This window comes from Staurois parvus, unplaced genomic scaffold (assembly GCF_062004578.1).
Source record: "Staurois parvus isolate SC_StPar_1 unplaced genomic scaffold, SC_StPar_1.0 ptg000048l, whole genome shotgun sequence".
NCBI classification, from domain to species: domain Eukaryota; kingdom Metazoa; phylum Chordata; class Amphibia; order Anura; family Ranidae; genus Staurois; species Staurois parvus.
In genome coordinates this window covers 8,833,215-8,977,393 of record NW_028317844.1, presented here as the reverse complement: position 1 = coordinate 8,977,393, position 144,179 = coordinate 8,833,215, and the positions used below count along the sequence as shown (strand labels likewise).

Genomic DNA, 144,179 nt, shown 5'->3' with positions numbered 1-144,179 from the left:
AAGTAAACATAGGATCACTGGACTTTGGGAAAAACAATTGCTTCATTAAGTCATCCCTTTTAATGTTTCATCCAAAAATCTTTAATAACATATGGCTAAAAAACTGTAAAATATTGAATTTTATATCTTTGATTACTCTTAATCTTCTTACCATTTTACATTTTTGATAAAGTATAATAAGTTATACATCAGCCTAGTACTTCTTAGAAACATGTATGCATAGAAGTTTGTGCTGCTGGTCTGAAAATTAGAAAATAATAAGTTACCGTAATTTTTGTAAGAAGTAACCTTCAGTTTTATATATTTACCATAATAAAGTGACCTTTATTACATGACGTTTGCTGATCATTCATGCCAACAATTTTTTATTTAAACTTCTGTGCACTAAATTAGCAATATACTTTATTTTGGTTTACTCTTCATTCTAATATAACATATTTGACTATAGTACTTTATTCATTTATTTTTATTTATTTTAACTATCTTTTTAGATTTCAACATTTGCAGAAAATCATAGTGCCAAAGTTTTTTTTAAAATAAATGCATTATATTTGTTTCAATCAATATTTAGAAACAAAGCTATATGGGAAAATAAAGATTTAGAGATCATTGAAGTCATTGTATATGTTACATACAGGGTTTTTTAGTAGTGTTTTATGAAAAAAATGGGTGTCTAATTTATAAGCTGAAAGCTGCCTTTCACTGAGCAGAAACCCTTCTTATCAAAAGCTTTTTTAATGTATTATTAAATTATCTACTGATGTACTGTATTGTCAAACACAAGAACAGTGTAACAGCTAACTGTTTGCCTGTATTAGCATGCTGCCATGTTTATGTATACATGGTTTAACCACAAAATATAACATTTTCTATTATCTTTTAAATATGTTTACATATGTACATTGACATTTTGGCTGTTTATATCATAGAACAGAAGCCAAACATAGCATCACATGTAAGAAAAATGTTTTTAACATTTGTTTCATAGGAATATATTGGTGTTTTTTTTTATTGCGTCTCAGCTACACTTAACTCCTTGTTAACAACTGCTTTATTGCCAAGGCATTGATTTCAAGCGAGGCAGTTGTCAACAAGGAGTTAAATCTCTTGCTAATGAGCGATAAAATCGTCCACGTAGTGGGTCTAAAGGTATGGGCTTAATTTGGGATAATTAACATGGCTGTTACTTTCTTTTAGGTCTGTAAATAATTGTGCATGTGTTATTTAAATGATTAGACATTTTCTTTATGAAATCTATACAAATGATTAGGTCAGAGTATAGAAATGGTTAAATGGTTTAAAATAAAATCAAAACATAGTGTAATGAACATTTAGAACAATGACTGGTATATTCCTGTAGGTTTATCTCAATTAATACATGGTGTCATATGATTTTAGTTACTACGTTGTCTTTCATTGTCTTGCTTACCAATAAAGTGGAGTGCTTTATTTTAATGAACTATCTGTAAACATAAATCTAATGTCAGTACAAATATTTATTTTATTTTTACAAAAATAAATCTTAGAATGTGTGTTCTTGATGAATGGATATGTGCACGTGTGTGTGTATATATATATATAGGGAATGTGCCAGTGCTATATTTCTTGGCCTGTCAAAAAATATGCAAACTTGTCTAACAGAAATTCTCATCATAGTTATCAATGTCTTTTAAGGTTTTTTTTTTCCAAAACTGAGATCTCTCCCACAATCACCTGATTTTTTAAACATTTCCCAGCTCAGCAATCATGTTTTACGTCTGTTAAAGGGCTATTAAGGGAAATTGTGTAATAACAAATTCTGTTTAGGCAAAGCCATACTGAATGCCACAGCATTTGGTCACAAATGCCCAACCCCATACAGCTTCAATGTGCAGTTATTTAACTGTGCTTTTTGTGTTCTCAGCAATAGCATAATTATTGCTTTATACAGTGTCCTGATCTTGTCCCTTTACTCACTTTACTTTTACCTGTTAAGAAATCTTTTATTGAGAGAATGTGTTGTCTGTTACTTTTTTTCCTCTGCTTCTGAAAACACTAGCTGCCTGCCTGGATCCGGGTCTAGTCTAATGCATTCCAAGGCACTAACCTGAAACAAGTTCTGATTTTACTCCATCTTGATATGCATACGTGTTCCAGGACAGTAACTCAGAAAGTACTGAATGCAAGGACAACCAAGCAGACTAGGTTTTTTTGGATAGAAGGCAGCAATGGCTATTCCTGTATTTCTTACAGTACAGGTTTCCTTAAAGTGATCCAAAAGGCTTAATTTAAAGAAAAAAAAATAACAAACATATCTATACTTACCTGCTCAGTGCAGTGGTTTTGCACAGAGTATCCCAGATCTTCCTCTTCTCGGGTCCCCCACCTACACTCCTGGCTCCTCTCTTCTGTCAGGTGCCCCCACAGCAAGCAATTTGCTATGGGGCACCCAAGCATGTGCTCCATGTGTCCATTCACACATGGAGCAGCGGCTTGGCCCCGCCACCTCTTCTCATTGGCCAGTCCAGGGATAGCCAAGACTCTCGTGTACATCGCTGGATCGGGAAGGGCTTAGCTGAGTAATTGGGGGGTAAGGGGGGAACATGCTGCACAGAGAAGGTTTTTTACATTCATTGCTTAACATGAAGCGAATGGGGAAAAAAGCTAAATTTTTAGTACACTTGCAGTATATTTTCTGTTTCATTGCTGTCCTAGTAAGTGTATCTTTTAGATATGACCATGTCCACAACAAAAATACATGCAGTGTCATGGCTACAGTTGTTTGCAAACTAATGTGAGCAGTAAAATATCAGTTATGAATATAGTATAGTATAGTATAGATCCAGAGTATAGATGTTCCAAACTTCAGTCTTTTTCACCTGTCTATACTGCAGTGATTCCTGCCCTCATTCCAATGCTATGTTTTCCTTAGTGCCAAGGAAATGTAATTTAATCAGGAAATCAAAAGACAGCAATAACTCAAGATAAAACACAAATGATTATTTCATTCTCATACAGATGTATTTTTAAAAAAAATAAAGTAGCCTTCTGAATTTCATCAGAAAATAAAGATGTCTATGCCTTTTCTGACTACTGCCTATCACAGCGATGTAAGCCCCTTAATCACACATTTTCATAATAATTAAGCCCATTAAAGCTACAGTGATTTTCTCACTTTCTTTCAATGTGAGTAGAATAAAAATGATGTTTGGAGAAGTGTGCAAAGCACATTGCTGAAGCCTTCATGAGCTCTTGCCATCATGAGGCTAGAAAGTATGTCATTTACAATTCCTGCCAATCAACCAGTAGGACTCAGCTTCAGACATTTTCTTTTACTGCAGGTATTTTATAGCACCAGAACTGTATAATGTTTATTGTACATTCACATCAGTCTATTCCCACAAGGAGCTCACAATCTAAGGTTCCTCCCAAGCTCTTGTATGTATACTGGGAACAGTTACACAGGGGCCAATAAAACTATATGTCTATGAGGTATGGGAGGAAATTGTAATACCCAGAGGAATTACAATTATGCAAACTCCATGCAGGTAGTTATGGTTGGTATTTGCACCAATGACGTTAGTACTAACCACTAAGCCACTGTGTTTCCCCAGCATTTGACTACATTTGGTGTGCTATTTTTTTAGTTTACATATGTATTTTTCCTCAATTTTTTACTGTATCGTTTTTCATTGCTGTGCAGGCTTATCTACCAGAATTTTGCAATTTGTGTGAACGGCAGCACTTGATTGGATCTGTATTTACTAAAAAAAACAACAACTAGTATATGTTCATCTTCAAATTGAATATAGTGAATAGGTTTCTTCTTATTTATCTCTCTGGTAGCTATTAATTGTTTATCTGTACCATTTTGTTACAAAGAGATACTCCTATGAAGTGCAGTTTGGCAGGAAAGAAAACACTATAAAATGAGATGGACTCTGATAGTCTATTTTTATGTGAGGTGTAACAATATTATAATACCTACAAGTAAGATTTACCAGTACAGATCTGTATGTATACAGTGTTGAAATCGAAAATTTAGATATGATGGACATATTTAAAAAGTCACATTTTTTCTTTCTCCAGTCACACCTTTTCTAAAGACTGGCTATGAATCTTGTTTTACATATAAAATATTGAAACAAAATATCTATCCATGTACTCATGGTAATGATTGATCATCAAATGATTACTAGTTCAAGCATGTTTAATTGCAAAGTACGAATGCTTCTGATGTGAGGTATATTCTTCTCACACATCATTCTATAGCAGTTTATCATATTTAACATTTGTAGGGCTTTAGTACTTCATTGGCTAGGTTAAAGTAGAACTGTAGTCAAAGCTTTTTTTTTTTCGGGGGGGGGGGGGGGGGTCATTTTGAATGGAGTAAGGGAAGGTTATAAACCCTGCAAGATATTTTTTCCGCCATCTGTGTCCCATTGCGAAGATTGCCCTTCACTTCCTGTCCCATTGTCAAACAGGAAGTAAGACAAAATCCTTGCAAATTAAGAGAATTCCTTGGGGACCCCCAGGTCCCCAGAATTAGTGTCTCCATTGGAAGATATCTCCTTTATTACTTTTCTGGGGACAACTTTAGGACTTTCTTTTACTTTCAATGATAATGGTAAACAGGACAAACAGAGAGGAGGGGAATCTCACAAACAGCAATAAAAACCTGACAGGTGTTCTAATCCCTCTCCGCTTTATCCAGAACTAGAAAGAAAATTTTTTTCTCGCTTTAGTTATACTTTAAGATCTCATTTTTTCATTGAAAAAGAAAAAATATCCCCTAGCATAGTGAATGTCCCATTCATGTGGAAGAAAAATGTAAGAAAACAGGATATTTGCTTGCATATGATTGTATGGTTGAAGTCAGCCCAGCTTTCCCACATTCACTAAGCTAGTTAAAACATCCCTTGTAAAGTGAACTGCTCTGCTTTTTAATTAACCCCATTAAGTGGTAAAGCAAAGGTAACAGCCCTGTTCATAATGCTTTACCAACAAGTCAGCAGTGGCATCTCCTATATCTCTATTTTAACTACTAGAAATGACTAAATCATATTTAGATATTTACAGTTATTTGCTAAGATTTCCCTCCCTTTTCTCAAATAATGTTTTACATCCAACAAGCCATATAAAGCCAAAAGTATCATGGGGTACATTTGTAAGCCCCTGCCCTAGGTCCAGTCAGCTCTCTGCCCCATACAGTAAAATATTTCAAGCATACTTGCCTTAAATCCAGGTTTCTTGCACCCAGCCACATTATAGGCAAGGTCTTTCCTCTTCATTTCTGGTGTCTTCAATGCTCTAGAGAAAAGGGCTCATGTTATGATGTGTGCGTCCTGTTCTATGCAGCATTCTGCTGTGAGCTAAGCCCAGGTAGTTTAATGACACGCCTCTAGGGGTGTTTCAGTGACAGCCTGGGCTACGAGAAATGGGTTGAATGATACTGGATGTCATGCACCTGTGAAAAGCAGCAGCAACAAGAAGTTGAAGCATTGTGTCTGCTTGGGACAGCGGCAGGACGAGCATGCACTTCATATATTTAGAAGCGTTGGGCAAATTATTTAATTTTTCTTTTACTACTATACCCTTTCTGATTGGTTACCAAGACCTTGTGATGTTCCCGAAGAGTCTTTTAAGCTTGAGAGCAAATTTCTTAGTTTCTTTATGTGCTTTCTGACTTTCAGCTCCAGCATTCCCCTCCCCACATCCCACAATACAACAGAGTGCCTCAGTAGCAAATTGAGATACACTCTGTTGCATTTGACAAATACTGGGTGGGGGTGGGCTTGAACTGAAAGCAGCAAAAGCTGAAGAAACCTTGGAAATTTGCACACAGCTTTAGGGGATTCTTCCCATGCATCAAAGAGGCTTTGTCTCAGTGAAATGGGGGGCAGTAGTTACCGTGATTAGGTTTGCTAATACAATTAACGTATGCACTAATATGTTCATCAGTAGAAATATTTGTAAATATTGTAAGGGAAACATAGAGCTAAGGGCATCCTGCACTACTTCTTGGGACCAAAGATGTGGAAAGGTATATTATCCTTTAGTATCAAGCTGGTGTTTTGAGAGGCCAATTTTTGTTTAGTTTTTTTTTTTTTGGGGGGGGGGTGGAGATGCCCCTTTGAAATATCAGCTTGGTGCAGACAACAGTACAAACTAGTATGAGTATAGTAGGGTGCTGTACTCTCAAAACTGTTGCTTTATGGCAGGATCTTTTGTTTTCTTTTTTTTTCTTGTTTAGTCCCAGTTGTGAAGATTTGCTTTTCTGTGGAGCAAAAATGGGAATAAATCTTCCAAAAATAAATGGAAATTCTGTCTTTGACAGTTTTTACTGGGATAAGTGTCACTGCACAAAGACACCTGTTCTGGCGACAAAGTTTTCTACTTATAAATTCCTCATTATCATGCTGGAAGATTTTCCAACTTGTCTCCCTACAAGCAAGTCAGGATTTTTCATTTTTCTACGGTGAGCAAGCCCTGTTGTCAGCAACAGTTGAGGATAATGGCAAGTTTCAATTGCAGGACTGGCAGATAACCAACCCACCCCCAACCAGTCATTCTGAAAGCAATATCTCTCATTTTATTATCAGCCATTCATGAAACCTCAAGTACTGTAAGTTGCAACTTGTTGCATAACCGTCCAAACCTTAAAAATGTGGAAGGTAATCAGAAATACTGTGTTCCATGGTGTACAATAATGACATTAATTGAAAACAGTTTCAATTAGAAACATTTTCAGCGTTTCAAGTATGAAATAACCAATCTTAATGACAGGCCCTGCTACCAGTGCTACTGGTTTTCCTATTTAAGTACTGATAAAGTAAACCTGGGCAATTCAAAATAAGCATATATTGCCTTTTTACCTTATCTGCATCCATTTTTCAACCATTTATAGTGGCTAAATGGTTAGCACTTCTGCCTGTCAGTACTAGGATCATTGGTTCGGATCCTAACCACAGCACCACCTGCCTGGAGTTTGCATGTTCTCCCTGTGCCTGCTTGGGTTTTCTGCAGGTACTCCGGTTTTCTCCCACACACCAAAGACATGCTGGAAGTTTTCTTGGCTCCTGTCTAAATTGGCCCTAGTATGTATGAATGTGAGTTAGGGACTGATGTAAATGTACAATATATACACATGTAAAGCGCTGCATAAACTAACGGCGCTATATACGTACCTGCAGGGTCGGACTGACCATTTGAGCACTCGGGCACTGCCTGAGGGCCTGGGGTCAGTAGGGGGCCCCATGAAATGCCCCTGGTATCTCTTTTATAGGCGTTTTTGAGTGTGGGCAAGGACAAAGGAGCACCATGATCTCCTATTGCCCGAGGGCCCCATGAGTTGTCAGTCCCCCCCTGAGTACCTGTTTTACAGTGCTGGGACAAGGTCATCTAGCAACCAGGGTGGAGAAGCTAACCCCCCCCCCCAAATGTATTGGCATTACGTATCAACATAACCTCTAACCCCCATACATCCTCTCCGAAAATAAATCCTCTTCCCCCTCCAAATCCACCCTTTTAGCATAAATTCCAACTCCCCCCCCCCCCGAGTCATCCCTTCTAACACAGATCATCCCCCCAAATCCCCTTCCTAACAGAAATCCCTCCCTCTAGTATGCATTCCCCCCTCCAAAATCCCCCTTCTAACACAATTACCCCCCGCCCACCCAAATCACCCTCCTAGCATATCCCCCAAATCACCCCACCCCAAATTTTGCCTCCTAAAATAAATGAAATGCCACTGCTGCCCCTGAATTTCCTTCTCTGTACAAATCCTCACCCCCGTCCTACCACCAAACCTCTTCTCTCTCCCCCTACTAGCACAAATACTCTCATCCCCAGCACAAATATTTGTTACTCTGAAGCTGCTGTCGCTACTCCTACCAGCTTGTAGGTAGGAACTCTCAATGCAGCTCCCCCCATCTCACAGGATAACATCACTTCCCTTCCTGCCCACCCCTTGTCCCAGCCCTGGTGTTTTATGAGTAGTACCCATTATCTGTATGGAAGATGCACTTGCAGCAAAGTGTAGGCAAGTTTTTGTTTTTTAGACATGAACTGTAATGATGAGATCTATGTCAGTGGAAACAGGTTGAAATGCAGAAAGGACTTGTAATAACTCGTAGTTAAAAGATATCTAAATTCAAGAACGAAAATGTCATATATTGCAGCTTACCAGTTCTTAGATATGCTGGCCACATTGGTTTTCATTTATCAGGCTAAATATTTTTAGCAAGTACAGCTAATACCTGTTGATCTTGCCAGAAATGCAGTGTCTCTGTCACTTCCTGTGAGCAGAGCTGAAAGCACAAAAGGCGGTAAATATCTTCTGTAAACTACTAATCCCCCCACCCCCATGTAATGAAGATGAACAAATGCAGGCATGTTTAAAGTCCAGTCTGGCTGGCAACCATAGTTTCCAGAGTGATACAGTGGAGTGACTGAGCATAGCTACCCAAGGAGGTGTGTTATTCTCAGGATTGCCAGATGAAAATAACATTAAAAAAAGAAAAAAAAACAAATGCAATCTCCTCATTAACCACTTGCCCTCCTGAGGATTTACCCCCTTCCTGACCAGGCCATTTTTTGTGTTACAGCGGTGCGTTACTTTAACTGACAGTTGTGTGGTCATGCAACGCTGCACCCAAATGAATATTGCATCCTTTTTTCCCACGAATAGAGCTTTCTTTCGGTGGTATTTGATCGCCTGTGCGTTTTTTATTTTTTGTGCACTAAAAAAAGACCAACAATTTTGAGAAAAAAACAATATTTTTGACTTTTTGCTATTAAACAAGTCCAGTAAAAAAATGTAAAAAATCTAATTTCATCATAAATTTATGCCAAAATGTATTCTGCTACATGTCTTTGCTAAACAAAAACCCAATACGTGTAAAAGGTGGTATAGATACTGGAATTTACTTTTTTTTTACTAGTATTGGCGGCGATCAGCGACTTGTGGCGGGACTGCGGCGGGCATTTTGACACTAGGGGGAACTGACTTGGTGTCACCGACATCCCCAGTGACACCAATACAGTGATCATTGCTGAAAAAAAAGCACTGACACTGTACTAATGGCGCTGGGCAGGAAGGGGTTAACATGAGGGGCAATCAAAGGGTTAATTGTGTGCAGGGAGTGTTTTACATAGGGGCAGTGTGTGGGCTTTACTGTAATCGCACTTCTCCGGATGGCTGTGCTGTGCACAGCCATCCAGAGCAGTGTGCCAGAGCTGACAGGAAGAAGGACTGTTAGTACAATAAACAGTCCTCCCCCCCATCGGAGATGCTCGGTAATCACCAGGCACTGGTGCGAAATCACCAGCTGGGACCCGGTGACTGACAGCCGCAAATGGTGGCGTGGGTACGGCGTGCACGTGGCTCGCGTGTGCCTTCTACCTGGAAACACGAAATCACGTATAAAGGACTGGTAAGCTGCAATATATTAAAACACTATTTTTGGGTTCAGATACACCTTATACTAAAATACTAAATGGTAGTATGGGGCCCCTGTGTTCTTGCCCACACTCAAAACACACCCAAAAAAGCCTATAAAAGGTACCAGGGGCATTTTATGGGGCCCCCTTCTGACCCCGGGCACTGCTTGAATGGTCAGTCCTTCCCTGGTGATATACTTACCTGCTATGTGCAATATTGCACAGAGTTGTCCCCTTTCTTCTTTTGTAACAGGCACCTAATGGCGCTGTCAGCTTCTCCCTGTTCTGGGTGGCTCCAAACCTGATGCTATGGAGGCACCTGTGCATGGGCACTCCCAAGCTGGATTGTGTGCGTCCACAGACACTCCTACTGCTGGTAAGCCACACTCCACTCTCTACACAGTGGCGTTTGACTGACAGTGGAAGTGTGGGAAGTAGTGCTGGAGCAGTGACAGGAGTTAGGTCATTGTTTATGAATGGGAGTAGGTAGGACAGGTAGTAGGGCATTGTTTTCCTTAATACAGAGAATGCATTAAGGCAAACAAACCTTTAGACTTTAGAACCACTTTAAAGGAAACCTGTTCTTTCCTTATGCAGATCTAAGCAACAGGTTTGCTTTGATTCCTCCTCCATAGCACATACTTATTCTCCTTTATTCTACCACTGCTCCTTTCCTCTGTCAAGAGTGAAAAAATATCCAGTACTTACTACTTCAGCATGTAACATACCCAGTGAGGCTGATTTATGCAGGCCATAGACGGGTTGTTAATCGGCTGCTTTTTCGTCCGCACGACGGTGCGGTTTATTTTATATACTGCCTGCCAAGAGTTAGTTAGGTTTTGCCTTTACATCCACTTTAACCCCTTCACACCAGCACCTCCCGTCCCTTTAGGGGTTTCTGACACAGAGAGGTGGGGCAGGGTTTGGGGTCATGTGACCACCGTGATTGGCTGCCAAGGCAGTCACATGATCGGAAAGGTCCCGATCGCAAGGAGAGATCAGGACTTTTCCGTGGAACGCCAACACATGTTCTGGGAGCACGCAGGGCGCTCGCTCTCAGCATATGTTTGTTTACAAATAGTATCCAAATATGCGGCTGCTCGGCGTCAGGGCCCAGCCGCCGAGAGGCCGAATAGAGGTTAAGTTTCTTTCTGAAAAGCAGTGCTTAGAAATTGGCCTATAGCCCTTAACAACGAGGGTAATCATGCTAATTTTGATCAGCCTCCTAGTCACCGACTCTGGTTTGCCCCTCCCACAAAGTTTTTTTTTTTGTTGCTGATGGGCCTTATAAAATAAATCAGAACAATGGGGTCCCATTTTAAATTGCAGACAGTAGCAAAGTAAATTAAATGCTATAATATTTTTAAAATACATATTGGGGAAGTATAAAGCTATTCACATTCTTTCACTGTATATAAAATATACACTGTACTATTATTAATCATTTGTTAAATAGGACAATGTTAAGCCTTTTTTTCCTTTAGGTAAAATTCACATCTTTATTTTAATAAAGTCTAATGTTTGAGGAAGAAAATAATGTATGTTTAAACTCTTTTTTTTATAAATTACATATACTGTATATCCTCAGTTATAGAATCCTCTGCATACCCAGACTGGCTCATATTTGCCCAGTTAAGCGAAAGTTTTGTTTCAATGCAGTGTTTCCTTGAAAATGAATGGTTACTTTTTAGGGTGAATTAAAGTTCCCCCCTTGGCTGCAGTAAGCACTAAACTGTCAATACAGTGATTATGCTCTTGATACGTTATTGAAGATAGATAAGGGTAGAGACGACTGAATACAAAAAAAGTATCAATAATTCACCATCTGCATTTTTCTGCCACTAAAGTTGCTGGGAGGGATTGATTAGAAATTTGAGCAGCGGCCAATCAATGACAAGACATGAATGTTACCAATGCAGAAAGCCTAATTAACCTGATGATCAAGAGACCCACAGTTACAACAGCGTCATCTCTATTGACCTCTCTGTGCAGTATAAGCATGGCTGAGGAATAATAACTCGTCCTCTGGTTACTTTTTGCCATCAAATATTAATACATGGAAAGAACACCTTCTATTGTGCAGAGAGTTTGAGGGTTTTTGATCTGATACCTGTCATTGTGTACATTAAAACAACAGGGTTTACACTGCCCTCATTGTAATAGGGGATCCTCATGACTATTGGGGAACACCACTTGAGTCTGGCGTCTGTAGATTTGGAAATTAGGTAAGTTAATTAGAAGACACAGTTTCAGGTCATGAGTTCACCGCTATTTATTGTCTGCCTTGTTACAGGTTATGTATATGGCTAGCATTAGAAGCAATGAAAAGCAGTAGACAGTAAACAAAGCACAAAGGTTTTGTTATTTACTAGAGTTCTGACTTCTTCTAGGTGTGCAGCAAGATGATTAGACCAATAAAGAAGGTGCCCCAGGATCCAGGTCAGTTGCTCTTTTTGTATCAGTTTAATTTTTTTCACGCTATAGGCTCAGTTCACAAAGCTAAGAAACCAGGATAGGAATTTTTATTTTCAAAAAAGTGACAGTTGGTTGACATTTGAAAATTACTGTCACATGGCTGAAAATAAAGTTCAAAAAGAAGCATGATCTTGCACAAGTTTGTACATGTTTTTAAACACATAAAATGTGCATTTATGTTGATGAGTTAGGAAAAGCGTGGAAGAAAATTTGACAATATTGACTTTCCATTATGCAGATGAGGAAAAATCAAATGCTACATATAATTTTTTGTGATTCTTTTAATTTCAATTGGCCTGTTTAAAGTGGAACTTCAGGCACTTCAGTCACCCCACCACCTCCACTCAAAGCCCTCTCAGATAGTTTTTATTTAGAGCAAAAACATTCACATGCCGTTTTCATGCATTATTTGAGCTGGACTGGTGAGGGCACAGGAGGATCCTCTACTTTTGGCAGCAGTGGGGGAGAGCATGTGTTCTTTCACGAATGCAGCAGTAATCAGCTGCAATTTAAGCCATGTATGGCAAGGAAAAGGCTCATTCTATCCTGGAAAAGACTTCCAATGTTGGACCAAGGGGGACGTTGGACACATCGCTGGTGAATGGTGGGTGTAAGTGAAGCCTGACTCTATGGCTCTTTTTTTATATATGAAAAAGGAAGGGGAGAGGAGGTGAGGGGTCTTAAAAATAAGGCTAGCCTATGTTAGCTGTATATGTCCTATTTTGTAAAAACACACTCACCTGCAGTGCATGGATGTGAACCAGCTACATAGTAATGAATGGTATATCTACTTTTTCATGCAGTAAAACACATGTATTGCAGGAAAATAAGTGGTCCCTAAGTAGCTCAACTACCTGAGAGCAATTGCTTTGCTTAGAAATTTTTTCTGTATTGTGCAGATTTACTCCCGATTTTTAGTAGTGCTTGTGACTATGGGCTTTCATAGGCAGGCTGAACTTGCATGCAGTTTTCCCTTGGTAATGCACATGTGTGATGATTGATTGAAAGAATACTGAACTGTGAAACAATCTGTGCAATGAAATAAGAGTATTCCATTTTAGTAAAGGAGAGGAGTTTTGCAACTGTGAAAGACTAAATCATAAGGCCAGAGCACTGCTTTCCATGTTTGGTGGTTTGGAGGCTGGATTCACGCTTTTCAGTGTGCGTTCTATTGCATTATTATAATACACTACAACGTGTACATGTGCTCGGCCATTCTGAAAAGTCCCCTGAAGCACGTCTACAATATAAACAAACATATGTTTCCTTAAGCGCACCACATTATACTTATGTAAATGCAGTGTGCATTCTGGTGTGCTGTATTGTCCAAAAGAAGTATTTTTTTCATGCACTGAGGCTTGTTATACTCTACTAAACGTGCATAGACTTCCTTAACGCAAAGAACAAAAAAGTGTGTAAGGCTAGGTTCGCATATGTGCGGGTCGGTAATGCGTGTATATTCGTGTACATTCCTGACCCACACAGAAATGCCCTGCTCTGTACTAACATTAATTCTTAATGGCACCCCCACTCATCGGCAACTGCGAGCAATTTTGCACGTGTAAAACAGTATGGTGCCATAGCACCAATGCAGTTCTGTGCGGCGTGTTTTAAAAAAAAAGGTTGGGTATTTGATGAGCATGAACCTATACTAAAGGGACATGTGGGTTTGCACAGAATATAAATGTTTAAAAATTATATTTTATTGCATTTGTACAAAAAAAGAACAATTGAATTAAAGGTTTATTGCCATATTATGTACAAGCCACAGAGAATCTGTGCTAATATAAATCTGAGATGCAGCCTGATCTTTTACTGGGTTTCCATGCATTTAACACAATAGAGTTTATAAACTTTGGGCTATTTTGTCACACACTGTTTGAATGTTCAGTAACATATTGGTGAAAAATGTTAACTGAGAACTTGTGGGTTCAGAGTGGGAACAGGGTGAAAAGCTTTATTGTCAGTTCAGGTACAAATGAAATAATTTAATTTTGTATGTATTTCTGAGAGATATAAGGCAGGGTTTCTCAACAGGAGTTGCATTTTATCACAATGGTGTCAGTGCCCAGCAGTGACTTTTGACCCAACTGGTATTCATGACCGTATTCACGCATGAGTCCCACCTCCATGCATTGCATCATCACTATGTTCCCAAAGCTTCTGCACACTGCAATCAAAATGTTGGAGGGGACAAGGAGACACATTCATGCAAAGCACATCTGCACAAGGCATGATAGTAGACATTTCAGTCAGAATAAATAAAGGACAAGTATAGCTTCACCTTTAGCAACCCCCTTCCTTTATAGCTAGTTGGTCTACAGTAGGTTGCCCTCAGGACCTAATACGCAAAATTGTATATTCTGGCTGTAGAAGAAAGCAGACATCTAGCTGGGATAAATAGGATGGAAGCCACTCTGGAGAAGTCAGGACTAGTGGTTGGTAGCAAGCATAATTTGTGAATGTACCAAAGGTCAACACAGGCAGCAGACAGTAGTGGTATCCAGTACAAAGCAAAGGTCATGATGAGCAGCAGACAAGAGAAGTATCTATTAAATGTAGCAAAGGTAAGGGCAGTCAGCAGACAGTAAGGAGATCCCTGTAACATAAAGAGCATCAGTAACAAGTACCAAGAGGCTAGATACAGACACCCTTGGTCAGAAAAAAATGCTATTATAAGCACAGGTTGATGATGTTTAACTAAGGTGCAAATGGGCAGCACAGTGGCTAAATATTTAGCACTTCTGCCTGGCAGTACTAGGGTCTATGGTTCGACTCTCAACCACGGCACCACCTGCCTGGAGTTTGCATGTTCTCCCTGTGCCTGCGTGGGTTTCCTCCAGGTACACCGGTTTCCTACCACACTCCAAAGACATGCTGGTAGGTTAATTGGATCCTCTCTACATTGTCCCTAATATGTGTATGTATGAATGTAAGTTAGTAACTTTAGATTGTACGCTCCTTGAAGGTTAGGGACTGACTTGAATGTACAATATAAATGTAAAGTGATGCGTAAATTGACAGCGCCAAAAAAGTACCTGTAATAAATAAATCCCGTGCTAGGGACCAATCCAAGAGCTGAGGAACGTGGGGCAACATATATTACCTTGCAGCTGACAAGCAAGATAGGGAAAGTACATGGGGGTAGTCAGTAGGTGCTGGGCAGCTACCTAGCCTAGAGTCAGGGGACATGTGGTTATATTCATTATCCTGTTGACAAGGATGACCAGAGGGGCTAGGAGGGTGTAACACCAGCTCAAGAAGTAAACTGTGTCCTGGGATAGAGGAGGGGCCCTGGAGATTTATGGTGCTGCCTGGGTCTGGAAGAGCCCTACTGCTCGCTGTATCCAACTAGTGACTAAGTGCGTTCATATTAATTTTATTAAGAGGCCTTATTCTGTATTGTGGATGCTGATGGAGCCCTAGTTTCCAATGGACATGCTTGCAAAAGTCCCAACATAGCACTCTTTGTCACATACAGGACTGTGGACCAGTACTGGGAGCAGCCATGTTTGCTGATTAAATGTCTGCGTGATTTCCACCTTGGCAGCAAACCCAGCAAAGTAGCCTGCTATGCCTCTCACCCAGTAGTATGGATATATTGGTTTGCTTTTGTAGGGAGCATTGAACTATTTGCACCAGCTGAAACTATTTTGGAAGAAAAATTATCCCCTTGAATAGTGGATATCATAAGAACCAGTATGTAGGACAGCACCAGAAACGCTTACATAAGTCCCTGTGCAAAAATGTATGTACTGCACTTTACTGGGCATAGGAATGGAGCCAGCTTTAAAGTGTTACGAAATCCACAACAGTAAAATCAGTCTGTATATTCAGTAAAGCATGCATGATATACTCACTGTGAAACCTAAGTGGTTAATCCTCTGCATTGTGTAAAAAGGCTGTTTGATCCTTTCTTCTCTGCCCCTCCTCTTGTTCAAATGACCACCTGATACAGACTGAATCCATAGTCACATGTACATGCTCAGTTTGATGTGTATTGCTAGAGAGGTTTTTTTTTTTTCTTGAGAGAGTGCAGGTGATAAGCACAGGGCTAATCAGCACTGCCCAGACAGAGGGTCAAGGGTTTCACATCCTCCTAGAGCAGAAAGAAAACTCCTACAAGCTTTAACCAGTGCTCTGCTGAAGTCACAAGACTGCTTTAACTACTGATGAGAAAAGGTATTTAGCAGTTTATATTTACTAAAATAATTGCATTTCAATGTTGTGTGTATTGTGTGTATTGTGGGAAACCAGATATAGTGAATGTGCATTTCCATGTTGTGTGTGTTTTGGGAGACCAGATATAGTGAGTGCAAGGTCCTGGGTTTAGTAATACTTTAAGGCTGTGCTGGTGCTGTGTAGAAAAAGGTTTCTCAACCATGGTTTTGGTTATTATTTGTCTTTTATTTATCATTAGATCTACAACATCATACAAATGTTCTGTGAGCTGTAGCTCTGAAAATTGTATCACAGACTCCTCAGGATCTGCAAATTATTTGAAGGAATGACCCAGATTAAAAGGTTAAGAACAGCAGTGTTAGGTGTATGTAAATTAAAAAAAAAAAATCTCAATTATTTTTTTGTTTGTTGGTTTGCTGTGGTACTGCTATGTTCTGCCACACACACAGTAATAACAGAAACAGCTAGGGACATTTATCAAACAAGGTACACTTTCTGTTAGCAGGAATGTTAATTCTTGCTTAATTTTTTCTCTTGCATGTTTTGTCTTGCATGTACAAGCACTATAAAGTTTATATAAAGAGATAAAAAAAAAAATCAGCAAAAAAGCCAGATTTATTGAAATTAATAAATTTACATCAGATAAGAAAAGCTACGGCAAGTTAAGTAGAACAAAATGAAACTTAAAGGATAGCTGAACCACAGAACAAAAATGCAATATATTGCAGCTTACAGTCCTTAGACGTGGTGGTTGCCTTATTACTTTTTTTTTTTCACGCCAATAACATTCTCAGCAAATACAGCAAATAGCTGTTGAATCCTTGTCACTTCATGTGAGCTTCACCAAAGATTAACTTCCTTCCTATCTTTTGCAAATTACCAATTACCCTGCCTCCTATATATTGGAGATTAAAAAAATACAGACATTATCATTATTTGTATTTGTAAGATTACTAGATGAAAATAAAGCAATAGAAACTTCAGAAGAAAAAAAATGCAGTTACCACACCAGGGACTAGTAAGCTGCAATACATCACATATTTGGTTTGGGTTTAGATATACTTTAACCATATAAAGTATGTAACATTCACCTTCAGTATTATGATGCTGGTTGAAAAAAATGGAACAAGTATTTTTTTTGGTAAAGCAGACCTTCCAGCATTCAAATCTTCACACCTCCACAACATAAAAAAGCTGATCATTTTTAAAAAAATGTAGTTACCCTTTTTTTTCCATATTGGACCCACCCCCTGTCTCAATTTCACCTAGTTGAGAATGATGTTTAAGCCTCCTCCTGCAGCCTCCTGTAGGAACAGGCTCAAATCATCAAGTATTCCAGGAAGTATTGGCTTCCCCACAGCACTGGGGGATGCATGTGGTGGCACGGACAATGCAGGATTTGTTGGCTTATAAGTATTATAGGTTTATCCTGGGTAAATGGGCATCAAAGGTAAGTGGTATATGAAAAAATAATATTGATTGGCATGGGTGAAGCTCCTCATTTTACACAACTTTTAATTATTATTATTATTATTATTATACAGGATGTATATAGCACCAACGGTTTGTGCAGCGCTTTACAAGGTGAGGGCAAACAGTACAGTTACAATACAATTGAATACAGGAGGAATCAGTGGGCCCTGCTCATTAGAGCTTACAATCCCTTTCATGTCCAGGGGTCATCAAAACTTTTGTAACCAGACCAGACTATGATGTTTTTGTAAGCATCAGTTTACTTAAACATTTTTTACTGATTTACAAACCAAAATGGTTTTTGTATCATTTTTAAAGTAGTTCTAAATCCAGAAACAACATTCTAATATACTACAACCTACAAGTAAATCTAAAAGTGGTTTAGAGGCACTCCCGGGTCTTGCAAAGGAGCAGTATTTTTATTGTCAATGTTTCCATGAAGCTCAGTCCATCTTTCTCAAGAGGTCAGCAGTATATAGATGTGGTGGCTGCATTAGTTGTCTTGTTCAGGCTTTTTTTGATAGACGTTCACTGTTAGGGTTTACATTTCTTTGATGTTACAATATAATTCTGTATTAACTCATGACACCGAAATGTTTAAATGATTCCTCCTGTATTAAATTGTATTGTAATTGTACTGTCTGTCTTCATGTTGAAAAGTGCTGCACAAACTGTTGGCGCTATATAAATCCTGTATTATAACAAAATAACAATAATAAATGTCCAGCTACAGTGCATCCAGAAAGTATTCACAGTGCTTAACTTTTGCCACATTTTGTTATGTTACAGCCTTATTCCAAAATGGATTAAATTAATTTTTTTCCTCAACACCCCATAATGACAATGTGAAAGAAGTTCATTTTGAAATATTTGCAATTTATTAAAAATGAAAAAAAAATGTACATAAGTATTCACAGCTTTTGCCATGACACTCAAAATTGAGCTCTGGTGCATCCTGTTCCCACTGATCATCCTTGAAATGTTTCCACAATTTGACTGGAGTCCACCCATGGGAAATTTAGTTGATTGGACATGATTAAGAACGGCATAAACCTGTCTATATAAGGTCCCACAGTTAACAGTGCATGTCAGAGTACAAAGCAAACCATGAAGTCCAAGGGATTGTCCATAGACCTCTGAGACAGGATTGTATCAAGGCACAGATCTGGGGAAGGGTACAGAAAACATTCTGCAGCATTGAAGGTCCCAATGAGCACAGTGGCCTCCATCATCCGTAAATGGAAGAAGTTTGGAACCACCAGGAATTTTCCTAGAGTGGACCGCCCGGCCAAAATGAGCGATCGAGGGAGAAGGGCCTTAGCCAGAGAGGTAACCAAGAACCCGATAGTCACTCTGAAAGTGCTCCAGCGTTTCTCTGTGGAGAGAGGAGAACCTTCCAGAAGAACAACCATCTCTGCAGGACTCCATTAATCAGGCCTGTATGGTAGAGTGGCCAGACGGAAGCCACTCCTCAGTAAAAGGCAAATGGCAGCCCACCTGGAGTTTGCCAAAAGGCTCCTGAGGAACTCTGACCATGAGAACCAAACTCTCTGGTCTGATGAAAGAAAGATTGAACTCTTTGGCCTGAATGCCAAGTGTCATGTCTGGAGAAAACCAGACACTGCTCACCACCTGGCTTGTACCATCCTACAGTGAAGCATGGTGGTGGCAGCATCATGCTGTGGGGATGTTTTTCAGCGGCAGGAACTGGGAGACTAGTCAGGATCAACGGAAAGATGAATGCAGCAATGTACAGAGACATCCTTGATGAAAACCTGTTCCAGAGTACTCTGGTCCTTAGACGGGGGTGACAGTTTATCTTTCAACAGGACACCGACCCTAAGCACATAGCCCACATAACAAAGGAGTGGCTATGGGCCAACTCTGGAATGTCCTGGAGTGGCCCAGCCAGAGCCCAGACTTGAACCTGATTGAACATCGGAGAGATCTGAAAATGGCTGTGCACTGACACTCCCCATCCAACCTGATGGCGCTTGAGAGGTACTGCAAAGCAGAATGGGAGAAATTTCCCAAAATAGGTGTGCCAAGCTTGTAGCATCATACTCAAAATGACGTGAGGCTGTAATTGGTGCTAAAGGTGCTTCAACAAAGTATTGAGCAAAGGCTGTGAATACTTATGTACATGTGTTTTTTTTTGGTTTTTAATAAATTGCAAAGATTTCAAAACAAACTTCTTTCATGTTGTCATTATGGGGTAATGTTTGTAGAATGTTGAGGGAAAAAATAATTTTAATCCATTTTGGAATAAGACTGTAACATAACAAAATGTGGCAAAAGTTAAGCGCTGTGAATACTTTCTGGATGCACTGTATATAACACTGAAATGCTGCCAACACTCTGCAGAGCTAAACCTATTGATTCAGTGATTTGAACACTATAGCACTGTGACATATTAGATGTAAAACAATACGTACTTGCACAATTGGTTATTTTGGTTTGCTAGGATTTAATTTTGCTTCTCGGAAATGCTCTCTATTGTTCCATAGGTAAAGATATATAACTTTATTGATGAACCAGTAAATGGGAAAAAAAATATGCAAAAGAGTAACTTAGAAAATTCACAATTTAAATGTGTGAAAGTACTGGCACAAAAAATTAAACAGTTTACATTTTAGTTTCAGTACTTTAAACCCTATTGTTATCTGTAAACTACCGTATTAAGATAAGGATAAAAACTGACAGTTGGCAGCATTCTTTATAGGATTAGCAGACAAGAAGTTGGCTGTGTGCAGGCAAGTACTGATCCACTTCCATTCTGTTTTGAGAACCTATTGACATTTTTATGTATATATCAATGAATGCAATTAAAAACCTGTAGCACAAACAAATTTGCAATTAAAGTGGTTCTTCAGTGGCAAATTGAGATACTGATATAAAGGCTGATTACATACTTTACTATAGATAAATCATAATTTTTTTCTATTATTTCTTTCCATATTTTTTAATATTATTTTCTATTATTTCTCTAGTATACCTAATGTTATAGTGTTAATTTCAATGTAGTAAATGTCATGATTTCAGTATTTTATGTTGCAGTGTAAACATCAGTTTGCAAGATCCTTATACCTCTTACTTCGCGAAATAAATTACATGGACACCATAGTGTCTTTTAGTATTAGTTGTTTGGGAATTGTATTGTTCCAGTTGTGCTAAACTGTTAAAAATAAATCCTCTCATAACCAAAAACATTTAGTCAACCTGATTAAGTTATATATTTGTATTAATAATTCTTCTACTCTGAAAAGTATAATGAAGTGCAGGTTTTTTGTGGTCGCCATTGAAAGGAATCTGCAAGAAAGAGTGCATAACCTATTGTAACAGAGTATAATGAAAAAAAAGTGAATATACACTATCGTTCACTAGAAAATCACCTTGCAGGTGACATGCGTTTACTGTTGAGTCCTAGAATGTGCTTATCTGGATGAGACTTAATAGTGAAATGTCCTAAGAATCTGTTAAGTGTCCTTTCCTGTAGAAGTTGTGAATTCACTCATAACACTCTTCACTATGGGAATACTGAGAACAAAGTCAGTTGTCTTTTTTTTCCTGTTTGTCCTAAGTGTAGTTAATTGCATCAAATGGATGCCTAGGAATCTAGAGGTAGGTAATAGGAGACTAGGTGTGGAGGAGAATATGTGACTGCTAATCCAGCTCTGGGTAGTTGTGTAGCTAGCTGCATACCTTTGACTTTGGCATTGAACATAGGAGTGGATACAGGTACTGGATAATCCTGTAGCACATAGGAGGGAATGCAGATGCTGGCTAAGGCTGTAGCACATAGGAGGGGATATGGGTGCTAGTTAAGGCTAATAGAAAGAAGGAGTGGACATAGGTATAGGCTAGACCTATAGCACATAGGAGCAGACATAAGTACATTATTAGCTATGGCTAACACACAGTAGGGCATAGAATTGTGCTAAATTTGGCTAATAGGACATAGGAGGGATCTAGGAGGAGGGTTCTACAGAAAATGGTCACATGAACCTGCCAAGCATCTGGACAATACTGTCTGTTCTGATATTTCGAGTTACAGAACTAGCAGTAGACTTCAAGTTTACTTGGCTCTAACCTTTGACCTAAGAGGGACAGCATATACATTTTATTGCACCTGGATAAAGGACAATTAGTAGCATCATTTAGCTGAAAGTTAAGTAAATATATGTGTGGAAAGAGGTAAATGAGTTTGTGCGCTGCCAACCTAATGGTGTATGAGTGTGAATATACAACTGGTGGTGTTAGGGTGGAAAGAACAGGGGCTCAGTAGTATGCAATGCCCCCAAACAATATTGACATAGGTAGAAAAAATGAAGACTGAGCATGGTTTCAGAGAAGCAGCGGTTGTCAGCTTATCTGCCCCTCAAAAGGTAAGCCGGCTATATCACAATCCCGCTGTCAGTCATTTCAGAAAGTGTTTTGTTTCTTCATCTTACCTCATTGACCACCAGTCCACTCTCTGGGAGATCTCCAATGGTCCTTCAAAACAGGGGCACTGATGTATGTACAGATGTGTTCCTTAAAATTCTGCAGCAGTGTTTCTCAACCTTTTTGTAGTCAAGGTACCCTTTAATAGTATGGAAAACCTTAAGGCACCCCAGGTGAATTATATCTTGTTTAATAATTTGGTGGTATAGGTTAATGGATATCTCCTGATTTTTTTATTTTATTTTTGAAGATATGACTTATGCATGCATTATTTGGTGTTTGTACCCATAGTAGGGCCAAGAAACAATAGCATGCATTTTGCATTTTTTTATCCTACCTTCTGACACAGACTGACACTAAATATAAAACTTTGTATTCTTTACTCTGAGACCAGAAGCCTCAGAGTAAAGAATACAAGGTTTTATATTCAGTGACAACTCAGACTCTCTGCTGGGGATTTGCAAACAAACATGCTCCTAGCAAAAAAAAACACTCATTGCACATATGTAGTACCACAGGATATGTGGTACCAAGCAGTCAACACCTTGGTTTTGAAAAGATAGTCTAAAGCAGGCATTCTCAACCATGGCTCCCCTAGAGATTGCTAATGGTTCCCTGCATAGTTCTAGGACAATGGTAAACTGCCAGTGTCTGTGGTGTTGGACCAGTGGAGCCTTTCCCTTCTGAAAAGTAACCTCTGAAACCCAGTGATCTCATTAGCTGTCTATAAGGGTTACATTCTTCCAAATGACCACCAATGCATAGAATGCTGATCCCCAGTGTAGGGACATTCTTACTCCCTCTGACCACCAAAGCAAATGGCTTTTCCGCTGACCCCTAGTGTGATATAACACTACACTATTTTCATTGACTGCTTTTCTTTTATGGCTGTCATTTCATTCATTTTAATTTCATGGTTACAGAAAATAATTTTTCCCTATAGAGGGGGGAGGTAAAAAAGAGTATGTGTCAAGTCTAGGTGCAACTTACTGATCACTCTATATATTTTTATCAGTGGCTCTCTGAGACCTGAAATTATTTCAAGGGCTCCTCTGAGGTGAAAAGGTTTGTTGGCATAAAGCTTACATGACAGTGTCTGGGGGAGGGGGGGAAGGCATTCTTCACCTAAAACACCAACCACAATATTGTCCACTTTGCTTTATTTATAAAGCAGAATGAGGAAGATATGTGCTGTGCAACTCAAGTAAACGTGTGTCCATAAGGAAATGCAATGGATTTACATACTTATGTTCAAAAGGCTGATGTGCATGTATGAAATAAATGAGCTGATAACATCTGACACCAGTGACTGGTCCGATGACCCCGCTCTTCATTTCACAAATGCTGGATGGCAGAGGCTTTCCATGTCATTGGGGTTCACGGATCATCCTTTATTTACAAGGAAAGTAGGTCACAAAAAAGTTAGGGCATTTGAGGGAATACAAATAAACATGGCCTAAAATAGTTAGGATGAAACTGTGCGAACATTTGAGATGTACCTTACCCTGTTCTGGATAGATAGATAGATAGATAGATAGATAGATAGATAGATAGATAGATAGATAGATACAGCTCTGGCAAGTATCTTTATATTATAAAAGCATTCTATTGCATATTTAAGATATTGGAGGGAGGAAAAAAACCTGTGAATAACAGATGTATTGAAAGTCGGTGACAGAAGGAAAGAATAGCACAGTTATGAACAGCCAATCACATTCCTGTTGTCTTTTCTCTCTGCATTGTGGAGAATGAATACATGTGATCGGCTGCTGTCAGAATCACACTATTTTTTTTCCTTTGCTGCTGTTATAAGTTGGACTTTCTCTGATTGATTAGTGCTGCAGGCTATAGTGTATTCTGACAGCGGAGAAGTCTCAATAGAATAAAAGGCACAGTGGGAGTATTCCCTCATCTATATTGGATGTGTGGATGGGGAAATTGAGTCAGTTTTCTTAATTCAACCTGCTGGTTGAACGAGAAAAAAAAAAGAATCATATATGGGCTGATTTAAATAGACTTTACTAACTAAATGAATCTGAACTCCAGCTAACACTTTAAAAGCAGTTACAGCAAACAGTTTTTCCTTTTGGAATAAAGTTTTTACATAAATTATTATTATTATACAGGATTTATATAGCGAATATATAACAGTTTGCTCAGAGCTTTACAATATAACGGGAGACAATACAGCAACAATACAGTTCAATACAAGAGGGATTTGACAAAAGATAACCATTGTAAGCATCTCTGTCAGTTGTAAATGGTTTGTCCCAATCCTCTAACTGTAGTAAGAGAAAAAAAACAGACTTACTGGCTGGACCCACAGATGAAAATAAAGAGTAAAAAACCCTGAAAAAATAAAACTAATGCAGCCACCATGAAAGAATTGGTGAGCTGCAATTTTTGTTTTAAGGAATAAGAGGCTGTTCGCATTGCAGAGAGAAGACTGAAAATAGCATGAACCTTTGTTTTCTTCACTTTGGATATCCAATAGTAAGCAAGAGGAACTTAAAAAAAAATGTTTTTGCTAGCATATAGCAGGTACATTGAAATGAAGCCAGTTTCATTTTACTAAGCTCAGCGAACAGTCTCTTTTCCTTTTGTGAATCAGTCCCATTGGCAATTCAAATATGGACAATACACTGGGATATTAATATTTTGTTTAGGTTTATTTTCAGCTTTGCTTTTCACTACATTTTGTTATAAGTGCATGGGAAGGCTATATAAAGATGAAAACTTTATCAGATGCCCCTTGATGAAGTCTCAAGAAAAGTGGCCCATTCACACCTAAAGCATTCCATTGTGGTGCATTAATGCACCTTTTTGTTTTTGCAAAGCAGAAAACCACAACACATGGTGTATAAGTTGTGATGTAATGCATTGTATTCTAGTTTACAATGTGTTGGGGTACTATTAACAATGAATGGCACTGCAGTGCACCATACATACAAGACGAGTGTTGCCTTGTGCATTAATTTGCACATTTTAGCACACATTGCCACAACACAAAAGTGTAAATGGGCCCCAAAGTTAGCTTGCTGTAATGAAGTCAAATTTACGATTGGATGTAGATTGTCTGGGGAAGGATAGTTGTACTCTTTTGGGAGACAGGAGTGATGAGTGAAGATGTTAAATACCTTTTCTATAACTCAACAAAAGTTATGACGCCTGGGGATCTCACTAGCTTATTTGTAGACTCCACCCAAGTAGAAACGTTTGTTAATGAATTCAGTTCAGTAGATTGTAGTCACTGATTGTATAGCTCACACACACCAGGGCACATTCCACATGGTGACATCTCGCTGGGCAGGTCTACATAAAGTGCCTGTAGACACTGTAACCTATTGCAAATTTACGGTTCAAAACTGCAAAGGAATTCCAGGATTAGGCTTCTGTTTCGCTTGTCTGATCATTTTGTTTTACTTTTTTCATTTTTTCCAGTGAACTTGTGCCATAGATGTTTACACACTTTTGTAGCTAGAGAAAAACCTGCATAGCTTTTGAGTATAGTAAATCTCTCTTTACACAGTGACGATGTTGTTGCAGATGAGTCACAAACATATTTTTTCACTTGATGGCCTGAGCTTTACAGGGCTTTACAATATATTCAGTGAATCCTAGCTCACAAGAACTGTTAGTCCAGGTTCCATGGTGTCATCAGGCTCTAAGTGCTGTCTGCGGGTTCAGTATTCCCCAATACAATGTAGAATTTGATACCTTTTCAAGGATGAGAAGTTTAAAATGTATTCTTGAATAGATTTGATGAGTGTCTATGTATATACAGAGAGAGATAAAGAAACTTCTTGATGGGTCAAGCTCTAGTTCTGAAGGACCAAAACACAACACCAGGTTTCTCACAGAGTGAGGAAGACATAGAACCAAGAAGCTCCAGCTTTCACATGAACCACTGATGGCACTCACAAAATGGGCAAACACACCAACAGAGTTCCAGGAGCCTTGTCACTAGAGGAGACACCGAGGGAAACTAATTGTAGCCATACACACTTCAATAAATGATTGATTTCTTTTCCAGTCAATCTATTTCAATAGCAATAATCGATCTATAGTCAATATCCCATTCAATCAATATGCTACACATGGGGAAGGGGATTTCGATTGATAACTTATGATAGTAAAATATCAGTTGAATCTCCTGTCTCTGCTTTGTAATGCCATAATCTGATCAGTCAAAATATGAATGTGAATAAAGTATAAATACAGTATCTTAGTGGTGCCAATTGAAACAAAACAATTGATAATCATTTATCCTGGCCAGTCAACTCAGTTTACTCTACTACTACTACTACTACTACTACTACTAGTAGTTTGATCTAATCCAATCTAAACTGAGTCCAAAGGTGGCCATACATGGATCAAAATTTGTCTGGTTCAGCAGGGTCTGGGTGAATTTTGATCCATGTATGGGCAGGCTGGTTGTACAGAAGTGAGTCTACGATCATTTTTGTACAACCACCCTGTTGGGTTTTCTCCAAACAATTAGTGCCGCCAGCTATAGCCTGCAAGACTGATCAGTGTGTTCTGACGGCAGGGAAGGATCCCCACTGTCAGAACACAATAGCTCAGTGGGAGTGATTTTTCGGGGAAACAAAAAAGAAAAAAGGAATGATGTACAGCCACCTTAAATTTATCGGAAGGGAGGTTTGGCTATTCAGTTGTTTGCAGATTTTGATATTTTGATTAAATCGTACAATGATTGTATAAAAAAATCAAAGCATGCATGGCCACCATAAATGACTCTCAAAAAAGAGCTGCATATCAACAGAATCCCCTCCACAGCTTGCAGACAAGATGGTGAAAGAATATGCTTACTCAGAAAACAAGTTATACACAACATGATGCTGACCTCCCCTCAGACTCAAAACTAACTTTCTGCTGAACAAGTAGGAGATCTATCTTTAAAGAAATACTGCAAAAATCTTGTGCTATTTCACTAACTGACTAGAATAAAGCAAAATTGGCAGGTACAAAGAATGATGTACAAGCGAACTAATATATATTTTTAAAGAGATGAATACAACAAACAAATTATACAGCAAGCCTCTTATCTTCAAACTAAATGTTCCACACATGAGATGGAGATTGATTACCTCAAGTCATCTATTGATTACTTGGGGAACAGGTCCAGGAGACATAGCAGTTGATTTACTACAGGCAAATAAGCTGTTCACTTTGCAAAGAATTTTCCCCAGAACTTAATGAATGTAGTAAAAGTTTTCCTTGCAAAGAATACCAATCGCACGCAAGGAAAAAAAAAACTGTATTTTTGCTTGCACACGATTGGATGATGGAGGCCAGCAGAGCTTCACTTTATTCACTAAACTAATTGTAAATTCCAATGCAAAGTGAACAGCCTATTTTAATTTAGTAAATCAACACCCATAATCTTAGCGTTGGGAAATCCCCCAATCAGTTTCACAAAAACAAAATAAAAAGGTCCTCACTAAAATCTTCAACAACATACTGAACGAAGCAGTGCTTACCCTTATTAAAACTGACAGAGTAGTCCAACCTAAGGGTATACCCAACAACAAACCTAAAGGTATTCTATGGAGCTTAAATGGCTTTGAGCTTAAAGAAGAAATGCCAGCAAAACTCAAGTAAGTGGAAAATGTGGAATGCAAAGACCATAACAAATATGGTCACCTATCCACATACACACTAGAGAAAAGAAGACACCCATTTACCATAGGACTCATGGGGGAAAGATTCACACAATGTAAAATAGCTGTGATCTATATGTCTTCTTTAGGAAATTTAATATTGCTCCTACCCTGATACATGGCTTAAATTATAAGGCGCCTGGTGATTTCCTACCTCTCCCTGCTGTGGAGGAATTGGATATGGATGTATTCTGCAAAGAAAAGAAGATGAGGAACTCATCTTTGAAAAGACAAAGAACCCCCAAAAAAATTTAATTTAAAAAATTACAATGACTTTCGTTTAGGGCCAGGCTATAATGTTTTGTCACCACCATTTTGTTGTGCGGTGAGAACGCACCATTCTATTACGAAATGTAGTTTTGTCTCCATCTAGTGGAGACAATTGGAGCTTTATCACCAAACTTTACTCACTATATTTTACTTAAAACACTTTACTGAGCCATCAGTGCTTGTATGAGGCCTTGGAAAATCTATTTTATGGTGTTACTCTTTGGAAAATATCAAGACCCTCCAAAGCTACATGCTAACATGAAATTCTACATTTGTAAATATCTAAGACATACTTATACTAAGCTAAAGGCTATATACATTTATCCTAATTATGCAAAGCATTGTTTTGTTTACCTATTAAGTTTGACGCTTTGATTGATTGAGTATTACATAGGGTGATTTCTGAAATGTCATCCCACTTTGTGATGATATATATATTTTAAAGTTCATTGCATTCAAGTAACATTTGTGAGAATTATCTTTTTCTTATTAAAGTGATAATTTCATATACACAGATTATTATTTATTTAGTTAGTTATATATACAGTGTTGTGAACAATGGTATACTGTGTGTTAAAAGGTAGCAATTGTTCTTTCTTTGCTAAGACCCGTGTCCCCCAACTGCATCACACTTGCAGTCATCAGTCTTGCTTATTACACTATACAACAGGGACTATTATTATTATTACAGGTACTTATATAGCGCCATCAATTTACGCAGTGCTTTATTTATATATATAGTACATTCATATCAGTCCCTAACCATCAAGGGGCGTTCAATCTAAGGTACTAGTAAGGTACTAGAATAGTTTCTTAATGGGTAATAACACCCTTTAATCTTCTTTTCCAAAGTGTTACCCACATGCTAACATCTTTTTGTTTTCTTTTATCTGTATGTTGGATATAATTTTAGTCACAATAAAAATGTTATAGATAAAACTACCAACTCTGTAGTTGTCAGCCATATAAACCCACCATTACACAACTATACTACATAAAGATATACAATTCATGTCCCTTAACATTCAAAAAATAAGGTCCCAAATACTCATATATGCCAGACAGCCTTTTTTTAGGGGACACATTTGTTCCAACAAAAAATATAAATAGAAGACAATACAATCTCTGGTTTCATGCAACCAACCTCTCCTGCAAAACACAAGGCATCTCAATTGCCTTTCAGAAAGACTTTAACCTAGCAAACACACATTCACACCCAGACAAATATGGAAGATTTGCTATTTTATTTGTGCAATCAATAGTGAATGGTTTACATTTGTGAATGTTTATTTACCTAGAGAAAAACAAACTACCATCTTTAATAACATTGTAGGCATCCTAGATTATTATTATACAGGATTTATATAGAGCCAACAGTTTGCCCAGTGCTTTAAAATATAAAGGGAGACAATACAGCAACAATACAGTTCAATACAAGCAGGATAGGAGTGCCCTGCTCCTTCAAGCTTGCAATCTAGATCAACACAAAAAGATTGCTTATACTAGGAGGTGATATTAGCTGTTCCTTTAAACCCGCCTTTAGTTCAATTCATATACAAGAATTGATTTTTATTTTCCAAATCCCATATTACTTCGGTAAAACACTAAAAAAAATTTACTTTTCTTTATTCACACCAAGCACCCATATTCTTACAAATTACACCAACAAACGCAGCCCTCAAAATCCATAACTGGAAACTGAATAAATCCCCTCTCATATGAAGAAAAATATTAAAGCAATTGAAAATACATAACATAATTATATGAATGCAAATTTTGCCTCAAGATAGATTTTTTTTTAACCTTTGGGAAGCAGACAAAATGTCCTTATGGGAATTTTTTTTTTAAATTGGTTCTTAACTTAAAAAGAACATAACTCATTAAATAAAATAATAAATTATACAAAGATCTACCATTTTTAGATTCTTTACACTAAAAAAGTTTCAGTCTATAAATACAAATAAACTTTACAAGCATCTCAAAAGATAGTTCCTCTCAAAATTTCAATTTTTGTAATTTTAGAAACTACATAGAAAGAACTAAATGTGGGAAATCTTTGGCTACGCTATCCAGATGTATGAAAATGAATGGTACATCCTACAAATAAAATACCAACTTGAAAACACTGTCTTTTCCACAGATGAAATTGTTTCACTTTTATAGAATATACCAAAGTTTATGAGACTCAAGGTCCCACCAATCTCAACAAATTAAAAACAAAAGAAAAATATTACCTTACAGAAAATTAGCTTAAAACAACTCTCCCAGGAACATTTTCAGTTTAGAGCTGACAGTTTTTCAATTTCAGAGTTGACAAAACCCAAATGGTGAACCCCCATGACCATATGGATTGACTATTATATATTATAAACAAAATACAAAATATTAAACCATTTTCTTAACTAATCATTTCAATTAAATGTGCACTTCTTCTTTCTCCCCAGCTATATCCTATACATCAAATGTCACTTTATTACCAAAAGATAGTAGAGACATAAATAATTGTACCAATTACAGCCCTTTTCCTTTTAAATTATTTACTTAAAATTCTATTGCTAAGTTGCTTGCAGAAAGGATAAAACCACTACTTTCCAACCTAATTTCTCTGACCTAACAAGCTTTATTCAAGGAAGAAAGCCTAAAGATAGTACAATCAAAATAATCAACCACATAAAAGGAAAGATATAAAAACACTTTTTCAATTATGGGATGCAGAAAAACCATTCAAAAGGCTTGAGAGGGGTTTATTTAGCCCTGTTGCATAGAAATTCTGATTCCCTATAAAAATCATAAACCAAATTATGGCTTTATCAAAAATCCTACAGCTCAAATTAAAATAAACAGATAAGATATTAATACATAATGGGACTACAAAGGGTTGCCCATTATCTACTATTATTTAATTTAACCTTTCTGCAACAAATTAAACAAAATAATGGCATTAGCAGAATTACTGTAAACAATTCAGAACAAAAAAATCTCCACATTTGCAGATGCTCTGGTTACTATCACAAATCTGCTAATATGATTACACTCAATAACTAAAGAGCTACATACTTTTCACTTTCTCTCAAACGTCAAAAATTAATAGGACAAAATCAGAGATTCTTAATATCAATGTAAGAACCTCCAACTTGATCTTCATATGTAAATCCTCACTTTTTAAAAAAGCTACTTTTAAAATGAAATACATAGGTGTATATATGTCTCCAAACAAGAAAGATCTATACTGCCACAAACTCCTTAATGTTAAAAAATAAATAAAAAGGCATTGATCAGCGATCAGATCCTCTGATATCCATGTTAGGAAGAATTATCTAATTAAAATGAGTACATTTCTCCAGTTGTTATATAAGCTGACTTGTCTAGCCATTAAAATACCACAAAAAAAACAACTCAATAAATTACTATACAATTTTTATCTGGAAAAAAAAGAATCACAGAATCAAAAGAACACCTTTAGCCCTCCCAAATGTTTATGCTTACTACTAAACTATCCATATAGGCCTCATCATTGAGTGGCATAACCCTTATCCCACAAAAAGTGGGGGTGATTTACTAAAATTGAAGCATATAAAATCTGGTGCAGCTCTTCATAGAAACCGATCAGCTTCCAGGATTTATTGTCAAAACTTGAACAAGCTGAGGTTAGAAGCTGATTGGCTACCATGCACCTCTGTACCAGATTCTGAGTGCTCCAGTTTTAGTAAATCCCCTTCAGTGAGTCTTTACAACTCTTTAGAAAAGGCACAAAGTTAGCAGGATTTACAAGTCATCTGGTGGCATAATAATATTAAAGAGATAATTATTAAATTTTAAATTATTTATTTACTCACACATTTAAAATCTGGATCGAGTTAAATCTGGTAATATATTACCTAGACTTTCTAGCTATTACCCAAAAAAATGTTTGTTAAAAGAAGAACTACATTTAAAAGGAGAATTAATATCTTTAATATCATTTTAGAAGATATACAATGCCTAAAACATTTTGGAACATGTTTCCATTAATAAAATTGACACTGTCCAAGAATTACCCCTAAAGATAAATGAAAAGGTAAAATATTTAAATTTGAAAATGTATGCAGATCTATAATCCTATCTTCTTTCACAGCTATAAAAATTATTTTAGATTATAAATGTTATCATCCCTCTTTTTTATGCAAATGAAAGCAGAACTAAATTCTTCTTTTATGGAGAACCAAATTACTTAAATCCTTTAAAAATGATCTAAAATAACCAGTGATTGCTGTTCTCAAGAATTGATATGTAAAATTATTTCTAGATGATGTGAAAGTTTAATCTAAATTTCAACCCAAATTGCAGGAAAGTTATGACTGTACTGGGACATACCTACATTTGTGGTATATTTGCCTGTGTATTTATACATTGTGGAACAGAATTGGTTTATTCATAAAAAATTATTATGTAGAAAGAGATTGTTCGTTCACACGTTTTACTAAATTTAGGTTGTGATGATATTACATTTTCTAAAATAATAACAAATCTAATCCTAGCTGCAAAAAAAAAGTCATTCCTAAATATTCAATCAGTTAACTCAAATCTCTCAGTCTATCAGATTGGGGAAACGGAATAAACTAATGTGAATACTTTAAGGAAAGAAGGGCTTTCTCCTCTTCTATAATAGATAAACATAAAGACGCTGGGCCAGTTACAGGAGCAGCTTTAAAACAACTAATATCTACAAAAAGGTTCTATATATGTAATGCATTTCAGGTTGCTGTACCACTCTCTTTCTCCATTCATTTGCTATGTGGATGGAATTTTTCAAACATTACTTTCCATTTTTATTTCACTTCCTTGGTCAGATTGTTACAGTGTTACTTTTTAACTCCTTGTCCCTTTTCTATTCTTATAATCTCCCAATAATTATAGCAACAATCAGTTCACATTTGTAATATACACTATTTCATAATGTATTTGTTTTGTGTGTTTTTTATAATATTTTCTATAATAAAAATGTTATCTCTGAAAAAATAGCAAGTAGAGGAGACTGGAGTTTTACCCAATATATTTAAGTGTATATAAACCTTGACAATGAACTTCTCTTATTTGCTCCCTTTTGGTCTGCTGAATATACCACTGAAAGTGTTTTGTTATATCTGCGGGATAAGTGCAAAAAAACTGTTGATCTCTCAGTAATTCAGAGCTGTCCTGTGCTATCTCAATGAGGCTATTTAGCCCTCCAAGTTATTATCATGGACTACAGAATGATTAGCCTTTGGTAAAGGGATCTGAGAGTGGGGCACTATACATATATGTGTAGTTTATTATTTATGTGATTAGAATTGTGTGAGCTATTGTATTTATTTTGTATACTATGTGTGGGTGTTTATAGCACTGCACAATTCTGAATATTATTATTATTATAAAGGATTTATATAGTGCCAACAGTTTATGCAGCGCTTTACAACATAAGATTGCTTTAAGCGTATAGGGGTTGATTTACTACAACTGAAGAGTGCAAAATCTGGTGCAGCTGTACATGGTAGACAATCAGCTTCTAATGTCAGCTTGTTCAATTAAGTTTTAACAAAACAAACTGGAAACCACTATGTAGAACAATGCCAGATTTTGCATGCTCCAATTTTAGTAAATCAACCCTATAGTGTTGTGAGTTACACTGAGTGCAAGTAGCTGGGGGAAAAGGGTATTGCTAGTAGTGCAGTAGCATTTTGTTATGTATTTATCAAAAGTGGTAGTGGTTAATAAGTTCAGCAAAAGACACTGAGCAGGGCTGACACCACTGTGTCTACACCAATGCTGTGTTGCCAGCCCACAATAGGGCGTTTCTAGATCAACAGGTATTTTTCTGTACTTGCATGGTCTTTTATTTATTTATTATTTTTTATTGCAAATGTTTTTCCTTATACAAAGATACATAAGACACATCACAAACATTAAAAAAATGACAAGCTTCAAAAACATTCAACAAACATTAAAAAAACCCAAAAGGGCAGCAATGTACAGAATTCAGAGAAAAAAGGGGGGAAAACCACCAATCTAACCCTAGTCTGAGAGCTATACTCCTGTATGGTAGTATGATATATATATATATATATTTGGACATGAATATACCTCACTCAAAAAGAACATAGGGAGTAGATATATGAATATATTCCCATAGTAACCTATCTTGGATACCTTCCAGTAGGGTTGCCTGAGGTGCTTTTAGCTATGCAAACTGTGGGGTTGATTTGCTAAAATTGAAGGGTGCAAAATCTGAGCTGTGCATGGTAGCCAATCAACTTCTAACTTCACCTTGTTCAGTTAGGCTTTGACAATAAAACCTGGCAGCTCATTGATTTCTATGCAGAGCTACACCAGATTTAGCATTTTCCTGTTTCAGTAAATCATCCCCTATATTTTCTCCAGTTTATTAGAGCATGCTCTTTTTTGATATGTCAATTTTCTCCCAAAAGGAGGGACACTAACCTCCTTAATCCAATCATCTACTGTTAGAGGGGCAGGTGAGAGTCACTTCCTAGCCACTAACTTCCTTGCCAAAAATAGAAGACAATAGCCAGCATTGAAGAGTTATTTAACTCCAAATAATTCAACTCCCACAAAACACAACTGAGTGGGACAGAAGGAATCTGAATATTGTATAATGTTGTGTCACATGCACACTACTTGCTCGCAGCTCAATATTAACCAGGAAATATTGGGATGTATTGAAGTTCTGATGTATTAGCTTATTATTATGAACCTTTCTGTTTTTCATTTTTGGTAATGTATCGATTATAGGCTTCTGTCATGATATATCCTCACCATGGCACTACTATACACCAGTGTAATAGCAAACTTCATTGCATCTGTGAGTCTACAATTATCCTTCTAGTGGATTTTATTATGACTGTTCTTTTCTTTTTTTGAACTCAATAAAGAAATATAGTAATAAAAAAATAGTTCCAAGGATATCCATGGCACTCTATGTCTGAAGTAAATGCCCAGGTGCTCACCCACAAAGAAATCCCTAAAAATCCAAAAACGGTATAGAGGCACTCATGGGTCTTGCAGAGGAGGAAGATGAAAAAAGCAGTGTTTTTATTGTCAATGTTTCCATTAAGCTCAGTCCATCTTTCTCAAGACCGTCTTGAGAAAGATGGACTGAGCTTCATGGAAACATTGACAATAAAAAAACAGTTGTTTTTCATCTTCCTTCTCTGCAAGACCCCTACGTGCCTCTAAACACATAATAACATAGATATATAAAACATGGGGGGGTGGGTGCATGTATTACACACATGAACTGCATTGTTTTCTTGACATGTGCTCTAATCAGTCTCCCCAAATCAGATATACAGGTTATTATTAGGAAGACCTACCATGGACAGTATTTTCCCAACCTGAAGATGCATTGGGGAGGTTGTTTTGTCTGTCCTCTGCAGGACCCATGAGTGCTTCTAAACCAGTATAAAAAATATATATAAAAAAAACAAGAAAGGGGGGGGGGGTGCATGTATTCCAGACATGAACTGCATTTTTCCCCTTGACATTTGACTTAATCAATCTCCCCAAATTAGTTACCAGTACTGGTTATTAGGAAGACCTAGCATGGACAGTATTTTCCCAACCTGAAGATGCATTGGGGAGGTTATTTGATCTCTGCTCTGCAAGACCCATGAGTGCCTCTAAACCAATAATATATGTATATATATATATATATATATATATATATATATATATATATATATATATAAAGGAAAGGTGGGGGGTGCATGTATTCTAGACATGAACTGCATTTTTTCCCTTGACATTTGACTTAATCAATCTCCCCAAATTAGTTATCTGTACTGGTTATTAGGAAGACCTCGCATGGACAGTATTTTCCCAACCTGAAGATGCATTGGGGAGGTTATTTGGTCTCTGCTCTGCAAGACCCATGAGTGCCTCTAAACCAATAATATATATATATATATATATATATATATATATATATATATATATATATATATCAAGGAAAGGTGGGGGGTGCATGTATTCCAAGCATGAGCTGCATTTTGTTTCTTGACATATGTCCTAACCAATCTCCCCAAATCAGATATCAGTACTGGTTATTAGGAAGACTTAGCATGGACAGGATTTTCCCAACCGGAAGATGCATTGGGGAGGTTATTTGGTCTCTCCTCTTCAAGACCCATGAGTGCCTCTAAACCAGAAATAGTATATATATTTATATATATATATATATATATATATACACTTTTTAGGTCTTCCTAATAACCAGTGTTTATATCTGATATGTATATAAAGAATAAGGAGGGGGTGCATGTATTCCAGACATGAACTGCATTTTTTTCCTTGACATGCCTTAATCTCTCCAAATCAGATATCAGTACAGTAGGAAGACCTAGCATGGATATTATTTTACCAACCTGAAGATGCATTGGGGAGGTTTTTTGTGTCTCCTCTGCAAGACCCGTGAATGAGTGCCTTTAAAGCAGTAATAATAATAATAATAATTTTATATACATATATATATAGAGGGGGGTGCATGTATTACACACATGAACTGCGTGTTTTTCCTTTGACATTCGCCTTAATCATTCTCCCCAAATCAGATATCAGTACAGATTATTAGGACGATCTAGCACGGACAGTATTTTCCTAACCTGAAGATGCATTGGGGAGGTTAATTCGTCCCTCCTCCGGCCACCTTTTTCCCCCCATCGCGACTTTTACCGCTGATCGAGGTCCTCTACCCTCCTCCCTTTCCCAATGCTGGGCTCTTATTTAGGAAGTCATTAATCACATCCCCTCCCCCGGAAAGTGATGGCGGAGTAAACCTGTGAAGTCCGATCCAGGAGCCGCCTTCACTCCCCCCCCTTTTAGGAAGACTGATCTAACCCTATTTTAAGCTGCAGCGGAGGGCTTCCAGGGGGTGAAAGCGCCACCTCTGCCCCGCGTGCAGTATAGCCCCCATAGCCATCCATGCCTCTCTATATATACTGTACATATACAGGCAGCGAGTAGTGTGCGATCAGAGGGTTTGCCTGTGTTGTGGTGACGTTGTCCATGCCTGTTTACCTCGGGCCAGTGTGTGTCTGTGTTGTGTGTAGGCAAGGCAGGCGTGTTCGCAGCTTCATTCATAAATGATTTCCGTGCTGGCCTGGAATGAGCCGCCGATTGGTCGCCGGGCGCTCCTGCCAGCCCCTCCACGATCCGTGCTGAAATTAGTAGCAAGAAGGCATGTAATTGACAGAGTCACGTGTGCAGCGAGGGGGCCAGGGAGCGAGCACACAGAGAAGGGAGCAGCACAAGAGGGAGAGCACGCTAGACCATGCGAGCTAAACTCGGGATCGCTCCCAATCAGGATGTCACATTGATGCCGCCGATCACCCCCGTTCTAAAGGAAACTTTTCAGCTTTCGTTTCTGGAGCACAGGGCGCCATGGCCGAAGGTTGGTTCGCCGCATTTTTCCTTGTAGGAGCGATCGATGGAACGGGGGGGAGGGGGGCGATCGGACGCTTCTGGAGTCGGCCGAGGGAGCGGGAGGGAAGGGGTGGATGGAGAAGGGGGAGCTGCGATCTGACTCTGGCCGATGGGCCAGAAAAGAGAACGCGTGCAGCTGTGGGGAGAGGGAGAAGAGGAGGGGGCGGCTTTTGTTTGAATCGCTCTGGTTACTCTAGTCGCTTCCCCCTCTTTTTCGTTAACCCTGAGTCCTCCTCCACCTGCCCGGGTTGTGCGGGGAAATGGATGGACGATCGGGGTGCGAGGACAAGTTGTGCGATCAGCCTTCACTTCCCCCATCGCGTGATCAGGCTGGGTGCTGGGGTTAGCAGGATGGCAGGTAGGATGGCATGCTCGCCCTGCTCAGTGTCATTGCTTTTCTCTTCTACACAGGAGGTGCTGGAGAAGAACAAGGGAAGCTGCCAGAGGAGGAGGAGGAGGACACCCAGATCCTGCGTGGTTCAGGCCACTGTAAATGGTTCAATGTGCGGATGGGATTCGGTTTCATCTCTATGACCAGCCGGGAAGGAAGTCCCTTGGAGAACCCAGTCGATGTTTTCGTACACCAAGTAAGTCAACCCCCCTTCCTGCTAACCACCCACTAAGAGATCAGCCAGCCACCCACTTTGACCAGGTAGTCCACTATCTGCGTTGATGTGATTTGCTTGCGTTCAGTGACGTTCAAGTGTATGAATTGTTTTGTTTGTCTTGGACAGATTAGGGAAGGGTTAAAACTTCTCCCAGGTTATTTTTTTGCTACCACTGGGGAAATTTCCCATCACTTCCTGTCTTAGAGACACAACAGGAAGTTAGGGAATCTTCCAAAACGACGGCTATTTATCCTATTATAGAGTTGTACCCACTAGTAGATTTTTCCCTTACCTTTTTTTGTCAGGGAGCAAAAATAAAAAATTGTACTCACTAGAAGATTCTCTCACCTGTTTTTCAGGGGACAAAAATTAGATAATTGTACCCACTAGAAGATCTTCCCTCCTATTTTTAGGGGGACATAAATTAGATAATTGTACACACTAGAAGATCTTCTCTCCTATTTTTAGGGGGACATAAATTAGATAATTGTACCCACTAGAAGATCTTCTCTCCTATTTTTGGGGGGACATAAATTAGATAATTGTACCCACTAGCAGATCTTCCCTCCTATTTTTGGGGGACATAAATTAGATAATTGTACCCATTAGAAGATTTTCCCTCACTTTTTTTTCAGGGGACAAAAATTTGATAATTGTACCCACTAAAAGATCTTCCCTCCTATTTTTGGGGGGACATAAATTAGATAATTGTACCCACTAGAAGATCTTCCCTCCTATTTTTGGGGGGACATAAATTAGATAATTGTACCCACTAGAAGATCTTCCCTCCTATTTTTGGGGGGACATAAATTAGATAATTGTACCCACTAGAAGATCTTCCCTCCTATTTTTGGGGGGACATAAATTAGATAATTGTACCCACTAGAAGATCTTCCCTCCTATTTTTGGGGGGACATAAATTAGATAATTGTACCCACTAGAAGATTTTCCCTCACTTTTTTTTCAGGCAACAAAATTAGATAGTCATACCCACTAGAAGAATTTCCCTTACCTTTTTCTTGCTGGGCGACAAAAAGTATTTAGTTGTACCCACTAGAAGATCTTCCCTCACATTTTTTGGGGACATAAATTAGATAATTGTACCCACTAGAAGATTTTTCCCTCACTTTTTTTTCAGGGGACAAAATTAGATAGTCATACCCACTAGAAACATCTCTCACCTTTTTTTTTCTTGTCAGGGGAGAATACTAACATTTTGACTTCCCTTCACTTTTTTTCTTGGTGACCATGGGCACCAGTACAGAGGGGTGGATCTTCCCAATGGGGACACAGATGGCAATAAAAACTTGACAGGGGGTCTAACCCTTCTCCATTTTCTCCACAATTAAAAACAAATAAAAAATCTAGAGATACCCTTTATCATAGTGTAGGAGCCCTCAGCAGAAGCCATTTCTCTAAATATTGTGCTTAGAGAGAGCTGGCTAAAGATGTTCATCCAAATATGGTTTCCACCAAGCAGATGCCAATTGGTACACATTGGTGAGGTTCTTCAGTAGACGCATTTGGGAAATGAGTATGCTCTTACACTTCCAGTATTTTTTAGTTGAAAAGAAAAAAACCCAATATATTTTTACATTTATACATAACCCTATATAGTTTCCTGTAGTCTTCTAGCTGGTCTGGTAGCATCACTGCAGTTTCCTCTTCTTACTCCAATGAAGGTGGGGGGCAGGTATTCTTCCAGGATGGAGCCCAGGTAATGACCTGAGCACCGCTTAGTTCTGGAGCACGGTGAGGCTAGTTTGGATGATGATACACCCCCTTGGGGGGGGGGGGGCGGTGCAGAAATGACAAGATGGGCTCACAGGAAATGAGCAAACTGTCATTCTGACTGAAGAGAACTGCTGGACCAAGGAGGAAGCTGGGGCAGCATGGACCGGATATGTAGAATTGTGATATGTTTTCTTTTCTTTTTTTCTTTTTTTTTTTTTAGTTTGACATAGAGGGTGGGGAATAAAAATCAATTGAAACCTGAGTTCCCCTTTAAGTCAACCGACGCCAGCCCATGTAGCCTCACCTCCACATTTAGTGTTTAAGTAGTTGTCTAATTGCAGGGTTTGCTACAAAGTAATCTGACTTTCCCTACATCACTGAAACAAGCTGCCTGATTTGAGCTCCAAGGCTTGTTCTCTTCATGGAGGAAGGCCCAGCAGCTGCTAAAATACAAGGAGCAAATGATAATAAAGTTAATAGCCATGTTTTAAAAGGGCCATGTTGCTTTTGTACTGGTTATGAACAGCAGGAAATCTCAGGCAAGCTTTTGCTCTGCCTCTTTAAGGGTCTTCAAGTCAAGAAAGCATGTGGCCAGAGGCGGTTCATGTTTTATACTTTTCTAATGTGTGGACTGTGCATGTTTTGTCCTTTCACCCAGACCCATGTAAAATCACACAAAGACTGCTTCTTAGTTAAAAATGACTGTACCTAGTTTTTATTTTATTTTTTTTTAGGTTTGTTTGTTCATTTTTTAGACATTTGGCCAAGCTGTATTAAACAATTCTTTGTAATTCAGACATAATTGTATTGGCTTCTATAGAAGGGTTTTTTGATTGGTAACATGCTATCACCACTCACAGCTACATTGCATCATTTTTCATAATACCAAAGTAGAATGAATATTGATCCAAAATAAGTATTCCATGTATATTTATATTGTGTGCTGCTCTATTTTGCATCAATAGTTAAAAATACCCTTTGACACTAGCATTAAAAGGGGTGATGTTATGGTACAACATTTGCAGGAGCTATGTAGAGATATATAGCCAGATGTTACTCATATGTATTACCAACTGCTCATGAAATAAATATGTCACAAACACAACACATCAACACTTTAGATTGATAATGCTATCGACTGTGCCCCCCCTTCCTATCACAGATCCATCCCCTCTTGTGATTGCTTTGATTGGGGCCATGGTTCAGCCCCAAAGAAACAAAGCTCTACTGACATGGAGCTTGATGGGTCACATGGGGACATCTCTGCTCTTTGCTGGTCAGCCAAGGCCCACCACTCGGTGCTTTGCCTTGTTCCACAAATAGGTATAAAGGGTAAAATCAACCTGGGTAGAGGGAGGGGTATTTGTTTTTATGGAGATTGTTCTCTACCCTTTTTCTCTTCCTTCTGTTTTTGATAAGAACCAAGGTCATATGTAGTGTGTGTGTTTTTGTTCTTTGGTTTGAGATCCACTTACTTAAATCATTGTCAGATCTGATTGCTATCAGTCTCCTAGTCCCCCTTTTTTCATTTGAACCTCCTTCAGGTTGTTAAATTGCTTTTTACGATCTCATAAATTTACTTTATAGATGAATAAACTAAAAAAAAACACTTCCTCTTTGTGTAATTGTATATTTATTTACTGGCCTTTTATTAATGTTTGGCCACATACACAGTGTGTGTGTGTGTGTATATATGTATATATATATATATATATATATATATATATATATATAATATGTGTGTGTGTGTGTATATATATATATATATATATATATATATATATATATATATAAATATTTGTATTTGTTTATTTTGCTGTTGTGATCTGATGTGACTAAATGTGTTTTAATTATTAGCATACGTTTACATTTAATAAAACATGTGTTTTCAGTGTCATTGCTCCTGTTCAGTGGATAATATACAGTTTATTGGTAATGCTGTGTAAGTGTATTTATTTCAAATTAATTAAGTATAGCTCTGATTTTAGTTTTACAACAGCAACATACACACAGCAGGATACAATTGTATATGTACAAGACCCTTCAGTTATTTTATTGTTTCTTGGGTTCCATTATTTGTGAAAGTATTCTAAGGTGTGCAATTGAGCCTGTGCTGATAAACAATTTATTTTGTGGTTTCCTTTTTGATTTTTATTTATTTACTTTGCATTTAGTAAAGATAATTGTGTCTCTTATTCAGATGTTACTGATCTAAGTTATATGTTTACATTTTATTGGCAAAATGAAAACATTATATAACTGGTTTGTTTAGTTATGACATGTGGGTTGCTTGCAGCTTTAGGGTTATTTTTAGAGATCCATTGGAGAATATGGAATGCAGTGACACTTTATAGTGAAAGACATACAATATGATCTTCTGATAAATTGAATTTTTATGTGACAGTAATTTAACATTGTATAAAGCAGTAATTATTCTTTTGGGACTGTTTTTTCCTGTTTTCAGTTCCAGGTTCCAGTGACACTGTGTGTATGTTTTGTGTGTGTGTATATATATATATATATATATATAATTTTTTTTTATTATTAATTTACCTACTGGCTTTATATACCTATTTAGAAATTACCCTTTTTTTCCTCTGTATCATATTCAGAAAGAACAGTTTCTGGTTTTGGATGGTGAAATGTTCATTTTGCTTATTATTTTAGATAATTGGTTAAAGGTTTATTTCAGCAGGTCTTTGTTCATTAACATATTGTACTAGGTGAAACACTGTGAACATTGAAGACAGTAGCTTGTTACAGTACTGTGGGTCTCATTAACACATATAGCAGCAAAGGGGGAATGATCATCCTATGGAGCATGAACATTAAATTGTGTTAATAAACATCTCTTACCTTCTTCATACATTTTGCTTTTGTGTGTGAACTGCACTGGTTCTTGTCTAGGTTTTTTTTCTGCTCTTTTATGTAGTGTTCTATAAGAGCTGATTTATCATCACAACCAGCAGGTTGTTGATGATCACAAAGTGTTTGTGTGTGGGTATAGTCTAAGCAGCACTTTTTAAAGAATGAAACAGAATCCACATTGTTTTGTATAGGGCTAATCTTTTGTGAAATTTGTATTCTGAGTTTAATTTAACAGGGAGAATTACCCCTCAAACCATGAAGTTGTCCCTGGGGATTCACATACCACAGGCTGAGAAGCTGGCCTAAATGTCTGCCAGCTTTAGGTTTAACCACCAGTAATTGGGAAAATGGTAGATTGTCACCTTGTATTGTGTTTTCCTTTATCTTTCTCTCTGTGATTTTTTTTTCCTTCCTTTTGATACATAAATAATTAGCTTTCCAGATATTCCATTTATAGTATATGTATTCCAATGGACCTGTTATCTTTCATAGTTCAGTATCATCAGAGCTCAAATTCAAGTTGTGCATGGGTTTTCTGTAAATGAAGTCACATAGTGGTAGGAAGTGTGTGTGTGTGTGTGTGTGTGTGTGTGTGTGTGTGTTTTTTTTTTTTTACATATGGCTAAGGCTTACATTTTCATCAGTCATGTATTGGGTTGTGTTTTTGATCCTAAAATGGCAGATTACTAAGAGAGGTGATCTCAGAGCAGTATAAATTGTGATGTATTGAGTACTGTTGTCTTTTTGTTGTAAATACTGTTTGACAGTAGACAGATTGTTTGTGGTAGTAACGTATTATAGTCATCATACATTAAGATCTATTCTCAGTTTTCCATATGTGTAATAAAAAATTTGTTAAACCTTGTGTTTTCAGTCAAGCATAATGCACCCAGTGAGGCAGTATCAGATTTATTGATCCAATTTATTGATTCAGCTAAATAATGGTGCAAAATGCACAGCAGAATTTAAGTGCTTTAAAAGACTTTAGCATATTATTTATTTTAAAACCAAGCACGTGTGTTTTTTTTTTTTTTTTCTTTTTTTAAATCTCTATATATGAGAGAATGGTGTTGCCTTACCTGTGGTGATTGATGGTTTGTTTGTTGCTGATTTTTTTTTTTTTGAGGGGGGGTTTGCCACTGCTCAAGTGTTCTGCTTTCCATATGGTTTTATAGGAAAGAAGGGAAGGCTAAGCATTTTCTGCAATAAAGCAAAAAAAATCTCTGCTTTTTTTTTGGTCACCTTTCCCTGATGTGTCTGGTTTTGGTAGTAATGTATAGACATTTTGATAACATCTTTGCTTTATTCTTTATGCATTTTTTTCTGCATTCATTATTTCTGTTATGCTTAGGGGCTTGTGGTGCTATGATCTAAATATTGGTTTGTAAAATTATAAACATGTCCTTTTATTTTGCATCCATTGTTATTTATTAATATTAAACTGCTCTTCTAGGCAAGGTGAACTTGAGCCCTAGTTTTTTGTCTGGACAATAGCTTATTTAATTGATGTCTGTCTTGCTTAAATTGTTTGAAGGTTCTATAGTTATTTATTGCAAAATGCATCTTCATTATTTTACACTTGTTAATGTACTGTTTTGTCTTGGTTTTTTTTTTTCATTTGTTTTGTGTGTTTGAATGTTTGAGCAGTTGCACTAAAAGCATTTTTGTTAGCTCAGTTTAAAAATAATTGCCACAATACAAAAATTCCTTGTTTTGTAAGGTTTTAAATGTTGGTGTGTACTCTCCTATTTACACCTTTAGGGCTTCTGTGAGCATTTCTGAGATAGTAGTAATGTACTTATTTTTCAGCGCATGATAAAAGTACTAATAAACAAGCAACGTGTTTTATAAAACAGTTCTCAAGCTTTGTATTCTAGCTCAGGCTTTTTTTAAGGGGTAATACATTTTAGTAACTCTTTACAACTTTTTACATGTATTGATGCTGACAATTGAATTGAATCTGTGTTAACTTGGTTTAAAACATTACTATAGTCCATTTTTTTTTCTAATGAATAAAAAAAAAAACCTCATTACATACCTGGGGATTTATAAATAGATATTGGTCACTGACTTGTAACCATGGTATTGTAGTCATCTGATTCATTTTAAAGATATATTTTTGTTTCATTATAATACTGTATTCAAATATATTGGAATTATCCAGTTGTGTACATTTTTAGGATGTTTCACTCCATTTGCTTCCTAATTTGACATGTAAACTTTGCAATTGTAGCTCCTGATTAATCTTTTGCCAGTCAACATTTGACATTTGTTTTTCATAATTTTCAATTGCTATGTGAAAAGGGGTACCACTGATTACAAAATAATGTATAAATGCTTGAAAATTATTATTATTTAAAAAAAATATATATATATCAGGATTTTAGCCAAAATCTAGGATTTCATCCGGATGGCTAGCTTGATGTTGTCTCAATGACTTTTTCCACGGTCAAACTTATTTTGCTATCAGTCTGTTCAGCAGCAAAAGGGTTAACATTCCTTCCCCCACTCCATTGAAGATCTTTTGAATGGGAGGAATTTGCACCCTTTGGCTCAGGTTGCAGACTCTCTTGATCAAACTAGGGAAGTGAGGGTCATAGCTGTTCATTGCTTACTACTTCCTTGGCTAGTTTGAAACTTTGGTTATGCTTTAAAGTAGCACTGTTTGCCTTCTTGGTTGTTATATTACTTCCCTGCTGACTAATTTTCCAAGATCCATCTGTAACCCCTTCCAGCTATATAATTGTATTTATGTTTGTCATTCATTTCCCATGAAGTCCATATTTAGTGTAACTGAGTAATGTGACATTTAGGTCTATGCATTAACATCAGAAGATGGAAAGTATAAGGATTAGAGAAACAGATTCTGTGTACTCGTATGGGGAAATACCTAAAAGTGGTTACATACATCCTTTAATAAATACATCAGAAATTCAGGACTTCTGCAACCATCCTATAAAATCATCGCTTTTTATCCGATGATTTAACAAAAAAATCGAAAAATGTTTGTTCCCTTAGCAGTCTGTACTAGAACTACAGAATCTGGTTGCTATGGGCAACACAGAAGCTTTTACCTTCAATCGATTTATTAAATGAAGCCTCCAATGTTTTACACCTTGAATTGTCAGTGTATTTATGTTCATTAAAGAATACATTTGGCTTCAACACTAATAAATGATTACTGAAAAATGGGAGCCTGTTTTTAATGAACTATGTACTTTATAACTTGCATTTATCCATACTAATAAAGTATACATTCTGGTATACCGGTTCCATCCATTTATTCCAGTCCCTGGACACAAATATTTATTATATGCACTTTCAGCGGTTTAAGAGAAGTCCATGCTGCTGGGTGCTTAGATCATTATCTGTGTGGTTGTAATAAAGAGTAAAAAAAAACCCTTCATGTTTTGTGACCTTTAACTGACTGTTCTCCTTGTGGATCTAAGTTTTGTAATTAATATTTGACATTTTGTCATTGGGAGCAGTACCGGGGCAGGAAACCTGGTGGGGGAGGTGGATGCAGTTTTCACATTTTTGATGCATTCAGGAGGTTAAAGTGGGCCCCCATTAAGATTAACCTCAACCCATTACAGCTTTTTTTGGCATGCAGGCCCCACCCATGAATGGTCCTGGACAGCTAATACCAAGCTTTTGTTTCTCCTGCAGAAAGGGTTTTTTTTCCCCCCTCTCAGAAAGGAAAGAAAACAGTCCTCTCTTTTTCTGTGTTATAATCATGTGACTTCCCTCCAGTGAGTCACAGATAGGATTGAAGGTGATTCATAGGATGAATCAGACATCAACATTTTTTATTTTTTTTTTTTTACTCTGGAAATAAATATGAAAAAAGAAATATAAACAAATTATGGCAATCATCACTAAAATGGATTATTTAACATAAACTTGTCACAGATTTTACAGCAAGCTGCTTCATTCTAAGACCTGTATTTATAACAGCAGGTTTGGACCTTTAAAGAAAACTCATTAAATATCTTACTTTTTATAGCATTGATTGTATGATGAAGACAAATTTGTTGATATTTGTGGGCACAGTATGCTAATATTGAATGCTGATTGCAATTCAATGTATTTACCTGTCTCCTTTGTCTTTTTTGTGTTGAAATTATTCAAGCTGCAGCTGTCATATTTTAGCCAATTTAAACCATTCTCAAAATACCCTATTAGCTCTTGCATGTGAAATGGAAGGATCTTGTTTTAATTCCAAGTCATGCTAGCTGTGTTTTTGAGCATAGTGATCGGTACTATATTTTCTCAGAACTCACATGGCAACTACAGTGGGGGAGGGGTCCCACCCACCAAGCTTCTGATGGGGGGTTGGGATTCTTGCAAGAGAATTGTAGTGATAAACACTCTCAACTTCACCAAAGCTACAACATGTCAAGCCTACATCTAGCAGTATAGCAGGCAACAATAAATGATTCACTGATGTATGTATGTGAATTTTTTTTTTTTTTTATATTTTTACCTTACCTCTTTTGTCTATACTGGAGGACAAGGCTTATGTACTATATAAACACTGTATAATAATGAACAACACTTTCCTTTTGACAAACAATTTGAGTTTAGTTTTAAATTCACAACAAGCTGACCTAAATCTTTGTTTCAGAGAAGGAGGATAATTGGTTATTGTGTAACAAAATATTTGTTTTGCACTGATTTTATTTATTTTTTATTATTTTGTTTTTTTGCTATGCATTCAGTTTGTTCAATTAACATTGTTTAATGCATTTTTAGTTATTAACTTTGTTATGCAAAGCCCATTGAATTGGTTTTATTTGGTAAATACAATGAGCTATGTGTTCTGACGCATGAATTGTTGTTTGAACATATTTTATTCTCCAGGCTTCATGCCAGAATGCATATAAACTGCATAGGTGGTTGTGGATATTAAACATCCAGTTCTAGAAAATAATAGTTCAAAAGGAATATTTCTGTGTAAAGCTTAATATTTCGGGGAGTAGGTGCTTATAATATTCCGATGTTTTTAGATTTGTCTATGCCTTATTTTGCTAATAACAAATAACAACAAAAGAATATAAAAACAATTAAATTTACTGTTTTTTGCAATAAACACAGTAATATTTTTACTTTTTATGACTGTATTTAGTATCCTAATAGAAGTGTCAAATGCATCTACATATTTGAAAACCTATTTCCCCGTAAAGATCATATTACCCATATTAAGTCATACATTCTTGAATTATTTGACAGTAATCAGTTAGTGCTGGATAAATTCCTTTCCTTTAAAACATAGGTTGACCCAGGAAGACTTTACTTGAGCCAATTTTTATTCTTAACTAGTGATAGGGAAATGCTACTTCAGTGAAGCTGAACAAAATATGCTGTAGTCATTTTTCCTGGCTTCTCTTTATCTTCTTAGGGTCCCCCCACCCTTCCCAACACCTACTCCATGTTTGTTTGTTTTTTTTGTTTTCTTTTTCTCATCTTGCTCTCTTGTCTTGTCTTTTCTCATATTAATGTTGTACAGTTTGAGGACCTATTTGAAAGCTTAAAGCATGCTGCTTCAGATCAGTTGTGGGGAACAAACCTTAAGCATCAAATGCAATTATGATGGTGTGTTTGAAATATAATAGAGAACAAAGTGCCTCACATATATACACAGCTTCTATTATTGGTCCAGATTTCAGATATTTTTAATACCGAGTGGTTTGCAGTATAGCAGATAAGGGTAGGATGCTTTACTGAGCATGCTGTACATTTAAACCTAGACACTTTATTGTAGCATTGGCAGCATTGTAGAGTTGTAATACCTCAATCTATCTTTTAATGACCTGTCACTTTTAGCTGAAAATTTAAACTAGTCTTTCAGTGGAAGGGAGGAACCTATGTAGGTTGTGGGGGGATTGCAGCATCATTGTGGTGACAACCACTAGCAGTCTAAAGAACAGGCAGGAGGTAGAGTAGTTGCCATACATAATTCCCTATAACACTTTCTATAAGCTGTTCCCTGTTTTCACTTAGTATTGCCCTTTTATTTATTTATTTTTACCATATCAACCTTTTCCCTTACTTTTTGTATTGGTTTAAAAAAAAGCCACATTAATATTTTGTAACATCCTAAAATGAAGATATAAAGAGTAATATGTTATACACGATTGAGCACTCTGTGCACCCCCACACATGTTCACCTGCTGTAGCAGGTATTTACCTATTCTTCTCTGCACCCTTAGGACTATTTAAAGAAAATACTATCTGCCAGGTTGTCATGCTGACCCTCATGCTTCAGTGATTGACCCAGATGAAGTATGCATATAAAGCTTCTGACTTTTGTGATCTGCGCTCTTTCAAGTTGGTGGATAAATTGTGTTAAAGCCAGTGTCAAGAAAACCTCTAGGAAATTACAATTTTCTGAGGTCAGCAGTGGCAGTATCCATGTTTCTCCTATTTATAAAATACATGCTTATCTGACATAATTTTGTAAGTCTGTTCTGCCAGCCAGTGATCTGGTTACATATTAGAATAATAATGAAAATGGGTACAAAAATGCTGTGCATTAAAAATTAGATATTGCAAAATAAATTATTTTAACACTTCACCCAATTGATTATTTATTGTTTTGTGAATGCACCGAAATAAAATAAGGCACCTTGTGAAAAACTACTTCTATTATGGCTATCCATTTCAAATAGGGGATTACATCTGTGGTAGGGTGGTGTAAATTTTCAGCGCAAGCCAGAGGTAAAATAATACTAATAATAAAAATTATAATAAAATTTACTAAAATATGTATGCTAATTTTCATCTGTTAAAATAATTGCAAAAATTTGTGAAAATGTACCCAAAGGCCTCTATAGAAAAGGGAGATGGTTTGAATCAACATTTCTATTCATATATAGATATATTATATTTTGTATGTATTGGCATGATCAAACACTGATATCCTGTTGCATAAACACCATATGCACGGCTTGTACGATGTACTCGGAGTTAGCAGAAGCAGATAATTTTTTCACTGTGTAGTGGGGCAGTGTTAAATCCTCACCTCTAAGCTGTTGTGAGATATGGAAGCTACCATTATAGACCACCCCCGAGTATTACCTAGGTGACAGTAGTTTTAGGTTCTCTGATTTGGAACATGTATGCAGATCAGGCATTTTGACATCCTTCTGACTTTCTAATTTGCACATTTGTTGCAGGTCAGTGACACAAAGGGGGGGATTTACTGAAGCTGGAGCACTTAGAATCTGATGCAGCTATGCATGGTAGCCAGTTGGCTTCTAATTCTAGCTTGTTCGATTTAAGCTTTGGCAATAAAACCTGGAATCTGATGGGCTTAGTTTAAAAGCTTACTTTAGTCATTTGCCCACGGTGGCTTTGAACATCTTTGCTGGGTTCCTAGGAACCTTTTTATAAAGCTGGACTACAAAACTTCTTTATTCTGTCCAATCTGCCAAACACAGTTTGGCAGTCGCCGTAGCAAAGCATGGATTGTGGAACCAGGAATTGTGTGCTTGTAAGGGTCTTCTTAGATTCTGATGCTTTAAACCCAGCTGAGATCAATTTCCCACATATGCAGTTCAGGATCCCAGAGGAAAGGTCCAAAAATGGCAAAAATCAAGATATCTGCAACATGTGTTTCATAGGGCATTGAGTACAGAGACCTAACCGCTTTTACTGAAGTCAAAGAATGATTTCCAGAGGCTGCCTTTTTTCAGTTCTTAGGTGTAGGCAGGGCCTACTGCATCCCAACTAAACAGGCCCCCTATGGAGCTCAACTTTTGCCTGTCATTTTTAACTTCCTCAACTTACAAGTGCCACGGTACACAATGCTAAGAGGCATGTAGAATGGGTTACATTAAACACAAGACTTCACTGATTCACGGTCTAAAGTACAAAAGAGGAAACCCCTTCCAAAGATATCTACTTCTGGATTTTTATTCTACCTTTTTCTGATACCTAAAACACTTCTGAGTTTTGATTGTTGGTGAATACCTTGATATGGTTATATAATGTTCAGTGCAAACTGTTGGCATTATATAAATCCTGCATAATAACATTGTCACTCAGGTATTATCTGCATTTTAACTATTCTATTTGTACATTCTTCTTTTTTTAAAATCACATTGGCATTCTATTTTTTTTCCTAGATGCTGCTTAGTGCACTCTTGCTGTCAAAGAGAAAATAGCCAGTTACCAATTCCTTGCATATATTAGTTTTGTTTTTCAAAGTAGTAACTGCAGGCTCAGGTTATGGAGCCATTTGGTAATGTAGAGGGGATACTGTCTAACTTTAGTTTTTCCTAGAAGATGGCATCCTAAACTTTCACAACTAACATGGCCATTTTTGATTATTTTGGTAAATGGATTGTTTTCCGTATGCCCCAGTTTTGACACCAAAGCTTTTCCCTTTTTATTTTATTTTTTTAAGAGTTTCTATGTACCTTGTACTAAATAATTTAATTTTTATTCAGAACATGCTTAGGACATTCTTTCTTGCTACGACTGAGTCAACTAATTTAATTCAAAAGCCTTTAAAGCATATGTGTCTCGCAAGGCCCACGAGCCAAATCCGGCCTGCCAGGCCATTTTATGTGGCCCTCACACCTCCCCTGCAGCTCTGGCAACCCTTCTTCCCATCTCTTCCCCCCCCCCCCCCCTTGTCTCAGCAGTTGGCAGCAGAGAGGAGGTACAACCAGATCCTGCACTTCTCTATGGGGCTGCAGCGGAGGGTCATCCCCATTCCCCCCCCTCCCCGTCTCAACAGTTAGCGGTGGAGAGAACAGAACTCCCCTTTTAGATTCTGTGGAACCACAGTACCCCTTCATCTCTGTCTCCCCTGGTCTCTTAAGGCAGACTCTGACAGCTGACTCCAGCCCTCCTCTGGTCCTCCTTCAGATCCTACACTTTCTGCCTCCCAGCTCTTCCCCAGCTTATTCAGCACAAGGTAAGGGGGGCGTACTGTGATGTAAAAGGAGAGCGGGGGAATTCTTGACTTCTGATGGTGGAGGGGCTCTTGACATGTGTTGTAAGGGGGAGTGGGGAGCTCTAGACACCTATTCTTACAAATACAACTGGTCCCTTGAAGGCAACCATAATATGATGTGGTCCCCTGTGAACTAGTTTGACACCCCTGCCTTAAAACTTCATCCATACGTGTGATTTGAATGTAATTACAGACATATTAAACAGACTTCAGCACAAAATATATTTTTCCTGAATGATAACCACAGTCAGTTCGAATTTTGTTCATGCAAATTATCCATGCTGCCCTTCAAACCCTCACTAAAATCAAAAATAGATGTTTATTTGGCCCCACTAACTGTTAAATATCAAACAAACATTCTGAAAACATTTTTCGTACAAAAGTCTGTGGGTGTATGGACAGCTTAAACGTGTGCCATTTAAAATAAAACCTTAAAATGCATAGAGGAAACACGGCATAACAAGGGGTGAACTGTATTTTCCCCACATGCTGAGCTATAGTGCAGTTGGCCATCCAAAGCTTTTTTTATATATTACTGGTACTTTTATATAGTGCCGACCAATTTACACAGCACTTTAACATATACACTATATTGCCAAAAGTATTTGGATGCCTGTCTTTACACACATATGAACTGAATGGGTCAGTAGTACGTAGGGTTCAAAATTGAGTTGGCCCACCCTTTGCAACTATAATAGCTTCAACTGTTCTGGGATGGCTGCCCTCAAGGTGTAGGAGTGTGTCTATGGGAATGTTTGACCACTCTTCCAGAAGCGTATATGTGAGGTCAGGCACTGAAGTCTGACGAGAAGGCCTGGCTTGCAGTCTCCAATCTAATTCATCCCAAAGGTGTCCTATTTGGTTGAGGTCAGGACTCTGTAGGCCAGTCAAGTTCCTCCACCCAAAATTTGCTCATCCATGTCTTTATGGACTTTACTTTGTGCACTGGTGCGCAGTCATGTTGAAATAGAAGGGGGCCATCCCCAAACTGTTCCCACAAAGTTGGGAGCATGAAATTGTCTAAACTGTCTTGGTATGCTGACGCCTTAAGAGTTCCTTTCACTGGAACTAAGGGGCCAAACCCAACCCCTGGAAAACAACCCCACACCATAATCCCCCCTCCACCAAACTTTACACTTGGCATAATGCAGTCAGTCAAGTACCGTTCTGGCCACCCGCCAAACCCAGACATGTCCTTTGGATTGCCAGACAGAAGCGTGATTCGTCACTCCAGAGAACGCGTCGCCACTGTTCTAGAGTCCAGTGGCAGCATGCTTTACACCACTGCATCTGATGCTTTGCATTGCACTTGGTGATGTAAGGCTTGGATGCAGCTGCTCGGCCATGGAAACCCATTCCATGAAGCTCTCTACGCAGTGTTGTGCTAATCCAAAGGTCACATGATGTTTGGATGTCTTTATCTATTGACTCTGCAGACAGTTGGCGACTTCTGCATACTGTGCGCTTCAGCATGTGCTGACTCTGCTCTGTCATTTTACGTGGCTTACCACTTTGTGGCTGAGTTGCTGTTGTTCCCAGTTGCTTCCACTTTGTTATAATACCACTAACAGTTGACTGTGGAATATTTAGTAGCAAGGAAATTTTACGGATGGACTTATTGCCCAGGTGGCAACCTATCACAGTACCACGTTTGTATTCACTGAGCTGAAAGCGATCCATTCTTTCACAAATGTTTGTAGAAGCAGTCTGCATGCCTAGGTGCTTGAGTTTATATACCTGCGGCCATGGAGGTGATTGGAACACCTGAATCCAATGATTTGGAGGGGTGTCCCAATACTGTTGACAATATATTGTATATTGTACATTCACATCAGTCCCTGTCTTCAAGGAGCTTACAATCTAGGGTAAAGTTTAAAAGCAACTTGTCAAAATGAAAATCTAGAAGCTGCCATTGCAGACAAGATTATGATGAACATGCTCTGGAGCTGCTCATTCTTGTTTCTCTGCTTAGCAAGTTACTGACCTGGAAATAGTGCGTGTGTATCAGATGTTAGGGCACCTGATATGCAAATGGTTCTTGTTTTCGCTGGTTAAAGGCTCACTAAGTACTAATGCAAGGACAAGCCCAGAACATATACTATCAAAATTATTGTAGCAATCTCGCTAATTTTAATCTTTACAAGCTAACTAATATATCCTGTGTTCTGAGAACCTCAGTTTTTGAGGGGTATCAGGCCACTTACCTCAGTTCACTATTACAGAAGACATTGCACAGAATTGTGTGATTTTTTTTTTTTTTCTGTTTACAGCATTCTTCAGTTTGTGTGGGTTTTTTTTTGTTTTGTTTTTTTAATTCTGGTGTCCCCAATAAAGACCTAGGAGGGCATTTATGTGCCTCACTCTCTGAATGGCCCTCCAGTAAAGTCCTGCAAAGCTAATGTGCTTATAAGGCACACCATTTTTAAATGAGCTTTTTTTTTAATTTAGAGTAATTTGAACTGGATTAAAAAAGGAAACGCACCTATAGTGATCTCAGTAGTTGAATACTGTGTTATTATAAGTCGCAAGCAATATTTTATTTGACTTTAGTATTTTTACATGCCTATGTGTTCATGATTGTATTTCATACACTAATCTGCAGATGCTCCCTCAAAGCTGTGTGATTAGCAACCATGCAGAATGAAGCACCTAGAAATTCTTTGCTGTCTGAGTGAACTTGTATACCGTGTGTGTGTGTGTGTGTGACTATATACAGTATTTATATTTATTTATTTCAGGTACTTATATAGCGTCGTCGATTTACGCAGTGCTTTACATATATATATTGTACATTCACATCAGTCCCTAACCCTCAAGGGGCGTACAATCTAAAGTATGTATAATTTATAACTGGCAAAGGAAAGATGCGCATGGCACTACAATTAAACAATACACAAGCTCCTAGCTGGTCAGGACAAAATTAATTTGTTTAAACATATAGATTAAAACTAGGTTGATACTATGCTGGTTTCCTTGCGGCTGCGTTTTGTGGGCATAGCAGCCAATTCATTTGACTAGGCTGCCATACCTACAGAAAACACAAGGAAAAGGTGTCCGCACCTTTTCCAGAATTGCAGCAAAAGGGAAACAGTGTTATGTAGTTCCTAGCATAGGAAAACTTGCTGCAGTTTCCAGTGCGTGGGGGTGCCATTAAGAGTTATTGTATGTCTGTGCTGTGGGTGCATGAATCCATACAATTTACACACACAGTCCCGTACCTGCTCAGAAGTGAAGCTAGCCTAGCAACTTTTTTGCTGTCTGGTCCCACTCAGACTGGGTCCTTGCATTGGGAAAAGGCCCCAGCCCCGACCCCCACCCAGCGATGTGCATGAAAGCAGTGGCAATCTTTCTCTCTCTGCTTACTGGACAGGGAGGCAGCAGTGGGAGCAATTGGCTTCTGCTTCTGTCAATAACAAGCAGTGAAGAGTGGGTGGGGGGCGGGGCAGAGTCACGTTTTGTGTGTCAATGGACACATAGAGCCTGGCACAGGATCAACCTTGCACAAATGCCCCCATAGCAGATGGCTTGCTATGAGGGGAATCGGCAGAGGGGAGGTTCCAGGAACACTGACAGGGGACCTGGGAAGAGGAGGAGAGGAGTATCCATTGCACTGAACAGGTACGTATAACAAGCTTCTTTTTTTTTTTTTTTTTTTTTTTTTTTACGTACCTTTTTAGAATCACTTTAAATTAAGGCTTGTTATGATTGTTAGTGTGTTGTGACATGTTGTGGAGCACTGCATCGTTGCTTTTACTTAATTTTTTTTTTCTCTGAATTGGTAGCCCAGCCAAGATGAATGGGCTGCCTTGACATAAAGTTGACGCAAATTAACTGAAGGAAGAGTCCTTTTTTTTGTGATTTATAGCAATTATCCCTATAATTATAATAGAATACATTTTTGATTCTACAGGTAACTAAACCGTTCTTCATTACTACTTGAACAGGCTTAAAGCCAAACATTCCTTGTCCAATCACTGTCATGCAGGCATACTTCTATGTCAGGCAACTTGGTTAGTTTACATGCTAAGATTAATACAGCTCCCACTAATTTCTGGATGCTCCGAATGCAAGGGCTGCAGGTCTAATGTGTCTCTACCCTTCTCTCCCCACAATTCACAAAAAGGAGCATGGGGCTACGTATTTTGTGAAGGGTAAGAAAGAAAGTGAGTGGACACATAACCACAGTGCTGGGGTCTAGGACACTTGCAGCCTTTAGGCTGCATTCACACTTGAACGATTTGTAGCTCCAAAAAACGCTCAAACTTAAAAAATGAATTGTTCCCTATGGTGCCTGTTCTCACCTGATCGCACGAACAGATGCCATAGAGAACAATTGATTTTTTCTAAGTTTGAGTGTTTTTGGAGCTTTGAACTTCAAGCAATTGTGAATGCAGCCTTATATCCATAGAGGCCTGGAAGTGCTGTGGATCTGACAGCCGTCTTCCCCAAGTTCAATGTGACAGTACAAGGGAGTACATGAGATGGCCTTACAGTATAACTTATATAATCTCTCTTGCATATATAGGCAATGAATATGGTAACTACTGCATTGGATAAAAAGACCTGTTCATACAATATTTATTGCAAATTGATTATTCCTCCCCCCCCCCCCCACTGACACCAATGATGGGGCACTATTCCACCCCCCACTGACACCAATCACGGAGCACTATTCCACCCCCCACTGACACCAATCATGGGATACTATTCCTCCCCCCCACTGACACCAATGATGGGGCACTTTTCCTCCCCCCCACTGACACCAACGATGGGGCACTATTCCTCCACCCCCCACTGACACCAATGATGGGATACTATTCCTCCCACTGACACCAATGTTGGGACACTATTCCTCCCACTGACACCAATGATGGGACACTATTCCTCCCACTGACACCAAAGATGGGGCACTATTCCACTGACACCAATAATGGGGTGCTATTCCCCCCACTGATACTAATGATGGGGCACTATTCCTGCCACTGATACCAATGATGGGGCACTATTCCTCCCACTGACACCAATGATGGGGCACTATTCCTCCCACTGATACCAATGATGGGGCACTATTCCTCCCACTGACACCAATGATGGGGCACTATTCCTCCCACTGACACCAATGATGGGGCACTATTCCTCCCACTGACACCAATGATGGGGCACTATTCCTCCCACTGATACCAATGATGGGGCACTATTCCTCCCACTGATACCAATGATGGGGCACTATTCCTCCCACTGACACCAATGATGGGGCACTATTCCTCCCACTGACACCAATGATGGGGCACTATTCCTCCCACTGACACCAATGATGGGGCACTATTCCTCCCCCTGATACCAATGATGGGGCACTATTCCTCCCACTGACACCAATGATGGGGCACTATTCCTCCCACTGACACCAATGATGAGGCACTATTCCTCCCACTGACACCAATGATGGGGCACTATTCCTCCCACTGACACCAATGATGGGGCACTATTCCTCCCACTGACACCAATGATGAGGCACGATTCTTCCCACTGGTGTTCCCACCCTCGGCTTATACTCGAGTCAATAGTTTTTCCCAGTTTTTTGTGGTAAAATTAGGTACCTCGGCTTATATTCGGGTCGGCTTATACTCGAGTATATACGGTACATTGTATTACATTATATACATACTTTTATAATTTAACGCTAGCAGTGCAGGGGTAACCTTACTGCAGGGGATGGTTTTTAAAATCTGACCTATTACACATATGATGCAGCTTTTTATTACAGCACTGAGATTGCTTGGATAATTACAATAAAGGTAGATACTTCTATTTGAGCAAATTGTTTGAGAATGGTCATGGTAAGGCAAAGAGTAGTTGCTGTAGAACAGAATGGTATGAATCTGCAAAAAATAAACCTGCAAAATCCATGTAGTGTATTTAGTTCGCTTAGATATGTCTCCTTTTTTTTTATTATATGTCCTAAACCAAGAAAAACATACAAACACATAGGAGTTGTTTCTTATTTGATTTCTTCTCTTGATTGTAACTGGTGTTGTCCCTGAATCTGAGTTGAATTCAGGGCATTTAGTTTGGATCTTAACTGCCTGTATAATTTGCGGGGGGGGGGGATTGGGGGGGCGAGGGGGTTACTGGTCCATATTTGGTTTTTATCTTTTTTTTTTTCCAATGCAAAAGAAACGAAGAATGTGTTGTCATTTTCATGCAAAACAAATTTTATATCCCCTTGTTTTTTTTATTTTAAAGCTTTCATTTTACTTATTAATTATTTGTGAATTGTTCAGTGCATGGTAAATTCAGTAGCACTGCTTCACAAGATGCAGGTGAAGTTATAATTCACAATTGATGCACAGTGGTAGACTTCGACACTTGTCAAAGCATTCTGCACTATTTCTTAATTGTACAGTACATGGGATCTTTAGTCATACCTACAAGTTACAGGTAGCCATCTTCAGGTGATTGGACACTGGCAAAGCTGCAGATCTCCTCTATGACCACTCCCACTCCCAGACAGCCTCTGTCTTTTGTTATGCAGGCCATAGACGGGTTGTTTATCGGCCGAATTTTCATCCGCACGAAACATAATCACGCCGTTAGTGGGGCCAGCCTGTCGGCCGTTTTTCGCGGATCTCCTCATTTATTTTTATCGGTCATGCTGGAAAATCCACGTAAAAACGGCCGTTTTTTTGTGGACATGGGTGGCAGCATCGGCAAAGGGGCTGATCGATTTTTCATTTATCAGCTGAAAATTCAACCGATTTTTCGTTTATCGGCTGAAAATTCGACCGATAAACGGCCCGTCTATGGCCTGCCTTAGGATCCGTAAGTGATGGATGTTTTTTCTCCAGAGTGAACCTCCATCCCCCATTTGTTTGGGTTTTGTTCTGCAAGATTGTTCGAGCTGTAGCTGCTTCATAGCAACTGTGACTTTTTTGTACAGTTTCTGCATTGATTGACTGACTCCTTGTCTGAACCCTGGAGGATTCTGACTGGAAGAAGATATGGGGCAGTTACTTTGGCCGCTGGATCATGAGTGGGTGCTCACCATGGCACCACATACATTGAATTGGCCACAGGGTGGTGTACAAGTCAAAAACCATAGTCCATCAGCAGGTGGAGCCCTGTTTCTACCAGTATGTGGGCTTGTCCCTTTTGATCTGGCTGCATTACTGCAGGGCTTAGCCCCTTTAATGCTGTTCCCCAGTGTGCTGGCTCCAAAAGCCCCTTAGGTTTACCATTAAAAATTATGTTATAACTAGTGTGTTTTTTATGCCATTTTGGGGCTCTTATCTGCCACAGATCTGTTGCACTAGGGCTGCTGATTCATCTGCAGGGCTTCGGAGTCCTGGGCTTCATTGCACACGCGCACTTCACTGTGGCTTTCTCTGAGCACACTTTATCCTGATCAGAATTACTATCTCCTAGTTCATGTACAAAAGCACAGTGATCCTTGGATACCACCTGGATTGTCAGCAGCCTAGAGTGACTGGCACAGAAGGCTTTTCCTCTTGTCTCAGTACTTGTGGAGGTTGTGAGTAACCCTTGTTTGGTGACTCGGAGCAAAACCCATGGCAGGATGCAAGGGCAGAGTGAAAGGGTCAGGGGATCTTGCCCACTCAGATTCAGTTGACCACTTGGATGGGAGTGATGGTCTTCCCTCCATGGGGTCCCAGACTCCCCTGTTCTGATTCTCTGCCCTGCCCTTGGAGTCCTTCTGTCCCCCCAAGCGCATACCTTCCTTCTTTTTTGAGTAGAGAGGAATTCTCTGCTACCATGTCTGATGGGTAGGTTTTGAGATTCTTGAAGGCCATTAATTGCAAGGGTCACAAATATTCCCCTTAAGGCCACCCCAGGGTTGATCTCAACGTTTCCATTGTAATTGATGAGCTGCCTGAGGGGAAGGGCAAGGATGGAGAAAGTGAGGAGTCTTCTGCAGAATCGGGCTCAAACAAACTGGGTCAGTTTACTGTAAGGTCTTTAACATAGCCTCAGACCTCCAAAGACCTTTCCTGTTATAGGCAGTGTTATACAGTGACTGTTCTTACCCTGAAAAGATGTTCACACTTCCCAAATGCTTTGCTCGTCAATCTTCTATTGTGGAGGGGTTCCTGTAAAAATGGGTCTGTCATGGACCTGGCCATCTCTTAACAAAACCTTAATCGTCCCTATTGAGGATGTTCCATTTTCAAGGACAGGGTGAATAATATGCTAGAAGCAAGCAAGGGAGGAAATATAGTTTATTTTCTCTGTTCCCTCAGCCCCACTGCAAGGGTTTTTCTTTTTTTTTTTACCAGGAGTTGAATTTTAAATTCTGAATTACATTGTAATCATGTGAGATTTTGCTCAAACAGTAATGTAAATGTAATTTAAAAGCATTTTTCTATTTTAATTTGTACATTTAATTTCACACTTTCTACATACTTATCTCTTCATGCTTGCAGTAACAGATCACTTCTAATAGTGCTGTAATCGGTAAGCTATATATCACTACAGTTGTGCAGTGGTTTTGCACAGAGTAGCCCCGATCCTCCTCTTCTCGGGTCCCCCACAGGCGCTCCTGGCCCCTCCCTCCTGTCAGGTGCCCCCACAGCAAGCAGCTTGCTATGGGGGCACCTGAGCAGGTGCACTCCCAAGCTGCGACTCTGCATGTCCATTCGCACACACAGCTGTCTCTGCCCCACACCCTCCCTCTCCTGATTGGCTCACTGGCTGTGATTGACATCACATTGGCTCTTGCTATGGGGCTCAGGTAAGTGTTGGGGGCTCTGGGGGATTGCTACATACAGGTTTTTTTAGCTTCATGCATATAATGCATGAAGGTAAAAAACCTGGAGCCTTTAGAACCACTTTAAGTACGTGCTAGCCTCCAAGCTGCCAGGAAGTACTCATGGCACAGTGGCTAAATGTTTAGCACTTCTGCCTGGCAGTACTAGGGTTCGTTGGTTCGAATCCCAACCACGGCACCACCTGCCTGGAGTTTGCATATTCTCCCTGTGCCTGCGTGGGTTTCCTCCGGGTACTCTGGTTTCCTCCCACACTCCAAAGGCATGCTGGTAGGTGAATTGGATCCTGTCTAAATTGGCTCTAGTATGTGTGTGTATGAATGTGAGTTAGGGACCTTAGACTGTACACCCCTTGAGGGTTAGGGACTGATGTGAATGTACAATATATATGTAAAAGCGCTGCGTAAATTGATGGCGCTATATAAGTACCTGAAATAAATACATAAATAATAACACTTCCTCTGTAAACACAATGCTGAGGCGTTGTTTGGCAGTATTCTAGAAGCAGCTGATCAGTGCCGTTCTTGGTTAGTGCTGGACCACAGTTGTTGCTAGCAGATCCAGCACCAATTATTGCTGGGGGACACTTGTTTTTTACATTTTATGTTTCTGATACATATGCACTTCCCCTAGCAGAGACCTGTATAGATGCTAAAGGACTAGAGGTCCCCTGCTTCCTTTGTGCTCTCTTTTGGAACATATGTGTGCCTCGGATGGTCCCTCCCTTTAGGTGGAACTGTGGAGGACTGAAGCCAAACATGCACGCTTGCTATGCATTGATAGAAATCTAGAAAAGTGATAGGAGAAAAAGACCAAGTAGTCCATTGAGCCTGCTCCTTCTTCTTTTTTTTTTTTCTTGGTTTGAGTATAGATCTATGTTTTGTCCCAAGCATGTTTGAAGCTGTTGACTGACTCACTACCTCTGTCAGAAGTCTATTCGAAGTATCAACGACCCTTTTCAGTAAAATAATACTTTCTAAGATTAGTTGTGAACTTTCCTCCTGTTAGTTTGAGGTCATGTCCCCATGTTCTTGATCTTGGTTTCATTTTGAAAACACTACCCTCTTGAATCTTATTCACCCCCTTGATGTATTTAAAGGTTTCAATCCTATCTCCCTTTCCCCTTCTTTCCTCCAGACTATTCATATTAGGTTCCTGAAGTCTTTCCTTTTTTTATCCCTCAGACCTTTGACCATTTTTGTTACTTGTATCTGGGCTCATTCTATCGTTACAATATCTTTTGTGAGGTCTCCAGAACTGGACACTGTATTCTAAATGAGATCTCGCTAAAAATCTATACAGGAGAATCGGGACCTCCTTCCTTCTGCTGGTGATCCTTCTAGTGATGCATCCTAGAATTCTATTAATTTTCCCCACTGCCTGGCCACACTGCTCCTTTTGGAATCATCTGAATAAGTACTCCCAATTCTTTTTCCTTGGTAGTGCTGTATCTCCAATGTGTCAAGCAATTCTTTTTCCTTATGTTCATTATTTTACACTTAGAAACATTGAACTCCTGTTTCCACTAATTTTGACCAATCTTCAAGCAATGCCAAATCATGTTCCATGTTACAGACACCTCCAGGGATATCAACCCTATTAAACACCTTTTTGTGTCATCACCAAAAAGCCCTATTACACACCTTTTGTGTCATCACCAAAAAGACATCTTACCCAGAAACCTTTAGTTATATAAATAGAACAGGACCTAGTACAGAGCCTTGTGGAACACCACTAGTGACTGGTCTCTGTTCTGAATGAACACCATTTGCAACCACACTCTGGTATCTGTCTTTTAACCAACTACAACTTAGCCTGTACTAGGTTTAGGATCCTACAACTTAAGCTGCTCATAACTGGATCAAAGTTAGACCAGTTCACTAGATTTTGATCCATGCATGGGCACTGTGGTTGCACAGAAGTTGATCTACCAACTGACATCTGTTCAACCGCTCTGCTGGAAAATGTCTTCATGATCAGCGTTGCAGGCTAAAGTGATAGTGTATTCTGATGGGGAAGTCTCCCCTCTGTCAGACTAGAATAGCTTAGCAGAGAGGGTTCCCCTATGACTTATCTCTGGCCTGCTTCATGGTGCAAAGACCACACCTACATGCGACAGGAAGATGCTGGGGGATGTTCTTGAAGGACTCAAATGGTGCATTTACAGACAATATAAGCTTCCAAAGAAAGACTATACATGCTTTAATGGCTCAGTTAAACTTTAAAAAAAATGCACATATTTTTGCAGGGGAAAAAAATGTGCATATATTTTTTTTTCCTCAAGAGCTTGCAGATCATTACACCCTCAATCAGTGGATTGTGGCTGCAATGTCAGGCTCCTTCCTGCAGCTCTGTGTATGGGCTGTCATTCTCAGAGCTGCAGGAAGAGTGAATAGACTAAGGGGAGCGTATCACTTCCCTCGCAGTCCATTGAAACCTACTAGCCATCTTGTGTGGTATCATATGGAACTTGTAGTTCGCTTGTTCATTCATGCATTCATTCACCGATTCCTGTGAATGAATGACATGGCTTCACCCAGGGGTGGGGGGTGCTGCATAGCAACATGCTACACCCTAAATATGGGTGTAACATGTTTACTAAAGGTTGAACCTATCCTTAGTGTCAGCCAACCTATGTGGAATTTTGGATCAAGGCTTATTGGAGCTATTTGAAAATCTCATATAGTTTGGTTGTCATGGTGGAGCAGCAGCATTTTCATGGGTAGAATCAAAAATTTACAGCCATCCAGGCCACTTTTTTACAATCTTCTCCAAAAATTAGGATAAACTGAATATAAACCGCCAGGAGCAGGTTTGTTTTTTTAATCTTGTCATTGTACCCGCAAGACATAACTATTTTGTGATGGTGAAAGGAGGTTGGATGGTCAAGGAGAAAACATGGTCAGTAACCACATAGAGTGCTTACTGTTTATCCTAATGGCACACTGCACACACTGGAAATTGCTTACACACTGGGAATCGCACTGCACTTGCGGCTGCGATTCCAGAAATGGTGCAGGGACCTTTTCTCAGTTTCAGGAGACACAGCAGCCGATTCAAATGAATGGACTGCTGTGCTCACACAAATCGTGGCTCGCAGAGCTGCATTAATGTGAACCTAACCTAAGTTGCTGGCTCCCTGTACCCAGGTACAGTCACCTTAGGAAGATTGGAGCAATCTCCACAGTATGTGAAACTACAAAAAAACAGGACTTTTAACACTCCTTGGATCTGCCCATGCGGATATTAATTTGTTACAGCTCTGTAGCTACAGGCACTGTGGAGTAATGCACTTTCAAAGCTAACAGAGTACAGCCTTTTAATGTGCCCAAAATTCTCGGGGTTGTAAGCTGTTGGAAATAGACTTCAGAGTCTCTGATGTGATTTTTGTGGATTAATTACTTCACAGTACCTGCTGCTCCAAAGGTCATTGAGGGCTTGTTTTTAAAGCTACTTTCCAGGTTTTAATAGTTCATCCAAAAGAAACTATTTACTTCACTAACATATGCATGGGTTATGTGCACTCTATAAACTGTATGTAGCATTAGCTACATACAGTATACAGCGCTGTGTTCTGGCAGCAGGGGTGAGAACTTCCTGTCCTGCTCCTGGAATAAAATTGATTTGGGCTGAGCGCTGCTCAGCCATTAACAGGAAGCTACCTCTGATTGTCTGGGATGAGATCATGATGTTATCTGCCCACCTCTCCATCTCAGCCAATAAAAAAAAAAACTTTGTAATAATTCATACTATAAAAAACTCCCTGTGAATGGCTGAGCAGCACTCAGCCTGAATCAGTTTTCTTCCAGGAGTGGGACAGGAAGTTCTTGTCTAGCTGCCAGAATTGTATACTGTATGTAGCCTCTACCTACACAGCACACAAAGCAGCTGCATTTGTTGGTGAAGTAAATAGTTCATTTGGACCAGCTTGGACCACCCTGCACAAAGAGAGAGAGAGAGAGAGCAGCAGTGGCTGTTCTTTATTACAGGAAGCTCCTGCACAGAGGCATACTGGATTACTGCACAGATCTGGAAGAAATGCTCAAAGCAGCACACCAAGATTCAAGTACAAGTATGCATGTCTGTTGTAGACAAAGTATCCTAGACCAGGGTGGATAAAAATCGATTTAAAAAAAAAAAAATCAAAACAATCTGATTTTTTTTATTATTATATTAAATCAGATTTTTTTTATTTTTTAACATTTTATTTAAAAAAAAATACTTTTGGAGTAAAAATCTATCTGAAGGTAGTTTTTCTATTTTAAGATGCATTTAATAATTTAGTTTATTCAGCATGAAATGGAGCTTTAGTTATATAGCATGAGGCTGTATATTCTGGTAAACTCATTCAATGAATCCAAGCTCTGCAAGCTGAGATAACATGCTGCATTGATGCATTCACACAGTTTCACAGTAACCATGAGAAAAAACATGAAATAAAAGAATTTGAGTAGTTCTCCAGCTATGTGTGATTAACCTGTTATCCTAAAATCGGTTCTGTTTTACTAACCTGACAGCTAATTATTCTAAAAAGGAACCCTTCATTTGGTTTGCAAATATTAAAGATTCTAACTACCAGCAAGAATGAGTTGGATTCCTTACATTTAAAGAACACCTGTCATTTTAGATCCATCATGGCAGCGCCTGTTAGCGGGCATCCACTCACTTGCTGCCGCCGCCGCCACGTCCCTCACCTTGTAGTGTCACTGCCAGATTACCAGCCGTCCCATTAAAGTGAGTCAACAGTGGGTCAGAGGAGGAGCCACTGCGGGACAGAGATGACAGTTGCTCTTTAAAAATTATGATATAAAATAAGCCTTTTCTCTAGTGATTTAAATCAAATCCACCCTGTCCCAGACTGTTGAACTCTCAAAGACAAATGTAATATGGATGTTTAGGTTGGATCTACTAATTGTCTGTATTTTAGAAGTAACCTAAACATGTAAGGTATTCCCTCAAGTTTGTGAATACATATATAACTTATCCCTATTGATCCGGTAACTTATGCTTTAAGTAAATACTTCCTTCTTATTCATGTATCTTGTGTGAAATTAGTACCTGCTAAGCTCATTGATGTTTTACTTTCTGAAGACTAGTAAATTTCTTTTAGGATTTAATCTTTCCATTCCTAGATTGTAAGCTCGAAAGAGCAGGGCCCTCGAACCCCTCGTGTATCACATTGTATTGGTATTGTTCTGTCACATGTTCTGTCCCCCTTTGTAATGTACAGCGCTGAGCGAACTATTGGCGCTTTATAAATGCTGAATAATAATAATAATAATAATATAGGGAAAGACATAGGTTACATGTAAGACAAATTCCTCACTGCTGTCATCCAGGGGGAGAAGGAGAATTTTTTTTTTACCCTTTGTACCTGCTGAGCAGGAAAAGTGTATTTTTGTATTGCCTTTCTGTTTTTAAGCCACTCATACAGGGACTGTGGTTGTTACACAGTGCAGATGTTTTTGACAAAGTCCTATAGATCCCCGGTAGTAGACACCAACAGTGTGTTGGCAGGTCACAAGAGGCCAGCTTTGTGTGGGTAGTCTGGAATTTTGTTATCCAGTATCTTACCCAACATTCAAATTTCCTAGCTAAGAGGTGGCATGGTGCGTCCTACTGCTGGAAAGTGCTGCTGAAAACTGGCAACTATATTTACCTTGTGATTTGCTGTGTCATTAGACATAGCTGATCACATGGTAAAAGGCTGCTGTGATTGGCCTTTTACCTAGTTATGTGATCAGCTGTGTCCATAGGACTCAGTGATCACTGACAGCGCCGGGTGCATGCCTCAGGGGATGCGTTCTGGGAGGACGTCATATGACACCCTCCCAGAACTGGATAACCGCGCTGTAGCCGTTTTTCGGCTATGGCGCAGTTGTAAAGTGGTTAATATATTTAAAAAGAATTTTGGGGGATTTTTTTCCTCTCCCCACTATCTCATGGTCTATTTTAGCTGTCCTGATTACGTCCTTACATTTCTTATTGCGTTGCTTGTAGTGTTGGAATGCTGGCAATGACCCCTCTGTATTTTATCTTTTTTTTATAAGCCATTTTTTTCTTTTTAATATGTCTTTTTACATTAAAATTTTGCCACCCAGGTTTAACCTTTTGGTCTTTTATCTTTGTTGCCTATTGGAATACACTGGCTAATACCTCTATTTAATATGTTCCCAAAGTATTTTACCATTTTTCCTCAGTAATCAATGTTTCTAGGATTTGGTCCCATTTAATATCTGGTAGTATTGTGTGCAGTTTAGAAAAGCTGGATCATGAGGGGCCAGTGCGTATCTTTGAAAAAACAAGGAAGACAAACAATTACATCTGCAGCATATGCCATTTTACATTGCATAAGCTGCAACTATCATGGAGGAACTTTAAAAAAACAAAAGAAAAAATGACTGGAACTCCGCTTTAAGAAATGATTGGACCTTAATTGAGTGAGCTGTTCCTTCTGCCCAGTCAATATCTGGATAGTTGAAGTCCATAATGATGACATTGCCCTACCTCGCTGCCGTTTCTAACTGTGAAAGGAGATCCAACTGCTCCTCATCCTTCAGGTTAGGGAGCATGTAGCATAACCCCACTATTAATTTCCCACTTGTTTATTCTCTTTGAAGTTCCACCCATAGGGACTCCACCTCCCCCCTTGCCCCAATTGCAATGTAATTTGTTAGCTAGGCTCCTAGCATTTGTGTACATGCCTCTGTTTTGTATGGATGCATGTTATTTCCCTCTTAGTTGTGTGGCTGTATTTTTGTTTTGCCAACCCACTTACCCAGGGTTCAGGTATTTATGGTTGTAGCACCCTCTGACCTTTGCTTACTGCTGGCTATTGCTTCCTCTAATTCACCCCCAACTAGTTTAAAAGCCCCTCCCACTTTTTGGCCATCCTCCAGAGCAACAGAGCTGCATCCTCCCTTTAAGGTGCAGTTAGTCCCTAATATAGAGCCGGTTCTCCAGGAACCAAAACCCCCTTTCCTGCACCATTCCTCATCCTCTTTTTAATTTCTCTTAGCTCCTGCTGCTTCTCTGATGTGGCTCGAGGTATAGGCAGTATCTCTGCAAATGCCACCTCTGAAGTCCTTCTCTTCATTATAGCTCCTAGGTCCCTGAATTTTTTTTTTTTTTTTTTTAGGACACTCCATCTTCCTCTTAACTTTTGTCTTTTGGTACCAATGTGTACCATGACAGCTGTGTCTTCCCAGCTCCACCCAACAATCTGTCCATCCAATCCACTATATGCCGAATCCTAGTGCCTGGTAAACATATTATTCAGGTGATCATAGTCTTTGTGACAGATTACCCTATCTATCCTTCTGATAATTGAGTCCCCTACCACCAGAACCTGCCTAACCTTGCCCCCCTCCTTACCAGAGCAGTCATTCCCCTGGCAACTAGGGGAGGGAGACCGCTCCAGCAATGCTACCCCTGAGCTGTTATCCCCAACCTCGTGCAACTTGGCATATTTGTTTGGATGTACCAACTCCGTACTAGCCTCTCTAACGCTTTTCTCTTACCCCTCCTTCTAACTGTCTCCCAGCTACCTACTTCTGGTTCCTGTACCTCCATATCTCTCCCCCCACCTCTCTATACTGGCACCTTGCACTAGGGTGGATTGGAAAGGAGGTGGTGTATATAGTGTGGGGGGGAGGGGGGCTTGGATGGTGACTTGTGCTGGCAGGGGGTTATGCGAGTGTGGTGGGGGTCTGCACTGAGGGGGTGGGCTGGGGGTTGGGTCTATACTGTGGGAGGACAGAGGGAAGGAACTCTGCTTAAGAAAGGGAGGGCTGTGGTGGAAAGTGGAGCTGAAAATATATGGGCGGAAAGGGAGTCTGCAGTGGGAAATTCAGATCTGTACTGAGGGGGTGAACTCTAAGGCGGTCTGCAATGGGGGGCTCTGTACTGGGAGGTGGGGTCTACACTGGGGAACGGGGGTTAGGGCTATGGAATGAAATACTGAGGGGGGCTGGGGCTGTTTAGGAGGGGGTGGGTCTGTGTTAGGCAGGTAATTTTGGTTGTATTCTGTACTTTGTCCTGTGTGCATTATTCACTCCTAAGGTTTTGAGCATACTTTTGTCAGGAATGGTTATCCTACTGCTACTGTGACTAATGCAGCTTGCTGCTGAATCACTCAATAATCTATGTATGGAAACTTTTTTTGTGGTTAATATGGTTTTATTTAAAGTGTTTTATTTCTGAAGACATCCATGTTCTTTTCCATAAATGTTTTTATCTGAATTTCTTTAGCTTTTTTGTGAAGGCACTTTCTATATTTGCTTCTTGTATTAGTATTGTTAAAGTAAAACTGAAAGCAAAACTTATTTTTTTTAATTTTAGCCTAGGTTCACACTAATGCGGTACAGGGAACGCCGCAATCCGTGTACTGCACCACATTCCAATTACACTGCCCTTGCAATCTGCTACGAGTGTCATTACAAAGTTAATACCCCAAACGCAGGTTGCAAACGCAGTGTGTTTGCCTGCATCGGATTGCATGTTACAAAACAACCATATCTCTCCGGTTGTGGTGCGTCTCCAAAAAAGGTGTGATGCGGTGCGTTTTGAGCCCATTCAAAAGTAGAATGCTCAAACCGTACTGAATTGCACAGGAATGCAGTGTGGTTCCTGTGCTATTCACAATGAGGTTCATAGTGTGAAGTGAGGGTAAGATAGGGGTTTTAATCCTTCTCCCTATTAGCCACATTCATCCTATTTGTCCTGATGACCTTTATCAGTGAAAGTAAAAGCAAATTCCCACATTTTTAGTGGTCAGCAGAACAGGAATAGAAGGAAAGTCTTCCAAAAAGGACACTAGTTCTTGTGACTCAGGATTTTAGTTTCTGTTGTGGCTATAAGACGGGAAGTAAAGGGATATCTCCTCAATGGGATACAGATGGCAAAGCCTGGCTAGGGGTTATAGCCCTCGCATACTCTATCAAAAAAAAAAATAAAGTTTTTTGCCTATAGTTCTACTCTAAGCATATAAGGGCTCATATAAATAGGATTCTGCCCCCACTGCTTCTTAAAGTGTTTTTTTTTTTTTCTTGAAATGCTGACTGCAAATCATAAAAGATGGTACTAGCCATATTCTATATTCCGCTAAAAGAGCCACAAATTTTACTGAGAAAAATAGGTAGACTGCCATTGGTGATCTCCTTCTGAAAATGTTGGTTGCCTAGCTGTATTTTGCATCTCTACACTTGGCTCATAAACGTTGAAGAAGTGCCCATCAGGATCTGCCTGCTTATTTTTTGTCAGTGATTTAGAGCCTGTGGTGATATGTAGTAATGCTGCTTAGTTTTGAAGCTGGTTGCTTCAAGCTACATTTGCATTCCATAGATTGCACAAGGACAGAAGCAGTTCTGATGAAAGCAAAAGCTCTACGCATTGGTTTACATTTACATTGCCCTACTATATGCAATCCATGGTTGGGTGCTCTTTCAGAGGGCAGGGAGGTAATATGTGACCTCCTCTCTGCCTGTTTTAATCTTGTACATCCTGCATGCAGTTGTGGCGCAGCCCCCTTCACTTAAATGGGTTGTGTTCGGTGGCAGTGCTGCTTGCCAAACACAACAAAGTTTTAATTTTTGCCATGGTTGCGAAGAAAAAATTGTAGCTGCATCTTGGGTACAACCCACTCTAGCCAATATATTCAGTTAAGGGGGGGGGGGGGTAAAAACGGACATTTGAGCCATGGTTTTACTACCACCCTTAACTTAAAGAGGAGCTCCACCCAAAAGGGGAAGTCCCGCTTTAAGTACTGCTTCCCCAATCCCCCATTAAGGATTGGCACCTTTGGGGAGCACGGGGGGTACCTGAATCTGACACTTCTGGTCCGATCGCCTAGGTGATCGGAAGCGGAAGGTGTCCTCAGTCCCTCCCTCTCGCCTTGTAGTCTTTTGGGACACGTGACAGGTCCCAGAAGACTACAGGACCATTCACGAAGCGCAGTGCTACTCGCGCATGCACAGTGGGTACCCGGCTGTGAAGCCGCAAGCTGTCACAGCCGGGTGCCCACACTGAAGATGCCGGCCTCCTGGAATCCAGGATGGCCGGTGAAACAAGCTGCGGGGGACACACCATGGGACCCAAGGAACAGGTAAGTGGTTGTTTTTTAAAAGTCAGCAGCTACAGTTTTTGTAGCTGCTAACTTTTATTTTTAATAGGTTGAGTGGAACTCCGCTTTAATATAGCAGCTAGAGTGGGTTGTACACAAGATGCAGCTGCAATATATGCTTCGCAGCCACAAAGGGTGGCTCAAATGCCTGTTTTTACTACCCCCCAACTGCAAGTGTAAAATAGTCCTTAGGATTAGCATGTTATTTTTTTTAGAAAAGGCAGTAGAATGTTTTTTGTCATTTATAGGCTTCTTTTAAATGTACACTTTTTTGTTGTTGAATGTCTTAATTCAGTGTTAAAATATTACATATGCAATGTTTTCTATAGAAGAGGAGTGGCTGTATTTCTGTATTATATACTTCTTAACTGCTGAAGTACCCACTGTTTAATGATGCATTCAATTGCAACTTCCTGGCTCAGCGTAAAGCGTTCTTTTCCATCTTTAAGTGTTTTTTATTGCCTTTTTATTCTCTTGGATTTTGAAACCATGCATATCTACATAATAAGTGTAATTTTAGTAAGTGAAATATGTTTATAGGCTTGTACACAGTGGGTTGATATGTAGAGATTCAAGTAAGGGGAAAATAACCAGTTATCTACTAACAATCATATTCTACTGTGTTCTATAACTATACTTGAAATTAGATTTTTTGGTTTTGTTTGTATGGAAAGCATTTTAAGCCCCCGGTCATATCAAAACCAATTTTAAAATCGTGCTTACAGTGAAGTGGCACGATTTCAAAATCGGATGACCTGCCGATTTCAGTTGCGATTTGCAAGACATCTGACACAGGAACCGCACCAATATGACTGATCTAATAGCGAACAATAGGGTGCGACTTGTCATATGATTTGCAAGTTGCCTGACATGCATATCGCATGCCAAGTCGCACCCGATATGACCAGAGTGTAATCGGTTATGTATATTTATTTTGTACAAGCAGCTGTTGAAGACCTGCTTAAATAGTTTCAAGATCTTGTATTAAAAACAAAAATAGAAATTATATAATGTACAATAAATATTTTATATAGACAAAACCACTTTGGCTATTGGTACTTTTAAAAGGGGAAGAGTGCGACAGACTAGGGGACAAGTGAATTTAGTAGGCTGAACATTGAAGGGTGTCATGTAAGGTTGACTTTTCATTTTTTACCAAATATCCCTGTTTGTATAATGAATTCAAAATTCACTTACCTGCATATTAAATATTTAGGTATGCATTTCTTGTAGTTGAATCATACACTTTTACCATTGGTATTACCTGTATCTGATTTAGTTTTTTTTCTTCCAGAGTAAACTATATATGGAAGGTTTTAGAAGCCTGAAAGAAGGAGAACCAGTGGAGTTCACATTTAAGAGATCTTCCAAAGGCTTTGAATCATTACGGGTAACAGGCCCAGGAGGGAATCCCTGCATAGGAAGTGAAAGAAGACCCAAGGGAAAGATGGTTCAAAAAAGAAAACCAAAAGGAGATAGGTAAGTTCACAGTTCCTTTTCCTTGATCCCATCCAACAGTGCTTGTGAATAGAGGCTGTTGTAAGTTCTTTGTTGATCCTTTTTTCATGTCTAGCAAATACTAGACAGCTGTGAAACCTGTAAACAATAAATAACAAGAATAGAAATATTGTGCTGGAATTATTTTTGCGGGGAAAAAATCCAGCCAATCAGAAAAGGAGAGAACATATGTGAGCAGACTTCTGAAGGTAAAGGAGATAGTAATAATAATTTTTTTTTTCTTTTCATTTTTCGCAACTACTGTCTAGGGATTGCTGGAAAGCTACTTCATGAGAGAGAGAGAGAGAGCTTTATAGCGTTTACAATATCTTCTATATGCAAACAATTATTGTTGAAAAGCAAAAATCTAACATTGCACCTATCAATCCTTTAAAGTGTGGGTTGCATCTTTCTTTAGGCTTTTTAAAAAAATTTTCAACTGGTGATGCTGCCAGTAACACACTGGACAGAGGAGCAACTGAAACACCTTTGGATAGCAGCATTGTCAGCCTGGGGAGAGAGCAGTGTTAGATGCGTTAGCAGATACAGATGAACTCCTCTACAGTTAAGGTCAAACTTTAGTCAACACTTCTTTTTTTTTTTTACAATTTTTATTTTGACAAGAAAGGCAGTTTCCAACATAATCAAAAGACAAAGGTATGAAGAAAAAGCGTCCATAGGTACAATACACAACTACCAGTATTCAATAGGCATAACAGACAATGCAATAGCGAATTGAAGAGAGAGCGGTCAGGACTGGCTGAAATGTCAGACTGTGAGAATAAAGGGACAATGAATAATCATAAAAAAGAAAAATAAACAAACATTCCAGTACCTCAAATCACATCATGATAAAGTCTAGTCTGATGTAGACTTATGACCAAGGGGGAAGCACCTGTGTTATGTGGAGAAGAAAGGACAGAGAAGTAGTAAAGAGAAGCAAAGAAAAAAGGTGAGTGAGGAAAGGATGGGGGGGGGGGGTAATAATGTTGGTATGACTCAGGGGAAGGTGAAAGGAACTTCTAACATCCATCGGAGCCCATGTCAGAGAGCCTAGCCCTCCTCAAAATATGTAAACTGATTCCACAAAGTCCAGGTTTTCAAGTACACTTCTAGTTTATGTTATGAAGAGAACAGTAAATCCTCCATCCGATTCAGTTCCTCTACCTTTTTTTGAGCTAAAGTCCAATGGATGGTTTCTGGGCGCTTTTGCAAGTTAGAGGGATACATGATTTGGTGGCATTAAGGAGGTGGTGGAGTATTGACTTCTTATACAATTTAACAGGCATATTGGAGACGTGGAGGAGGGAGAAGGCTGGGTCCTCTGATACGAAATAAACAGTAAATTTAACACTTTTAATCAGCTAAACAACCTTTATTTTTTTTTGGGGGGGGGGGGGGGGCAGTTTGTACATTTATTTAATAAAAGCTGCTCCTTATACAAACCACTTTTAGTGTTAAATGGTTTGCCAATTTTGCTGGACAGCCTGGTCTGTTAAAGTTAAGAAAAAAATTGGTAGGTTCACTGGTCAGATCACCAGGTGAAAATAAAGGGAACAAAAGCCTAAAGAAAAACTAATGCAGTCACCACATCTGAGATTGTAAGCTGCAAAATAATAAATGGTTTGTTTTTTGGGTTTAATACCACTTATACTTTCATTCATTCCCCCATCTGTCAATTCTCAGTGCACACAGGTACTATTGACATTTTGGAGTTTTTTCTTTTCTTTATTTTAATACCCAAGCAGCTAGGTGAAAGCTACGATTAAGAATTGAATAATTGTAAGAAAGTGTATGTATAGCCCATAGTTTGTGTGTGTGTGTGTTGGTTTGGTTTGTTAAACGTTTGCCAGGTTTTTTTTTTTTTTCAATCTGTGTACTACTGGGGAAATGTTACCTTCACTTTCTGTTCCAGAGATAGTGGAGTGGTGGATCTTTCCACTAAGGATACAGACAGCAAAAAAACCCAAACCCTTCCTCTATCCAAAACTAAAAAATGTTACGCCTGAACATACCTCTAAAATGATTTGCCTACTTTAACCACTTCTCACCCGACCAATAGGAAAATGAGGGGCCAGGGCGGGACTCTCGTCGATCCAGGTGGGTGTCATATGATGTCTATCCTGTATCACGCCTTGCACGTGCTTGCAGGGCTGCGCTGTGGCAAGATCTTTCACCGGCTGTGTACCATGGACACAGCCAATGACAGATCTGTGTACCGGCCAGTTGCCAGTATAATGTGACCTGCTGTGACCAATCACAGCAGGTCACATGACAGTTGTAAACAATGGATGGCTTCCTTTCATGCCATCCATTGTATACAATTGTGTCACTAGCTGTGATTGGTCACAGTGATCACGTTCACAGGCTGGACCAATCAGAGCCCATCTGTGTCATGTGATTAGCTGTGGCTAATCACAACAAAAAAACCTGAATGCATCGATTTTTATTCAGTTAAATGCTTGCTTATAGCAAAAAGATTCTTTGCTATAAGCAATAATATTGTGTAAAAAAAACAAACAAAATACTGATCACTATATTATAGTATTTTGGTCATAGTGTAATATGAAAAGAGAAAAAAAGTAATTAAAAAATAATTGAAAAAAAAAATTTTTTTGTACTGTCACCAGTCAGTGTCCCTGATCACTGCCACACCAGTTATATGATGACGCTGTACTGCACTGGTGAGGGTATGTTAAAAAAAAAAAAAAATTGTTGAAATTTTTTTTTAAATTCCTAATTTTCCAAAACATTATGACAAAAAAATTACAACTTCAAAAAACTCGCCATGAAATACGTTGGACTGTCTGCTTTGTAAAAAGGGGTCATTTGGGGGATATCTGTACTGTTCTGGCATTCGTGGGCCTCAAGAAATTAGATTGGCTGTCAGTACTTCAGGATTGATCAATTTTCAGATATATCCCATAGTTTGTGAACTCTATAACTTTCCTACAGACTAAATAACAAATACAGATTTGGGTTATTTTCACCAAAGAAATGTAGCAGAATACATCTTAGCCTAAATTTATGAAGAATAATTATTTATTTACAAATTTTTATAACATAAACAACATTTTTTTTTTTTTTTGTTAATTTAGCAAAAGATAAAACCCCCAGTGGTGATTAAATACCACCAAAAGAAAGCTCTAGTTGTGTGAACAAAATGATAAAAATTTAGTTTGGGTACAATGTTGCATAAATTGTCATTCAAAGTGTGAGAGTGCTGAAACCCAAATATTGGCCTGGGCAGGAAGGGGGTATAAAAGTGCCCGGTAGGCAAGTAGTTAAAGCTCAAATGTGTTTATTTGCTATGCTGGCGGTAAAGTATATGTAAACTCTCACCTTTAAAACAACCCATTCAGTTTAACTACTTTCCCTCTGGAAGATTTACCCCCCTTCATGACCAGTCCATTTTGTGCTGTTTGGCACTGCGCTATTTCAACTGGTAATTGCGCATTCGTGCAATGCTGCACCAATACAAAATTTATGTCCTTTTTTCACACAAATAGAGCTTGCTATTGGTGGTATTTGATTACCTCTGCAGTGTTTACTTTTTGCGCTATAAACAAAAAAAGACTGAAAATTAAAAAAACAAAACTATTTTTCACTTTTGGTTATAATAAATATCCAATAAACTCAGTCATAAATTTAGGCAAAAATGTATTCTGCTACATGTCTTTGGCAACTAAAAATCCCAATACATGTACATTTAATTGGTTTGTGTGACAGTTATAGCGTCTACAAACTATGATGTGTGTGTATATATATATATTGGAATTTCCACAGCTTTCACTTTCTGACTGACTAACACATTTCTTGAGGTGCTAAAATACCAGGGCAGTACAAACCCCCCCCCTTCCCAAATGACCCTTTTTTGGAAAGTAGACACCCCAAGAATTTTTCAGAGGCATGTTGAGTCCCTGAAACATTTTGTTTTTTGCCACAAATTTTTCAAAAATGACACACTTTTTTTTTTTTTTCCTTACACAAAGTTGTTACTTAAATGATATATTGCTCATGCATGCCATGGGTATATGTGGAATAACACCCCAAAACACATTCTACTTCTCCTGAGTATAGGGATACACATGTTGGAGGCGTTTTGGCAACCTAGCTACATACAAGCCCCCAAAATCCAATGACCACCTCCAAGCTTTCAAAGGGCATATTTTCTCATATCAATTCTCCACTACCTATCACAGTTTTGAAGGCTCTAAAATGAAAGGATAGTACAAACTCCCCCGACCCCGTTTTGGAAAGTAGACGTCCCAAGGAATTTTGATATGCGGCATGGTAAGTATTTTACTGATATCATTTTTGTCACAGGGTTTTGAAAAAGGAAAGAAAAAAATACATTTTTGTTTTCTTTCTTCATTTTCCAAAAATGTGACAAAAAAATTAGATCTGCAAAATACTCACCATGCCTCTTAGCAAATACCTGTGAATGTCTACTTTCCAAAAAGGGGTCATTTGGAGGGGTTGCTTCTATCTTGGCAGTTCAGGGCCAACATTAGAAGCTTATGCCACACATCACCCACTCTTGAACACCAAGCCTTTTCTGACACTATTTGTTTACATGAAAAAAGCTGTTTTTTTTTTGTTTGTTTTGTTTTTTGTTTTTTTTGCTAGAAAATTACTTTGAACACCCAAACATTATATAATATTTTTTTAAAGCAGATGCCCAAGAGAATAAAACAGTGAGTGTTGAAATTTTTTACGTCACACAGTATTTGCACAGCGATTTTTCAAACGCAAATCTTTAGGGAAAAATAAACTTTTTATCATTTTAATGCACAAAAACACATATGATATAGTGCCCAATTATTTGATAAAATATAAAAGATGATGTTACGCCAAAAATAGATACCAAACATAACATGCTTTAAAATTGCGCATGCCTGTGCAATGGCAACTAAGTACATACATTTTTAATATCGATGGGTGATGCTTTAAAAGCCTTTTATAGGTCACCAATTTATATTTACACAGTCTAGTGCTAGAATAACTGCCCTCATCTAACGTTCGTGGCGATACCTCACATGCATTTTTTTTTCTTAGTAAAAATTATTTTTATACTGTCCCTTTCATTTAATTTTTTTTTTAATTAATTTTGTTGCTATTACAAGGAATGTAAATATCCCCCTGTGACTGCAATAGGCATTGACAGGTATTCTTTTTTGAGAAATCTGGGGTCTATTAGACTCCAGATATCTCCACTGCCCTTACATCACCTGATCTCACCAAGATCGGTGTGATCAGATGCTTTCCCAATTTACAAATGGTGCTGTTAAAGTCTGGCGAAACAAGTTTCTGGTCTCTTGGACCATAGAGATGATTGGATCCATTCTGGTCTCTGATCAGCTCTATAGTCAGCTAGCGGAACTGCTGACTGGATTCTCGGATTCCCCTGTAGGAAGGAGAGCCCTGGAAGGCTGCAGGAGGGGGCACTGTCCCTTCCTACTGCTTGTAAAAACTATTCAGCAGTTAATTGGACACTAGGATTGCTTATACATGAAAGCCAACTGCCAGCTGGAAAAAAAGATACCAGGTTGATGCCTGTAGCTGCAGGCATCATCCCAGTATTACCAATCAAAATCCAGTGATGTACAAGTACATTGCATGTCCATGTTGGGCATAGTGTAACAGCAGAGAACACGGGTATATGATGAATCGGGTCTGGACCAATATGACCGCAATTCATTCTTTTTTGTAATGCCCATGTTGAGGGTTAGGCGAAAAAAAGTTTTACATTCAGAAACCATGATAGGTTTCCATGCGAATTGTCTGGCAGGAGATGAATTTGGGTGGGCGGTGATGTATTGTGCGTATAAATTGTTTTGGCCCACAATCAATTGTGAAAAACAGCAGAGCGGCTAAATGCTAGAGCTGGCAGTGAACGGGTCTGATCCTGCTAACGCTGCTTTTTTGGGGACACTATGCAAATCAGGCACTAGTATAGTTCTGTTCATGATCATTATATTGACCCGTACAAACACTATACTAGTAATGGGGGTGATCAGCGACCTATAGTGTGCAGGCAATCTAACGCTAGCTGACCCTGGCTGGGAGGGGCGCTAACTGACCCTGACGTTATCTTATGTTGCTAGCGGCAGGAATACAGTGATACGTGAAAAATTCTATATACTGACACTGTACTAATGGCACTGGCTGGGGGTGATGGGGTGATCAAAGGGTGAATAGTGGCAATCAAAAGGTTAAGTGTGCTAAACGTGTGTGTGTGTAAAATGTAGTGCTTTTACTCGGTGTGGAGTTCGCTCTTCTCTCCCTGGACCGACCAGGGGGGCATCGGGGGGCATAGGCACATTCACACCCCTAAATAGGAAGCAACGTAAGATTGCGTTGTTTTGCCCAGAGCCGCTGCTCGCCCACAAAATGTGGGTAGTTAAGTAGTTAAAAAAAAAAAAAAAACTTTAAAAAAATTCTCAATATGGTATTTATTTTATTTTTTATACTTTTGTCAGAATAGTACAATGTTGCCATAGTAACATTGTACTACTGTGGGGGGTGATCAGGGATTTTTTTAAATTTTTTTTACACTTTGCTTTGCAGGAGAAATAAAGATCCTTTCCCCTGCAATGCAAAGCTTGCTGTCATGAACCTAACGCCTTCATGAACTGTTATATCTGTGATCGTACGGGTACATCGCTTTGCCTTTAGCTGCTGCCCGGCCGCAGTACATTGCTGGCAGTCAGGAAGCTTTTAAAATAGAAAAGAAGAGCAAAACAGCTGTATGTACATGTGAACAAAAAACATTATAACCACATTCTTTTCCTTTTATAAGTGATCACATACCTTCTAAGCTCCTTATGCATCTGAGAATACAGAGCTGGGGGAGGGCATGTGAGCAGTGTGATAATTGGAGGAGAGCAGACTGAGTTCCCAGCACAACCAGAACACTGACCACACTTTGTTCTCAGGCCTAGTGTGGTCAGTTTTTTTTTTCCTTATAGGAAAGCAGAGGGACTGACAGGATTTCAGACAAAGAAAGGAATACAAAATAAACAGGATACTTTTTGATACAGTACAGCAGGCACATATCAGGAATATGAAATGTTGTGTTTGATCTACAGATGAATGAAAGGGAGTAGATACAAAAGTAACAATGTTACTTTGTATTATTCTGTCCCTGTCTATAAACCTTGTATCAGACAGTGTTCTTTTTTGATAGCAGCAGCTTCTACAGCTGCTGTATCATTTTGACATTCAGAAAATCTCTGCAAGTGGGGGGGGGGGGAAGCAGCAGCAGGGTAGAAGGTCAGGGCATTCTGCATAGTCCCTGCATATAGCAATATGTAGTTTGCATGTGCTTTTCTATGTTTTCCCTTTTTACTCTTTTGGAAGAGAGGTTTTCTGGAGCACTAAAGATCCACATTTTAAGGCTGCAATCTGTGATTCATCCATTTTGTAAAGTGCTTGGTGATTACAGTGGGTAAATAAATATTGGGTGCTGGTAAATTTTTACCTGGGATTCTGGGCTGAATTCATTTAGCCTAGTTGCTTTATTCATTCCAATAATATAGAATGTTTTGTCTTTCCCCACAGATTTGTTTTTTGTTTTAAATTGTAATAAAAAGTGCCATACTGAGGCTTTTTAAAATGATAATAAGCGCTAGGAATATATGTAGTTATTCATGTTTTTTTTTCTAGAGATTAAATAAAACAGGAGCGATTAAAATAATCCAGCACTCTAACCTTTTTTTCTATATTGGACATATTCTTTGCTGAATTGTTGGTTCAGGTTCTCTCTAGGATTGTATAATGTAATGGTTGCCTGGCAACGTGAAAATGCGGGTCTTCCACGATCTGCAGTGTCAGGTAGAGCTTTAGAGACCTTGGTGCTTGTGTTGCTAAGTAACGTGAGGTAATCACAAGGCCCTTAAATAAAAATGGATCCTATTGAAAATAGGATATTGCATGCAGGAATTTATCATGCTGCCAGATGCAGCCGTTGGCTTGTATGTGTTAAACGGGTATTTTGTTTAAGATCGAATCTTCCCTATTAAAATCCGTTTATTGATATTTAAAACATATTAAAATCTATTTAATAATGGTATGTGCTGTGACAAAGCCTACTTTTATATAGAACAAGTGATTTTCCACCTTATGGCTTCTCAGTGGAAATTGTTTAATTTTTCTATCATTATGACTGAAGAACGTAAACCCACCCTAACACCCTTGATCACCGTCTGTGCAGCTGCTGAGTAACTTGGAAATGAACTGTTTTTTTTTTTGTTTTGTTTTTTTGGGCCCCTGCAGATTTGGGTCATAATGTACTAGTATACACTGCATACTAGTACATTAAGAAGGACTTGCCTTTACACAGAGCTCTCCAGCACTGTGCTGTCATGACTCCCCAGCACTGCCATCTTCACCCGGTCTTCCTTCTACTTCCACTTTTAATGTATTCTATGCATTAAAGTTAAAAATCTTCTGTTGCAGATGATTTCCCCCCTCCACACCCCCCCCCCAGCCCCCCTTATACGTACCTGCACCTGATCTTGATCAAGCACCGTGCCCGAGCGCAGCAGCTCTCTCCAGCTCTCTCTCTCCTCATTGGGCAGATTGAGAGCAGCAGGAGCCATTAGCTCCTGCTCCTGTCAATCAAAACCAATGATGACGATGCCGAGGCTGGGGCTGAGCCTTGCTGTCTGTGTAGATAGACACAGACAGTGGGGCTCAAGAACGAGCCTGCATGTGTGTTACCATAGGAGGTGGCTTCCTATGGTGGCACATGGAGAAGAGGAGGAGCCGAGTGCCCTGACAGAAGACCCAAGAAGAGGAGGATCAGGACTGTTCTGTGCAAGGCAGGTAAGTATGTTTATAGTTGAAAAAAATATTTAAAATACCAATCTTTTATTATACTTTTAAACAGACGTTTAGTGGGGTAAGAGCTGCTTCAGGGTGCCCAGTTGTCAATTCTCATCAAAAATATATGCAGAAATATTTAGCATTTTTGTATACTTTTGTATTAAGAAATTATTTAAAGACTTTCTTTCTTAGTCTGTATTTTGTAGCTTTTCTTTTTAACTAGCAGGTAAGGATTTGATCTCCTTTTTACACAAGACTTCCTGGTAGTCTGTTGTAAATGCCTTGCGGTTGAGTACATAGGCATTGTTTTCCTGGATTTGAAAGCAGTCATTGCCTATTCCAATTGCATGCATGTGCTTGAGCAGCATTGCATTCAAATGCTAATGCCAGGGTATCCAAATCCTTACAGTGCTCAGTAGCACAAGCTGTAATTTAAACATACAAGTGTGTGACTAATTCCATTGACCCATGCTTTGTAAGCCTTCAGAATTTTCACTCAATCAAAGCCAGCTACCAGACAGGCAAATACTACTGTGGCACCCTTATTTGTAAAGGAAATATTACGTATGTAGTAAAGATGTTAAACATGTACATTTTCAAATATTGACCCAAATTCATAAGTATTCTTAATCACTTCAAGTCCAGACACTTTCACCCCCTTCCAGTCCAGGACAATTTTCAGCTTTCAGTGCTATCACACTTTGAATGACAATTGCGTGGTCATGCAACACTGTATCCATATTCATTTTTTTGAGACAGATAAAACTTTATTTTGGTGGTATTTATTCACCACTGGGATTTTTATTTTTTTTTCTATATAAATGAAAAAGTCAAAAATTTGAAAAAAAAAGTGTTTTTCTTATAAAATTTAGCAAATAATCTTTCTTCATAAATCTTGGCCAAAATCTATTCATCTATCTTTTTATTAAAAAGAAAAAAAACAAAATGTAAAACATTTTTTTGAAAAATTTATAATTTTCGGTTATTTTTTTTATATTTTTTTTTAACTTACTGTCACCCTAGCAGTACAGTGTCACCATAGTGGGGGGTGATGAAGAATTTTTTTTTTTTTACACTGATTGCTTTTACACCCATAAAGGCTGTAAAAAGCAATAATTTCTCCTTCTCTCTGGCTGCATTCCTGCAGCCATTGAGAAATACTGTGCGAGCTGTGATTGGTCACAGCTTGTCACACTGTACAAGGCTGTTGTGAATAGCCTTGTACCATGTGACCTCTGTGATCATTCACAGATTTCACAAGTAGTAAGCAATGATGTCAGGAAGAGAAATCTTGTTTACTACTATTCCTGTGATCACTGATTGGCCAATCAGTGATCACATGAATTGGGACCTCACACAGAGGTCCCATACAGCGATCGGTGTTCCACTGTGCTGCGTGCTCCCAGGGAGCATGCACAGGCACTGCATGTGGGGGGAGTTTAGAAAACGTCCACCCGCATCGGCAGCGCTCCCATCCAGCTGTTTATTGACATGGGCCGGACGGGAAGAGGTTAAAAAAAGAAAAAAAACACAAAGAGAAAATAGGTTGATGCTTGCAGGCGTGGCACCATAGAGGCTTGGGCTTATCATGAGCGGTGGAAGTTCACATTCCGAACTATAGCACTTTAATTATCTTCTGTTTTATTTGTTTTGAGAAGTCTAATACTGCTAGTGTAGGCAGGTGCATTGGCTGAGTGAAGGCTTTTCTTTTTTTCTTTTTTTTTCTTTTCCCCTAACCTAGAATTGTGGATACTTAAATTGGAATTCCACTAACTAATCCAAAAACTGCTCCCACCCTCCTTTTAACAACTATAACAACTACCCTGTAGAAGGAAGATGCATATACTTATTAATTCTCAGGATGCTGCAGTCCATTTACATGATCTGCTCCCAGCAACTTCAGGAGAGAGGAGAGACAAACAAGAACTGATGCCCCATAGTAAACCTATGATTGACATCATCCCTCAGGCATTCCATCCATTGTCGGTGCTTTCTCCTCTCCCCTGAATCCAGCTGCTGGGAAGATCACATGACCAGACCGGAGCACCCTGAGAATAGGTAAGTATGTAAGTGTGTATCTGCACAGACTTTTGCATGTGTTCCCTCTGCTTACGTAAGTTTCCTCTGGGGATTCTGGTTTCCTCCCACACTTTAAATACATGCTGGTAGGTTAATTGGCAACTGCCTAATTGTCTCTACTATATGTATGAATATGTGTTGGGGACCTTAGATTGTAAGCTCCTTGAGGGCAGGGGCTGATGTGAATGTACAATTTATATATAAAGGGCTGCGTAAATTGTCGCCACTATAGAAGTATCTGTACCGTAATTTAAAAAAAAACTGAACTCTGTAGACTAACATTTTGTGCAGCTGCAGAAAATTTTCATTACTTTTTGGTTTTCAGCCATTTTTTGGTTATGGGTAGGAGCTATTTATTCATCCATTCACCAAAGATGGATGACACTACACTTTTGAGTGCACCAATGATGCCATTCACGGGTGTGTGTTTTTTTTCATGACTCTGAGTGCCTCTAATGTTCTTGGTGTTTTCAGTCATCTTCAAATGTGCTTTTTGTATTTCATATGAATACCAACTGATTTGATGCTAATCACAAGTTTTACCTTTTTTTTTTTTTGCCATTTTTCAGGCACTGTACTCATATAGTACGTACATAGCGCACTGCATCTTGCAGGTCTAGGGGTTATTAAATGCCTCTGATATAAACACCTGTATGCTCCTGCAAACAAACAGAGTGCACCAACCTAGTGCATTATCCACAGATCAATTTATTAAAAAATGGATAAAGTTATACTCCCAAACATTTCTGTAAACAGTCACCACATGATGTAAATTTGCTGAAACCCAATGGACCCTGTAACACCTGAAAAGAGCCATTTAGGACAAGGGCAAGGCTGACTCATTTCGAGGGAATCCCTCTTCCTCAGTGCCAGAGGGGCTCATGTGATGCAATCCGGCTCATGTGATAGTCAGGATAGTGGCCTTTAGTCCTTCTCACTCATGCACAGGAGAATTTGAATATTCTATTTGACCTGTATGCATCTAACAGGAAACCATGGACCATTAGTACCAAGTTAATCTTGAGGAAAGAGAAAATACAAATTGTGTTTTTAAAGCCTGCAGGAATGTTGGCATTGCTGTATCAGAGCAGTGAGGATACCGTGGAATTAAGATGTTCCGTTTTCATGTTTAATGCAGAATGTGCAGCACTTTGTCCTAGTGTTTCATTACCCCACCTCATTGCTGGCATCTGTGGAATGTTCCAGTCATTTAGTGTTTGATGAATCATCCCTTGCTGCTTTTTGATGATCTTTAAAGAAACTCTAGATTTAAAAAACACTATTTACTACATACATTTTGTGGTTTAGTATTATCAGTAGTCCCCTTACAATTTGTTGGAGGTCAAGACTTCTATGAAAAAAAGCATGGTAACCTGTCACCCACCCATTAACTAAAGTAGGCTCATGTCTTTTTAATTTGCACAGAACATGAGGTTAGTCATTTTTAAATGGCATCCACTGCATTACTGAAGATACATTTTATCAATGCAGGTATTAAAACTGAATCTAATGCAGGTATAAAATGCACATACAGTTGTATTATCATTAATTGTTATTTAATCATTTAATTTTTTTAAATGCAAGCAGTGTAGGTACCTATTGCAGTCTCTGTACAGCTCAGATTGAGGCAGCACAAGGAGCCAGTCAGTTGAGCTGCAATGCAAGGTGTAAATGATAATAGAAGTGAGCAGAGTACCCAGAGATCATTAGCTCATTAGTCTTCTGCTTCTCCTTTCACTGTCCATTCAGAGGTTGTAGTTGTAAAGGATAAGTGTAAAGCTGGGTGTACACTAGTAATATTTCAAACGAAAATCCTCAGAACATTTGATTCATTCAAGAATAGTTTGATTTTCCTTTGCTTTTAACATTCTGTTTTGGAATGAACGGACTTTACTAAACAAAAACCACATACACTGTAAAGAAAATTTTCCATCCTGCCACTTCAAATTTTCCTGTCACTGTGGACGAAAACAGACATCAATTTGACTCCACTAATGATGAGAAAAAACAATCTTACAACAAAAAATGTTAAATGAAATTCTACTAGAGTATACCCAGCTTAAGTGTTCTTGAACTGCAGCAGATAAAAATCAGGTCTTCTGTCCTGCCAGACAGAACTGTGTGGTGTGGCAGAGCAGTGTAAATCTCCGATCTGGATAACACAAATCCTTTGGTAGGTAAAATGGATATCTTAATATTCATTTCATCTGTGTGCTTAACTATTGGTCTGAAGATCCGCTTTAAAGGATGCTGAAGATGCAGCTTTTTTATTATAGCACTTAGACTGATCATGTGATTAAGAGCAAGCTGCATGGTCCTATGAACTTTAGCATAATCACATTGGGGTTGATTTACTAAAGGAAAATATTCTCTGCACTGCAAGTGCACCCACAAGTGTAGTTGCTCTAGATCTGAGTGGAAGCTCTGCTGATTTCTTTCAATCATGTGCAAGCAAAAATGCAGTTTTTTTCCTTGCACGTGATAGGGTATTCTTTGCAATGTGAAGCTCATTTACTAAGCTCCGGAGCAAATACATTTGCAGTACACAGTATATTTGCCTTTAGTGAATCAACCCCCAAAGTAAAACATTTCTCAAAGAGCGAGCAATACTGTGATCCTACACATAGTTTTTGTTTTTTTTTGCATGTAATCCACCAGTTCTATTGTCTAACAGCATGCTGTCTGATTACATTGTAATAAATGTAACAGCATCTGTTCCTTCTTTAAATGCTGCGATCCTAATTAAGTCAGATGCAAAGCAGGAGCGCCTATCCAAAGTCAACCACAGTCTTTTGGGCAAGGATCTATAATCTTGGCATTGAGTTTTAGAAGAAATCAGATCTTTGCAAATTTATGTGCAACATACACATGGAAAAATGAATAAAAATGACCTCTCGTTTATTTTGCTTCAAGGGCTAACCTTGTAGCTTCTTAACATACTTGTCCTTTTTTTCTTTTGCTTGTAGTTGCATACATTTCAATCTAAATCTCATATAATGTGCTTGTTGACTAGGATATGTTTCATGTTATCTTTTATGGCTGGTTTTAATATGTAAACTGATTGGACCCAAGCTTTAGGGCAGGTGGGTACAATGCAAATATAGTGCAAAGGACATTATGCGGTTGATTTACTAAAACTGGAGAGTGCAAAATCTGGTGCAGCTGTGCATGGTAGCCAATCAGCTTCTAACTTCAGCCTGGAAGCTGATTGATTTCTATGCAGAGCTGCACCACATTTTGCACTCTCCAGTTTTCGTACCTCTGTTTTTTTTTTCTAATGATAATATTGCTCTACTCCAGTCTTTATTCTCCTTAAAAGCAAAAGGCTGGTTAGGTGAAATTGAATGATCTTCTACCCAATTTATGAGGTGTGTTGGCTTTTTAGTGTGTAATATCATATTTCTCTCAATCAAGTTATCTTGCATGCCACATGTAGTGATGAATATAAGATCTCATTGAATATATTCACAATGTGAGAGATAAATGGTCTGTGCTTCGTGGACACTTGTAGGCGCAAGTTTCTTTTGATTAGTGTCTGTCCAACTGCTGACCTGAAAAACAAAACAGGCAAATGGGACCCCAAATGTAGACTTGTTGGTAAAAGCTCATGATTGCCTAATGAAAAACATTCTGTGAAGCCTGGTGAGTTTCACTCAGTGAAACGACATCTGCTTCACTTCTTGAAACTTCTGCTTCAGCATTGTTTACAGATGCAAATGATTCATTGGTCAAAAACAGCTGCAGCTTCATACTTGACCAAATGGTCTATCCTTGCAATAGAATCATGGCTGTGGGGACAGATGCCCTGCCATTCAAAGGAATAATTAAAATAAATACAATGGATGGATAGAATGAAATCTGAATGGCTTTGTGGAACTTATAATTCTTAAAGGGCTGGGCCTCCATAAATATACATCGCTACAGGTGTGTTGGGCAGCATGATTAGGGGGGCTATGTGGTGTGCACGTCCAGGATGGTTTTTGCCATCTGATGAACTTATGGCTCGGGATTTTTAGTTAGCACATCTGCACTCCACCATATCTAATTTATACTGTTGTCAGTGCATTGTGAGAATATTAATAGTCTACGGTCAGATTGGAGATCTGCTTTCAGCTGCAGGAGCCAGAAGGACATGCTTATAATTAAATTTTTTGTCCTCATCAGAATATTTGGTACTTGCAGTTAAAATATAAATATATTCCTGTTAGATATGGAATTTTTATGCACATAATATCTGGTATATTAATATTTTCAAACAATAGTATTTGTGTACTGTATAATCGATGCATCCTTTTCAAAAACATTCCTGGCCTTTAATGAAGGCTTCCTCCAGCATACATATCATCTGGCACTCCCCTTTTAGTAAGACTTGCATGTCTGTTTTACAGTAGTTGCTCTGACAACAGCATGCAAGTTAATAGACGATGTGCCAGGATGGATAGACTATTATATCGCAACACCGCAAAGATGAAAAATCTTCACTGGTAGCTGTTTGATGGTAACCTCTTCCATGCTGGAGGGAATGCTTCTGTGCATGGCTGACATGCAGGTATTGTTCTTTAGTGAAAATTGCTTGTTGAGAACACAAGTGGATTGCTTTGATGCAATTGTGGGTTTGAAATAGAAAATATAGACATAAGATGTATTTGATTAGTTTCTGCTTTTTAAAATTCAAAATATTTGATTTTCCTTTTGTAGGGACTCCATATACAATTTGAAGTAATTATGTGTTATTTACTTGCTCATTGTTATGCGTAGATATGGTGTGCATTTTGATAGTTGTTTAACATAATTGGGTATTTAGAAATGTTCTTTATGCAGGCAAGGTTCTTTGTTTTACCACATACCATGCTGTGCTGAATAGTCATATGGAATCCTGACTGTAGTACCTAAAAGCAACATGCTAATGATAGTTTCAAATTTAGGACTGAAATGTAATGTCTGTCAGTTGACCTAACATTGATATTCTTGATGATGATTTTAATTTTTCTATTCATTTTTTATTTTGTCAGTTATGTACATATTATGGTTATGCACCTGAGTGCATGTGTATGCATATGCAACATGTATGAATGTTATAAGATTTTGTAATATATAGTATGTTTTATATATGTTAAATCATCTTTGGGACTGGTTGTTGTCACTTTGATGTTTCCAGAGAAATGTATACCATAGTAATAGGCTAGGACATATGTTGGTTTGAAGATTACTATGTGGGGATTGTATGTGTAACCTACATATTAATATTATTCATGTTTTTTTCATTTTATTTTATTTTTTTTGTAAATTTTTTGTTTTAAGAGAAAATGTGTGCTTGTTTTGTGTGATGGAGAATTCTTTCAGGCATGAGTTGATGGTCTCAATCTTTTGAGGTCTGTCTCTTTATAACCCCTGACCTTTGTTCTTATAAAGTCAACATCCAAGGGCAGGAGATTAAGGCAGTTTAAAGGCTAGAGTGGGAAGTGAAATGGAAAAATTAGCTTGCATATTTAGGGTGCAAACATCAAAGCCCAAAAAATGTGCATGTTATGAACCTTATGTAAAAGCTTAATCAGGTTATATTCTGTTTGTCATTTTTAGGGTAGCTTGTGTATCCCTCAATATTGATGTTTTGAAGTATTTGTTTCAAAACTTAGGGGAAAAAAGATAAAATTATATATATATTTAGTGTGTGTGTATATATATATACTGTGGGGCAGCACAGGGGCTAAATAGTTAGCACTTCTGCCTGACAGTACTAGGGTCGTTGGTTCGAATCTCAACCACAGCACCACCTGCCTGGAGTTTGTATGCTCTCCCTGTGCCTGTGTGGGGTTCCTCCAGATAATCCGATTTCCTCCCGCACTCCAAAGACATGCTAGTAGGTTAATTGGATCCTGGCCAAATTGGCCCTAATATGTTGGTGACCTTAGATTGTATGCCCCTTGATGGTTAGGGGCCGATATGAATGTTAAAAAAATATATATATGTGTGTGTGTGTGTGTGTATATAAATGTTTGTATGTGTATATATATATATATATATATATATATATATATATATATATATGTGTGTGTGTATATATGTATATATATATATGTTTTTTTTTTTATTTATTTGTATTATTGGAAAAAAAAATGCAAATCTGAAAAAATTCTACTTATTTTTAAGAACACTAAGGTGGTGGTGGTTAATTTTGTTTCATTTGTGTAGTTGGAGGTAGCTCGCAGATCTAAGTAATTACTTGATTGTATTTTCTTATGCAATTGGTGGTTCTATTAATGTCCAATAAACCCACTGCAACTTCTTTTGAATGTATCATAAGCAAAATTATATTGCATAAGACCTTTTTTTTTGTTTTCAGTATTGTGGTCACACGACAATATTGAACTTTGCCCCACATTGTGAGATCAGTGGATGGAGCAAGCAGGAAACCTCTGACACAACCTGCAGACATCACTGCAGGAGGCCTACTTTCTTTCCCAGGGACTGCACAGAGCTGATTTGGTGCTGTTGAGGGTCAGGCATGTTTTATAGAAAAAAACTCTCATGTTTATTTAAAAGAAAATTGGTGAATAAAGAACATGGAAGACATTTTTGCCTTGTAAATACGACACACATCACATGGAGCGAATAGCTGGGGAATGGGAGCAGCTGTCAGTCAGCCTGCTGGAGCCCCCCCTGGCAAGCCAATGAAGAGAGTCAAATGGGGCAGCTTCCAGATGAGAGAGGAGGAAGTGAAAGAGTGTAATGCAGCAGACAGAGGATATACTGCAATAGCATTGCCCCTCAAAATAAGGAAATGGCAGGATCAACATCATATTCACTAGCAATAAAAAATGTACATGCAAGATTATGCCCACAGGTGGGGAACATAGTTTGAGACAACACAAAATAATTCTAGATTTAACTTTAATTGGCACATGAAGGTTTTAAAGAGTTTCACCCAAAAGGGGAAGTTCCACTTTAATGCTTTGTCCCCCACTCCCTATTAAGGATTGGCACCTTTGGGGAGCGGGTACCCGAATTTGACAGGTATCCGCTCCCACTTCCTCTGCAATCTCCTAGGCGATCGGGAGCAGAAGTTGTTCTCACCACAGACCCCCCCCGTAGTCTTCAAGGACACATGAGTGACAGGTCCCAGAAGACTCGCGCATGCGCAGTGGGCGCCCCGCTGTGAAACTGCAAGCTGTCACAGCTGGGTACCCAAACTGAAGCTACCGGCACCAGGAAGAGAAAACAGCTGGTGAAACAAGCGGTGGTGAGGACACTGCTGGACCGAGGGACAGGTAAGTGTCTGTATTTTAAATGTCAGCAGCTACAAAAACTGTAGCTGCTGACATTTAAAATACAGACACTTACCTGTCCCTCGGTCCAGCAGTGTCCTCACCACCGCTTGTTTCACCAGCTGTTTTGTTTTTTTTAAGGTGGAGCTCCGCTTTAATGAAGATTTCTGTCCTACAGTCTTGTCCTCCCTAATGATATTCTAAAGTTTTGGAGTAAGGATAGATTTTTTTTTCTCTCCCTACCAAAAATATATCTGCATATATCAGCACAACTGCCATCTATTTTTGTAACACATTGCATCGAGGTGCATTTTTTAAATATAATTTTCTTTCCTAAGGTGCATTGCAGTGGGTTGTAATGCGTTTAAATGTAGCATGTTTCATTTTCACAAAGAGCACACCAACACAACACATCGGTGTAAACTGAGCTTATTGGAAATCGTGCAATTTTGGCCTGTTGTTGCCTACGGCCTGCTTTAAACAATGCAGCCTAACACATGAGGGGAGAATAGGTCCTTACTAGATAAGTGTTTTGTGTGCGTGTGCGTATGTTTGTGTGTAGACACCCACCCATCCCTTCCCTTGTGGCTAATCTGGAATACTCTAATTTATGTTTACATTTGCTTTTCCATGATTTTATTAAATATAAAGTAAAATCTGCAGTAAATTAATCTAAATATTTGCTCACTGAAAATCCTTTCCCTTTTAAAAACTAGAACTGTTGAGATAACCTTATAACTCTTTATTTTCAATCAGGTCGCATCTGACCTGTTGACTTGTAGTGAAAGATGGGAGAGGAACATGAAAGCACAGTAATTATACAATACTCCTGAGAAGGAAGAAGAACCTGCATGTGGAGCTTGTCAAAAAAGATAGCATAGACGCTGTGTGCAATAATGTAATATATATGTACTGTATATTATACAGTGTGTAGTAAAATACACTGCTCCAAAAAATAAAAGGAACTCTTTTTAATCAGAGTATAGTATCAAGTCAATTAAACTCCTTGGATATTGATCTGGTCAGTTAAGTAGCAGAGGGGGTTGTTGATCAGTTTCAGTTTCTTTGGTGTTAATGAAATTAACAACAGGTGCACTAGATGGGTAACAATGAGACGATCCCCAAAATAGGAATGGTTTTAGAGGTGGAGGCCACGGACATTTTTCCCCTACTCATCATTTCTGACTGTTTTTCACTAGTTTTACACTTGGCTAGGGTCAGTGTCACTACTGATGGCATGAGGCGATACCTGGACCCTACAGAGGTTGCCCAGGCAGTCTAGCTCCTCCAGGATGGCACATAAATACGTGGCATCGCCAGAAGGTTTGCTGTCTCCCAGCATAATCTCAAGAGGAGATTCCAGGAGACAGTCAATTACTCTAGGAGAGCTGGACAGGGCCTTAGAAGGTCCTTAACCCATTAGCAGGAGACCAGTATTTGCTCCTTTGTGCAAGGAGGAACAGGGCGAGCACTACCAGAGCCCTACAAAATGACCTCCAACAGGCCACTGGTGTGAATGTCTTTGACCAATCAGAAACAGACTTCATGAGGGTGGCCTGAGGGCCCGACGTCCTCTAGCGGGCCCTTTACTCACTGCCTGGCACCTTAGACCTCGATTAGCATTTGCCATTGAACACCAGAATTTGCAGGTCTGCCACTGGAAGCCATGGAGAACATTGTGCTGCCTGTAACCTTGTTCAGCATGACCAAAATGGTGGTGGGTTAGTGATGGTCTGGGGAGGCATATCCATGGAGGGATGCGCAGACTTCTACAGGCTAGACAATGTCACCCTGACTGCCATTAGGTATTGGGATGAAATCCTTGGACTCATTGTCAGACCCTTCAGTGGTGCAGTGGATCCTGGGTTCCTTCTGGTGCATGACAATGCCCGACCTCATGTGGCTAGTATGCAGGCAGTTCCTGGAGGAAGAAGGAATTGATACCATTGAATGGCCCCCACGCTCGCCTGACCTGACCTAAATCCAATAGAACAACTCTGGGATATCATGTTTCTGTCAATCCGATACCGCCAGGTTGCACCTCAGACTGCCCAGGAGCTTAGTGATGCCCTGATCCAGATCTGGGAGGAAATACCCCAGGACACCATCCGTCGTCTCATTAGGACATGCCCCAACGTTGTCCAGCATGCATACAAGCATGTGAGGACCATACAAACTACCATTTTGAGTTCCTGCAATGACATTTCAGCAAAATGGACTAGCCTTCTGCATCATTTTTTCACTTTGATTTTCGGGGTGTCTTTGAATTCAGCCCTCTGTCGGTTGATCATTTTCATTTCCATCAAAGGATGAGGCATCCTTACGTTCCTAACACATTACCCAGTCCATATCAGTATAGATGTCCAGCATGATACTTTTCCCCTTTTGAGATCTGATGTGTTTTCAAAGTGTTCCTTTTGTTTTTTTGAGCAGTGTATATTGCCACCCCCCTTATTTTTCTCATGGCAGGTTTACCTTTTACACATTATTTACATTAAAGTTAAGTTTACATGCTACATGTTATCTCATGTTTGGGGTGTTTCAAATCACCTTATTCTTCCAGGTTTCTAGCTGAAAGCCCATACAGGTACAGGTAGAGAGCTGAAGATAGTGTCTGCAGGAGCCTGACATTGCAACCACAATCTACTAATAGTGGGTGCAATGCTTTGCCTGCTTCTGTAGAAAACAAAATAAATGCACTTTTTTTTCATGCAAAAATATGTGCATCTTAGTATTTTTTTCCTAAAATTGAACTTGGTCTTTAAGACTGACATCAGTAATGAAATGTTGGGAAATCTCTCCTAAGAGGACATCTGACAGAGTTCCTTATTCTATTCAAAGTCAAAGAACAGGCGTTTCAGAAGTCCTTATCTTGCTTGTTCTGAAAAGTCAGAAATTATGAAAGTAAGATGGACATTGACATCCAGGCAACTACCATTTTTAAGAGGTTTGACATGATAGTCTTTGGCAGGTTTCCATTGACCTTTGACCTAACCCTTAAGACCATTGCAAACCTTAACCTGACCCTTTTCCCAAAGATGCTTAGTCCTCATGCACACTGGACGTTTTTACAGCTGCTGATTTTGGCTTTTGATGTATTTTTCTACAGCCAGTAAACCCCCCAGCATGTTATCCAATGTGTCCATGCACACATAGACTGTAATCAACGTTTTTTGGCTGGAAAAAAACCCCAGAACTAGTGGGTTTCTAGAGGAGTTTTTTAGCTGTACAAACGCTCTAACGCTAAAAAGTGGTAAATTGTGGCAAACCGACGGACATTTATGAGCAAAAAAATATTTTTTTTGGTAAAAAAAAATGCTGTAAAAATGCCGCTAAATGCTGAAAAACTCACTCATTTTTAACGTGACTTTACTCAGCTAACGTTGCCAACATTATTTAATCACCCAGTGTGCATGGAGCCTTAAAAACCTAGAAGTCAATATAACTCCTAACGCCAATATCTTAATCATACAGGACACAGGCTTGGTATTCATAGACCCTGGGTTGTAGGCTGGCAAAGCTCTTGAGGATATGCCCTTTGCATGTACCCCTATAACCTCACTCCACAAGTCCTCAGTTTTGCTAGTGGGGATGGACCTTTTCTCCCTTTATGGAGAAATCACTCTTGCTAGCAATGAAACATTATTTCTATATTGAAAATAAATCATATAGGTAACTCCTAACATTCACACAGGACAATAAAATACTACAGTTGCTGTTAGTCTTCCCATAGAATTGCATATGCATGCAAAGTGGAGTTCCAGCCGTTTAATTATTTTTTTTCTAAAGGCACACACACGAGAGTGGCAGCTTAGGCAATGCAAGTTGAGATCAGCTGTACTTGAAATCCTTTGCTTTCCTTCTAAAAAATAAAATTACTTATTGCAGCCTCATATTGTGAATGCTGTCATCTTAAGTGTGGGCACCTGAAGCCCGCTCAGACAGACATTCTTCTGGGAAATTGTGCCGCTGGCTACCCAGCATGCACTTCCCAGTTTCGCTCCTGTGCAGTCTGAACAAGGTGCGATCGTGCACATGCGCAGTATGAAGGAATCCCCCCAATCGCGTCACTTCCGGTCTCATAATAACACAAGATTTTGGTATTAGGCATTCCCTAGGACTGCTTGGATAGATGACGCCGATATCCCACAAGCCCTAGGGAATGCCTGATGATGTAATCGCCTAGGCAGTTGGGACCGGAAGACCAGAAGAAATTATCAATAAAAGATATTTAGGGAAAAAAAATCTACATATATATTGCCAAAACGGACTGTGAAGAGGGAGACCATTGTCTTTCAGGGGAGAAAAAAAAAGGTTGGAACTCCGCTTTAACATAGTTTATGCGTGTTATTTTCTTTTGTGCAGGCTTTCTTTTGTTCTTTTGTGCAGGCCTGAAGACTGTTGCTGGGCACCTCCATCTTGGATGTGATGTCAGCAGGCTATGCTACCACTCAAATTACACTGTGTAGCATTCCCTTCAGCTCCTCCCACAGCTGCTGCATACAAGGTTATGTAGAGAGGGGAGGGGAGGAAAAGCTGGACCAGCAGTGACAGTAATTATGATCTCCCAGAATAAGAGAGGGCTATGATGTGCAAGAAGGAAAGAGGGCTGTGCTTGAGAATTGACTCCTCCAAAGTAGACACATTTTGATTAAAAAAATGTTTATAGAAAGGGTCCTTATCTACAGCATGCTAGCAGGGGACAGGCTTTTCTACATCAATAACCCCCACAATCACTCTTGGCAATCAAGGTCTCCTATACATATAGTGAGAGTGAATCTCCCTAGCAATGACACAGACAGCATTCTTAGAGTCTATCCCTTCCCTACAAAAATTGTCTGGAGGTACTGTATGTTCTAAAGTGCATGTAGTGCAATGAGCAGGGAATAGTTAAAATCCAAGTTTTTTTTTCTTCCCTGTTTGTGTCTGGTTGGGGATGATTTTCTCTCACTTTTGTCCTAGACAAAAAACAGGAAGTAAGAGGAAATATTTCTGTTAAAAGATTTACCTTTACCTCGTTCTAGTGACATCTGTAAAAATGTGGGATTTGACATCACTTTCTGTGATGTAGATCACCAAGATAACTATGGAGCTTGAATCTACCCAACTGGGACAGACGGCAATAAAACTTGACTAAGGCTAACCTTCTCCCAGTCTATGCAAAGCAAAGACACTTTAGTTTACTCCTTTGGAAGGATTTATTGAAATGGGATAAATCTGTTTACAAGCTAGAGCTAAAGCATGGTATATTGTATCAGTAACTCTAAAAAAAAATGTCCATACTTGCATGCAACCTAAGGGGGAACATATAACTCCCCCCCACCCCCGTTATCATTGCCGGCCAGCATATATACTGCTTGTGTCCACTCCCCTTCCCCAGTGTGAGCATGCTGCCAAGTTGCTAGAATTCTACCTGATTTTACAAGGTCTGTTATTTGGAATAGCATATGTGTATTCATAGAATTTCAAGGGCCCACAGTCCTTTTTAGCCAGAATCACAAAGTAACAGCAGTGGCTAAACTTTGAATTCCTTATGCTTTCCCCCCCTCTCTTGCTTCAGTTTGAGATGCCACTATGCATGACCTCATGCAGTCTTCCTAGATTCTTCTCTTCATAACTACTTTCTTTCTGTCTCCTACCATGCTGGCTGTTGAAAAGTTTTTCTAAAAAATAAAAAATAATAATTGTAAGAGGTCCTTTTCAGTTTCAGCCCCCCTTAATTTTTTTCAGAAATATCGGATTTAATTTTTCAGTTACTGTAAATTCTGTGCAAAGCTATAAAGCATTGATTTACAGGTTTTTTTTTTAATTTTTTTTTTAATGCTGTTCAAAATCAAATAAACCAGTTACAAGCAATGTAATTTTTTTGTCTATGCTCAGAACTAATATTTTTGTTTGGTAAATGAGAAATATTGAAAATGAATGTTTTTCCTATTTACCTTGAAGTTGGCTGTTGGTATGCTCAAGGCAGTTTCTCACACCTCTACTATGCTGGGAATGCCCTAGAATTCGATGTTTTTCAGTTCATAACGCTCCCACTTCTAAATTGATAAAAGAGTCGTGCTAGTTCTGACAGTCTTGTGGAGATTTGGTTGCAGGCAGCTAGTGCTAAATAGAATATCATTCTTTTTTAACACAATGGGGTTGATTTACTAAAACTGGAGAGTGTAAAATCTGGTGTAGCTGTGCCTAGTAGCCAATCAGCTTTTAACTTGAGCTTGTTCAATTAAGCTTTGGGAATAAAACCTGGAAGCTGATTGGTTTCTATGCAGATCTACACCAGATTTTGCACTCTCCAGTTTTAGTAAATCAACCCCAAAGTGTAATTGATGCGTTCTGTAATAAAAATTTAAACTTGGAAACAAAACAAAATTGACCAAAACAATTATGGTTTCCTTTTCAATTGTACAGTATATATGGGCAAAACATTTTAATCTAGCTTTGGGTAGAGTCTAGAATGGTTAAAATTCCTGTTGGGTTATTTTTTGTTGTATGAACCCTGCTGGGGAGCTTTAGGCACTTACTGCCTTGGGGACTGAACAGAAAGTGAGACTAAATCCCTCCCCCCCCCCTTTTAGGCATTCCAATCTTAGGAAGTTGTCACTGGAATATTTTTCCCCATTGGAAGACTCCTCTCACCTATTGTTATGGCACTCTATATCACTTAGGATTTTTTCCTAATTCCTGTTTCTGACAAATAAAGTGGAGCAAATCTATCCTGTGGGGAAACAAACAATAAAACTTGGTAGATGGTCTAACCCCTTTTCACTTCAAAAAACAAAACATTTGCTTTTACATATACTTTAAAATCTACACTAACTGTCCTTGTTACGTGAGAGTGTATGCAGCCTAGAACTCAAATACCCCCAAATTTAAGACCGACCATAGACAATGCGATTTTTCTTTTCTGTAACCCTGGGAAAATTGCTTGAATCCCCCATCAGCACAGTGAGTGTTGGTGGGGGAATCCCTCCTGCGGAGCCATTGTGTCCTCCCTGGAACGGGGGGGGGGGCGGTAAGAACCATGATTATTGCTAGCAGCTATAGCCACTGGCTATAGTTGCATGAAAATTCCGATATGCTGGTTGTACCCAAGTCATACAACAATCGAATTGGGTACAATCACCCTGCCCATAGTAGGTTTGAATCTTGGCCGGTTCCTGCTGAACAGACAGATCATAGATTCGAGCCATCTCTGGCAGTCTTAAGTGTCTACCCCTTCCACTACATCTCGGGACTAGAATGATAGGTTTATCAACCATAAAACTGTATTAAACCCAAAAGCAAACATTTATAATATTGCAGCTTACCAATTCTTGGGTGTGATGGTTTCATTAGTTTTCTTGTTATCCTTTATTTTAAGCTGGTGATCCTGCTAGTAAGTCTGTTGTTTTTCAACAGAACAAGCTATCCTGCAGATGTAGCAGTTAAGAGTGAGACAAACCATTCAACACTGACAAGGGTTCTTACAAAGATCAGATTTTATGTAAAACTTTTATCCAAAAAGGGGAAAAAATGTTCCTGCAACTGCATATAGAGTATTCGCTGGTGTTTTAGTGTAAATATTCTAGTAATCTAACACTCCCTTCCCCCTCCCAGACCAGAATCAATATGCTGCTGTCAACAGGTGCCCCCTGTGCTCTGTTATTATTCTTCTTATAATACAGGATTTATATAGCGCCAACAGTTTGCTCAGCACTTTACAATATAAAGGGAGACAATACAGGAACGATACAGTTCAATACAAGAGAGTTAGGAGGGCCCTGCTCCTTGGAGATTACAATCTAAGACGGAGGGGCTGGTGGTACAAAAGGTAATAACTGTAGGGGATGAACTAATAGTCGGAATAGAATATTCTGTTATTAGCTGAAAGCAGGATAAGCTTTACTGTATAGAGAGGTTTTCAGAGATCGCCTAAAAGTGGGCAGAGTAGGCGATAGTCAGATTGCGGAAGAGAGTTCCAGAGGATGGGGCAAGCTCTGGAGAAGTTCTGTAGACGAGCATGGGAGGAGGAGACAAGGGAGCTAGAGTGCAGGAGGTCGTGGGAGGAGTGGAGAGGACGGTTTGGGTGATATTTGGAGACCAGATTGGTGACATAATTTGGGGCAGAGTTATAAATGACTTTATATGTTATTGTTAATGTTTTGAATTTTATCCGTTGGGCAATGGGAAGCCAGTGGAGGGATTGGCAGAGAGGGATGGCAGATATGGAACGGTTAGTAAGGTGGATAAGTCTGGCAGCAGCATTCATGATAGACTGAAGAGGAGATAGCCTGCAATGAGGTAGGCCAATGAGGAGGGAGTTACAATAGTCAAGGCGAGATATAACAAGGGAGTGAATAAGTTGCTTAGTGGTTTCCGAGGTTAGGAACGGGCGTATCTTGGAGACGTTGCGGAGGTGAAGTCTACAAGATTTGGACAGTGATTGGATTTGGGGTGAAAGGACAGATGGGAGTCTAGGATTACACCTAGCACCCTGGCATGAGGGGAGGGAATGATGATTGTGTTATTGATCTTGATGGAGAATTCAGGGGAGGGATCACGGGCTGGAGGGAATAGTATGAGCTCCATTTTGGAAAGATTTAGTTTGATGAAGTGGAGTCACATCCATGCTGATATGTCACTTTATCAAGAGTGGGGGCAATCTAATACTAGCCAGATAACTAGGTGAAAAAAAAGGAGAAAAAGCTTAAAAAAGAAAATTATTGCGGCCAATACATCTACTGATTACAATATATTACATTTTTGGTTTTGGGTTTAATACCGCTTTAAGTTCTTTATAGATACAAATCTACATTTATATAAAAGGTAAATTTTAGTGTTGGGTGTGAAAACCTCCTCCAGCTGTACTTCTAGACTTCTAGACTCAGCTTTGGCTCCCCAGTGATTGATGTAAGCTTTAGCAAATCAGATTCCTTACAAATGTGAATCATTTATTGAACACATTATTCCTAGACTGGCAGTGAAGCTCCACCTCCTGGATATTTAATAGTAGTGCATGTTATTAAGCCGAGCAGTAGTTAGTGTGTGAGATACAGATATGAGGGTGTGACTTTGTTTGCAGACAAGAATTCACATGATGTAATCCTAAGGATTTATTTTCTTCACTTATATTCCTGGCAATTTTCAACCTGTCATCTTAAGGATTCCTACCATTCATCATTAGTCTTCATTACAAAAGTTATAGGCTAGTTTCAAAGCTAGTGAGTAAAATTACCAAAAGATTATTCATCTTCCTTCGTTGTAAATTTATAATGACACTGGGAAGGTTGTATATCTCAGGAATGTTAGTTCTTGGATTTTTTTTTTTTTAGTATTTCCTCCTTTTTAATGTGCAGGTTTGGAGTATTCGTGTCATTGCTTGTTCTCTATATAAATTGATAGGGATTTGGATGCTTCTGTGTAATGATCCTTCTTACATTAACCAATGTAGTAATGAATTGTCATTTATAGAACTCACATATATACTGTTAATGTTTCTTATATAAGGGATATAAGTTGGCGCTATATAAATCCTGTATAATAATAATAAGTTGTTTTTGAGGAAGACAAAGTGAGAAGGAAAACAATGACATATTGTAACCTACTTGGCTTTTGTGAGATGCTGCATTTTGAACTCTGTAATGCTTTTTATAAAATCTATTAATATTCTGTCTACATTTATATACATATCATATTTATTACAGGTACTTGTGTATATATATCCCTGCCCTCAAGAAGCTTAAAATCTAAGTTCCCTAACTCACATTCATACACACATGTACTAGGGACAATTTAGACAGGATCCAATTAACCTACCAGCATGTCTTTGGAATGTGGGAGGAAACCGGTATAATCAGAGGAAACCCACACAAGCAGAGCAAGCAAATTCCATGCAGGTAGCGCCATGGTTGTAATTCGAACCAACGACCCTAGTGCTGATAGTGCTAACTACGTAGCCACTATGCTGCCCTCATATTTTTTATTTACACAGTATAGATGTCTTATTTATTTTTAATTCACTTCACTTTGAAAGCTTCGCAAAGTGTGCATTAGAAGCTGCAGCAAGACTTATAGGGGTATATTTACTAAAGCTGCAGAGTCCAAAATCAGACTCCCTTCTGCATAGAAACCAATCAGCTTCTAACCTCAGCTTGTTCAATGAAGCTTTGGCAATGAAACCTGGAAGCTGATTGGTTTCTATGCAGAAGGGAGTCTGATTTTGGACTCTCCAGCTTTAGTAAATAAACCCCATAGAGTCTGCCTCTTTTCCAGAGGAGGCAGGCATCATCTAGCAATTTCCTATCCAGCTGTACTGTCCCTGGCCGACCCTTTTTATTTATCGGATAGCATTTCTTTCAATCGTGGAAGCTCCGCATGATGTGGGCATTACCACAGCTTTCTGCTTTCAGTAGGCTATTATATCACACTACCAGTCCCTCCCATCAGTCATGATCTGCCTGAATTGCCTAGAGAAGCACTGAGATCAAGTGGTGAGGTCACTAGATATAAATTAAGGTCTGTGATGAAAACAGGTTTTGTTCAAAAATGTCACTAGCATGTTGATGAGGAGGGACCATGGAGGGCAAAATACAGGCAGATTAAATTTCAGCTTTAAAAAATATATATAAATAGCTGTGCCTGGGGTTGGGCTTTTACCTTCATAAAGGGTGTGTATGCCTGATTTTTTTTTTTTTTTGCTATTTACATAGAATTATAGAGAACATTGAGTCTGTCCCATTTTGTTTCATAGTAATTTAAAATTTTAGATGTTAAGAGCAACCTGTTCCTTTAAGTTCTCGGACAAAGATTTTCATACTGTTATTTTATGAGAAACAGTAGGAATAGAATAGGTTAAATGGATATTCAAAGAGAATTCTAGCCTTCGTGCTTAGGAGAAGGTAAATCCATATTATTGATGCACTGCGTGATTTGAAGACCAAGGGTGGCATCCATAGCTGTATTTTATTTTTTTTAACAATATGGGCCTTTCCCACAACAACCAGATATTGTTTTTAAATAAAATCCTTGCCCAAGGTATTGATTTCTGCTTTCCCAACCAATTTCTGCCTCTAGTTTTCTAGCCTGCACTAGAAAAGAAAGCAAATAGCTGTTCCAGACACAAGCATCCTTGTGCAGTATAATATTAAAACATTCAGGTGATGCTAGGGCTTTTTACATTCTGACTAGGGAAATCTGAATGTCACTTACCCTTTTAGCCGTCTTGTCAGCAACAACACTTTGTGTAACGGTCACTGGGGAGAGAAGAGGTGAAGCTATAGACAGACATTGCAGCCTCTGGAGAGCATTTGGTGACATAAAGGCAACAGTGAGGTGCAGATGAATTACATGACATGTCTGTCCTTTCTAAATTTCTTGTTTGCTAACCACTTTTCAGAATTTTGAATTGCATGCTTTTTGAAGGGCTCCTATACATTTCCTATTGACTTCTTGCATTAGATGATCGTTCACTGTGGGATAAAATCAAAAGTTAAAATTATGTATAGAATGCTACTGCAAAGTATTGTTAGCTATGTACATAAGATTGGGAGTAAAGAAAAAAACAGATCGTAAGCAGAACTGTTTTTTTTTTCTATGAATATTCTGTATACATTCATAATAAAATGTTCAGTGAATGATGATGAAAATTAAGCATCGCTACAATCTACATAAAAAAGATAATATACAGGATAAAAATTCATTTTCTTACTTTTCTCTACAGAGGACTAGTTTTTGAGATATTTTATAAATGAGTTTTTTTTACCATGCAGTGCAGTTTACAATCTAAAAGATATCGGCTACTGCACAGAAATTAGAACCGGTCATCTCAGAGCTACAAGAGTCTAACTTTATTTAAATATTTGTTGAACCTTTCAAAAATCAGCCTGTGGGGTTAACCTAATAAAGTGTATCCACAGCAATCTGTTTTTTGGATATAGTAGGAAAGGGTTAAAATCTCTCAGATTTTGTCCCCCAGCATTTTCAACCTTTCTGTTTGTGTTGGTGACCACTGCAATTAAACAAAGAAGGAAAGCCAACATTTTTCAGTTCTCTCTCCACAGGAGAACAGGATGTAAGGGAAAACTTTCCAAAGGGGACTTCTGTTCTGATGACAACTATGTGACATGGGGTTGATTTACTAAATCTGGAGAGTGCACAATCTGGTGAAGCTGTGCATAGAAACCAATCAACTTCCTTTTTTTTCTTTTTTTTTGTTTGCAAAAGCTTAATTGAGCAAGCTGAAGTTAGAAGCTGATTGGCTGCCATGCACAGCTGCATCAGATTTTGCACTCTTCAGTTGTAGTAAATTAACCCCATTGAGTCTCCTGAGCTTTTTAAAAGTTGACTGTTCAGTTTAAAATGCCTGGTGGTAGTGTTAAGGGGTGTGTGTATTTTGTTTTTTAAAGACTTGAGATGGCTCGCACCTCCAGGTTTTTCTGTAGAATTAGCATTCATGAAAAAATGTAAACCAAACTTGAGCTGCTCAATTTTAACTGAGAGGGAATACATCAAATTAAGAACCAGGAGATACATCAAATAGATAAATGTTCCTGGTGTGTGTGATGTTAAGTTGCGGGGAAAGATTAACCAATAACTGTAGCAAATATTTCACATGATGCTCCTGGCAAGACCAGGCTCCACATCTCGGGCACTGGCTCAGAATTCCTCATCAAGTTAGGAAGTGATTGAGAAAGAGATGTGCCTAGCACGAAACATGTCAGAATAGAACTTGTTCCCGATGGCTGTTTTAAGAAAAGAATATTATTTTGCATCTGGGTGTGTGGCGTTCTTGTTGCTGGTACAGTTGATGAACTGTATCATAGAGGTTTCTTTTGCGCTTTCCTTCAGTTTCCAAATGCAGAAAAAAAGCCCATCTTTTTATTTTTTCACTGCCAGGTGAAAACATGTACATTAGGCAAGAAATGGGCAAGAGAGAACCATTTATTTGAATCCTATTTAAATTGGTAATATATTCCCACAAGCATTCATAATGTATTATTTCAGTGAACTGATGGTCAGAGAGAGTCTGTATACCTTTGTTATGTTGTAAACCTACTGTTCAATCTTTTCAGTAAAGTGTCTCTTTTAACGCAGCTCATCTACCATTAGTATTTAACAAATTCAATGAATTGGTCAAGAAGATAAAAACGTCAATAAATAAAGCGACAATAAACAATATCCTTATTCTCCAAAAATAACCCATACACCTCCACTACTTAATAGTCCTGTAATCTATTTTTCATCAAATGTGTTTCTTATTCTGTTTTTTGCCTCCTTGTAACATCCTCCATGAGCTCCCAACTCTTTCCTTTTTCCACTCACTTCTGTTTGTTTGGAACAAGCACTTTTGTTGTCATGTGCACTGCTCTATACACACTACAAATCCCATAGTCCATCTTGGGAGTAAGCAGAAGAAGGTGGCTATGTTCCTACATACAGTGCGACCATGGAAAATAACCGTAGCCACCCTCTAACAGCAAATGAGTTCACAGCAGCAAAAGAGGAAATAAAATGGGAATTTGGAGATTAGGAGACTAAGAGTAATGGAAGGGCCATTCCTGAGATAAGAATACATGATTGAATTGATTTTTCTAAAGCAGAGTTCAGTGTCACTTTGTTTCAGCCTAAGTGCTGCAAAATTTATAGCAGTGGTGCATATATAGCATGTTGAGCAGAGTGGACGGGTTGGCAAGAATGGTTGCCATTTTGCTTAAAATGCCGGTAAGAAAAGAAAACATCTCAGAAATGAGTTGTGCAGCTGGTAAGAATGATTGACACAAAGCAAAGAAATACTGAAAGGGATGGACTAAATACCTCCCCCCACACCCTTGGCTGCCACTCATAAACAGGAGCAGATAGCATCTAAGGCATTGCCTCAGCAGGGAAGCAAATGTGATGGGGGTTAGGAATCCGGAAGATTACATTGTGTAGCAATTAGAATTTTTTTCTCTATCCTCTTAACAGTGTTTGCAATGAAACCTAAAAGCAATACCATAAACCTCTCTGAGCCAAAATACAATTGTGGTGATAAATCTGCCAAAAGGTATGTTCTTGATTGAAGTGGTGAGCTTGGCTGCAAGTTCTTTTGACCATTTGGTGACTGAAATGGTTCACTGAATCGGATAACACAGTGCATACCATAGTGACTGATTAAATTGATTTGTCCATAATTGCAGGCAGCACCATTGCAGAGGTTCTTTACCTCTTTTTTACTGGAGATGTAGATTTCAAGTTGTTAATGACATTTCCAGAGTAGATATTTTTTATGGGTTGTAATCTTTTGAGGGTCTTAATTTGTGTTGGCTTATTTTTGTTTACTTTATTTTCTCTATTTTTATAATTCTTTAGGAAATGGTATAGGAAAGGTGTATGTGTCTTTCTCTACATATATTCTCTTAACCTCCTCTACACATAATTTAAAAATCAGAGTTGCTGAGCTCTTTTTAAAAAAAATTATATATATATATATGTTAGCTAGATCATAATCAAAATTTTATAATCAGTATGATCAAGTTTAATAGTGCTGTTTTTGCTAAATAATTGGTTGTATACATTACAAAAGATATTTCTGTGGATATTGAAATTGGCCATTTAACTGCATATTTTCACTTTTTTCAGCATGAGTATTACAAATGGGAGCTTTTTTTCTGTAATTACATGATCAGTTCAATATAAAAAAAAAAGAAAAAATTGTATCTCAATTACCTGCAACTCCTACGTCTCAACTGAAAATTTAATTACAGAAAAGCTTATGCTAGAGTGCTATGTTTTGTGTATATCAGGGTACCTGAAATTTGAACTCCAGCTCTGAACAAATTTCTGGGAGACAGTTACCCAATTAAATTGAGTAAGGGAGCATTCTGGAAATCCTTCCTGTAGAATTAAGTACTGCTGCTGTGGTGACAACAAAGAGTTCTTTTTTTTGGGGGCAGCTATTGAAAGCTTGAAATTGGGAAACATATTTTTAGTAACAATCCCTTGTAGAATGGCTTTTGTAGCAAATAAATATTAAAACTTAGTTTTAGTAATTGGTGTTTGCCTGTTTTTGTTTAGTATTTTTAAACTTGTTTAAAGAAGGCTACTCTTGTTTTGGAGCAGATATACATATGCTTTACTTTTTATGCAGAACATGTGTAAATATAAAAAAAAAGTGTGTGTGTATATATATATATATATATATATATATATATATATGCACCATTTTAAATGGTTGCAAATTACAACATGAAAATTCAATTAATGCAACATGCACTATTCAGTGTAAACATTGTAAATAATATATATATATGTGTGTGTTTATATATAAAATTTGTTTTTTAATAAAGTTTAAACTGAAAAGTGCATGTTGATTTAATTGCATTTGCATCTTGTAATTTACAACCATTTAAAATGTTCCAGTTGTAAATCATCTAAGGAAATTGCCAGAATCCTATGGGTTTTTTTTTTCAGAAAGTTGCAAGACATTATATGGTAATTGTATTGTCATGACTACTTCGGAAACAATACACCAGAATAATCTAAAATGAACATATTATTGCACATTGTAGAATACAGAATAAAGAAAGCTTTAACATTTTCACCAGGTGAAGTGGTAGGCTACTAGCACAAGTACATAGAGCTTACAGTTAGCGTATGCCTGATGTAAAAGAACATTCTTGAGGAAATTGTAAATGTTGTGCTTGTATAGTTAGGCTGCCTAGACAATTAAATGTAAATGCTGCCCCCTAATGGTAATGTTTGGGATAATGTAGGTGGAAAAGCAGCTTTTGTATTTAGCATGGATGAATTGTTTTGTCATTCACTGTCATTATGGTATCACCAAGCAAAACATTGTTTTTTTGCTTTGCAGCTTCTGGAATGTATTTCACTTATTGGGGCTTTGCATTTATTGTAAATCATATCCCATTTATACCATTTTGTAGGGGTTTCCTCCTTTTAGTTTATTACAACCTATTTGCAAAAGACATTTGAAATGTATATTATATGGTGTTCTTTTCTAAAGTCTCAGCATGCAGTGATCAGATTCATCAAGACATTGCCAACCATTTAATGCTGCAACACTGTACATATCCTTTGACAAATTGGATCAGTGCACTGAACATAATTGACTGTGTGTACCATAAAACGACTTTATATTTCTTGTTAAACAATATCTCCCAAGAACAGACTGTTATTTTTCAATTCTCAAATAATAAATTGGTTTAGTGTCCTTGCATACCATTGTAGTTTTATTTTTTCTGGAATATAGAGTAGGCTTCATGATCTGTGGTTACTGTAATCCATTGTATGTGGAATCAGTGTAACAACTGTATATTTTAGGTAGGCTTGTGTGAATCGCATGTTGCATATGCAAAACCAATTTTTTTCTGTTTCAAAGAACCTGAACAGAAAATGCAAGTTTTTTTTCCTAATGTGCTATTTATTTATTTGTTTATTTTTTAGATGCTACAATTGTGGTGGCCTTGATCATCATGCTAAAGAGTGCAATCTACCTCCACAGCCAAAAAAGTGCCATTACTGTCAAAGCATAATGCACATGGTAGCTAACTGCCCTCACAAGATGGTTCCACAGCATCCAGCAGCCTCTCAGGGAAGATATGAAGCAGAACTGCAGCCTTCCACTTCTGCTTTTCAGAGAGAAGGAGGAGGTGCTTTTGGCTATTCATCTCCATCATATTCTCAGGAGGGAAGATCGGAGCTCTCAGAACATTCAAGCAGGTCACCGCAAGAAGCTTCCTTAAGTAAGATATCTACATCGCCTGAAGAACAAAGCAGGAAGGGGCCTTCTGTTCAAAAAAGGAAAAAAACTTAGCATTGTCTTGGTGTCTCCCTTAAACTGACTTTCTCTTGGAAGTTCTACCTCATACAAGTACAGGGGAAATCATTTCATTTTTCGCAACATATCTGGAATTTTAACTACTGTTTAGGAACTGTGAATTAAATCTACAAAAGGACAAATCACTTCAAGCAAACTGAACATGCAGGGTGTTACTCTCTTACCTCATTTGTGTGTGTGTATGTTTTTTTTTATGTATACTCCTTATTTTTTCTTAAAATGAGTATATATGTATGTGTGTGTATTTTCACAACAATCTGCATTCCTAGCATTCATCAGAAAATGAAGCAATATTCATCATTATTTCCAAACACTCCTGCTATTTATTTATTTTTTTCTCCCACCGTTAAATTAGAATTGTCAATGTGTTTTTACTATTTAGGCTCAGTGGCCTCTCACCTATATATAGTATTAACATATCGCAGTTGTTACTTTCAAATTTTTTTAAAGTTGATTTTTTATCCATTGTCCAAGTCCAATTTCCTTTCGTTTTTAGATATTCTCAAATTACACTGTACTCAGGTGGGAGAAATTCTGGACATACAGTAATCTTGAAATTTAGGATAAATGCTTTGTTTATTATACTGAGTGATACTGTACGGGGTAAAGAATGCAGTAATCAAATACATTACAAGGCCCTCATCTTAGTTACTAGGGTCCAGACTGCAGTAGCACACAGATTAATGTTTACTTTATATTATATACACATTTTTAATATGTTGCCATTAAAACATGCCAGAATATGGTGGCTGACCTTCCATTTAATTCGTTAGGTTTCGGTCTTTTACCTCTTTAAAAAATGTAGTCCCAGTTAACATGAACCTGGTGAATGATAAGTAAGCTTCATGCCTTTAAGAACAGTTTACTAACAGGTGTTTGTGAATACCTCCAGTTATCATGAAAATGACTTCTGGGTGTTGGGGGGGGGGGGGCAGGAACATAGGCACATTCTGTATTGATTTGACCTCCAAGTTGTGCACTTGCCTTCTGCAACCATCCCACAATGCAATAATGATATATCTGAAGACAATAGGAGAGTCTACCATTGAATAGCAGGGGGGGGGGGGGGGGGGTTGGCAAAGTTGTGGGATAAATCAGCACTTATATTTGCTAATTCAGAAACCTCTGTGATGTTGCTGAATTTTTGAGTATAATTAGAATAATTTTGTGTGTGATTTTAAACAAAATATAGGAGCACGTTTAAAGGTCACTGTAACTGCCTATCAAATGAACTGATCTGTGTGCTACTGTGAGTATGTGTTAGAAATGGAACATTAACAGTGTCATGCAATGTAAGATGTCTGATAAACCACCTAACTTATTTTTCTCTTGCACAAGAAAACTGCGGCCAAACAATTGTTTTCTTGGATTTCTACAAATTTGAGCTCTTTGGGTTGAAAGGGTTATTTTTAAACTGACAAAGCCAGATGCCGATATGGAAAGACACATTGTAAAATTTTCAGACATTTGTATGTAATCTTTTAAGAATGTGTCTTTTTCTTGATTTCACATCCAATATCGTTGGCTTTGTTGCTTTTCCAAAATGGCAAGAGATTTTTAGATTTTGTGGGAAATAATTCCAAAACATGGAATTTGAAATGTGGTATTTTTACTTCTATGTGTGGACTAATGTATGGAATGTGTGGATCTTCACTTGTACTCCCCCATCCCCACATGATACACATCAGTTCTATGGTGAGGAATATCTTTTTGGATGTGTATACTGCTGCTGATGATTTGATTGTGTCTGGCAAATTGTAGAACTGACCATCAAGAATTGGCTTATTTGCAATGTCGATCATCTCGAAGTCTCTTGGCTCATATAGAAGGTACCATGGCAAAATGTTTTGCCCTGATCTGAAATGAAAACCTTTTCAAAGTACTAAACTCCTTTAGGTGAGCTGAACTAGTTGAATTTGCAGTATTAACACAGAATTGCTGCTGCTCCTAATTATTTAATACAACCAGGCACATATCAAGTCATTACACTTGAATTCCATGACTGTGTTTTCTCAATGGTTATGCTGATTTTTTTTTTATCAGCATGGTCTAATGCAAAGTTTAACTTTTGACGATATTGAATGTGATGAAATAATGGAGTACTTCCTTGCCTTAAGTAAGGAAAAATGTTGTCTTATTTAAGTTATGTAGACGAATCAAAGGGGCGTTGCCTAACCTAAGGCAGGTGCTGTTAAGTGCACTCAGAAATGTCCTGATGCTCTGGCTCTGTGGGTTATGCAGCAACTGTATGAATTGAATAAGAAATCATGTGATGTCACTGAACATTTGAAACCAAAGTCTCCTCACCTTCTGCCAATAGGAGGATTGTGGAATTTGAAAAATGGGCATTCCCTGTTTACATAGAGTTTTGAACTGAGATTTACTGGACAGGAAGAGCTGCTACTGCTCCTCATTCTGCCATCAGCATGTACATCATCTCAGTCTGAACTACAGCGAGCACATACCAAGCCTAGGTTAAAGCTAGGTTTTATTTTTGTATGAAAATTTTATCACTTATTTCAGAACATACTCAGGATTAAGAACTTAGCTCAGGGAATATACCATGTAATGTTTTGTTTCCCATTACTGAATCGTCTACAGACCTGCTATATCAGAGCAAACCAAATAGATGTAGACATTTATATCTAATATATTAAGTGTTATGTACTGGTGTTAGTAACTACCTCTCACATTTCATATCAACCCACGATTCTGATAATCACGTATTTTTATATGTATTTTTATTTCATGTGTTAACTGTAAAAGGTTATTATTTACTGTATGTGAATATTTGTGATGTTACTTCATTTTTGTTGTTTTCACAATGCTTACATACATTATATTTTTGTTTTTTGTTTTTTAATTCTGTTTACAGCAAAAGGCTACCTCATATAACCACATAGCATATTCTATGCTGCTCCAGTCGTATTGGTAACTGTCATATAAAATGGTACATTTTTTTTTTTATTTTTAAGACAATTCCATGATGCATTGTAATGAATGCAATTAGAGTGGGCTACAATAGTTAACTGTAAGATAAGTCACCAGTGGTCAAACGTTTTTAAAGGATTCCTAATTTGTAATAAAAAACAACAAAAAAATATAAAAAAGGGCCTTTGGGTTCCTTGGCATTAATTTGTGATGGAAGGAATTTTATCAGAATAATAAGGTAGGATGTATTTACAATGCCTTTATTACCTTCCTTGTATTTCCTGGAATCACTACTATACTGGATTTATTACTAGAGTGCACACATAAAATAAAGGTGCTGTGTGAGGTATACATTAATTATGCTATTAAAGCAAACCTGTCAAAACTTCAGCAACTGTTCTTGGGTACGCAGCACTTAGTACAGTGAAAATCACAGCTGTTTTCCTGTTTCTGCTTTTTTTTTTTTTTTTTTAATGAGGGCTATCATTAAGCTAAATACCTGTCTGTCGGAAGTTTCCATTGTCTAAGGCCTGTGCTTGAAAGACATTTTTTTGGAACCCAGTCATGCTACTAAAATCTGCTGTGATTAGTTACAAAACTAGTGACCAATCAATAAAAGAACAAATGGCTCCCTATTATGTGACTTACAAGCTTGTATGTGGCAATTGCTAAAAGTAGCAATCGATTATTATCAGAACAAATAACTCTTATTATGTGATCTTTAGGACTAGCATGTCGCAGTAGTTAATAGCACATGATCACCCAAGGTTGCATTTGTGTGCAGGTAATTGCTACTGAATACCATTTCTATAGCTTACACCTTAGGGGTCATTTTTTCCTATCTGATAATTTACTATCTGATAAATCGCAAGTCTTGGATGATTAAGCTACTAAAAATCGTCAGTGTAGCTTCAGCTGGCCATCTTCTGAGTCAACTGATTCAATCTGAAAATCTTTTAAAGGATTCATCCAGACCAGCTATTCGAATTGAATCCCAGAATTATTAAGCGAGTATTATATATGCAAATTTTTCCAAATGAAAACCACTTTTACAGTTAGACTTTTATTCATTCAAGAAACATTTTCCATCCTGTTCTTCAAAGCTTCTCAGCACTATGATCAAAAATGATTGTTTATTTGACCCTGCTAACCACTGGAAAATCTAATTAAGGTTCTGAAAAGAAGTAGAGATGAGCCTGGGTATGTTGGAATCCTATTCTGAACCTGTGTGTGTGTGAGCTTGCCAGGAATCTCACTGTACTGGGACAATAATCTGTGGCTGAGGCATTCCCCATACTGCAGCCGTACATATTGTGGCTGAGGCATTCCCTGTACTGCAACCATATATATGGTGGCTGAGGCATTCTCCATACTGCAGCTGTACATACTGTGACTGAGGCATTCGCTGTGTCGCAGCTGTACATGCATATGCCTCTTGTATACTTGCGGGGTGGGGAATGCCCCGCCCATAGATGATTGGCCCAGTACAGGTGACCCCCTTTCCCATGTGATCACTCATGTAGGTTTGGAATAGGATCACACACACCCAAGCTCTTCCCTAATAAACAGTTTTAGGCTTGACAAGTTGCATATTAATCTCAAGGCATTGTTGCTGGACAGGTGCTTCTCTGGGATTAGCATACAGCTTGTGGTTTAAACAATGGTAGCTTCCATCAGAAATCTATTTGGCTTGATGACAGATCCTCTTTACTGCAGTCAATGCTAGGAGCTTCCAATAGCAAATTTGTCAAGAGGTCATGTCAGGGGCCACACCACACTGTAAATAAGATATAGTTAGGGTGTCTGCAAGGTTTTTTTTTTTTTTTGTTTTTTTTTGCTAGTGATTGCAGATTTTGCACCTAAATAAACAGATTGGCCAGTGTGGTTGCATCTTTACTTTGACATGATAGCATTAATAGTCTGCAGTTGCATTGTCATTTCACACAGGTACTCTTAGATTTCAGCCACAGAATTTTCAATTTTGCTTGTGGTTGGCAGAGGGAATTCAGTGTGTTACTTTTGGAGTATTATGATGCTCTTTCTATTTTTCAGTCTCTGCTGGAATGCTGTATTTAGACATTTATAACTACAATGTGACATTTTGGTAAAATGTCTGATTTTATTCATGTGAACCTATTTCCATTTCCATAATACTTTTGAGACTTTTTCCCAAATTGTACAACTAATAACACCATTGTATTTTTTATTTAGATAGTGTTCTATATTTTTATGCAGCAAATAGCATTCTTTTATTAAGATAAATAACGAATCGCAGTAAGTCTTAAAGGTAATTTAAATTAATTTATCTCCTGTAAGAAATGTTTATCAAAGTTATATATGTCAAATGAACCCTTTTATAAGATAGATCAATGTTGGAGAAATCTCTACAGCTGGGTTCTGTATGTAGATCTTTCAATAACGAGGCTTGTAAAAAGAATGAAAATCGGATAAACTGACGTTTTGGATATACCAAAAGCTGTACCTACATATGTCATCTGCAGCTACTTTGTAGTAGCACAAAACCCGCTTAACAACATTAAATCACAATAGTAAGAGGTTTCTTTATGCAGTCATTTGTTTAAATACACAAAGGCCATTAAACAGTGAGATAGTAGTAATCTTTTCAACAGCTTAGATATTTTTTTTTTTTTTTCATTTTAGTGCATACTGCAATATGTATTATGCAAAAAAATAGCATCACCCTGTTGGCTTGATAGACCATTTTCTGTGCTTTGTGCTATATGTGTAATTTGCTTCCCTTAAAAAGAATCTGCCAGGATAGAAATACGGGAGTTGCAATTGTAGGTGCAAGTTCAGGGGCTGGCATATAGCCAGCAAAGTGTCAGAACGCACATTTACCTGGTCAGTGATTCACCAGGTATTGAAGGATAGGGATGACAGCCTTAGAGCTTACATCTTCATATATCTCAGCAATAGCCACTTCCGGTTTTCTATTTTGACAGGTTTCTCTTAATACCAAACTGTACAATCCAAAGGAACCAGCAATATGTGTTCAAACATGGACCCAGTTGCAGATGCAATTAGTTTGAAGACCACATAGACTCCTGAGGTTGCACTGTGTAGGGAACGTTGGCCTAGGTATTTACACAGAACTTTGAGATGTGCCTCAAGTGGTGGATGAAATTGTAATTTCTGCTAAACATTAGCCTACAGTGCATACATCATAGTGGTTATGAGCCCACAGGAGGCTCGTCTTCAGAGCCAACAAAATTGAGTTGTAACTTTTTTTCTTCTTTATATATAGCATATTAGGTTCTAAGTATTAGAAAGCTATATTCTAATAAGAATCCATTCCTTAATCTTATTACACAGCCAGTAGGACGTGTCTGCTACTGAGGCCAGTAATAGAAATATAGTCATGTGTACCCAACATGCTCCTTTGATTTTAACCTTTTTTACCAGCTTTAATATAATTGTAGTGACTATCTCTCCTTAATTTGTCGTTATTTTAGCACAATTGTTATGGTGAGCCACAACATTCTGAAGCCAGCAATCATTGCTATTGGGCATTTTAAATAACAAGTATAAAAAAAATTAGAGACCAAAGTACACTGACTTATTTCTTCAATTTAATGTACCAAAACTTTTATATAGTTTAACACTTTGTAGCTTAGAATACTTTATTTCCCGTGTTTATTAAAATAAGTTTACAACATTATAAACCCACATTGCTTGAATTGTATGTATTCTTTAGCAAAAAATGGGGAGAAAAATCAATTGAAGTTATGGGTCATATTACCTGTTTACTGTCTTCTCAGTGGACCGAAGCACTGAATGCCTTTCTGCATATCATGTATTTTTTTATATTTTCATTTCATGCCTAGTATCTTTTTTTATATCTGTCAATCATGGAAATTGTGAGGTTTTAAAGGAATTACTTGATTGAAAAAAATAAAAACATATAACTTTGGCATTTAAAGAGTTGTGTTTTCTTTATTTTTCTTCTTTACAAGACACCGATAAACTGCTAGAGTTTGACTTGTTTTCCTTCCTTGGTTTCATGTCTTTCTCATGAATTCCCAATTAATCCTTTTTAAAGAATTTGGCAAGAACACTTACATGTCTTGCTTTGCTTCAGGGTAATTATTGCCAAAGCAGGAAACCATTTGACTGCTGTTTTCCAAAAGAGTCAATGTACTCCCTAGCTATGGATGGGCCATTATTCAAAGACTGCATTTTTGGCATGACTAAATAATGCTCAATGGTAAACTTGAAGCATTATAGCAGTGAACAGTTTGCTATGCAACTTTCTTCCTGAGAACTTGTAAAGTTTAATGCTGCAATAGCAAACGTAAGTTGGTAGAGATGAGCAAAATTCAAAATACCTGGTCCACCATCTAATCACTTAAATCAATTCCACAGCATGGTTTGCAGTGAATCACAAATTTTTCTACTTTGGACATTTGTAGAATTTTCATGGGAAAACCTTTTTATAAATGAAATGGTATGTTATTGGAGAGGGGGGGGGGGGGGTCAGATTCCCTAAATAGGCGAACTGTCCAGGATGTGTAACAAAAATAAATGTGATTGCTAATGTAACAAAATTGATAACTAACACAGTTATAATCCTAATATAATGAAATAATGTTCTCCAGTGGATTCCATAGTGGTTGCTATTAATGACAAGATGTACAACTTTTTATAAAAAATATATATATATATATATATATATATATATATATATATATATATATATATATATATATAGGAAAGCACCCACATCAAAGTTTAAAAAATATAGATAGAGTTACGCTAGAAAATACGCAGGTAGACAAAGGGGTTGCTTTACTAAAACTGGAGAATGCAAAATCTGGTGCAGCTGTGCATGGTATCAATCAACTTCTAACTTTTGTTCAATTAAGCTTTGACAAAAAAAACCTGGAAGCTGAAACCCCGAAATTTGACGATTATGCATATGCACTGGAAGCTAACCACTTAACAGTAAATTATTTGCTAGATATACTCCTAATATGCATTCTACATGTAATATCCACAATTCCTGAAATGAAACAAATACAGAGTGCATCACTCAGTGTATGTGTATGACTTCAGGATACAATGACATACTGCTTTTGTCACAGGAATCTTTCAATCTTGGAAGAGGCCTTGAAAGCTCATTTTGAAGGTGCCATGCCACTCTGCAAGTAAACAGCAAGGAACATGTACTACAGAGCTGTCAGGTGGATCCTTATTTAGCAGGACCTCTCATAGGCAAAGACTATTTCATACAACACCCCCCTTCCCCTGCCCTGTGGTACCTACACTCACCGGCCTCTTTATTAGGTACACCTGTTCAATTGCTTGGTAACACAAATTGCTAAACAGCCAATCACATGGCAGCATCTCAATGCATTTAGACATCCAGACGTGGTGAAGGCGACTTGCCAACCGAGTTCAAACCGAGCTTCAAAATGGGGAAGAAAGGGGATTTAAGTGACTTTGAACGTGGCATGGTTGTTGTTACCAGACGGGCTGGTCTGAGTATTCCAACTGCTGATCTCCTGGAATTTTCATGCTCAACCATCGCTAGGGTTTACAGAGAATGGTCCAAACAATAGAAAATATCCAGTGAGCGGCAGTTGTGTGGATGAAAATGCCTTGTGGATGTAAGAGGAGAATGGGCAGACCGGTTTGAGATGATAACAAGGCAACAGTAACTGAAATAACCACTCGTTACAACCAAGGTATGCAGAATACCATCTCTGAATGCACAACATGTCGAACCTTGAAGAAAATGGGCCACAGCAGCAGAAGACCATACCAAGTGCCATTCCTGTCAGCTAAGAATAGGCTACAATTTGCAAAGGCTCACCAAAGTTGGAGAATAGAAAATTGGAAAAACATTGCCTGGTCTGATGAGTCTCGATTAACCTAGAGATGGGTGTGTGTGAAAGTCCCAGTGGATCAGCAGTTTTTGAAATACTTGGATCAGCCCACCTGGTTCAGAGTCCCTTAAATCCCCTTTCTTCCCCGTTCTGATGCTTAGTTTGAACTTCAAGTCATCTTCACCATGTCTAGATGCCTAAATGCATTGAGTTCCTGCCATGTGATTGGCTGATTATCAATTTGATTATCAATTTGTGTTACCAAGCAGTTGAACAGGTGTACCTAATAAATTGGCTGGTGAGAGTATATTCCAAAGAGGTATTGAGGTCTTTGCCTGATATCTACAGACCTGTAAGTTTTTTGTTTGTAGGAACGATATTTGAGGGTGTTAGTAAAGGATCACATACAGAAGTATTTTCTGAAAAATATAAATGGGCCGGATAAATTTAGAAAAACTCCAGCACTCCAAAGATGTTTTTCAAATATTTATTATGAACACATAATAGTCCAGGGGTAGGCAACTTTCGGCAGTAATTCCCGGAGGTAGCATGCGACAGCTTCAAAGACAGCACCTAAGGGGAGTCCTGGGAGACCAACCTCCCAAACAGTAAAGCTGGCCAGTGGCTGCATACGGAAGAAGCAGCACGGCTGGTGCCCGCCCTCTCTGTTCCCACTGGTTTCGGTTCCTACGTTACTTTCTCCACACTGAGGCTGTGTCGAGTCAGATTCCCCAGGCTGCTTGTTCTCACTTTTAAAGGGTAATCATATTCAGTATTTTTTTCTGCTCTGCGGTACAGCACTCTTCTTCCTTTTTTTTTTTTTTTTTTTTTTTAGTCTGAGCTGGTTTATGGCCAGGCTTTTACTATCAGCGTACCTGCCCTCCCTCTGAACATTTCTCTCCCTCAGCATCCATGCACCTGGCTCAGCTTGGAGGGGATATAGATGAAGAGATTTATTTTCAAATGGCTATTAACCCCTTTTACAGAAATCTTTTATTAGTAACAACTGCAGGAATTGTGGTGGGCTGAAGTGGGAAAGTGCATTAATTAGGTGATCAGAGGTGTGAATGTGCAGGAATGGAGGTGGTCTGAACTGTCAAAGTACAGGATTTGAGGTGAGCTGAAGTGCGAAGGTGCAGTAATTGGGATGATAAATTGGTGGGAAAATGCAGGAATCGGGACTAATCTGAGGCCTGAAGGAACAGGAATTGGAGCTGATCTAGGTTCTAAAAATGCAGGAATTGGGGCTGATCTGAGACTTTGAGGTGCAGGAATTGGGGCTTATCTAATGTCTGGAAGTGCAGGAATTAGGGTGAGCAGAAGGGTGAAGGTGCAGGAATTGGGTTGATATGAGCTGTAAGTGTTCAGGAATTGAAGATGGTGAGAAGTGTAAAGATGCAAGTATTTGCGTGATCTGAGGTGTGAAAATCATGGAATTGGGATCTGAACGAACGGGAATTGGGGCTGATCTGGGTTGTAAAAATGCAGGAATTGGGGTAAACTGAGGTCCAGAGGTGCACGAGTTGGGGTAACCTGAGGTGTGCAGGTGCAGATATTGGGACTGACCTGAGGTGGAAAGTGTAGATATTGAAACTGACCTGAGGTGTGAAGGTGCAGAAATTGGGATGGACCTGAGGTATGAAGGTGCAGGTATTGGGGTGATCTGAGGTGTGAATGTGCACAAATTGGGGATGATCTGAGGCCTGAAGGAACAGGAATTGGAGCTGATCTAGGTTGTAAAAATGCAGGAATTGGGGCTGATCTGAGACTTTGAGGTGCAGGAATTGGGGCTTATCTAATGTCTGGAGGTGCAGGAATTAGGGTGAGCAGAAGGGTGAAGGTGCAGGAATTGGGTTGATATGAGCTGTAAGTGTGCAGGAATTGAAGATGGTGAGAAGTGTAAAGATGCAAGTATTTGCGTGATCTGAGGTGTGAAAATCATGGAATTAGGATGTGAACGAACGGGAATTGGGGCTGATCTGGGTTGTAAAAATGCAGGAATTGGGGTAAACTGAGGTCCAGAGGTGCACGAGTTGGGGTAACCTGAGGTGTGAAGGTGCAGATATTGGGACTGACCTGAGGTGGAAAGTGTAGATATTGAAACTGACCTGAGGTGTGAAGGTGCAGAAATTGGGATGGACCTGAGGTATGAAGGTGCAGGTATTGGGGTGATCTGAGGTGTGAATGTGCACAAATTGGGGCTGATCTGAGGCTTTTAGGTGCAAGAATTGGGGATGATCTGAGGTCTGGAGGTGCAGGAGTTAGGGTGATCTAAGGTGTGAAGGTGGAGAAAGTGTGATCAGAGTTCTGGGGGTTCAGAAATTGGGGCTAACCTGAGGCCTGAAGGCAAAAGAATTGTCACTGGGGACTGTGGTGTGAAGTTGCAGTAAATGGGGTGAGCTGAGGTGGGAAGGTGCAGAAACTGGGGCTGATCTAAGATGTGAAGGTGCAAGATTTGGAGCCGATCTGAAATGTGAAGGTGCAGGAATTAGGGTGATCTGGGGTGTAAAAGTACAGACATTGTGGTGATCTGGCAGGTGAAGGTGCATTGGTGTGAGCGGACATGTGAAGGTCCAGGAATTCTGGTGATCTGAGATGTGAAAGTGCAGCAATTTGAGCTGGTCTGAGGTCTGGAGGTGCAGGAATTGTGGTGATCTGAGGTGTGAATGTGCAGGAATTGCAGCTAATCTCAAATGTAGAGGTGAAGGAATTGGGGCTGATCTGAGGCCTGAGGAAATAGGAATTGGGGCTGTCTGAGATGTGAAAGTTCAGGAACTGGAGCTGATCTGAGGCCTGAAGAAACATGAATTGGGCCTTATCTGGGGTGCAAAAGTGCAGGATTTGGGGTGAACGAAGGTGTGAATTAGGCTAATCTGAGGTGTGAAGGTGCAGGTATTGGGGTGATATGAGGGATAAAGGTGCAGGAATTGGGATGATCTGAGGTGTGAAGGTGCAGGTATTGGGGCGATCTGAGGGATAAAGGTGCAGGAATTGAGGTGATTTGAGGTGTGAAGGTGCAGGATTGAGGGCTGATTTAGGGTCTGAAGGTGCAGAAACTGGGTTTGATCTGAGAAAACTTTATTAGAGTGACCACTATCACCCCACCCTTCATTTGCAACTGTATATTTCGCAGACATCCTCGGTTGACACATTCATTTCAACCTTACTATACTTACCTCACAGCACATGTGTTCCAGAAAAGGGGTAAGTTATCATTTGCCATCCTTGAAAGCTCAATGTTTTCTTAATATTATTCAAATAGTTTACAGCATTTACCGTATAAAAATTCCTTTTTCGTGATTGAGTGTGTAAAGTTGAAATTTTTTATATAATTGGCACTCTCAATTTCTTCGAAAACATTTTTCGGCACTCCATGCTCAACAGGTTTCTTACCCCTGTAATAAGGGGTAAGATCAACAGCATGTCCATTATTGGTATGCGCTGCAGTCTATCTCACATCTGGATGGCATCCTTAAGGGCACATGCATGAGGTTGGCACTATCAATGTTCACATACAGGTTTGTCTTAGCCAAGTGAATTTCTACAACATTTAGGTGTATTTGGCAGGGTATGTTTGGTTTTGGCTATATACTGTATATTGTGTGCACTCGTTTATTGTCAGCCATCCTGATAAAGGGGACCTTATGAGATCCTGAGGTATTTTGACTGTATAAGACGTGTTCTTAATACATTTTTGAACCGCATCCTTGGAGTGTCGATGACTCTTTATTATTTAACACTTGTTCTGCACAGCGCCATCTGTTGCGGTCTCTACAAGCATCCCCTTGGAATTTATCTGGTTGAATGCTGTCAGGAATGTGCAGCTCTACACGAGATTTATTTTACATGGATTTAGGAAAACACAAAACTACTTACTGCCACATTCACTCTAGAACTAAGGCTTATTTCACAAGGGTGTGCAATTGTCTGTTTATATGGGTTTATAGAAAATTTCTAAATGCATGTAATGATTTTAAATGGTATAATTCACACTGTGGGTTTACTTGCATTTAGGTGCATTCAGTTTAGCTATATTTAGAAAAAACAGAAATCTCTGTGTCTGGGGGCAAATTAGAATGCATCTAATGGGCATGAATACATTTAAATACAGGAGAATATGAACTGGGAAGTAAAGTTTGCCTATACTTCCCAGATCAATTTTTCCTTTACTTACATTTAGGTCCATATACATTTGGACACAGGCACAATTTTAGATTTTTTCAGGTAATTACCAAAACATATTCAAGATAAAGTTATATAATGAATATGGGCTGAAAGTGCACACTCTCAGGATTAATTTGGGGGTATGTACATCCACATTGGAGGAAGGGTTTAGGAATTATAGCTCTTAAGAGTAGCCATCCCCCCTTTTTCAAGGGACCAAAAGGAAATGGACAATTGAATATAATTACAAATACAATGTTCATTTTAAATATTTTGTTGAGAATCCTTTACTGGTAATGACTGCCTGAAGTCTGGAACCCATGGACATTACCAAAGACTGGGCTTCCACCTGATGCTTTGCCAGGCTCTAACTGCAGCTGTCTTCAGTTCTTTGTGGATCTTTCTGCCTTTAGTTTTGCCTTCAGCAAGTGAAATGCATGCTCAATTGGATTGAGATCAGGTGATTGACTCGGCCATTGCAGAATATTCTACTTCTTTTCCTTCAAAAGCTCCTGGGCTGCTTTTGCAGTGTGTTTTTGATCATTGTCCATCTGTACTGTGAAGCGCCGTCCAATCAACTTTGCTGCATTTGGCTGAATCTGGGCTGACAGTATATCTCTAAACACTGCAGAATTCATCCGGCTGCTTCTGTCTTCTGTCACATCATCAATAAACACCAATGACCCAGTGCCACTGGAATCCATGCATGCCCATGCCATCACACTGCCTCCAACATGTTTTACAGATGACGTTCTGTGCTTTGGATCATGAGCTGTTCCAAGCCTTCTGTACACTTTTTTCTTCCTGTCATTCTGGTACAGACTCATCTTAGTTTCATCAATTAAAAGAATGATTTTCCAGAACTGGTCTGGCTTTTTTATATGTTTTTTGGCAAAGTATAATCTGGCTTTTCTATTCTTCAGGCTTATGAATGGTTTGCACCTTGTGGTGAACCCTCTATATTTGCTCTCGTGAAGTGTTCTCTTGATTGTAGACTTTGATAATGATACGCCCACCTCCTGGAGAGTGTCCTTCACTTGTCTGGATGTTGTGAATGGGTTTTTCTTTACCATAGATAGGATCCTGCGATCATCCACCACTGTTGTCTTCCGTGGACGTCCATGCCTTTTTATGTTGCTTAGCTCACCAGTGGGTTTTTCTTTCCTCAGAATGTACCAAACTGTTGATTTGGCCACTCCTAATGTTGCTGCTATCTCTCTGATGGATTTGTTTCATTTTTGAAGCCTTACAATGGCCTGTTTCACTTGCATGGACAGCTCCTTAAAACGCATGATGTAGGTTCACAGCAACAGATTCCAAATGCAAACAGCACACTTGGAATCATCTCAAGACCTTTTACCTGCTTAATTAATGAAGAAATAACGAAGGAGTAGCCCACACATGGCCATGAAACAGCTTTTGATTCAATTGTCCAATTACTTTTGGTCCCTTGAAAAAGAGGGGATGGCTACTCTTACGAGCTGTAATTCCTAAACCCTTCCTCCAATTTGGATGTACATACCCTCAGAGTGTGCACTTTCAGCCCATATCCATTATATAACTGTAGCTTGAATATGTTTTGGCAAATACCAGAAAAAAATTAAAATTGTGCCTGTGTCCAAATATATATGGACCTAACTGTATATAAAACAAATGCAGACAGGTCATGTGAATCAGGGCTGATTATTCAATTTAGTTGAATGTCCTGAGAAGATAGGACATCTGCTAGACTTTAGAGCCAACAAGCTGCTTGCTAATTTAAAGCTGGATTCCCAGGTCCTAAATAAACTCTACAGAAGTCAGTGAATGTAGCGTATTCCCAGGTCACCATCAAATGTGGTACTTCACTGCAATGGCCCTGCTTTCTATTTTCCTGTCATAGCAATATCCATTCCAAGTATGGTGCTCAGCACTGTTAGACTGGCTGCATGTATGGTGTCATGCCAGATCTGTGAATTCACCAGGTTCCTACAGGATCTGAGACCAAAGTTTGGCACCAAATTTTCCTTCTTTCTGCTTCCTCCTTTCTAGCTAGAAATGCATCACAGACGCCGGCTGGGTCCTTTTCTGTTGCATAGTACAGTTTTCCAGAGCCCCGCTATTTATACTGCTACAAGCCTTTCCTGCATGGGACACAGCATTGTTCTAACTTTCTGTACAATGGGGACTGCCCAATCCATCTGAGAGTCACAATCGTTTGATGTTCTAGCAATTCCTCAAAGTGCTTAGACCTACCTCTGCTCGTGTGTGTACTCTGCTATTTGCTGGGTCAAGATGTAACTGTTTTGGATTGCTAAATATTAATCTTAAGGTTCTACAGTGACTTTCAAGTAAGGCAATTTACACACATAAGGTGTAAAAGGGTGTACAATTAATTAAATAGGGGAACGTGTAGAGAAAAATAGTGAATTTAGCACACATACACATGAGGTCAACCCTAACTTGCTATACCTGCTAACAAAAGTAGTAATTAAACATTACTAAACCCAGGACCCTGTATGCACTATATCTGGTCTCCCACAGTACACAGAACATGGAATGCAATTGTTTTAGTAAATATAAACTGCCAAATACCTTTTCTCATCACCAGTATATAGCAGTCTTGGGACTTCTATCAGTGTCTAGCTGAGCACTAGTTAAAGTTTGTAGGAGGATTTTTCATTCTTCTCTGACTGTCCTATAAGGCTGCATAACCCCCGACAATCCGTCTGGACACCACTGATTGGCCCTGTGCTGATCACATGCACCTTCCCAAAGAGAAAAAAAACTAGCTATACACACTAAACTTAACATGTGCAGAGTGACTCCTAGAGTTCTGTACTATCAGCAGATGGATTGGGTTCAGTAGAAGAAGGGGAGGATCAGGGAAGACAGGATCAAACATTTTTTACACAATGTGGAGGATTAACCCCGTATGTTCCACAGTGAGTATAACAAGTATGCTTTACTGCATATACAGACTGATTTTACTGTTGTGGGTTTAGTAACATTTTAACTTTAGGCAGAACCGTCTAATGATTGATGTATTTGCTTCATGCAATGAGCAGAAATTGATTTCCAGCTTGGTCAGAGCACATGGTGATGGCTGCTTATTATTCCCGTCCTTAGTGGGCTCTGATTATTTCCAATATATGGTCCCTGTTTTTGCAAGCTGTTAGATACACTTCCTGCCACATCACTAATGCTTCCCAAGCTTCTTTTTTACCTACTCTTTTCAGACCAGCTAGGCAACATTGTTAGTGTTTAGAGGGAGTAAAACTGGAGTGCAGCTAAACTACTATTAACTCTTAGCTCCCAAAATAAAAAAGTATATTCATATATATGTGACAATCATAAATATGGCTATATCAACCCTATGGTGCTTTCATGGTGATAATGACTGTTAATCCACCTTCTGTAAGCATGTCTCATATAATTAAGGTGGCTGTTAGTCCCACCAAGGTTGATATCAAGAATTTGAAGTTGGACTCTCTGCTAAGATATCTTTTTGTGTTAGGTTCCCTGCTGTGTCTAGTTTTTGCCTTGTCCCTGGTGTCACGGACAGGGACAAACTGGTTCAGAATTTTGCAAGGAATAGCTGCCAAAAAGTATCCTCTGCACATGATTTATTTCACAGATTGTGCAGGCAATCAACCATCCTTGAGACATCTTCTTGGACTTGTCTGGTGGCCCACATTAGTGTGGTCTCTGTGATCACTTTGACTGAAATGCTGGTAGGCTAACCAGGCTTCCAGAAAGTCCTTAAGCCAGCTACCTTTTGTGGGGAATCAAATTTTTGGTTGCATTGAAAAGTTTGAGATCATTAAAAACATCACAGGTTGGAAAAGCACTAATTGACCCCAGACCCACAAGGCTGTACACTTGCAGAAAAATTGCCCTAGTCACTCAAAACAGACCTATTTCACGTCTCCACACTCTCCAAGGGATTGGCAAATTTTCAAATCCGCTGATGACTTTTGGTTTCACCACAGTTGTAACATTTGGTACGAGAATGATTTTCACATATTTGGGGTTTTTTTTGTTTATTTTTATTTTTTTGGTCTTATAACTTTGAATCGCTTGTAATGCTTTTAACATTAATCAACAGAAATAGGCTATTTCATGTCAAAACAAAAATAATTTCAATGAATTAGAATGAAAAAAACATATACCCCCCTTTAATTTCAGTATTTAACAGATTCAGCTTTGGCAGCAATAACAATCTTACAGACTGCAATTTTATCCAGTTCCTCTGCAAAATTGCTCAAGCTCAGGTGCCATAAGGATCAAGAGTGAACAAAATCGTTTGAGCTTCAACATTCTCTATTGGCTTGGGATATGGATTCTGGCCATTATAGTATGCATTAACATTGTTCTTAAACCATTCTTCTGCCATTTTGTCTTTGTGCTTGGGGTCATTGTCTTGTTTGGAAGACAAATCTTCTCCAAAGGCTGAGGTTAGATGCAAAAAACATCAGGTTTTCCTCCAGGAGCTACCCTCTACTCTCACAAGCCTTTCAGGTCCTACTGTGGAGTAAATATACAATAAGCATATAGCACAAACCTAAAGTGAGAAACGTAGAATATAACCAGTAAGCAATAAATCATGATAAGTCCATATAAAGTCCATAAATAACTTAAAAGTCCATAGGAAACACCTAAAGGAAGCTCCACCAAGAGATTGGAATATATCTCTGCAGAAATAAAAAAGAACACAAGGGGGCGCCTCTAAGTGCAGTATCAGGAAGTAATTTAATGATCCATACATAAAACACTCACGTGTGAAGAGAATTAAAAGCCTAGAATTAGATGAGGACCATAGCCACTCTGCTAGCCACTCCGCTGATGGTGTATTGGCATCGGCATCCAGGGTCAGGTGGAGCTTGGAGTTTGCATGTTCTCCCTGTGCCTGCGTGGGTTTCCTCCGGGTACTCCAGTTTCCTCTCAGCTGCCACGGCTATACTTTACAATAGATGGATGTGCTTATGATGGCATGCAATATTTGGCTTATATGAAAGTATTTATTTATTACAGGTACTTAAATAGCACTGCCAATTTACGCAGCGCTTTACATATATATTGTACATTCACATCAGTCACTAACCCTCAAGGAGCGTACAATCTAAATTCCCTAACTTACATTCATACATACACATACTAGGGACAATTTGGAGAGGAAGCAAGCATGTCTTTGGAACGTAGGAAGAAACCCGGAGTATCCAGAGAAAACCGGAAAAACTTAGATACTCCTGTGGTTGGAGAGTAGTCCCAAAAGAGATTAGTGGGTTTCAGCCAGGTCTTGGCCTTCATGGGATGCACTCGCCTTGCTACCCTCACAAGACTGACTGGGGGAGTCTAGAGGCAATGCAATAATAAACAAACAGGGTGCGCTGACCTAGTGCATTATCCTTTAAAATAGCTTTAATAAAAAAACAGGTAAGTATTATACTCACAAAATGGGTACATGTTCATCTCATGAAAAGAGCACAAACAGTCCGCAAACATCAAAATGTGACAGAACAATAGAAATTCAACAGGCTGATGCGTTTCGAGGACTTTTCCTCTTCCTCAGAGCCCACAAGACTGTTAGCTGCTCCTAGACTGATATATGGTTTGTGAGGTCAAACCCACCAATCGGTCCAGGGGTGTTACTGGGCCGCCTGTGGGCTGGGATTAACCCTGTGTATCCCAAAACACTAAGAGACAACCCCTTTGTCGGTGGCCATCTTGGATGCTGGAAAGACCTGTTTTAATGTTTGTACATGCCAACTTGTGCCTTTTACCATATGAGTGCATTTTCTATTCAATGAATTTTGGATCTTTAATGGTTTTACACTATGTGGACAAATCTTTCATTACATGTATAATGCTACAAGTTTTTGGTCTAATAACTTACCATGGAGTGGTTGGAGCTATTGGAGGATCATTTGTCATTTCCTTGGGTGTATTGTACATTTTGATGCAACCAATGATATCCCATAAAGCACAGATTGACCACTCTTAGTAGGGATCACATGCCTTCTGGTAAGCCTTGCACGTGAGTGGATGGTGTTACATTGGCTATCTTTGGAAGTCTTCTGATCTCATCACGGTTTTGGGATTGATCTGTTCTGATTTCACCATATGATTACATTTATTTATGAACACTTTGTGATCATTTGTTATCATTTTCACATAATATTATTACTATGATTATGAGATTTTTGTTTGAGATGTTTTGAGTGCTGCTCTTTATTTGAACATTGTATATGAGGTGCCTGGTATCAAGGTACGGTGTCCAGCTGCTGTATATATTTGTTCATATTTGTGCAGATTTTGGGTTTTGGGATTTGTTTTAGCTATTCTGCATTATTGTTTTTTTTGGTTAAGCCCACAATTCTGTTTCTGCCTGCCATGATTTTCGGCTTGTTTTTTTATTACATTTGTTTGCCACCTGCCTTAAAGTGGAAGTAAACTTATTTTTTTTTCAATTTGCTGTCATGTTCACTGAGCTGCGCATATAAATACTAATATGCTGTGCATACTGGCACATTATGGCACAACCCACCTAGGACCCCTAAAAAGAAAATGATATAGCAAAGTTAACTACTGCTTTAACTCCTATTTCCCCTCACTAGTGGCACTCCTGTCACACTGCCCCCCTTCCTTTCACTCTGCCCCCTATTCTCACACTGCCCTTTCCTGTCATACTGCCCCCCTCCTGTCACACTGCCCCCCTTCCTTTCACTCTGCCCCCTATTCTCACACTGCCCTTTCCTGTCATACTGCCCCCCTCCTGTCACACTGCCCCCCTTCCTTTCACTCTGCCCCCTATTCTCACACTGCCCTTTCCTGTCATACTGCCCCCCTCCTGTCACACTGCCCCCCTTCCTGTCACTCTGCCCCCCTCTTCTCACACTGCCCTTTCCTGTCATACTGCCCCCCCTCCTGTCACACTGCCCCCCTTCCTGTCACTCTGCCCCCCTCTTCTCACACTGCCCTTTCCTGTCATACTGCCCCCCTCCTGTCACACTGCCCCCCTTCCTGTCACTCTGCCCCCCTCTTCTCACACTGCCCCTTCCTGTCATACTGCCCCCCTCCTGTCACACTGCCCCCCCTCCTTGCACACTGTCCCCCTCCTGTGATACTGCCGCCTTCCTCTCACACTACCTCCCTTCTGTCATACCACCCTCCTCCTCTCACACTGCCCCCTTCTGTCATACTGCCCCCTCCACTTACACTGTCCCCCTCCTGTAACTCTGCGCCCCTCCTTTCACACTGCCCCCTTCTCTCATACTGCCCCTTAATGTCATATTGCTCTCCTCCTCTCACACTGCCCCCCCCTCTCACACTGCCCCCCTCCTCTCACACTGCCCCCTCCCTGTCACTCGTCCCCCCTCCTCTCACACTGCCCCCCTCTTGTCACAGTGCCCCCTCCTCTCAAAATGCACCTTTCCTGTCACTCTGCCCTCCTCCTATCACATTGCCCACATTACATTATGATAGGGGGTATATAATTGTAATGGGGGGAAATACTCTGGGGTAATTATAATAGGGGGGATTGTGGGGTCATTATAACTATGAAGCGTGTGTGTGTGTGTGGGGGGGGGAAGTATTTAGATGTAATGCGGCGTAGTTATAATTGGGGAGGAGGGGGGTCCAGGGCATTTATAATGGGGAGGGGGGGTGCAGGGTAATTATAATTGGGGGGGATTACGCAGAGATTATATGTAGCAGAAGAGGATGTGTGAGGTAACTGTAATGGGGGGAGGGGGGCTGTTGTGGGACAATTAAAAAAGGGCAATTATACAATTATTGGGGGGGATGACACCATGTTTTACCACATCGGGTGACACCAACCCTAGTGAGGCCACAGTACCTCTCAATTCTTTATCATACCTGGTTTTGCCTCCAAGTTAGAAACTGATTGGCTACCATGCATAAATCTCCCCCAGAAGGTCCTCTGCAGCCTGGCCCCAGGAAGATCACATGCTCAGAACTTGTGCAAAGCCCATTTCTATATTTGCTGACAGTGAATATATACAAATGTGTGATTTATGCACTTTTTTGCTGCTTTTTAGCTATACAGAACAAGCTCAAAGCAAACAAGTTGTTACATATAAATCACCAAACAGCAGCTAACAGGTAGGTTTTGCCTTCATTCATCTTCATGAGAGCCCAAAACTCGGGGCTGCTCATTGATCAATATACTAATATTCCTGTCTCTGAGGCCAGCACTTTGTCATGCCTCTCGCATGCATCAGTGCAATTCTTCGTCCCTCTTATCCATTGAGGTGCTCCCTTTTTTTGAAGAGGGGTAGGCTATGCTTGGTAGGACTCTGAATTACAAGATAAAATTTGCATATTGAATGAGCCCAGAATGTATATGATGATGGACTCAGGTACACGCAGGCATATCTTAGTACTTGCTGCTTTCAGGTACCACTTGCCTACTGGGCACTTTCACCCCCTTCCTGCCCAGGCCAATTATCAGCTTTCAGTGCTATCGCACTTTGAATGACTATTGCGTGGTCATGCAACACTGTACACATATGACATTTTTATCATTTTTTGAGACATATAGAGATTTCTTTTGGAGGTATTTAATCACCACTGGGTTTTTTATTTTTTGCTAAACAAACGAAAAAAGTCCAAAAATGTTGAAAAAAAAAATGTTTTTTTCTTAGTTTCTGTTATAAAATTTTGCAAACAGGTAATTTTTCTCATTCATTGATGTGCACTGATGAGGCTGCACTGATGGGCACTGATATGCAGCACTGATGGGCACTGATAGGCTGCACTGATGGGCACTGATAAGCTGCACTGATGGGCACTGCTGAGGAGGCACTGATGAGGCTGCACTGATATGCGGCACTGATGGGCACCAACAAGTGGCATGGATAGACAGTACTGACGGGCACTGATAGACACTGACTGGCAGCACTGATGGACACTGACTGGCAGCAATCATGGACACTGGCAGCATGGATGGACACTGTTGGGACTGCACTGATGGACACTGTGGGGCTGGGGGCTCCACTGGACTGCCTCTGATTTTTTAAATACACTTGCCAATTACAGGCTCTGTGACAGCGTGAGGAAAGTGCAACCGATAACCGGCAACTGTATTTACATTGTGATCAGCTGTGTCATTGGACACAGCTGATTACCTAATAAAAGGGCGCTGTGATTGGCCTTTTACCATGTCATGTGATCAGCTGTGTCCAACGGACAACCCAGGGGGAGCGCGGGAGGTGCGGTTCTGGATGAAGTCATATGACACCCTCCCAGAACTAGACCGCCACGCTGTAACCATCATTCAGCTATAGCCCGGTCGTCAAGTGGTTCATCCTAGTACAGATATGCTTTAAAAGTCAGCAAAGAACAGCTTGCACATTACTGCTTCTGACATGATAATGAACTATTTATTTATTTGAATTTTATATTAATGTTTTACATTTCTATGTACATTACTGGTATTATAATTTTAAATCATGTCTGCTTCAGACCTTCCAGCAAACTTTTATTTTATATATAGCTGGTTGCCCCCAGTTATGTATCCACCTGCTCACCCTCTGCCACTGTGCTGCGGACTTTCTCTCCCTCCCCCTTCCCACTGCACACTGCTGGCTTTGAGCAGAACGGGATGTGTGTAATCCCCCCCGCTCACCCTTCCCCTCCCTAGCAGCTACAGTGAGCCAATCAGAGAACCAGTGGCAGTAGACTAATCAGTGGAAGGCATAAAAGGATCATGGAACATGTAGTTTTTAAAGGAAGCTGTACAATGGAGGTGAATAGGGGCTTTGACTACAGGGGGCACAAATCCCTGCACAAAGAGGAGAGACACAAGAGTTTTCAGGGGGTTTCTGGAGAGATTGGGGTCTTTTGCCAAGGGGAAGCCAAGCTGTTGCTGGGCCACCTACAGCCACACTTAAGGGCGCCTAAGAGAGAAGAGCTGCTGCATGTGGCTGTCTACCTACATCTGAGAGAAAGGGTCCAGAGGGCTAAGACCTGTGAGCTTTGTTGGGATCTGAGCAGAGAGACTGAGACTTGAGGGATCTGACTTCAGAGAACTGTAGCCCCCCAAGTGACCTGGATCGGATCCCTCTATACCAGGAGGGTTGAGCTGAACATCCGTGCTCATCTCAACACTGACACAGTTAATGCAAGAGAGACTCCCCCTTGTTTAGCAGCCCACTAGCCATCTGCTGCACACTCTGAAAAGGACAGCTACACATGTACCAATTACAGAAAGGCCCCAACGAAAGCCAACCAAAACTGACAATTAAGTGCCAGGTACATTGCAGTCACTTCTAAGGATACCTCTTAGTCAGGAAAGCATACACCCACCCATTATTGGGGCTGCATGCATAGTGTACATGCAAGGACCTTTATATTCTTGGATTAAATGATGCCAATATGTTAACCCCATTTGCACAAGTTATAGTTTGGTTTAATATTGTTAAAGGTATATTTATTTTCAGCTTATGGGTTAGTATCCATCTAGCCAGTACAACATACTGAAATCTGTTTGATTTCCTGTTCATTGATTTATGCCTTATTTGTGGGTGTGTCAGTAGGGACTGAGCAGCTTTAAGAGTTGTGGCAGAACATAGGACCTATCCTCACCAGTGGCTCCTGTGGGGGGAAGGTAAAATGTGTACACTCACTGGCCACTTTATGAGCTACACCTTGCTAGTACTGGGTTGGACCCCTTTTTGCCTTCAGAACTGCCTTAATTCTTTGTGGCATAGATTCAACAAGGTGTTGGAAACATTCTGCAGAGATTTTGGTCCATATTGACATGAGTTACTGTTGCTTTTCTATCATCTCAAACCAGTCTGCCCATTCTCCTCTGACCTCTGACATCAACAAGGCATTTTTGTTTTTCTCTTTTTCGGACCATCTCTGTAAACCCTAGAGCTGCTTGTGCGTGAAAATCCCAGTAGATCAGCAGTTTTTTAAATACTCAGACCATCTGACACCAACAACCAAGCCATGTTCAAAGTCACTTAAATTCCCTTTCTTCCCCATTCCGATGCTCGGTTTGAACTTCAGCAAGTTGTCTTCACCACGTTTACATGCCTAAATGCATTGAGCTGCTGCCATGTGATTGGCTGATTAGCAATTTGTGTTTCCAAGCAATTGAACAGGTGTACCTAATAAATTGGCCGGTAAGTGTATATTTTAGTTGTAAATAGAGTGGTTAGGAGTTACAACTACTGTCAGATTTTTGTTGCTGTTTATGAACCTACTTGAGACAGGAAGACACATAAGGATATATATATAATGCAGTGAATGTGACATTCACCAAACAATCACTGCATGTGAATCTTAATGCTGTGTATGTGTGTTCTTAATTGTGATTGCTTTATCTGCAGTAAATATTTGATAAATGTCACATTCACTGCTTTACGAATATGTCCCATACAGTAATAAAAACCTGATATATGATTACAAAAAAACCTTCCCCAACCTGTTAGAAAGAAAAAGCATTTTTGTTCCTGTATTCAATGGAGGGATTTATTGTCACATCTGCCTTTGTGGTACCTAGACCCCGAAGTGAGAATAAATGTCCCCACTGGAGGACCCATACTGCTATAAAATCCAGACTTTTCATTTACTACTCTATCCAGAATTAAAAACAAGAAAGTTGTGAATGGATCTGGGTATGCTTCTAGCTTGCATCTGTAGCTCTTACCAAGCTTACTTTAATAATATGCTGTGTATTTTGATCTCTTGTTGCTCATATCACAGCTATATGATTCCAAAGAGGGCACACCCCACACTCTGGCTTTTGTCAGGACAGTTTTGCTATAATGATACTTTGTGAGCAGTTTTCCTGATGTTTTAAATTTCAAGACATTTTGAATGCAGTTATCTATAATTATGCAACATAATTATAAATTTATGTATAACACTGTCACTTTAAAAATACAAAACCTCCTTAATAGTGCAGATAAAAATAAAATTATCCATCTGTACGTATACATTTCTTCTTACCTGTTTCCACACCTAAACAAATGACCAGTTCACAGTCTTTGGAGTCAGTGGCTCCCCCTCTACATGTGCTGTTTATTGATCAGTTTAAAGCAGTATTCAACTCAAAAGTAATCATTTATTATATTTAGAGATGAGCGAATTATTCAAAAATTCGATTCGGCTGATTCGCCGAATTTGCGGGAGAAATTTGATTCGATGCGAATTTATTCGCTGCGAATTTAACTTATTAAAAGGGTTTCTAGGCTTCAGAGAGCCTTTATATTAGTGCAGAACACTGTACCTTTAATTTAAATGCCCTTGGAGTCTGCTGGGGAAGAGAAATAATACTGTCAGTCAGTATGACATGCAGATGAGTGCCGTCGATCTTAGAATCACCGCACACTTCACTCATTTGGGCAGTCACGGGGCACGACGAAGAAGAAGAAGAAGAATGAAAAGAAGAAGAAGAAGAATGAAAAGAAGAAGAAGAAGAAGAATGAAAAGAAGAATGAAAAGAAGAAGAAGAAGAAGAATGAAAAGAAGAAGAAGAAGAATGAAAAGAAGAATGAGAAGAAGAATGAAAAGAAGAATGAGAAGAATGAAAAGAAGAATGAAAAGAAGAAGAAGAAGAAGAATGAAAAGAAGAAGAAGGAAAAGAAGAATGAAAAGAAGAAGAAGAATGAAAAGAAGAAGAATGAAAAGAAGAATGAAAAGAAGAAGAAGAAGAATGAAAAGAAGAAGAAGAAGAATGAAAAGAAGAATGAGAAGAAGAATGAAAAGAAGAATGAAAAGAAGAAGAAGAAGAATGAAAAGAAGAAGAAGAATAATGAAAAGAAGAATGAGAAGAATGAAAAGAAGAATGAAAAGAAGAAGAAGAATGAAAAGAAGAAGAAGAAGAATGAAAAGAAGAAGAAGAAGAATGAAAAGAAGAATGAAAAGAAGAAGAAGAAGAATGAAAAGAAGAAGAATGAAAAGAAGAAGAAGAAGAATGAAAAGAAGAATGAAAAGAAGAAGAAGAAGAAGAATGAAAAGAAGAAGAAGAAGATGAGAAGAAGAATGAGAAGAATGAAAAGAAGAATGAAAAGAAGAAGAAGAAGAATGAAAAGAAGAAGAAGAAGAATGAAAAGAAGAAGAATGAAAAGAAGAATGAAAAGAAGAATGAAAAGAAGAAGAATGAAAAGAAGAAGAAGAAGAATGAAAAGAAGAAGAAGAATGAAAAGAAGAATGAGAAGAAGAATGAAAAGAAGAAGAAGAAGAATGAAAAGAAGAAGAAGAAGAATGAAAAGAAGAATGAAAAGAAGAATGAAAAGAAGAAGAATGAAAAGAAGAAGAAGAAGAAGAATGAAAAGAAGAAGAAGAAGAATGAAAAGAAGAATGAAAAGAAGAAGAAGAAGAATGAAAAGAAGAAGAAGAAGAATGAAAAGAAGAATGAAAAGAAGAAGAAGAATGAAAAGAAGAAGAAGAAGAATGAAAAGAAGAAGAAGAAGAATGAAAAGAAGAAGAAGAAGAAGAATGAAAAGAAGAAGAAGAATGAAAAGAAGAAGAATTCCAGTACAGCAAAAAGTGTATCTGCAGAGAGCTCCGCTATTTCTGACAGTTCTCTGACAGTTCCTTCACATTTACAGCGGTTGAAACATTGTATCTATTTATTTCCGAATAAAAACATCTGTATCCTAAATGGAAACAAATAGATACAATGTTTCAACCGCTGTAAATGTGAAGGAACTGTCAGAGAACTGTCAGAAATAGCGGAGCTCTCTGCAGTGACACTTTTTGCCGGCTGATCGGGAAAAATTCGATTCGTGCATCCGAAGTTTGCTAAAATTCGGATTCGGTGCGAATCGAATTTTTCCTAATATTCGAACCGAATTCCACTTCGCCAAGTTCGATTCGCTCATCTCTAATTATATTACAGCTTACCATTTCTTAGTTGGCTGCATTCATTTTCTTTCTTTCTTCTATTTACATCTGGTGATCCAGCCATTAATCACTTGTCCTCCATAGGATTTACCCCCTTCCTGACCAGGTCATTTTTTTGCGTTATGGCGCTGCGTTACTTTAACTGTCAATTGCGCGGTCATGCACCCAAATTAAATTTATGTCCTTTTTTTCCCACGAATAGAGCTTTCTTTCGGTGGTATTTGATCACTGTGCATTTTGCTTTTTTTTTGCGCTCTAAAAAAAAAAGGCCGACAATTTTGAGAAAAGAACAATATTTTTACTTTTTGTTATTAAACATGTCCAGTAAAAAAAAATCAAAAAATCAAATTTCGTCATAAATTTAGTCCAAAATTTATTCTGCTACACGCATTTGCTAAAAAAAATTCCCAATATGTGTAAATTAATTGGTTTATGTGAAAGTTATAGCATTTACAAATAGTATATATACTGGGATTTTACTTTTTTTTTTCAATTTTTACTAGTAATGGCGGCGATCAGTGACTTATAGCGGGACTGCAGGACTGTGGCGGGCATTCCGACGCTAGGGGAAACTGACTTGGTGTCACTGACATCCCCAGTGACACCAATACAGTGATCAGTGCTAATAAAAATCACTGACACTGTACTAATGGCACTGGGCAGGAAGGGGATAACATGAGAGGCGATCAAAGGGTTAACTGTGTGCTGTGATCGTCACTGTAAGCACACTGCTTTGCATGGCTCTGCTATGCACAGCCATGCAAAGCAGTGTGCAGGAGCTGACAGGGGAGAAAACTGTATTGTTTACTTACAATTTTCTCCCTCTGTTGGTAATGCTCCTGGATCACCGGGTGCCAGTGACTAATCACCGTCTGTGACCCCGTGATTGACAGCTGAGGCCACCCAGAAATGCAAAATCACGTATATATATGTGATTTTGTGCACCCGTGCCGCCCTGTAGCAGTATTACTGCTGTATGGTGGATGGGAAGCTGTTAAAGTGACACTAAAGGTTTTTTTTGTTTTTCTGTTTTAATAACAAACATGTCTATGCTTACCTGCTTTGTGCAGTGGTTTTGCACAGAGCAGCCCCATTCCTCTTCTTTCCAGGTCCCTGCCGGCACTCCTGGCTCCGCCCCCTCAAGCAGTGCCCCCAGGGCCCTGGCGGCACCGCTGCATGCTCATCCCTGAGCCGCTGCTCTATGCGTCCATAAGACACACAACGCAGCAGCTCGGCCCCACCCCCTTGCTTTCTCCTCATTGGCTCACTTGCTGTGACTGACAGCAATGGGAGCCAATGATAACAAAACCACAGCACAAGAAAAATTATTAAACATGTAATATAAATGAAATAAAAAAATTATTGATGAAAAGTAATAAAAAAGTCCAAAAGTCCCAAAAATTTGTTTTTGTGCTCCAATCAAAGAAAAAGTGTGTGAAAATAATTTATTTTCCAACGTGCTCAAACCACTCATGATTTTCAACTAGACCCGCACTCACCAGGTGAAGTGGACCCCTAGCTGTTAAGGCTAAAGGGTCAAACAGGCTTATGGGTGAGGTGTAACCTCCTCAGATGCATCCCACTCTGGAAATCTTTCTTAGACAACTTCCCAACAGTCACTCATGGATGGATAAAAATGCAAAAAAAAACACCAATAGTGTGATACTGTATAAACCTTTCAGTAATTAGAAGTATTGGCCATAATTGCACTCACATTTGGTAAACATATACCCAGCTTTATGGTCATGAGAGTCTTTCGGGAGGTACCAAATATATGCCTTCTCCAAAAAACCTTCCTTGACAATCTCCACATGCTTGCCCATGGATGGATGGCAATGCATAGAAATGACAGGGAAAACAATAGTGTGATACTGTATAAACCCTTTTAATAATATAAAACGATACGACGGAGGGTTTGTGACGTCACTTCCGGAGAGTGGAACGCACGCTGGTGCAGCGTTCCATGGCCATTTTGCATTCAGAGAAGAGTTGATCTCCAGAAACTGCTGCCAGTTTATCTTCTCAAATGTTGATGTGATTTGATATTTTTCATCCATGGAGTAACCGAACTGCCTACTGCACAACGCTGCACCTAACTCATGTGCTTACAATGATCAGCTTGTATTTATTTATGTAAAACATTTATCCTCCAAAAAAAGTTTACTGTAATTACCTGTGAAGTATTACCTAGAGTTTGGCTTCAGTTTGTTTGCGTATTTAAAGTGAAACTTCATTTCTCAAGCAACATTGACTATTTCTAATCCTTATGCTGCTAGCATTAGCAAATAGGAAAGTATATCATATTTACTTGTTTTAAAACTTTTTTTTTTATTTCTTCAGTCACTTTCTGGTTTCCATGCCTAGGCCAATGATGTCATGCATCCCAGGATTCTTCAGGAGGGGAGGGAGGGTTCTCAGCTCAGCTTATGCCTGAGCTAAGGGCAGGTGGATTCCAGGAAGTAAATTCTACATATGCCCTTAATCAAGATGGCCACTGCCAGAAATGCCAGGGGGTGTTTTTCAAAATGATTTCTCAGCAAAATAAAGCATGGAGACATGGATAGATGGAGGAGCTTGGTTTGAATATTAAAAATGAATTAATAGCATTTTTGGTTTGTGGTGCTCAGATGCAGTGCAGCTCCACATGAAATCTGCTAGTCCATCTAATACTCCTCTCCCCCCAGACTGACAATGCTGCTGCCCAAAGGTGCCCCCTGTTGCTCATTCATCGAGAGAGAGGGCACTCTAATACAGGGAGTGTGCTTCTGGCCAGATCTCCAGGTGAAAACAGAGGGAAAAAAGGAAACGAATCAAGCCATCTCATCTATTGATTGGTAAGCTGCAATATACAGGAGTACCCGGTTTTCGAACGCCTCCGTTATTGTAATTTTTGGTTCATGAATGAAAATCCATTGAAAATAATGCCTCGGTTTACAATTTTTTTTTGCAATACGAACGGATTAATTGGTTTTCAATGCATTTACAGGGTTTTTTTTAATCATATCCCTGTACAGTACTATGCCTTTAAAGTGCACTTTATAAAGAGTTTTGAACAGATAAGACTTTTTGTTACTTTTTTCTGACCTCCGGAACAGTGTAATTGGTTTTCAATGCATTCCTATGGGAAACCATGTTTTGGTTTACGAATTTTTCAAAATACGAAAAGTCTCGCAGAACGCATTCAATTTGTAAACCAAGGTACCCCTATTTTACATTTTTGGTTTGGGGTTTAATACCGCTTTAAGCTGACAAAACCCAAAAAAGCTAAACATGTACCTACTGACCAGTTATACAGCTGTTTGCATCAAAGCCACAAATTGCATGCCCTTCAGTTCTGCTGATCTTGGGAGTTCTAACTCACTGGTGTCAATGGAAGCAGAGCCTGGTCACCTATTTGGTGCAGGGGCGGACTGACCATTTGGAAACTCGGGCACTGCCCAAGGGCCCGGGGTCAGTAGGAGGCCCCATGAGATGTCCCTGGTGCCTTTTTCATAGGCCTTTTTGAGTTTGGGCAAGGACACAGGGGCCCCATGATCCCTTATTGCCGGGGGCCCCATGAGTTGTCAGTCTGCCCCTGATTTGGTGTTTGAGTTATGTGAGTTCATCTGCTTTGAATATAGTAAAGCTAGAAGGGCTTTTCAATGATGCACGTGACAAAAAGCAGTTAAAGTACACTTGTTCTTATTAGTGGTTATTCAAATATAACTTTATGAAGTCTCACCATTTCCTTAACCTTGCAGAAGTCTTTATGTGGTTTGTAAACACTCCGTTTTATGTCAAAGGAAACGTCTAAGAAAGGGCAATCAAAGAATATATACAATCTAATTTTCACATCTGATTAATACCAACCCACATACGTGGATGCAGCGCACATCTTAAAGTGCTAACTATTTTTATTGCATTTGTATTAGGATGTAACTGAAGACTTGTACTCATTAGCGGTTGTGTAAAGTGCTTCTCTTCCTAATTAAAATCCCTCCAGAAGTTCATGTCAAGGTCAATGTGAATAAAACCAAATGTGCAATATGACTTTGGTCTGTTGAAGCAAACTCTTTCTGCAGAGCTATTTGAGAGGAAATCCACACTGATTGGAACAAAGAAAATACATACTTAACATACTTCACTGTGCTTATATGGTGTCGTCAAAATACATTTCCAGTTGTACTCTAATAATGTTCCTGAATAAACTCAATTTGTCTGGGTTTTTGCTCTAAAGCATACATTTCTTAATCATGTTGACCTCATACAAGAATTGTATGATATATGGTGTCCGTTTTATTTATGCATTAAAGTATTAAGTTCAATATACAGGTGAAACTCGACAAATTAGAATATCGTGCAAAAGTTCATTTATTTCAGTAATGCAACTCAAAAGGTGAAACTAATATATGAGATAGACTCATTACATGCAAAGCAAGATAGTTCAAGCCGTGATTTGTCATAATTGTGATGATTATCGCTTACAGCTCATGAAAACCCCAAATCCACAATCTCAGAAAATTAGAATATTACATGCAATCAATAAAACAAGGATTGTACATAGAACAATATCGGACCTCTGAAAAGTATAAGCATGCATATGTACTCAGTATCTGGTTTGGGCCCCTTTTGCAGCAATTACTGCCTCAATGCAGCGTGGCATGGAAGCTATCAGCCTGTGGCACTGCTGAGGTGTTATGGAAGACCAGGATGCTTCAATAGCGGCCTTCAGCTCTTCTGCATTGTTCAGTCTCATGTCTCTCATCTTTCTCTTGGCAATGCCCCATAGATTCTCTATGGGCTTCAGGTCAGGCGAGTTTGCTGGCCAATCAAGCACAGTAATCCCACGGTCATTGAACCAGGTTTTGGTGCTTTTGGCAGTGTGGGCAGGTGCCAAGTCCTACTGGAAAATGAAGTCAGCATCCCCATAAAGCTCGTCTGCGGAAGGAAGCATGAAGTGCTCCAAAATCTCCTGGTAGACGGCTGCATTGAACCTGGACTTAATGAAGCACAGTGGACCAACACCAGCAGATGACATGGCTCCCCAAATCAACACACTGTGGAAATCTTGCAGTGTGTGCTTCTCCATTCTTCCTCCATACTCTGGGTCCTTGGTTTCCAAATGAGATGCAAAAGTTGCTCTCATCAGAAAAAAGGACTTTGGACCACTGAGCAACAGACCAGGTCTGTTTTTCTTTAGCCCAGGTAAGACGCTTCTGACGTTTGTTGTTCAGGAGCGGCTTGACAAGAGGAATACAACATTTGAAGCCCATATCCAGGATCCGTCTGTGTGTGGTGGCTCTTAATGCACTGACTCCAGCCTCAGTCCACTCCTTGTGAAAGTCCCCAACACTTTTGAATGGCCTTTTCCTGACAATCCTCTCCAGGCTGCGGTCATCCGTGCTGCTTGTGCACCTTTTTCTTCCACACTTTTCCCTTCCACATAACTGTATATTAATGTGCTTTGATACAGCACTTTGGGAACATCCAACTTCTTTTGCAATTACCTTTTGAGGCTTTCCCTCCTTATGGAGGGTGTCAATGATGGTTTTCTGCACAACTGTCAGGTCAGCAGTCTTTCCCATGATTGTGATTCCTACTGAACCAGACTGAGAGACCATTTAAAGGCTCAGGAACCCTTTGCAGGTGTTATGGCTTAATTAGCTGATTAGAGTGGGACACTTTGAGCCTAGAATATTGCACCTTTTCACAATATTCTCATTTTCTGAGATTGTGGATTTGGGGTTTTCATGAGCTGTAAGCCATAATCATCACAATTATGACAAATCACGGCTTGAACTATCTTGCATTGCATGTAATGAGTTTATCTCATATATTAGTTTCATCTTTTAAGTTGCATTACTGAAATAAATGAACTTTTGCACGATATTCTAATTTTTTGAGTTTCACCTGTATATTATGTCCTATTTTTTTAATTCAGTTTCCTTTTTTTCTTTTTGTTTTAGTTATTGTGTTTTTGGATTTACTAGTACAACATGCTATAATGTTGTAAAACACAGTCTTTTGTGTTGGCTAACTGCATTTTGCTGTGTTTAACTCCATTTTACAACATTGTAATGCGCTTTTCTTGATCGTGCAGGACACAGACTTCTATAAATCATTCCAGCTGAGTTATTTGCAGCTGTCTTTTAGTGATTGGACACTGGCATAAAATACATGCTGCAGGGACATCCCCCTATATAACCCCTTCTGTTTCCAGCTAGCCTAATTTTTTTGCTTTTGTCCTTAGGTAATTTATTTATTTATTTTTATTTCTTTCTGGTACTTATATAGCGTCGTCAATTTACACAGCACTTTACATATATATTGTACATTCACATCAGTCCCTAGCCCTTAAGGGGCGTACAATCTAAGGTCCCTAACTCACATTCATACATACACATACTGGGGCCAATTTAGACAGGGGCCAATTAACCTACCAGCATGTCCTTAGAGTGTGGGAGGAAACCGGAGTAAACCCACGCAGGCACAGCGAGAACATGCAAACTCCAGGCAGGAGGTGCCGTGGTTGGGATTTGAACCAACAACCCTAGCACTGCCAAGTGGAAGTGCTAACCATTTAGCCACTGCGCAGTAGAGAGAAGAGGTAATGGACCTCTTTTCTCTACTGAGAGAAGCTTACTTTTTTTTTTGAGGTTTTAACTCTTAATCTCTGATTTCTTTCAAGATGATTAATTCTAAGACAATACGTTTATCACTCTCGCCATGGCAGATCTTTTGGATCAGTCCATGCGTGGTGGCAGACTTTGGAGCCAGCCTGTAATGTTGCTTTGCACTGGACCCTGCTGTGGGCACTTTGTGCTTTATAGGTCCAGATCTATAGTCTGCTTGGTGTAGAGCCCAGTCTCTGAGGATCCCTAGGGAGCATGCCCACCATGGAGGGTAAAACTAGGATGGAGTTAAATACATCTTATTCATGCTAGTAAAGTTGCGAGTATAGGAGAGAAGCCGTTTAAACATTTACCCAGGTTGATACGTTTATTCCTCTTTAAGGACATGCAAAGACTGTTGAAACCCTTTTGAAGGTATAGTCAGGCATTCCAGGATGGCCAGGATAAATGGTGCTGGGGCAGTTTCACTTGTCCTGCTGGAGGGTGCCTGGTGTGGTGCTGTTGTGCCATTCCCCCTCTTATTCTGTGACATTCTGCTCATGCACTACGTCAATTTGAGGGGTTTTGCTGCACGTGTACACCCTGCTTGTTCCTCCTTGGATTTAGGACACCAACCAAGCAACATCTGGTTTTCATCCCTGAGGGCACAATCGTAGCACTTTACCTCTCACTGGTCTTGGGTTACAGAAGCCTATAGATGCTTGGACCTAAGTGTTCCCACTCGGCACCACGGCTGTTGAGGCTTTCAGTACCCCTAACATTTTATTCACGCACACATGTATGACAATAAACAGAAAGATTAGGGGTCAGATGGGCTCGATAGCTTAGGTTTGGTCCTTAGCTCTATTGGGAGTTTTAGTACATCAGTTCAAAGCACTGGTACCCTCTCTTTTGATGGCCCCATTCTGAATATCTTCCTTCCTCTGTTCATTCTGCCTGCCCATAGTACACTTCAGCATCTAGAGCAATTTATCCAAAGATGCATTTTCTGGCATGAGGCTAGAGTTCATAGACAGATTTCCTGCCTTGTTGAGAGCTTAGACTACAGGGGCCATTGCCATGCCCCTTCTACCTCTGGCTTTAGTCTTTGACTTTTCTCTTAAACCAGACATGGTACCAGGGGAGGAGGCATCTGCTGAGGAAGAATCCTTTTCTTCTGAGGCTTCTGATCAGGATGACATGCCTGCTGCAGAAATCTCTCTAAATCGCTGCAATACGGAAGGAGAATATTGTATGGGCTCCCTAAAATTCCCTACAATAACAAAAACTTTTCTAGTTCATGTGCTGATTGAACCTGTCTTTTATGGAGACTGGTCTCATCTGGAGAAGATTTTCTCTCCCAAAACATTTCCCCTAAATATATCCTATTGAAGAAAGTTTCCATAGGAAATGGGCAATTTCTGTGGTGGGTCCAGCTATTCTTAAAGGCTAAATTCCCTGGCAGGCCCTTCCCTGTAAGCCTCAAATATGGCAGTCTCTCAGGCCTTTGCTATCTGTACTAAACGTATGACCTGGAATAGTTGCTCCATCCATAGGCATTCCGACCAAACACTATTGCATGAATGACTTGGTGGACATGCTTCACCAAGTTTGTAGGACATGTCTTCTCCCTGTACACATGTGCAGGATCCTCTTGCTTTAATGCTGGTCAGCTGGGCTCTCGTGTAAGAAATGCCTTGAGAGGCTACACTTTGAAGGTGAAACCCTATTTGGTCTCTCCTTGGATAAGTGTATTAAGGAGGTCACAGGGGAAAGAAAAGTTATTCTCCTCCCTTGAAGAAAAAATATCACACCTCTAGCAGTGGGTCTCCAACTGCGGACGTTAGGAATGTTTTTTTTTTGTCCTTGTCAGTCTTCAGTGTTAAATTTAAGACAGGAACATACTTTGAAAGAGGACATGGCCTTCCAAACCAACCAAAACTGGAGCCAAGACCTCTTTACAGTGATGGGATGGCCCCACATTGAGAAGTGGAGGGACTCCGGTTGCCCTTCTCAGCTTTCTGGTTCAAGAATTTCTCAGACACTTGTTCTGATATGTTGTTTCCAGATGCTAGAAACTGGAGTTGTGCACCATGCAATTTTCTGCACTTCATTGTACTTTATCACACTGTCCAACAGACTTTGAATCAAGGGGTCACTACCTCTGTTTCAACAGTAACATATTTTCAGGGTTTCTACTCACACATTTTTAAGGGTTCCTGACTGAATGGAGGAGTTTGTTCCATTCTGAAGCTGAAAATGCTAAACTTCTTTCTATAGGTTCAGAAGTTTTGCATGGAAAATGCTGCCAGTCATCGCCTCCCTCTTTTTGGGGGAATTTTCTATTCTCAACAAAGAATCTGGGGGGCTGACCTGCATATCCCCTTTTTTCCATCTCATCAACACTGCAACTGCATTTTGCGATGGGTGATCTACCTCCCCTTTGCTCTATTAATGGCCCTCCAGGTTTTCATCAAGATAAAAGCCACAGTTTTAGTCTTTTTTTCCGTTATCAGGGAGTTCATGTTGTGGGGTAACTGTTAATGGATTGGTCCTCCCTGGTCTGTCAGCCAACATCCAACTGATGGTACAGGTTCTGCAAAGCTTTGATTGGATCTTTAACCTCCAGAGGTCATTGTTAGACCTATTTCACAGATTGGAGTACCAGAGTCTGACACTGGACACAAATTTGTCCAGAATCTTTCTGCCTTAGGACAGAGTGATGTAGAGCTCAGGGGTCTATAGTAAGTGACACAGAATTCAAGGGTCAGTAGTAAGTGAAGTGAAGATCAGAGGGCAGGAGAAAGTGAGGCAGAATTGAGGGGTCAGGAGAAAATGACACAGAGTTCAGGGGTCAGCAGTAAGTGAGGTGGAGTTTAGGGGTCAGAGTAAGTGATGTAGAGTTCAGGGGTCAGTAGTAAGTGATGCAAAGTTCAGGGTTCAGTAGTACGTGATGCAAAGTTCAGGGGCCAGTATTAAGTGAGGCAGATTCAGAGGTCAGGAGCAAGTGATGAAAAGTTCAGACGTCAGTAGTAAGTGAAGCAAAGTTCAGCGGTCAGTAGTGATACAGAGTTTAGAGGTCAGTAATAAGTGAGACAGAGTTCAAAGGTCAATAGAAAGTGAAGTGGCTTCCAGAGGTCAGTAGTAAGAGAGGAGGAGTTCAGACAACAGGAGCAAGTGAAGGAGAGTTCAGGGCAAATATCACAGGGGTATTTCCTGAAAGCAGCGGGTCTGTGTGCAAGATCATAAGTTGGAACTCCTGCTTGAGAAAAAGAGGCTGCAGTTCTCATTGTGATAAATAATGGATGTGGCTAAAAGGGACACAGAGTGCAGGGGTTAGGCATTAAGCAATGCAAAAGTTCAGTAGTAGGTGAGGCTGACTTCAGGGGCCTGTAGTAAGTGATGCAGAATTCAGGGTCAGTAGTATGTTATGCAGAGTTCAGAGGTCATTAGTAAGTGAGGCAGAGTTCAGAGGTCGGTAGTAAGTGCTACACAGTTTACCAATCTCCCCAGGTGGTTCCCTCTGTCAGCAGCATAGGCACCCCTCCTTCTTTCTCTGAGCCTAGTAGGTGGGGTTAGAAGGACTTGATTGGCCTTAGCAGTGGCCAATCACAGTCCCCCTCTCCCTGAAAACAGGGATCCCCGCTGCATTATATTGGCACTGATCTCTTCCCCAGTGAGCTCAGGCAAGTTCTGACATGAGTCCAAACCCACCAGGAAGCTCTCAAAGCCAACTGCTGATGATAAGCGATAGAGGCATTCCTCAAACCCGCCTAAACTGATCCCCTACATGCTGCATGAATCTTTGCTGTAGCTGTGAGTTATAA

General features: G+C 39.2%; 1 protein-coding gene across 1 annotated transcript; it reads left to right on the top strand.

Annotated features, from left to right (window-relative positions):
- The first annotated feature begins 37,623 nt into the window (after positions 1–37,623).
- On the top strand, positions 37,624–107,294 carry LIN28B (lin-28 RNA binding posttranscriptional regulator B). Its single transcript, XM_089665391.1, has 3 exons — positions 37,624–37,987; positions 71,770–71,954; positions 106,568–107,294. Exons 1-3 carry the CDS (start codon positions 37,769–37,771, stop codon positions 106,935–106,937), a joined length of 774 nt encoding a protein of 257 aa, XP_089521517.1. The 5' UTR covers positions 37,624–37,768; the 3' UTR covers positions 106,938–107,294.
- The last annotated feature ends 36,885 nt before the right edge of the window (positions 107,295–144,179 follow it).

What these genes read in the sequence shown, in the direction of transcription:
- LIN28B (XM_089665391.1), top strand. Translation starts at nt 37,769, where the DNA reads ATGCTCGCCCTGCTCAGTGTCATTGCTTTTCTCTTCTACACAGGAGGT. An exon ending in TCGATGTTTTCGTACACCAA is followed by an intron (nt 37,988 to 71,769) that starts GTAAGTCAACCC and finishes TTTTTCTTCCAG; the next exon opens with AGTAAACTATATATGGAAGG. An exon ending in AGAAAACCAAAAGGAGATAG is followed by an intron (nt 71,955 to 106,567) that starts GTAAGTTCACAG and finishes TTTATTTTTTAG; the next exon opens with ATGCTACAATTGTGGTGGCC.